This window comes from Amia ocellicauda, chromosome 18, assembly GCF_036373705.1.
Source record: "Amia ocellicauda isolate fAmiCal2 chromosome 18, fAmiCal2.hap1, whole genome shotgun sequence".
NCBI classification, from domain to species: Eukaryota; Metazoa; Chordata; class Actinopteri; order Amiiformes; family Amiidae; genus Amia; species Amia ocellicauda.
Window position 1 is genome coordinate 18803093 of NC_089867.1, and position 144179 is coordinate 18947271.

The 144179-nt window shown below is 38.9% G+C and overlaps 4 protein-coding genes across 5 annotated transcripts; 1 reads left to right on the plus strand and 3 right to left on the minus strand.

Moving 5' to 3' along the window:
* Positions 1-619: 619 nt before the first annotated feature.
* pex14 (peroxisomal biogenesis factor 14) lies at positions 620-78221 on the minus strand. 2 transcript variants are annotated; one of them, XM_066690650.1, is made up of 10 exons: positions 78129-78221; positions 72649-72696; positions 43712-43796; positions 30914-31039; positions 25243-25328; positions 20908-21010; positions 14935-15032; positions 6678-6769; positions 3727-4183; positions 620-1035 (listed from the first exon to the last, which is right to left on the minus strand). In XM_066690650.1, the coding sequence occupies exons 1-10, from the start codon at positions 78162-78164 to the stop codon at positions 994-996; spliced, it is 1173 nt and encodes a 390-aa protein (XP_066546747.1). In that variant the 5' UTR covers positions 78165-78221; the 3' UTR covers positions 620-993. The 2 variants fall into 2 exon arrangements, with proteins under 2 accessions (XP_066546747.1, XP_066546746.1); XM_066690649.1 differs by having other exon boundaries at positions 3727-4186.
* Positions 78222-79102: 881 nt separating this feature from the next.
* On the plus strand, positions 79103-87219 carry dffa (DNA fragmentation factor, alpha polypeptide). The gene is made up of 6 exons (XM_066690956.1): positions 79103-79387; positions 80969-81127; positions 82894-83054; positions 83390-83579; positions 84412-84542; positions 85490-87219. The coding sequence occupies exons 1-6, from the start codon at positions 79294-79296 to the stop codon at positions 85691-85693; spliced, it is 939 nt and encodes a 312-aa protein (XP_066547053.1). The 5' UTR covers positions 79103-79293; the 3' UTR covers positions 85694-87219.
* Positions 87220-103417: 16198 nt separating this feature from the next.
* Positions 103418-114875, minus strand: masp2 (MBL associated serine protease 2). Its single transcript, XM_066691066.1, has 11 exons — positions 114767-114875; positions 114212-114428; positions 113560-113737; positions 111891-112022; positions 110009-110205; positions 107878-108025; positions 107586-107704; positions 107209-107287; positions 106664-106789; positions 105505-105579; positions 103418-105206 (listed from the first exon to the last, which is right to left on the minus strand). The coding sequence occupies exons 1-11, from the start codon at positions 114871-114873 to the stop codon at positions 104422-104424; spliced, it is 2163 nt and encodes a 720-aa protein (XP_066547163.1). The 5' UTR covers positions 114874-114875; the 3' UTR covers positions 103418-104421.
* A 21111-nt stretch (positions 114876-135986) lies between these two features.
* LOC136713590 (somatostatin-1B-like) lies at positions 135987-137843 on the minus strand. The gene is made up of 2 exons (XM_066690720.1): positions 137668-137843; positions 135987-136477 (listed from the first exon to the last, which is right to left on the minus strand). Exons 1-2 carry the CDS (start codon positions 137770-137772, stop codon positions 136250-136252), a joined length of 333 nt encoding a protein of 110 aa, XP_066546817.1. The 5' UTR covers positions 137773-137843; the 3' UTR covers positions 135987-136249.
* Positions 137844-144179: the final 6336 nt, after the last annotated feature.

Genomic DNA, 144179 nt, shown 5'->3' on the forward strand with positions numbered 1-144179 from the left:
GGATCAAGACTTATTGATTAAAATATGTCCCCCTTAGAAAGGGTCAGTAAGTATCAGAGCTGCAAGTAAAGGAAAAAAAAAAAACACTGAGTACCATTTTATCTAAACCTTCATCTAAAAGAGATAGCAAGCATCCATTAATAAGTTAAAACTCCAGAAAACCTTAAATCTCTATAAACCTGATGACAGTAAAAGTTTAATTGTATATATACACATATTATTGGCTGTGTGTATATGTAGTGTAATACAGGAGTGAATGTTATTTTTCCCATATTTTTCCTGAATTTGACCCATAAACGTAAAGTTAGTCCTTCCTTCTCTGTGGTTTAGTTTTTTTATAACCGCCCCCCTCAATTATGTTAATAGGATGTTGTTTTTCTTTACTATAGTGCTTTTATTTTATTTCATAGCACAACTTAAGTGGATGCAAATTAAATCAATTAATAGCCATCAACACGTTGCTAGCTAAATTAAATGATGCTAAATAGAGGTGTTGATGCTATATAGATCCAACATAGTCAGTTCACACCATCGGTGACAATACATTTTTCTATGAAATTGCGGATTTATTTCCTGATTCCCACACCAGATAACAAGTCTGCACTGCACATGTATAGCATAGTGTTAAACCAGATTTATTACAATTATATACATTTTTATTTTTTTTCCAATATCAGAAGTTTATACACAGTCACAATTACCAGCTGACAGTATTTGTTCTCAGTTATGAACCGTACAGCAAAAAAAAAAAAAAAACTGTTTGGAAAAAGGCAAAAATCGCACATCTAGAATCCCCAGCATGCAGTGCATTTCAAACTGCTACCCAATTCAGCCTACAATTTGAGTGGCACGGTCAGACGCTACTTGTAGGCTCACGGTGCTGAAGTATGTGGCGTGTCATCAGTGCCATCACAGCGGGCGCTTTCCCAGAGTTCACTTGGTGTAACAAGCCTTTTCCTGGCAGGGGCAACAGACACGCTGGGAGCAGGCTCCCTAGCTCCTACTTATTTGCAGTGATGTGAATCCAGGCAGTATCTGTTCGATGAGTGAAAACAATAAAGAAGCATAAACCTTCAGATAGACACACGCTCACTCACACACTGATCTGATGTCCTCTTATGATGTCCTCCAGTTTATGCAGTTCATTGGGGGGGGCAGGGGTGGATCTGGAGGGCTTCAACTGAACCTACACTGATGCATTTTGGAAGGGAGGGTCACTCTGCAGTCATATTGGATGCTAATGATGTAACCTACTAGTTAACTAATGTGCACCACTCAGAACAGAGGTGGTGTTGTTAATATAGCGACCACAGAATGATTGTGACAGAGCTTGTTACCTTTTTCTTTGGGGGGGGGGGTGGTGGTGCTGGTGTAAAAGAAAGAAGGGAATAAAAATAAAACTGGAACACCCTTTGGAATAGCACCATACATGTTGTTTTGCCAGCATTAGACATTTTGTTTTAGGCACACCCTCATTAGGCCATGGAGAGGTTTATCACACACTATATAAAGGGGGATATAATCTATATTTCACCTCTCTGTGCAAATTAAATGGATACAGATCAGCATGTCTCCAAATTTGGGTCTGTGGCTAAATCTTAATATCAAAATAAAAAAAACACAGTATGACAGGAAATATCAGTTGTTGAAATTTAACATTAAGGCTTAATTCTATTGTGTTTTTTTTTTTTGCCAATGGTCAAAGACCTGTCTGGGATTGGAGAGACAGGCCCCCCCGAGTAATTAAATGATGCTTTCAATAGTCTCATTATTGAGCAATGGGTTTCAAAATGCAAGTGCTTTGTTTGAGGATTAGATTTTAAGCCATTAGGTATTTCAGAGCAGAGCCAACGTGGAGCAAAAAGTCTTGAAGGAGGATGTGCAAAACTATAAAAGCATGAGTGTGAGAAACTGCTTCTCATAACCAGAAACTACATTTAATTTACGAGAAGCGAGCTAATGTAACCCAAAATTGACTCGTACCAGTAGCTACACTGTCGCTGTGTCTACGTGTGGCGATCTCTGAGCTGGAATTCAGTCATGCGCTGCTGCAGAAGTGCCTAATTTTAGGGCAGTTGTTATTTTTTTCTTCTACAGATTACTCATCAGTCTATACAAAATATAACTTATAACAAAAAAGTGTCATCTTTAAAAAAAACTAAAAAAAACAAAAACAAAACAGCACTAATAGAAAAAGATGCTGCTTCTGGAGTCAAACGTACAGGTGAGAAGCTTGGTCTAAACAAGGAATCAAAATACTCAAGTCAATAGTCACTGCAGTCTCTAACAGTTTACAAAGCCTGGCAGGGTTTTTTTCCACGAGAGAACAGATACTGTACTTCACATCTGCGGGACCTTCCTGCCCACTAGTTATGTACTTATACTTTACTCTCCATTGAGATCACTAGGTAATATAAATATTTTTAAAGGTAAGTCCCTCTTTAAGATTTTCCCCATTTTCCTGCTACAGTTTGACTTCCACTATGACACAGTTTCATTACAATATTCAGTGGAGTTACATGTTAAGATTATTCACAGTAGGAGGCCAATATAATTTGGACTGGAGGGTTTGTCATGTAATATAATATAATCTAACAGGCTTTCAGTATTAGATTTCAGATTTTAGCCTGCTTGACATTTCATGCCGTATGAACTAATGCATCTGTTATTTGTTGATCATTTGATTATTAACATACTTCATAAACGAATCAGCTTCCTCACTGGAAACTAGAGCAAAAGTATTGCGGGGAAAATACCTCGATTTTATCTTTTTGCCTCACAGGGAGCGAGAGAGAGAGGGGGAGAGAGAGGGAGGGAGAAAAAGAGGAGAAAAAAAAAGCTTAGAAACCAGCTTCATCCCTCATCAGCATATGTGGTCTAGTCATCTGAGAACCTTTATCTTCTGCGTGACATAAACTCAATATTAAAAAAATGAATCCCAAATTTCTGCTTTTATCTCCATACTTAATACTTAAGCAATGATCACTGCAGTTGTTATTGGGTTTCCTGGGACACTACATTTCTGGGGGTGTCCAGTTTTTCACCATCCTGCACTAGGTTTTTGATGTGGAAATACAATTAACGAAAGACCTCACTCACTGGGACAATCGACAAGCACAAAAACAATAACAAGTCATGTGACCTGGTACTAAAGTGCAATGGGTTGACATTCTAATTCTTTGGTGTCCATAGTTTCTTACTGTAGCCCCTTATTATTAAATAAAATAGATATTCTAAGTAGCAGATATATCCTCACAATTCGGTTATACAGTACTGAAATCTACAGTCACTACGTCGGGTGAAATATATATAGCAGTCACAAGGGTTATCTTATTGGTGTCTCATGTGGAACGCTTTGCAGACCTCTGTGCAGAGGGCCGCATAAGGGGGACAAAGAAAATCAGTTTGTGCTGATATCATAGTTAATCCTGCAAGTTTAAGAGATCCACAAGGTAAACTTACTGGGCCAGCCATGCAATAATGTTGCACCAAAACTGCGTTTGCATGGGAAAATAATAATCATAATTAAAAAATAATAATCAAGCCAGTTATTGTACAGGGCACTAGTTCTATGCTTGTTTTCCGGAAGGTCAAAATGCATATTACATAATACAGAAAATTAATATAATCATGGCTATAGTAATGGCAGAGGATGGAAATAAAATTAGGTGCGGGAAGGGGAGAAGAAAATAAAAATAAAGAAGGTAATTGTGTGAACTAGTCCACCTCGCTCTCGTTGCTGGCCCCCTCTGGGCGCCGCAGTTTGTCCACGTGTTCGTTTATCTGTCCGTCTCCACCTCGCCGGTCCTCCCGCTGCACGCTCAGGTGGTCCTCTTCATCCACGTGGCTCACGTCGTCGTCTTCGTCCTCTTCCTCATCCTCGTCGTCCTCTTCCTTCTTCTCCTCCTCGCCTTGGACCTCCATCCTCACCTGGTCTTTAACATCCAGGGTCAGCGTGCCGGCCAGCCCTCCGTCGACACCCAGAGCGTGTGGCCCAGCCTGGGCGCCCTCGGGACTGTGGCCCTCCTTCACAGGCGAGGAGGAGACCGACTCGTTGCTGACGGGCGAGATGTCGGAGCTGCTGTTGTTGTGGTTGATGGATGGGGAGCTAGACAGCGTTGCCGGCTTCACAGGGATTTGCCATGACGGGATCTTGGGAGCTGAGGGAGATGCAGGGAACTGCCTCCTGGGAGGAAGGAGGAGGGGATGTGGCAAAACAGGAAACAGAAAATGGGTATCACCGGTGAGCTTTCTTTGTTTTACTTTTTCACTTTGGCAGGATCATGGGGAAGACCTCAGCAGAACAAAAGATACACACCATTTTATACCTGGTTTTATTTCGATATATACTGATTATATATAACTGTACAATACATTTACTACATAAACTGCTACATAACCACTCTTTTGCACAATAACAGGCAGAAGCAACAGGACCACTCAGCTCTGAAAAACAGGTCCAACCTTTCAGCTGCACTTTATTGCTCTTCCTGTTGGCCTTGAGGAATATTCACCACTTGTTTGATTCTGACGAGATGTCATTTTGGCTGCAGTAGTGCATGCAAATTCACACTGCCTCCTTAAAATTAACCTTACGAATATGGAAAAGCTAAAGAAACAGGCTTTCAACGAGATTCTGTTCTAACTTTAAAAGCCATAAAGCATGTATTCCCGTATTAAAAATGGAACGTTATTTTACAACTGGCTCTGAATTTTCCTTTCAATTTTTTTTTTTCTCTCCACCATGCAGAGTGATGTCCCCGTGCTGGAAGTGACTTTATTCCTCTGCTGTATAGCTCAGTTTCCATGTTGGTTCTGAGACGTTGCTGGTTAGCGTGCCCGTCCCCGTCCCATGGTGCAGTGCACAGCAGCTGCTTGGCTCTGGGTTCGGGGCAGTGGAGCTGCTGTTTCCTACCCCACTGCAAGGCTTTTTACATGCAGCCTGCGTCTCGACTTCAGCACCAGTACAGGAAAATAAAAAAAAATAAAAAATTGCTGTGGGAGTTTCCATCACCTCAGCATCTCTTCACAATACAAACAAGATGATGCGCACATTATTCATTATCATCATAAACGCTATGAAGAAATTTAATTTGCAGACTTTGTTTGCTCCCACATTATAAAAAATGCATACTCTCAGATTTTCAAGAAGCACTTAGCCCCACTGGAAAGGATCAGTATATTCATCCTAATGACAGCACTACCCCCCCACCACCCTTCACTACCACCACACACACACACACACACACACACACACACACACACACACACACACACAACTCCTCCCACCCTAACACCCGGGGGAGTGTGTGGAGGGCCATTTGATCGGGGGTTAAATGATGCTTTAAGCTTAGAAAATGCAATAAAAAACAAATGACTAACCTATCTGATCAGGGACAGCACGGGCGCTGCAGTACCTTTACACAAAGTGAGCTCCTCGGCCTGCCAGCAGCTCACTAAATTTGTATTGCAAAGATATTTTTGGCAAGCAGGCCTGTGTGCCACGCGTTCAGCACGCCCCTGGCTCAGGTACACCGGGTGACAAAGACATCAAAGGACGGCCTCGGGGGGAGTGTGTGCTCTGCCCTCTGGTGTCCTGGAGGTCAGCCAGGGTGCGTGTGCTGAGGGAAGCGTTTGCAGCTTCAGACCAGGCTGCAAAGACCCCACTCCCACTCCCATCAGCTAAAGATTTCAGTCTGCAAATGACTAACTTGTATAATTCAACGGGTAAAGATGGCATGAAATGTATGTTCTAAATTTAATGTAAATGTAAGACCAACAGCAGCTTATCCCAAGAAGAAACCTGCATGGTAACAGTGTTCTCCGCTGTGTTAACTGGTAGTTAACCCCCGATAACGCAGTGTGTGCCGAGGCAGCTGTAAAAGTTGAATGTCAAAATCGCTAACGAAGAAGCAGGTAAAAAAGAAACAAGGATAATACATTAATTGAGATAAATATGTAAAACAAGTACAAAATGTGTACCGACTAAGAGTTGCACGGAACACTTTAGTCTTCATGATTTTAAAGTGTAAACGAGCACCTAAAACTTAATTTGCATTATGAACATAGAACCAAATGAATATTTATGAAAATGTAACTGCATATATTTTCATACGCCGAGAGAGAGAGAAAAATGTATCTTGTAAAGGCTTCCAGCTGTCTTCAGGGAAGTGCAGTGGAGTGTTATTAGAAGTGTGTCGGTGCTCAGCGGGAAAGAGATTCCAAGCTGGCAGCCCTGGTTGCAGATCTGCCTGAGAGAACCATGTGCCATAGGTTCAGTTCTAGAACACGGGGTCTGTCTGAGAGAACTGTGTGCAATCGGTTCAGTTCTGGAACACGGGGGACAGAAATAGTTTATTTTCTGGGCTGCTGCTGACGTGTGCCTGCTGCTTGATAAATGTTACTCTATACCAAAAAAGTGCTAAATGTTTAAGGGACTGAAATAGCCTTTTGTGAGATACAGTGCACTAAACTAGATCAGTTGTCAAACTTTTTTCTGAATGCTTTTTTTTTTTTTTTTAAACCTGTAAATTGCTGTTAAATATCCACATACTATTTATAGATGTTTCCTATCTCCATGCTCCTATTCCTAACAGAAATGTGGTGTTCATATGCATTTTATTTTTTACAGAACTGAACCCCTTAAACAAAATCAAAGCCCATCAATCTGTCAGTACCTGCTTAGGAGGAGGCCTTTCAATGACACAATCTCCGCCTTGAGCTCGTTGATGGACTGGGACTCAAGCATTCGGTTGGCCGCAGAAGATGCCTGCTTGGAGAGAGAGGCGAGGTTAGGAAATATAACCATTAACGGCAAACTGGAAGATGGCAAAAAGTGTTTTTCAGTTGGCCAGCATATCACCTCTCTGTCGTCTCTTAAACATCAGCACACAACTGACAGGTGTCACACACAGACATCCAGACCCCACATCATGTGTTATCGCTGTTGCACATTTTCAAGCTCACCTCTGGAACATTTTTTAAGTATTTTCAAGCTGCGGTTAAATCAGTAAAAACTATGGATCAGCTGTTCAGGAAGATAACAGTTTTATAGTAACTGTTGTTATTATTTTACTATTTATTTCTTGGCAGATGCACTTATCCAATGCGTTCTGTCTACAGAGCAGAATCGTGTTTACCATGCCACATTACCAGCCAGCCTCCTGTTACCGCACTCGTATCAGGCTTACTAGAGAACTGCAGCACATATTGTGGGTAACAATCACCAACAACATAATCAAAAAGTCAATAGATGAAAAGGTTCTGCAGTAAACGACTGTGGAGAGAATCTCTCGCACAAAACCCCTAAGGATCTATATATCCAAACACTTCACTAAATCATAGTTTCTGGGTACTGTTCAGAAATGTGTCAGACATTTTATGTTTGTTGTTAACAATTATCTAAACAGAAACAAAAAACATATAGATAACACAGCGGGACACCGTGCCTGTTCTTCCCTTTATTGGGGTGTATAACAGACCATAAATACGGCATCAAGGTCACACCATATTCCATACAGTTTTCTAAATGAAACAATGAGATCAGACTGAAGAATGAATTGTGGACCTAAAAAGGCTTGCAAATGCCATAGAAAGGGAGTAACTATAAACAAAATCAATATTTTGATATATAGATATATGCATGCAGACAATGATATTTGATACTTAATAATACAATGATAATTAATTTCCGAATAAACACTCTGTAAAACAGTATAAAAAAAGAAATGGAGAGAGAGAGGAAAAACGCCCTCTTCCATTTACTGTTTGTCTGATTACGAGATCTTCCAAAATGTTAATGGGAATGAATCATGCAATTTTTACATAATTTTCCATATCCCCGACCAATGATTTGTAAAAAAGGTATTTGATAAGGTGTTCTGTGAATAACAATAGCTGCATTCATGAGTGATCCACAAGTCAGAGGATTTTATTAAAGGAGGGTGTTATCACTGGCTCTTTGGCATGAGATGAATTGCTGTAGGGAGTGTCAGCTAATTGAAGTAGCCTCAGTGTCATTTGAATAGCAAATGGCAAAAAAAAAACAAAAAAAAACATCTTTGTATGCTGGAAAGAGACACACACAAAAAAAGAGAGGTTTTGAAACATTACACCCTGAAAAATGAGGCTCACAAGCACAGACACTGAGCCAGCATTGTTCAGAGCACTGAGCGTCTGACCATTGGGTTTTCAATGACCAGTTTTGTTAATTTTGGAGGGTTTCTAATCATGAAACATAATTATGGATGGGACTTGCTCTTACAATTAAAATGGAATGAAATTTGCTTTAACACATTTTTATAGATAGATGCCTAGTTTCTGAGCAGTAGCTGCAGAGCAACTTGAATGTGCTGTTAGTGAATTACAAAGAGTAGGAATTACGTAAATGTTCACCTTTCCAAACAATATATTAAACGTTCAGCTAGAACATCTGAAAACAAAAAGTACTGTTTCTATAATGCTGTCTGAGTCTTTGACCTAAACACCAACTGTCAGAATCCATTCCTAAAATACTTGGGAGGACTTGGGACATTTTAAAAGAAACTCAAACATGATAAGGGCCAAAAAGAAAGGTGTTTCACTCATTTCAAAAGCTGTTGCCATCAATGAAACGGCACAGTGCTACCCAAGACTGGCCAGTGGTCGCATATGGAACAGCAACAGCTTTTAATGATTTAAAAAATATATACTGCAGGAATCAAGGGGACTATAACATGAATTTCACATACATCTCCTGCAAACTTACACTTACAGCGCGCTGCATAAAGTCTCAACAGGAAATACAAACAAAAACCTTAATCCCGAAAGCTACCATCCACCAGAGATCAAACTGCGCTTCACACTAAATTACATTGGCAGCATCTACCGGCCTGTCTTCCCACCTGTTACTATCCGACACTTCCATATACTGCTTATTAATGGCACAAATCAACTGAATCAGATTAACAGAAGATCATAGGTTTACATCCTATTACCAGTGCTATCATGAGCCTTGTAAACTGACACCGAAACAGCGGAGGGACGGGGAGCTTTGAACTGCCGACAAGCAAACGCCCCTGGTCTGCACGGTTTAATCCCCCCGCTTCCTGGTCTCTGATGTAAATGAAAGACAGGGCTGGAGGTAGATATGTATTTAAGCTACATAAGAAACAGTTATTAAGACACGCCAGAGTCTGCTATTCAGAAAGCCAAGACCCGTACAAAGTGGCACCTATGATGACATAGGCTCTGTTTCATATGTATATGTATATATATATATATATATATACACACATACATACATACTACTTTGCATACAATTAAATCTTAAAGAAGTTAACTGAAGCCTATCTAATTGAGATCAGACTCAATTACAAACCAGGGGGTTCTGGTTCACTCAGATCTTTACTAAGCTGGGTCGTCCTGATAAAGTTCAGTGTTTTAGAGGGTACATCTGATAGAAGGAGACATTACCTCAGGTCGCCTCTACCTTCAGCCTGACTCAAGCACACTTATTACAGGCTTCACCTCATTACAACAGCCTTAATCTCTTGTTCCCAAAGGCACTAACATAATAAGCCTGGAATGTACCTCTGTCTAATTTTACCTTTAGAGAAAAAAAAATTAAAACATTAATTGCTTTGGAGGCTTAAGTTAGGGGCTGTATAATAAAAAACACAGACTCACTGGCTGCTGTGGAGAGGCGCTTTCCTTGTCGTCATGCAACCTATTCATTTGAAAGCTGACTGTAAAGTCCAAGTGCCCCAAAAGGCCTTTGGCGGGGGCTATAAACCACTATATGGTCTACGTTATGAACTGTAAATCTGCTAATGGGGATGAACAAAAAAAAACAAGCCATGAGCGAGGTGATAAAACTGTGCCGAAATGACAACACAAACAAAACCAAACAAACCAAAAAAGTTTAAGAGACTAATTAGACCAGGGTAACAAGTGTGCAGGGTAATAATACTGCTTCAGTTAACCGCAGGACTCTGGCAGCTTGCAGTTCCGCGCAGTGGCTGAGCCAGATGAACAAAAGAGCCAATCAGCACATGCGTCTCTGTTTCTCTCATTCTGGTGGCGTTTTAGCCATCCTCAGGCAGGGGTCAAATAAATACTTTGACCCTCAGAGGCGTCTTGAACTTTTAAAGATGCTTCTTTAATCTCCTCGTAACCATAACCACTATGACGTACAAGTTTGTATTTTGCGAATACCAGGTGGGTCAAGGATTTGATTGGATCCGGCCCATTGTCTTCATGGTCCATCACTTTTCATACAGGCAATTAATTAGTTATTGTGTGGAGAAAGGGGGAATATTGGTGTTCGTTAGGACAAGACAAACAAAAACACACAGAAACCTGGACTTGTTTGGTGCAACGGTGGTGTCTTGAATACAATCTCACTACTTCTCCCATGTTTGAGCGCATTAGGGTTAACAGTCCAGGGGACAGGCAAGGCTATAGTGTATGAGCTGCCAGGATGAGCGTTCCCCAGGACAAGTGAGTTGCAAGAGGAGACACTGTTAATAAGCATGCAGCACCTGGTGTTGGAAAGGGCAGGTTCTATACCAGTGCACAGAGCACCCTATTATACACAACCTGTTATCTTCTCATAACATTCTCAATAATAGCTTAAAACTAATGGCTGATTTCAGGAAGTTCAGCTGTTCTTGAGAATTTTATTAGGTACACCTGGGCGTCTTGTACAGACGGCCACTGCAGATGGTGCAGGAAAGACGATATAAGAAATCTGCATATTTGAAATGAGACAGAACTCGGACTGCTCAGCACAGAGCCGTCTCTGAAGCCCGGGTGACTGTGAGGTTTTTTACCAAACAGCATGAAAGCCCAGCTAATACTCTTCATACCTGTTTGGAGACCAGAAAGCTACCTCTGTGGTCTAGACACACAGAGAAGTGTTTTTATTTTTATTTTTTGAATTTCCAAATAGCCAGGCTGCAAATGAACAAGTAGGGAAAAACAGAAACTAGAGATCACAACACTAACATGAAAAGTCACCCCCGGCCCTGGCACCCCATGATGCTAAAAGAAACCTAACTCTACAGTAATCTAGGTTTGTATTAGTAAATAATAAAATGTGTTTGAAATAGAGATTCTGGCCTAGTTTTTTTTTTTTTTTTCCTTTCCTTTTATTTCTACAGGCTGGAGTGTTTTGTTACAAATTGAACTGTTCTCATCTTTTCATGTGTTATGACAGATAATGTGCAACAACTGCTGAATTGAAATACAATAGAGCAATTGAACGCTACTGATTCACTGTTATTTTTCTCTGCTAAAAATAGTGCACCGGTTTACAAAACCTAAAGGCCTTGCTTATATATAAAGAGGCATGCAGCTCACTAAACAGGATGTAGCTGAAAGGTACTTTATTCAATCTAACCACCAAGTATTTGGTAACTGAAGAAAAAAAAATAAGTATTTTATATATGCATGTATGTTTTTATGTATGTATGTATGTGTATATATATATAGGGAGGGTTTCTGCAGACTGTAATCTGCGAGACCACATTTTCCTTCTCTGGAGAATAAACTTCCAAGAGTGTCTTCAGAACTGGAAAAGCACACTTTACAGTTTAGTGGTTGAGGAAGTATAAGAAATGTTTACTTAGCAGCCGAAGAAACAGAAGTTTCAATGTGTTTCGGGTTAAATATGCATTTCCGTGTTAAGGGGTTTAATTGCCAAGACTGGCGCATTTTATATTGCAAAGAAAAACCCAAAAGTCAGCTCAAAAACCGCGAAATGAAAATGATAAGTAGCTTAACAGCCGAACATGTGTTCTTAATCACACACTCAGGACCTGAAAACAATTTTCCAATTTCCCATATGGCTTGACACCACAGGGTTCCACATCTCCAAAGAAAATTTAAGATCAACACTATGGTCATAAAGTGGAGTTTATGATTTGTTTAATGGGTGTTTTGATATGAAATATACTTTTTATACACTACAGCCTTCCAACAAGGCACTCACTGTAAATGAAGCAAAACTTTTTAATTTAATTTAGATTTAAAAAAAAAAAAAAATCCACCATTTCTCTGTTTTTTTACACATTCTGATTAGTGCTGCAATTGTACTAGAAGACAGACAGAGATGACTGGAGCTTGCAAGGTTTTACAAGGAAGGGAATGATTCAAAGTAATGGTCTTGGATTCTGAATACAGGTCTAATTAGAAGCCTCCTTTATCATGAACTGCTTTAAGCTCAGTTTAATACAATCATATTTTGTTATGCCAGTTTAAGGAGGGAGGCTTCCAAGTGACTTTGCAGTTTTTAAACTAACACATAAGGTGGATGGATTTTTTTCTCCCCCCCTTTGTTTGGAAACAGATGTGTACACATATGTTTTGCTGCATTATCCATATGCTTCACTCAAGCATCCATTTGCTGAACAAGCGATGGAAATAAAACACTGTCAGAAACTAGATTTGAATGTGATTTTTGGTCCATTTAGCAAATGATTTATCTCTATCTTACTCAGAAAGAGAGAGGATATTGTTAAGTAATAAACCCGCAAACATGATTGGATCTGGCTTTTTCACTTAAGGATCGTAATGCCAAATCTGTGCATCTAATTCCTATGACCACATTGTGGATTGTCACATCAAACCACAGGAGCTTTTCCAGATCAGCAGAGACACATGGACCCAGGGACAAGGCATTCAAGATGGAAAACAAGAGACACTTCTTCACACAGAGAGTTGTCACAATCTGGAACAAACTCCCCAGCTATGTGGCTGAAGCTGAAAATTTGGGAACATTTAAAAAATAGACTGGATAGTATCCTTGCATCACTTAGTTATTAATGGACACCAAACAAGCACAATGGGTCGAATGGCCTCCTCTCGTTTGTAAACTTTCTTATATTCTTAAAGAAAAGCCTAAACTGCAAAGCAGCAGTTCTGTGAGAATGAAGGGGAAATCTGGAACTCAACCTAAAAAGCATGCTTCTAAGCTGATTACACAAATGCTGCTGTATTCTCTCCAACATTGCAGTACCATTTAACTGCAGCTGCTGCTGTTCATCTTCTTCTTCTTCAAGGAGGAGGAGAAGGAGATGGAGAAGGAGAAAGAGTCATAGACATAGACATCGTAGTAATTGTTCAGGTTAATAATTATCCCCAAGAGACACCTGCCAAGCCCTGTGTGGCGTGGGCAACTGTGTCCTTTTGGATGGCCTGATTTCAGCAGCAGCAACACCAATACAACTTCTCTGGAGACCTAGGATGCCCCTCACATGAGCCTAATCGCTTCCCATATAGCAGTCAGAGAGCAGCATTAATCTAGATGTCACTGAAGTATGTCAATGATTGTTTTATACTTAGGTTTGCCCTATGAGGTTGAATGGCTTCTGGTGGTGGTGGTGGTGGTGGTGGTGGTGGTGTGGGAGCGTAATCACAAATGCAAAATGTAGAAAGCAGGAAACCCCTGGAGTCTTTTGTGAAACCCAAGTAGTGAACAGTTCAGCATCCGGATGGAGGACACATGTTGGGTATGTAGCTGCCTGTCACAACTTATGTATATCCCACTGAGAACAGTAAATTCCCTATCTTGTCCAGGCAACGAGGTCAAGTGTCATTGGGCCTTTGTTCCTGATGATTCTAGATTCCCTGTATAATGTGTGGCCAGCCCAAACACAGTCAATTGAATTATGTTCCCATGGGCTAATAAAATGTTCCTGCTCATTGGCCAAGAGCACTGGATAGACCTGAAGCTGGTGCTGTTATGCTAACCATACTGGGCCCCTCTGGACCATCTTTCACTTTCCAGAACTCAAACAACTGAGCCACTAAGATGTTAATATGTTGTAAATAGCTAGGGACTAAGGAAGGTATCATTTCTGAAGACAAAATAACCTAAGTTAAGGCCCCCAGAAATGTGGAAACTGATGAAAGAAGTTCCTCAGACTTGCATGGAAGTAGTCTGAGTAAAAAATATGCATTCTCCACTTGTGCACCTGGGCTCATTGCCCATTGTTACAATGATGTTCTAGGATGTCATCCAAGTGTGCTCTGGGGTCTGAGATTATAATCTGCTCTTCTGGAGCAGTCCTGGCACTTAGTCAAGACCCCATATATATATATATATATATATATATATGTGTGTTTGTGTTTGTATATATAATAATACAAAGAGACCAAAACTATGTCAATTACATTTTAGAGACAGAAAACACAAAACGAGAGTCCATATTAACTCCAGGCAAGAATAGCACATTTAGTGAGAATGATATTTAGTAGAAGCATCAATCATGTTCGTACCATTCGGTTAATTTTATATACCTATCCTTTCCAACACAGCTTTTTTTTTTTTTTTTTTTTCCGGCTAAAAGATAATTGAGTTGGACCGCGAGTGAAGTAAGGGAACTGGCAGCACTTTGCAATTTACTCCTTAAGTGCACAGTGTCGGGAGAATGTCCGAATTAAAATGAAAACCCTGCAACACTCAATCACACCAGAGTCATCTTTCACTGCTTAAAAACTAATGGAGGGGAAGATGTAAAGTGAAACACTGTGGTTTATGTTCTTTAGGCTGAAAAATATATTTTATTTAAAATAAATTTTGGGGGTGGGGGGTATTCCCACAAACATTCAGGCTAAGCACATGTGAAAATTCTGCAGGCTCACAATACAAAATTCAACATTTCAATGATTTACCTAGTTTCGTGCAGAAGGCTACCCTACCAAAAACTAACAAAAGAATATGCAAAAAAAAAAAAAACATGCAGGAAAGCAAATATTGACCCATTCTGATAGAAAGTAACAAACAAACAGAGATTTGCATTATTCAAAATTCACTCCTTATTTTGTCACCTCATTGTAAGTAAATGAGTGTTGTGATATAGAAAGTGTCTTATAAAGATGTCTTAGTGGTGGGCATTTGTGCTTTCAGCTTGGGGAGTTAAAACTTAAACGAAAGGCAGACGATGACAGTACCTCTGAAGCAGCGAGCTCCTGTGACAGCTCCTGTATTCGCTGCTGTTGCTGCACCAGAAGTTCCTGCACCAAGGCCAGAGTCATCTGACACTGTGTGACTGCATCAAAACAAACAAACAGGCGTCACAAAATCACGGAGGAAGCCACACACATTACAAGACTTAAATGTCTTCAAATATCCACATCATAGGTAATGGGTTTAGCCGTCATAGCAGGCCTAGCTGTGTAGTGAGACACACATCAGGGTATTGCAATGTTTTCTGGTTGTTTTTTTTAATTACTGTACATTCTGTTGAAAGGGCAAACACAAGCCTAGCCAAAGCTGTGGCTGTGAGAGTGGGCCGCCAGGGCAGCCCTTTGCTCCTGGGCTGAACTGAATGACAGACACTTCTATTGTAGATCACTCGGCTATAACCCCCTCGCCTCTCCTTGGCACGGAGAAAACCACAGAACTAAGGGGGCAATTTGCTCCCAGGAGAGCAATACTGTGGAGGGGAGCAGGGAAGACAGGTTGAACCCAAAATCACTTTAGGGAGCAATTTAAATCACTCCAGAAAGAGAAGCATAGAAGTCTCCATAAATCCATCCCACAGACACACACATACAAAAGATTTGCAAATCTGCAACAATTCATTGCTGCTGACTTCCTTGATGTGGTGAGCATGCATGAGACCTGGTAGTAAGCTTTAGATGCAGTTATGGAGGAGGGGCAGGGAGAAGATTGGCAATGGGATACAAGTAAGGAGGCCATGAATTTTATCCAACGGGGTGAAAAATAAATGCAACCTGAGCACAAGTTAAGTTATTCTGAAACTCTCTAAACCACCACTTTAAATGGCCCGTCATCCCCATCAGCAACGCATGGTTTGGATTTGCTCATTTCTGGTGAGGAGACGGACTCCTACCAGAACCAGTCTGACTCTCTGGTCTTGGCAACTCTGCCAACAGCCAACCCTGCAGTGAAGCTCAAGCTGATCCTCTGGGATACTTCAAGGAAGATCTGGTCATAGTTCTGAGACTGAAAAGGTACTCGAAACCCAGCAAAGCAGATGGGACACATAACCCAGTTGTTTGAAACATTTCAGATGTTTTTAAGTACTAAACGAAGGGGAGCAGGATGCGGGACCAATATATATTTACTGAGCTGTGCATGAAAAGATCACAAACTGGAATAAAATGAGCAGACTGTGAGCAGACAGTGGGGGCAAGGCAGTCCTTCCTGCCCTATTTTAATCAAGTCAAAATGTGATCTCTGTTCTGTCCTCTTTCTGTTGCCTTTATTTGCTTTATCCCCCTTTCTTACTATTCTTGCATTGCTTTATTATTATAAAGCAGTGAGCTCATTAATATTTAACAATGAACAAATCTAAACAAATGTATTTCAGAAGAAAAATAAATACATATATACACACACAGAGAAATACTTAATTTTGCACAAGAAATCAGAACAATTCATGGGGAGTTACATACCAATATAAATCAGAAAATCAGTTTGCTAAATTAACAGTAATACAAATAATAATAAACAACATATATTGGAATTTTAATTGTAATCTGCAGAAGTTCCTGCACCTGATTTGTTTGATTTTTGACTCACTTTGTGTATATGAATAATTTTGTTTTTAAAAGACTGAACATAACCGAGCATTTTTTTCCAAACACCTATGCCATCTATCTGTGCAAGGTGAGCATTTTGTTTGTGCTAATGTTTGATATTTCAATTATTTTTAAAATTAATTAATTACATAAATTCATGCTATAACGAATCTGTGCAAAGCGGGGTTTACCTGTATATGTATGTGTGTTTGTATATATAAAAAGGAAGAGAGCGAGCGATAACTTCTGCTTCTTAACGATCATAACGATCACTTTGCTACCACTGCAGACAGCAACCCCTCCACAATTCTCATCTGAACTCCCACGCGCACATGCCTGCGAGACAGTACTGATGACCAGGCTGTATATACTGATGATTTCTTCAACAACACAGCCGGTTTATTTTATTGACCACCCTCTAGAGAAGTTAAGACTGTGCAGTGTATTTCAGAGGAGGTTGCAAGGGGATCTGGTTAACTACTTAAGATTTCCTAACTTTTCAAAATAGGTACAGAAATTACAGAGAAACGCACACAGAACATCTGCATACGTGTCTGTGGTCTGACCATGGACTTTACTGGGTGTCAAATTTTTTTAAATCTAAAAGCTACTTAAATTATAAAATGTTACCGATTCAGATGGTGGGTTTACATCTGGAGCAGCAGAAAGACCAGTTGCCAAAACACCAAGGGTTTCCAATAAAGATAAAAATGAAAAACGAAAACTATAGGCTGTAGTCTCTCCATGTGAAGTACAGACGACTTCTCCACATTCCCAAACTAGGCGAATGGCTAATCCCAACCCTGAAAAGGTGTGTAATATATTAAAGCAGATGTTCGTTTAAGAATAAAGAACTCCAGCTTGATTTCTCCTTTCATCCAGGTCTGGGAATAAAATAATTTCCAAAGAGTATAATGGAATTTTCTTTACACTAGACAAATAGATTCAGTTCTAATCTTGTGTCTGCCCTTATATTAAATAACTGTCTACACACTTCCATTAGCTGACTAATCATCAGCCTTAATGCATTTGAAATCCTTCAAACAACCAACAAGCAAAATCCTTTCATACAGGAGGAGAAACGCATGAAATTCCCTCTCCTAATCCCAATAAATATTATGCTCCTTTCCTTTACTTTGAAGATTAAATTATTTTAAGATCACTGAAGGTACAGGAGATAAGGGACATATAAAAGTAATGATAATAACAAAAAATAACAGCAGTGCTTTGTGCAATAAAGGAGCATATAATTTCAAATAACACTGACTGTAGTTAGTTTCTCTCTGTATCTACTAATACCCTTATTCCCAAACAATGCATTAAGTTTCCAAAGTGATTATATTACAGAAAACCAATAAACATTTGTATATATCATCTGAAGCAAAGTGTTAAATCAAGCCTAATTGGTTTAACATCGAAAGATATTGCACTGGCCTACTGCTCGGGTTTTCAGTGGCTGGTTGTTTCAAAGCAAAAAAAAAAAAAAAAAAGCAATTTCTTTACAATAAAAAGGGGTTTTCAGAGTCAAGCTTATTAAATCTTTTGTTTTTTTATTTTTTCTCAAACGTTCGTTGTTTTCCTGATGTGGTTCACATGTGTTGCATATTCGATGCCGCTCTTTGAGTTTCAGACACAGATAGTTGTGCAGGTCTATAATTTACAGCGAGTGCTGGTAGGACAGCAGGCAACAGGGCCCTGTGCGCTGCGTGGAGATGTGACACGGGGTTGGGGGGTTAAGCTGCAGTCTCTCTATGCAGAAGCCCCACTGCTGCACTGAAACTATGCTGACGCTCAGAACTCCTGAGCAAGAACCGTCTAGTTTGCCTGGTTGTACGCTAACAGGAGTCATAAAAAGTGTACCCCCCCCCCCACACACACACACAGCACATATATACAAAGCAGATGCATGCCATATTCAAATTTGCATCTCCAAATATACTGAAAATTACTGGAAATAATGAACTCTCAGATTTGCCTTGTTCTTCAACACCCGTGGTATTAATATAAGCTTTCTACATCAGACCCAAAGACTGCTCAGTTTACATTACATGGTAATGGTATATGTAATAGGAAATGTATGTATGTATAAAATTAATAATAATAATAATAATAATAATAATAATAATAATAATATTATAAGGGTCTCTGCCAGTATTCCTTTTACTATATATAAACATAAAAATTATACAGGGCCCCAAATGTTTAGCTTTTAAAAGTATATATTTAATAAATGTATAATTTCCTGTCCGCTGCTGGTCTGAAACACAGACACAGTGTTTAGTAAATGATTCAGTATAAAATGTGGTTTAATGCAGACTACATATGTCGAAGCCTCATTCATTCTTTAATGGCCAGCTGGTCACCAAGATGGCTTTTGTTGAGAACCAGAGGCTGGCCAGCCATGCGGTTGAATTACAGCCTAGTGTTTGTGAAGTACTTCCAGAATCCATTCATTAGGAGGCCGTAAGAATGCACTGCAAATATGCATGTGAGCAGAGACCTCGGTGAAGTTAGCAGAGGAATAAAGTAATTCATTTTTTTTAAAGAAAATATTAACTCAGTATGCTTTACAGATGCACAGCATTTTTCACAAATAGTGTTCACGTATTCTGCAGGGTTGCAGTCAACAATAATTACCATTACTCACACTGGAGGGGGTTGAGAAGAAATTTCCATTACAATTACCACCCTTCCTCTCCCAATGCTTACTAATTGAAAAAATAATTAAAAGTCTTTTGAGGCAGAAGTTCAACCTTCATATACCTATACATACAGAATTTAATATAAATATCAAACAACAACATTTAAATCTTTGTTACAATAGGTATATCTTCCTATGGCTATTGTGGTTTCAGTTGCAAAAACGAAAAAGGAAAACAAAAGCGGCCTTATCTGGAAATCTCGACTGTAATGATAAACAAAGCAGGAATTATTTATGCTTAAGAAAAAAACAAAACGAGAGAAAAAAGGCCAACATTGACTGAGGAAATGTTTTTGCATACCTGAGTCAAAATGACAATAAAAAGACCTAATTTGTTAATCAGATCCACAGGAGTACATCAACTTTGCACGCAATCATATATCGTACAATCAAATAAAAAAATAGATTTAAAAAAAGGAAAATGAAAAGCAATGAGAGCAGTAGTAGTAGTGTAGTAATTAAGCAGGGGATTGTGATACAACTCTTCATATGATTACCTCTGCATTATATGACCTTGCACTGGCAATGAAAACTGACTAAAGAAATATTTTGAAGCCATCACAGAACAAGGGAGGAATTCACGGCATTGTATTGTGACAGACAGCTTCCTCTGCTAATATAATTGTCAGTTTTGTTTGTTGTGTATTGTGAGAAACCTTGAATGAAAACAATACCTATTCTCTGTTAGTTGATAACTCTGATAAAAAACCTACCATTTGCAAACACAAAAGGAGAACTGCAAAGAAAATGCGTTTCACTTGACTTGATTACAGTAAGGTTTTTCCAGATCTGATCAATACTGCCATAATACAGTTGTATTGCAGGAAAAAACAACATTAAAGGCAATTGTGGCCCCTAAGTACTTTCAGAAACCTCTTAATAAACATTTGAGCACAAGCACGTGTCTGTACACATACAAAGGTTTCCTAAATGGTCTTTCACAGTCAAGTTTGAGCACAAAATGATAGAATTAAGGAAATAAGAATCCAGAGCTTCTTAAGGGAAACATGATGAGTTTCTGTTGCTGTTGTTGAACACTGTGTAACCCTGAAAAACACAGAAGTTGAAACCTTGTGAAAATACAGAGGAAAAGTTCACAGCCTTTACCACTTATCTTTGGTTTGCATAAAGAGAAAAATATTTTCCTCATAAAGCTGCACATAAAAGAGAAAAAAAAAAAAGTTTTTTGCTTTCTGTTTTTTTTTTTTTTTAATATGCTATGCTAATCAGATGAAGTTCCTTGTAGACCTGTACTGCTTTTAAGGTTCCTTAGAGCGGTTTAATTGTGTTTTGTACGAGAGGTCCCATCTTTCTCTGACAGGCAGGTTTAAATTTCTCACCTGTCCACGGATGTGATGCACCTGTCAGAGCACAGTTAATCATCAGCCGGCTCCAGAGCCCAGCTAGAGCAAAGCACTTCAGCGCAGAAATTAAAATGAACTTTCTCGCCATAAAGAAAAAAAAAAACCTTGTCATTTCACTCCCCTCATTAATATTCCGAGGTTAAGAGCTTTTCAGCGAAACGTAATTAATTGAGGCTGAGCCGACAGTAAACAAGCAATTTCAAATTAAACCAAAATGACGGGAGCGTCATTTGTAAATGTGAGCAGATTTTCACGACAGATAAATGAAGGAAAATGTTAAGGAGGAAAACTGATGAAGATATTAATCTTCACCTGTCTGTGTCAGGGTGCCACTCATCTCCGAAATGTTGGTCTCGATCCTCTGCAGATGTTTCTTGTCCTCTTTGCTGCTCATAATGAGAGGGAGGATATATTTCTGCAATTAAAAAACACGACACACTATTAGAATTATTAGAATTCTCTCAAAAATAAATAAAGAAGCAGACATGTTTCCTGGCAGAAGAACAAGGACTTGTTTCTGAAAGCTCACACAGTCTTACTTCATCATCATTTTACCCATTCTGTTCATGTACCGATCTGTTCCCAGTGCAAACATCTCGATTTTATATCCACAATATGGGCAAACTTGTTTTTCATGGTCCCTCTACACTGTATGGCACAAGTTGTCTGTTTACCAAGCAATGGCGGATCAGAGAGCAGCATGAAGCTCCAACGGGATGAGCTAGACAAGTGAGCTGGAGCAGAAATCTACAGATTTCCACAAAAAGTGGACCAGTTTTAGTCGCATTTCAGAGGGCCCCTGCGGCTCACTTTGAAGGAATATATGGCCTCCACAGCAGACACTGGTGACTGTTACTGCAGGGTAGGAGGAGGGGGGATCTTGATTGCTACCTGTCACTTTCAAAGGGACCCAGTGGGGATGCTGGAAAACAAGGGCATTAATATCTCAATTGGAATTAATTAGAGAAGCGATTAAAAAAGAAAAGAAAAACATTTTGCAAAAATAAACATTAAAATCTCCAATCCCACACTGAACTGGCCTTTTTAACACATGTAGGGACTTTGTTATCCAAGATGTTCTCGTTACCACGATGAGAGCTTTTCTGTATTATTTATTATTAGTGCATCTTTAAAGTGGTTTGAATGATAGGAATCTGAATGTACATTTCTGAAGAGCTGACACTGGGTGTAACACAGGCATAGCATGCATGTGTAGGGAACTCTTTTGGTGTTTTCTCCCTATCCTCTCAATCCCCACCCAAGAACAAGCACTATCTGTGATCTGACAAATTAGTTCCTATGATTTAGACACAAAAAAATGGGGATTCACCACACTCACCCCTAATTCAAGCAATACGTTACACATTCTCGTTTTGGCTGAACAAATTTCCAAAAGAAATTTTAAACCGAGTGCACGAACTGAAGCATGACAAGATGGGCATTGAAGCAAAGTATGGAGGCTATCACTTTCCTATGTCAAGCAGACGCAGCCCCATTCAGTCTATGGGATGTGGAAACTTGCACTACGGCGTACACATCAATAATGCACTGGAAACAATTAGGCGGGCTAGGGTGTAATGTGACTAGGTAGGTTCAGGGTTTCATACTGCATTTATAAAAGCATTTTTCTTTCTACCTTGTTCACATTACAAGTGAAATGCTGAAGCGCGAAGGATAACAAGATAAGGTCTGCAAATGATGCTGCACTGCAGTCGAGGCGAGCAGGCGATGGCTGCTACAGCACAACGAGTGGCAAGCCTGCATTTGAGTCCTTTACTTTTCAAACAAAATCTAGTTTGAAATGTGTTCCTCTCTTTCTCTCCCTGTGCTCTTCTTCTCACACCTTCTCTCTAACTAGTATTTATGAAAGCGGCATTGCAATACTCCACTAAAAATACCCGATAATTACAGTCTCATGTTTGCAGCATCTTAACTAAGAATAGTAGACTCTGATTGAATGCCAGATAGACAATTCAGAAAAAAGAGAGACTGCAATACAGACCTCCTCAGTTAGAGCGAGTTTTTTTTTTTTTTTTTTATGTCCCCTGCATGTTAATACTGCCAAGACCTTTATTTACTACTTCTTAATGGAAACAGGAATAAACTCTGCACAATACAAAGAATGTGTTATGATTTTGGTACGTGTGATGTCTAGAACTGGGGACCAAGCATTTCACATATCATAGTATGGCCCTCTGACTGAATACAGCACACAATCTGACACCATCTTCAGGCCTCAGGTCAAGAACTGAAGGACAGAGTTCAGAAACTCTTGCATGTGTTCTTCAGTTGACACCTACATATTTTTAAAGAAAAGAAAAAAAAAACGGATAAAGCCTTGAGAAGATACAGGGATGTTAACAAACATGCAAATATGCCAGGTGAAGAGAAGTTGAGGCTCTTTCCTTGTGCACACTGATAAGATTATTAGCAAACAGAAAAATATGGAAAGGAAATTTAGCAGAATCTATGTTTTCTGTTGCATGGTCTGCGTATTTGATGGTGGTGGTACACCAGGCCGGCCCTAAACAAAGCACGTCTCCTGCAAAACAAACCCTAAAAAGAAAATCCTCCATATTTTTTCTCTATTCTCCACCCCCCCACCCACCTCCTACTCCAGCAATGAGATGAAGACCCCACTAACATAATCTGCTTTTGCTGAGAGAAGAGAAAAGAAAGAAAAGAAAGATAAAACAGAGATTAAATACAAAGACTGCAGCTGAGTGTGCTACTACAGCCTGGCAGGTTGTGGTGTCTGGTGAATAGGTCCCAGTTTCAAAGGTTTTTTAGCTTCTCCCCCCGTTTGTAGCTTGCCGTTAATGAGAAGGCTGTGCTAAGGTGCGGTTTTCACAGTCATTATGCAGCGTGAGGGCTGTTGACACCAATAGCAGTAATAAACACTTTAAAGTTGAAATAGATTAAATGAGTGTCAACACAACGTAATTAATAAGCTTGTTGCTGTGAACCATGTTTACAAGGCAATCTATAGCATACATAAAGTGTGCAGACAGGACGTATGGCACAGACTGTTACTAAACTCCTTTAACATGACAGCAGAGAAAGTCATGCTGCCGAAGCAATCCCATTTCTAAACCAAAGTACCTCAATCAAGGAGAAGGAGAAGGATAAATATTTCTGATAATATTATGATGGAAACATTTTCAAATCTGTCTGTAGGTTTTTATTGTCGCTAATCTTCAGAGTTGAAATGTTGTCTTGGTCACAAAGGAACAGTTAATTTTTCAAGTAAAATTAAATACAAAATTAAATAGAATTAAACAAAAATCAAAGATTCAAAGTTTATAGCATGTACCATCAGTTACACACCTAATTTCTTACAGACGTGAAATGTTACAGAAGAATTTTCCTACGTTTCATGTAAACCAAATAATTCCGTTGATCTCATTTTCATAAACAATGAAACATTTCAGTTGTGGTCATGAGTCATTTTTCAGTATCCTTGTGTTTGTATTATTGGCCGTTATCTTTATTAAGAGACGAGCATTCATAGAAACAGAGCTTTTTTGGTGCAGTTAATTCTTATACAGAATCTAGTGTTATTTAAATACAACCCCTCCAGCCTCCCCTCCTCAATTTAAAATCATTATTTTTGTCACATCCCCTCCCTGGTCCTGAGCAATAATCCATTTTATAGGCCCTGGACGCTGACAAAAGCAGAATTGGTTTTAACAGAAGTGGCCGACTACGCTGCAAAGAAGTGCTTATGCTGCTGACTGACGCCAATCATACCCTCCGATGATTACCATTCTGTGCACATGAAATTAAATGTTAAAGTAAATCTTGAGCCTGAACCCTGAGCAAAAGCTACCACACCCCCACCCTGCCCCCCTCTCCCCATGACATAATAAGAGTGCAGTAATCCAGTAGTTGCACTGCCATCCAGTCATAAAGAGGAGCTACTGCAAAAAATTCTCATCTATCTATAAAACACTGTAATCGACTCCACATGGTTTTTGCCCAGTCCTGTGGCAAAAAATTGCATTTATATGATTTCCAAAACAAGGTTTCTTGGATGGAGAATTATGATTAAAACAGTTGTGCTTTATTTTGGATTCAAAGGAGGAATGACAGGCACATGCTGTGCTGGTTGTTCATTTAAAAAGGGAAAGAAAAACAGGGAATGAATCAAGAAAGACAGAGAGAAAGAGATGAGCTCATGTTCAACAAGCAAAAGCAGAGGGCGGCTCACAGAGCTAGTGAAGTGATCTATTGAACGTCTGGGCTCTCACTTGCTCTTCAAACGGCTCAAAAGTCCATACAGTAACCGCACATTTAAAAAAATATAAACCTAATATTAAAAGAAAATTGTGCTGACAACTACAACGCCATCTTCGGAGAAAATGTTGGAATTAAAAATCGATTGCAGAGGTCAAAAGTGACGGTTTAAAAGATCGAGTAGCAGGTTCAGAAAAATGTAGCATATTACACTTCCCTAAACGGAATAAAAGCTGTTTTCAGCAACACGGCTAATTATTTATTTTCATAGTTCACAACCTGTTCATTTTCACGGTAAAAGATTGAAGTCTATCTGCTTTCAGTTGGGAACAGTGTGAACTGGGATCGTAGTTCAAGAATCTTCCCTTTCTGTCATTCAAGAAGTTTTGGCATAAATGGGAAAACACCTACCCGATACAGCTGATGGAATCCGAAAGCCATCCCGGCCATGATAATGGCTAGAGCACCATAGTCCCGCCAGCGGGAGCTTGGAGGACCTACAAGAAGAACACACAACATCACAAGGAAGCAAGGGAGGGTTAAACAATAGTCTGCAAAGGAAAATTAACACATTCAGTGGGACTGAGAGAAGGGCTTCTGACTGAGACAGTGAATTCCAAAAAACTGTTCTGGAAATGGTAACCATGTGACTGTACAGTGGGGGAAAAAGTATTTGATCCCCTGCTGATTTTGTACGTTTGCCCACTGACAAAGAAATTATCAGTCTATAATTTTAATGGTAGGTGTATTTTAACAGTGAGAGACAGAATAACAACAAAAAAATCCAGAAAAACGCATTTCAAAAAAGTTATAAATTGATTTGCATGTTAATGAGGGAAATAAGTATTTGATCCCCTATCAATCAGCAAGATTTCTGGCTCCCAGGTGTCTTTTATACAGGTAACGAGCTGAGATTAGGAGCACTCTCTTAAAGGGAGTGCTCCTAAATCTCAGCTCGTTACCTGTATAAAAGACACCTGTCCACAGAAGCAATCAATCAATCAGATTCCAAACTCTCCACCATGGCCAAGACCAAAGAGCTGTCCAAGGATGTCAGGGACAAGATTGTAGACCTACACAAGGCTGGAATGGGCTACAAGACCATCGCCAAGCAGCTTGGTGAGAAGGTGACAATAGTTGGTGCGATTATTCGCAAATGGAAGAAACACAAAATAACTGTCAGTCTCCCTCGGTCTGGGGCTCCATGCAAGATCTCACCTCGTGGAGTTTCAATGATCATGAGAACGGTGAGGAATCAGCCCAGAACTACACGGGAGGATCTTGTTAATGACCTCAAGGCAGCTGGGACCATAGTCACCAAGAAAACAATTGGTAACACACTATGAAAGACTGAAATCCTGCAGCGCCCGCAAGGTCCCCCTGCTCAAGAAAGCACATTTACAGGCCCGTCTGAAGTTTGCCAACATCTGAATGATTCAGAGGAGAACTGGGTGAAAGTGTTGTGGTCAGAAGAGACCAAAATCAAGCTCTTTGGCATCAACTCAACTCGCCGTGTTTGGAGGAGGAGGAATGACCCCAAGAACACCATCCCCACCGTCAAACATGGAGGTGGAAACATTATGCTTTGGGGGTGTTTTTCTGCTAAGGGGACAGGACAACTGCACCGCATCAAAGGGACAATGGACGGGGCCATGTACCGTCAAATCTTGGGTGAGAACCTCCTTCCCTCAGCCAGGGCATTGAAAATGGGTCGTGGATGGGTATTCCAGCATGACAATGACCCAAAACACACAGCCAAGGCAACAAAGGAGTGGCTCAAGAAGAAGCACATTAAGGTCCTGGAGTGGCCTAGCCAGTCTCCAGACCTTAATCCCATAGAAAATCTGTGGAGGGAGCTGAAGGTTCGAGTTGCCAAACGTCAGCCTCGAAACCTTAATGACTTGGAGAGGATCTGCAAAGAGGAGTGGGACAAAATCCCTCCTGAGATGTGTGCAAACCTGGTGGCCAACTACAAGAAACGTCTGACCTCTGTGATTGCCAACAAGGGTTTTGCCACCAAGTACTAAGTCGAAGGGGTCAAATACTTATTTCCCTCATTAACATGCAAATCAATTTATAACTTTTTTGAAATGCGTTTTTCTGGATTTTTTTGTTGTTATTCTGTCTCCCACTGTTAAAATACACCTACCATTAAAATTATAGACTGATCATTTCTTTGTCAGTGGGCAAACGTACAAAATCAGCAGGGGATCAAATACTTTTTTCCCCCACTGTATGTAAGCAAATAATACATTGCCTATGCAGTTTGAATTGATATATATGTCTCGACAGACTAAACTATATAGCTTCCAGGTGGGGAAAAGATACTACACTGATATAATTTTCTCTGAGCTCATTATTCCATTACTGCCATAAGGTTTGCAATACATTTCAATATGGAAGCACAACTGGCTTTCATAGACTTGTCTTCCTAACAGCTAAGTAGTTCAGTTGGTGATAGTTTCAAAGCAGCCCTAATTATGGTCACAGGTTTCAAAATAAACTGTACTTTATGCAGTCAGTATGTGGAATGTGCAAAATGCATTCATCTCCAAAACATGATTCAGCAAGCCAGCTGCAATGCTCTTTAAAACCTCATTTAGGGGGATTTCTGACTTGCATGTTCTTAAAAATCCAAAAGGTCAAAATCAAAGGGTGGGAAATTGAGAATTGAATACAGCAATAAAAAAAGATGTGTCGAGATCTACAGTCAAATTAATACCCACCCCTCCAAAAAATACACCAGATTTATTTATTTTATTTCTCTTATTTCTTATCGAGTTGCATTTGGATAACAAAAAAAGCAGGGGGGCAGTGAAGATGCTGTAGTGCATGGATGTTTTTAAGTTACATTCATATATATATATATATATATATATAGCGTCTTCACTCCCATGAGATGCTGAACCAAATGAGGCAAAAATATATAAAGAAAATGTAATTCGCTTATTTGGTATTTAGACCAGACTTTTATATTATAAAAGTTTCATTTTATTGAATCACACTACTACCGCTACCTGAGGAAGACATAGCAGTGTCGAAACACGTTGTGTGATTAAATAAAATGAAACTTTTGCGGCTAAAAAAAAAAAAAAATCTTTATATATATATATAAATATTCTGTGCCAGTCTGAACGCTTTTCCTTGGTCAATTCACCCTAACAAGCACATAGCCTTATGTTGGAGAAATATAACCTACAGGCCTCGGGGGGTAACGTGACCCTCAGCGTGGATGGCAACAACTACTTTCTGACTTGCAAAAAGAAAATCAGATAGACCCTGCTTGTATTTACTCAGACAAATTGCAGGATGAATGTTTTGCATACAGGTACCTAGTAAACCCCAGCAATGTCTGTCATGTGACTAATGATGAACTGCAGCCTTGCAGATTGAAGGAGAAATGTAGGTATAGGTTTTGATCTACTGGCTTGTGCCACCAGGCATTACATGAAAGCAGTCCAATGATGCTAGACATCTTTCACTAAAGGTTTTGTTGTATTTTTTTTGGTCAGGCATTAACGGACTGCCCATTGAGTCTAAGCAAATGGTCTGCTTTGCAAGCCTTATTTATTTCGGAGCAAGTACCAGAAACAGCCATTGTCAGTTGGTGCTGTCCATTCCCATCAGGAGGTACATTCGTTTCCTGCCTAGAGAGTGAAGAGAGTTCAACTTGCGAGGGCCAGGCCAGAGAAACATCAGCAGACATTTTCTGGTGCCTTGCTACAGGCCCACGTGATGACGGCACTTTCTAAAATTCTTCTTCTGTTTTTTTTTTTTTTTTTCCTAATTAAGATTTGTATCCCTTGTAATCCAACAGTCTGGTTTCCAAGGATTTGGCTAATAGCTTGTTTGAACTAGTCAGGTTGACTGATGCTTCCAGCAAATAATCTCATGTCAAATAAATGATATTTTATGTAATAAATTACAGCTACAACTAATTCAAATATCATTTATCAGATTTATTGTCATTCATGCAAAGTCTTGTTTCTTCAGATTAATCAAAACCAAACATTCTTTAATTTTTTTTTTTCCTTCAGTGAAGGTTCACTGGCAGTGCTTGGCAAAGAAACAAAGGGGAAAAACAGAGACCACACATTAAACAGCTCTATAGCCTCACGGGGACGGAACATGCACTTTTAAAAGGCAGAAATTGTTTTTATTTTTTTGCAACATATAAAGGAAAAGACCCTGCTGGCTGTTGTGCAGCAGCAGAAGTGAGTATCCCTTAAGACATGATCAGAATTTAAATCTGATCTCGGCACATGGTAGGTAAATACATTTTTGATCCATTGTTGTAGCTTCCAGATTTTGAGATCAACAGGAAATCATTGTGCCAATTAGAAGTTCTTAACTGATATTAAATATGTTCTTAAATAACTTACACAAGGTGTTCAACAGTAATAACTAATATGTGCATTTTAAGAAAAAGTAAATCATTTTGTGACAAATATCAGATAAACACAATTCAACGATTTGAGGTCTTTGTGCGCTAATAGATATTGATTTGAAATGTACTGATATGAATGTGTTCCCAATTGCGCTGAACAGAATACAATATCTATGCCATGTTCTACAAAAAAAATCAACAACAGCATATTGTTTATGAATATGACAGGATCCCTTTCCCAGTCTGAGGATGAGGATTCCCACAATGGAACAGATTTTCGTTGTGGACATTACATGTTTTATTTGTGCTTATGATTGTAATTGTGTAATTGATTATAATTAAACTCTAGCGATTAGATAGTCAAGTGGGAGCTTCTGCCCAGCACGATGGCTGTTCACACCTTGGTCACTGCAGCCTCCTCCCTGATGCTGGCCTAACAGCTTACTCTTCACTGATTATTCGCCCCTCCCCACCTGCATTACTTTTATTTGGTCACTTAAGCCCCAGAGCCGGTCTTTGTTCACATTTTCCAATCTTCTCTCAAATTTATTGGGTTCAAAAGAGGCCTAGCTGTCCTTCCACAAGTTGAAAATAGAGATCAAAGTATCCATTACTCCGACAGAGATGAATGTGGGTCCCTGCGTGATATTCTTGTAACAAGGACATCAAAATAGGTGGCCCCCTCTTTCTGAATGACCTGTTGTACGAGACACAACACGCTAACCTCATTATGCAGCTCTCTTTCAGCCGTTTGATATAAAACCTACTACAGTCAGGATGGAACCTAACTACATTGCATCCCATCAACATCAGTTTCATTACAAAACATGAAATGCTTCAGAGTCAAGGACAGCGTAGTAATAAATGAGAGTGGAATACATCTGAAAATCATTGTCATACGGGTTAAGCATTATACGGACTTCATTCTGCATTGGTAAATCAGCAGATAGCGCTCATAACCTCTGGGTAATAAAGATATAGGATGAAAACCTAGTGGGGTCCCATTTGAGAGGGATCAGAATTCGGCTGTGGCCGACGGAGATGCGGAACAGAGCTGGAAAGGAGTGTTTTGCACAGAACTCCCACAACATTCTTTCACTAATTGGTGATGTAGCACAACTGGCGCCTGCACAATGTTTTTTTTTATAATTTATTGCACAAACAGAGCAACAGATCAAAGATTTTGAACCAAAGCAAGAGTGTGGCTATATATATATATTTCATCAATGTGTTATGAAACCATGATGCCTGTGTACCAATGTTTCACAGTTTAAGGCAAGGGCCAGGAAGTTGCATTTGACTGGGGAAAAAAAGTGATTAATTAACGTGAGTCGCAATCAGTACCAAAACAGCATCAATTATGCTACCCCCCCAAAAAAAGCTAATAATTAACAATTGCAACACCTCCCACAGATGGATGTGAAGATCTCCACTTGCATCAAGGTAGGTTCCAGCTCTAGGTTCAACTTTCAAATGCGTCAGGGTTTAATGTGTAGTGTAGGTGTACAATCTTTGATAACAGGGCTGTGATTCTGTCTGCTAATCAATATGAAGGTATCACAGTGATCTAATCTAACTAATATCAAAGAGTTAGCAGGCTCAATGCAATTTGAGCGGTGAACACTCAGGTGCTGGAACAAAGGACTGAGCTGCTGACTACGCTAGAGGCCTGGAGAGCCAAGCTGGGGAACTCACTGTATTGCACCGGGGCCAGGTGAGGGGGGTGCAGCATGTGCTGGGGGCCAGCTGGGGCCAGAGCGAGGGGCTCCTCCGTGCTGCCCGAGCGCTGTATGGCCAGCTCCACTTCATCATCTGTCAGACCTGTGGGTACCAGAGAAACACAATAAGGCCAAAGTAGGAAACAAAAAAGCAACAAGCTGATTGTCTGAGAGCGATGGCCTAGTCACAGATCAAACACAGGGATTTTTAGACACTGGCAGTTAAGATTTGTTTAATGCTCTTCCAAAGTTTGTACTGGGCATTGATTGTCAACTAAGCTTTACACTATAACCCCCCCTACACACACCATACTAGCACTGGAAGACTTTTACTGAATGAGACACTCGGCAGCCTGTCCCATCCCATTTTTAATTCTGAAAAAAAAAATTGCCACACTTGTTTTCTGTCACTGCCACAGTATTATGTTATGAGGCTACACAGAATTGTACACAGGGCCTCTGAAGACAAGATTCCCCCCCGATGCTAGATGATAATGCACCACATGGAACTTGAAGAGAAATGTATGTTTCCGGTTTAAGAAATATGTTTCCCAGGTAGAGGGATGCACAGCACAAGACATCCACAACACAACACCCTTTTTCCATTTCGTTATTGTAATGTATTAGATAATTTTGCCAATCCCAATATAATTCAGTCTTAAGAGCATTTTAATGATTTTTGTGATGATTAATTTGCACAGTCCTCTATTACTAAAAAAAGAAATTCCAGATAATATGAATATTTTCTAAAGGATCATATGCCATTGTTTAAAGGAAAAAGACAAAGTTTATAGATCAAATCTCAAAAACTACATTCTGCTAAGGCCATAGGTGTGTCCAATTGAATAAACTTTAAGTATGTTTGAAGAATAGGGGCTTGTCACATTATTCTTGTCTTGAACTGCAGGATGTTCAAAATCTACAATCCAATGCAGAGAAACCGGAAAAACAAATTATTTGCTGCCAAATATGAATGCGACGGTAGCAGTAAAGTAAGTTCGAAATCATTACTGGTCTATTGGATAAAGGATATGCAGTCATGCACTCTTGTGACTTTCAGTCACTGGTTTCAGACGACTTCAACTCTAAAGGGAGAAGAGCCAAGAGTACCTAATGCATACCTGAATGTTGGAACGTTTTATACACCCTAATTATCAGACACTGCAACATTTCCCAGAAAGGAACAGAAGACACCAGCAACACACCACGCGTCTTGCAAACGTGACAGACCTTGTATAATACTTATCAAAGAGTACTTCCTTTACTGCACTGTAAAAGCTAGGTGACTGACAAGAAACAGCAGTTGTTCCTCTTCAAAATCCCTGACTTCTCAGCTATTTATAGATTTAATTAGAAACCTATATCATCCTTTGGTGGATGTGTAGACTGAATATGTTAACACTTTTGTATTGGTTTCATGCATTTGATTCTTTGAAAGCAGAAACATTTCCAAACATTTTTTTTCTGCTAACAAGCTATTTTACTGCCCACATTTAATTTTGAAAAAATACCTGTAATCAAAACGAGTTCTGGCTATTCTACAGTAAATGCTAAGGGTCAAACCACCGTTTTCAAATTAGAGACAGGTGTTTGTCTCCATAAGTGTGTACACAAGGGGAAGGGGGTTAAAAATTGAGGGATTTAACTGTATGACAGTGAATAGCTCACAGTTGCTCTCCAGTGTAATTATGGTGTTAATGGAACTTTGAAGTCTACCGATTTAATTTATCCAGTTCTATCACTTTTACGATCCCTTGGCAGAGGTCAAAAGCTTGTGAAAAATATTTAATGTAACACGGATTTGCCAATGCGAAGACGACACAAGCTGGATGCTTTCCTATATTAAGCAGAAACGAAAATTGTTTAATAATTTAAGTCACAATTGGCCGTGTGGCCTTTGCAGCAGTCAGCCGTGGCCAATACAGATGCCAGGAAGCATCTCGCACAGCCAGCTGATGTTATATACAAGTCAGCAGCCGGTGTCCAGTAAGCAATAATTTATACTAGGATTCTGATCTGTAGATTTATCTAACCACACTAGACACAACGGTGACAGACTATTGAATGAAGAGATGCTCTTTTTTTTTTTTTTTTTCCTTTAAGGGAAAGGGTTCGGGTATATTTACGGTAAGAACCCAAAAAGAAAGTTTCTTTGAAGTGATTAAATGATACAAGACTGAGACACTATCACTTACTTGTGAAACTGGCCTTTTATATCAGTATCTCTATATTTACTTTTCTCAGAAAATAGCTGGATTGTCACAACCTTCTGCAGTGGCAGCAGCAAACTGGCCTGTCATTTTAAGAAAGAGCAAAGTCCGCAAGGCGACAACAACAACAACCTGCCAGTGAGTCGATTTTAAATATAAAAGGCAAAGAAAAAAAAGAAAATGTGAAATTTATTACCATTTCCAAAACCTGTAGAATGACCCGTAAGACCCCTATTTCAGATCGACCTACTCCAAGATGATTTTTTTTTAAACATAAATTACATCTAATGACGACACCGTAAAAAAGAACAATAATGGAAAGCTATTCTGTATTTCATTATACTGTATTATTTCGTGCACCTGATACACACAGGCCTGTTTATGAGTTAGTGTATTAGCAGATGCTGAAAGGAGGCATTCACTTTGACCTTGCTCTTCTCATTGGGGCATGAAATTACGGTGGTGGCACCTCGATATTACAGCTATAAATACTGTAAACTGCATATCTGGGCTACGTTTTCTATTGTCTTTCAACATAAACCTGATCGGTATTTATTTAAAGGAAAACCCATTGCAGGTCAAATAATTTACGGCTCTATTTTCTAGGCTTTTTATTCACAAGCTGGGTCCCCCCCTCCCCCTCCTTTAAAGGCATACTGGTTGTCCATAAAATGCCATTTCTCTAATTTTGTCAGGTCTGAGTTTTATGGGTTAAGAAAAGCAAAGGAAGGAGGCAAAAGAAAAAAGGTCACATCGGACAGCCAATTATAAAATTGCTTACTAAAATATTTTGGTGCTAAAAGGTGAATGTTGTTTTATTGTTCCGTACAGCCTGAAATATTAAGTTGTCCTTGACTTAAGATTACTTACATTTTGAATTTGAAATAAAAATAAACAAATAAATAAATAAAATGTCACGGGTTGTAAATAGATGGAGGTCACTGGGATGAGCGGGGAGAGCTGGGTGGCTCGATTGGTAACTTTAAGCCATCTCTTATGCGGTTTATATGGCTCGGCAGGCAGTTGTGTCTTGTGGGATTACAATTTTGCTTGACACCTGCCTTCTCTAAATAATTGGTGCTCTCATAGCTTATTCATTTATGTATTAAAAGAGAGTACTTGGAGAATCCATGTTCATTCCCCAGTATTATCGCTTTGCTATGATGACAAAGTGTGGGACTTGGGTAGGGTCTAGGTGGCTCAGTAGGGTTATTTATAACCACATCTACCTCTCCCCTCCTGCGGCCTGGGTTTCAAATCCATTGCATCCAAACGGCAAACTCATATGAAATCTCACCTCCCATTGCCAATGCCAGCTGCCAATCTCACTGCATTTTCTGCGCCAGGAAGGGTATCAGTTTGCACAACCCAAAAAAACGGTTAAGATTTATAGAAATAAGCACTTTGCCAAGTTCCTTCGGTATCAATCTCTTCACACTGTCTACTGCCTAGATTATAATCTGCCAGATTAACCACACATTGGCATAGATCAAACAAAGCAATGGCAATTAGTGCTCAAAATTAATTTGTAAAACATTAAAGCAAAGTATCCACAAATCTTGACTTGTATGCGTTTCATTTCTAACGGGAACATTATTTAGAAATACAAACTATGTTAAGGGAAATCATGGGAAAAGACACATTGAAAAATTGAAGAAAGTGAGTAAATATAGAACAGTAAAAATGTATAATTAAGAGGTCCTTATAAGATGGTCTTCAAGTTTAATCATGGTTATAAAAAAAAAACATCCTTTGTCAGTAAAACTAATAGCTGACAGCAGATTAAATCATTTGGAAACTCTTCATTTTGCTGATCTTTTTTAATGCAACCCTATAAAACAAAACAGCATTAAACTTAAGCTGCTGGCAGTATTAACTTTAAATACATTCAACTGAACGGTTGGCAATTTACATTAAAGAAACGTGCACATGGAAAATGTTATATGTTTTATATTTCTATTGTGATTTTACCATTTAAATTAATTTAATTGCATGAAATGCCTTTAGAGAGAAAAAAAAATCCTCCCTTGGCACAGATTAAATATCAAACCTGCAAGTAAATAATATCAAGAGGAGGGATTATTTTGTAAAGAATTTGCAACATGCAATCAAAGTACTCCCAATTTTCCCCTTCATCTGCAATCTAGTACAAATGTGCCGTTGCTTGAAGAATCCAATTTAAATTCCGTTCTGCACGGAGATGGTATTGTTTCATTTTATGTGAGCTTTGACATTTCTGGCTGTTAATATAGAGTGAAATCATGAAATATTTACATAAATATTACATTAAACTGTATTAAGAATTAAGACAGACATATATTTACGCTTGTGTCTGGGGGCTGCTGATGGAACAAGGGTGACACTCTGAGGATTCACAGCTGCCGGAATGGGATGATTGAGCGCCACTGGTGGCGTAGGGGGGGTGGGATGGCCGGGTGTTTTCTTTTTTTTCATTTACTTAAAAATACACAGGGTCACGGTGAACTATGTTGTATAGTGGGTACATTCCCTCATCCTTTGTGTTCTGGAAACCCGGGCTGATTCTGGGCTCTTTAAATACACGATAAACTAATCCAGTCCCTCGGATAACCAGTGTGACAGGCAAGTCTAAAGAAAAACAAATATCTATTTATCTATATATCTATATCTCTATCTATATATTGATTTATAGCTATATCCGAATAACAAGAACAGATTTTTCAAAATAATTGAAGGGATCCAAGAACAAACGCAAAGGTGTGACATCATTGAAAGAGAGAAAATGTTAAAATGGCAATGGGCCGAACACATTACAAACATAACAGATCAAAGATGAAGAATGGAAGCTAAAGAATGGATCCCAAGAGATGAAAAAAAAAACTAGAAGACAGAGATGGAAAGATGAAATCATAAACTTTGCAGGTATGACATGGAAAAGTGAAGCTGTATATCGAAGCAAGAGGAAAATCTTGGGGAGGCTTTCATCAAGCAGTGGGTCGATATAGGCTGATGGTGATGGTGATGAGATATATACACATATATATACACATATATATATACACACAGATACACAATAAAAAGTCCCTATTGTAGCTCCTTTTTAACTCCTACACAAGACACACAGAAAGGTACAGAATCACTAGGTGGGCAAGTACCGTCTGGACGTCACTGGGAAATGGAGAGCGACACTTTGGCAGAACTATACGCGTTGTTCCGAGAAGGCCTCGCCACTCTCTGACTAAAATGAAAACCTGCCTGTAGAATTATCATAACAGTAAATAAGAATGTTTACCCTTCTGACTTCCTGTAAACAAAATACTGTATGAGTTTTACACTCAATACAACAAAAGTTTAATGCATTTTTTGGGGGTGTGTCTCCCTATCAAGATTGGTTTAAGACAGTTACATCAATAAATATGCAATGCTTACATACATTAATAGAGAGTAATAGAGAAAAATAAGTCTATATAATAAATTTACAATGTAAAAATTATTGGAAAAAATAAATAATATTAAAACAAAATGTGAAAAACTACTGTCACTTTATGCCACACATTTTAATTAAATTAATCTGTGAGCAATATAAATCATTACCATCATACCAAGAATTGTTGCTGTATTTAATTTCATTACCCTAACCTAGGCCTACCCCTAACCCTAATTAAAGAGTATTAGCAGTAAACAGAGAAAATTAAAGGTCATCAACATAATTATTAAACTATAAATCCTAGTACAGTATTTACTGAACACTTTAATATGAAGTATGCCAATCAAATAGAGTTTTGAAATTAATAACTCGTAATGGATTAATAAAAAGTAGCAATGATGTGAACTACTTATCCAGGAGTATGCTGCAACTCACTACATAGCTTTAAGAGGAGGGGGAGGGGGCATGTTTTTGTTAAGTCAGCAAGATACCGAAAAAGGGACATTTTATATGAAATTTAATAAACCAAAATTGAGATTAGTCAGCAGTCTGCCTCTAATTATTTTTTTTAATGCAAGAGTCACTGACAAAGTGATCCAGCACTGTGACATAATTGCATTGTTCAAGGTGAAATTTTATTGGAATGCCCTTTGCTGACATAAGGCTATTTTCTTAAACATGCAACTGTATAGACTGATCATTTTAACCAAAATGCTACTTAAGTCTGTCAGTGAAATGGCCTCTGATTCTTCAAAGGAACCTTCGCAAATTTTTTCAATAAAAAAACAACCTGTCTGGCACATACTGTGCATGATATATAACCTCTACTTGGACATGGGGCAGTGGCCTCATTGACAGCATTCACTGCAACCCCAAAACATTACCCATAATGCCTGTAATTCCAAAAAAGGAAGACTATGGCACTGAGAACCCTAACCCTTAATTCCCAAAAGAGGACGCCGAACACAAGATCATTGCATAGATGATGTTAATGTTAGACTGCAACTAAAGCTGAAAATATGCTGAGAAATATTCTTTGTGGAAGAGTACCACTACAATAGCGTGGGTTTTTAGGATATCACATTCATATCTGTGCACCCACTGAGTTTCTGTCATAGAAAGCTCTATGTATGACTTAATGTTGTTCACTGTAATGTGTGGCTAAATTTATTCCTCTCTGTGATGTTGTGACCCCTTTTAATGTAATGTATATGCAGTACATTGTATTGTATGGAAGCTTATGTACACTAAATTACATTATGATTATTATTTGTATTATTATTCATAATAATATTAATAATAATAACAATAATAATACCCGACATCCAAAGATGCCAATCACACAATGCAATGTATGATGTAGTAGTGGAATGGTTTATTTTGACCCGAGGGAACATCTTGAGAGTTCCTTCAGCCAAGGCATCTTTAGCTATACAGTCAGTGGTCAGGGGTCACTCTCAAACCCAGAGTAGGAAGTAAAGAATAAGAATACAAGACACCTCTATATTTTGTAACACACATGCATGGCATCAGATTAGTGTCAAACAGACACTATTTTTTCACCCATGGCATGAAGTAATAATTTCTTAAAAGGAGGTGTTTTTTTTATTATTTTACTTCACACTCCACACTATCAGATGTTAACTATGACATCAAGAACAGCTTTTATGTTCAGTCAAATGTCACAACAGGCCTTCTGCAGATTCATACTGGAATAGGTTCTTCAACTCTTGATGAGAAACACTCAGCCATGTTACATGGGAACACGGATGAATGAAGGATTCCTATTTTGTGTTATAAGCTGACCTCTACTTCTGAACTAATTCTGAAGTATGGAAAATTCTGGGAAAATAAAAAATATATATACATTTTTAAAGACAAATAAATAAGCTTTGATGTTCATTCCCTTGTTACAGCTGTAGGCTTCTTTTAGCAGCCAAATGTATCAATAACCTCATGCTTACAACAAGAGTTTGTAATTAAAAGGTTAGTGACCTGGAAAGCATGCCCTCATTTGAAGAACTCTGTCCACATGAAAAAATCCCATTAAATCACAGTGGAAATATTACTCTTTCAAATCTTTAAACATATAGACTTATTGATGATAAAGTTACCCAGTGGGGATGCTTTATGTTACTGATTCTAGGCCTATTACAAAGGCCTCGTGACTTTCTTATCTGCACCAGTGTACTGCTCAGTAGTGAACCCCCGATTCCTCTGCACGCTGCAGTTCCTATACATTAAGATAAATACACCATGGGCCGGTTGCATAAACATAGACTAAGTCTTTGTCTTAGTATAATTATTAGTCAAACTAACGATAGACACTCAGTTAAAATGGTTGCATAAAACGATCTTTCCATAGACTGGTCTTACTTAGTCAATCACACAATGCATTCTGGGAATTTTAAGACACTTGAAGAAAAGTAAGGAGTAAGCATCAGTGACAGTGTCGCTGTAGTCTCAGGCAAGATAGACTTCAATCCTAAGTTAGCCTTTATATGCAAAAATGTATAATGTAATTGTATGCAACTGGCCCCATAGAATTGAACCGACATTTTGTGTGTGAAATTCAACGTAATGGCAAACGGCTGCGTGTAAGTAATCACAGGATCTAACACTATGCTGAAAGCCCAACCTGTCCGAGTAGTTGTGGGATGGATTTTATTTATTTATTTATTTTTATTTTGGTACACCGGAGAACCAGTTTAGTAAAAATAACTTTGCACTGAGGTGACATGTTGATATGTGGGCTAGTACAGCAAAGCAAGAATTAAGTCTTAACTATGAAAAACTTCAAGAACATACGTGTTTCTGAGGACTTTTTTTTTTTTTTTTTTAATTCTTTTTATCAACTTGAAAGAAGTCTCGTTTTGATCTACTCTGATTTACCATGAAACAGGAGGTAGCTATCTCTCGGTATTTCACAGATCAGGGGTCTGTGTCAGGAAGAAATGAGCAACAGAAGCTACATCCCCATCCCTCCCTAGACATCACCTGATAGTGCCAACAGGGGAGTTTGTATATTAATTAAATACCAAAAAAAAAGCAACAGCTTATTTCAGTACTGTAATGTCCAAAAATAGCAACTAACAGCTGAACAGAAAACATTTAATACACCCCCCCTCCAGAAAAAGCAAACCAAAAAAAGCAGAAGTGATGATGCTGCCTTGGAATGAAGCCAGATTTCTCATGTGAAATAATGAAGTGAAACATCTGAATATGATCACTGCGACAGTTTAGTAACCTGGTTTTAAGTTGATACCAGTAATCCACTAAAAATGACTTAAATGCATATATATATATATATGATATATATAACACACATATTGAGAACAAAGCTCAAAATAAATCATTGATTAGTCTCTGGGTTTCAAAAGGATGATTTATTATTATTTATTTTTATTAGGGTAGCAGACAGTATGCATGAAATCACTTGAGAGCGTGATATCCAGGTGACAAGTATTTCTTGAGGCCTTAGGGAAGGCGATATGATGCACTACTTGTTTGAAAGGTATTGCATGTCTGGAGAACTGGGTCCAGTCGTGGAAGAGGTTTTTGGTGGTGTCCAGCAGAGTCAACAATTAGAGGTATCCCTCCCCTCAATCCTTCCGTGATGCAGGGAGTATATTTCTAGGTTTATATTTTTCTGTGTGTGATAAGTAAACGATGTAAAGAAGCTGTATTAGGGCAATTTCCCTGTGGACAAACAAACTCTGGATACAGAGCGTTACCAACACCCACAATTACATACCCTTACTGCTTACAGACATAAAAAGGGATGGTATTAAGTTTGCCACAGGCAGATCTGACATTGGATCCATCAGATTCATGCCAACAAACAGATGGACATCAAGTAGAAACCTTGGACAGCAGTCTACATACTGCAATACACAAGTAGGTCTCTAATTAGACTTTGCTCCAATCAAAGACATTGAATTCAAAAATACCAAAGATGGAATGCTGAAATACACTTTCTAAACACCTTACATTTGTACCATCACGGATTATGTCCCAGCCACTGCTGCACTCTTTATGCATCCACATGCCAAGTGACTTCGATGATTAAGAAAATAAATACACATAGTGGTTTTCTGTTGTGTGACACCTCGAAAGACAAGTGTGTCCCTGGATGCAGGTTAAAAGCCGGGGTCATAAGCCATAATCAGGTTCAGTAGCCGGTACAAAGTCAGCATATACACAAAGCGGGATGTCAGACGAAACAGCATTATATACTAGAAATCAATCAAATACACTGTTAGTTTACACTACTTTCAATTGCCACACTTCCCTTTTGGGACAATGGAATGAGACAATAGAAGAGCTGCCATTTTATAGTCAGCCGTATTGCTGGCAGGTGTGTGCTTCCCACAAAGGTGACTTTAATGACAGCGGGTAATTAGCGGTGCGTGAGATGAGGAGCCGTTTCCTTTCTCATATCTCCCGTTATGTACCACGCCCCACGATGTGTCACAGTTGGTTTGACAATATTTTGTTCAACTTTAAAACCAATGTAGGAATGCAGTACAGCACATTTAAAAGGAGTTGCTTTCTTGATACACAACAAACTGTTGGGAAGTCACCCCAGTGGTGGGGACTGGACAACAATGAAATTCAAAGTTCACACACATCACAGCAGAAAACAATTGTGGTAAACTGTCAGCATGCTGTGTAAGTAAGTATAATAAGTCATATATATCGAACCAGGCACTGACACATGCAAATGTGGACATTTGACTATCCTGCCATTCTCCAAGCATCATAGAAACTTCTATTAAAACTGGTCTCCCTGTTTGTCTTGGGTACAAAAAAAATGACAATTAATTTGAAGCCGACACTTGTTCTATGCAAATACTATCTGGAGTTAAGTTTACTACATTTATATCCCTCTACCAGAAAGGAAATAAAACAAATTAAAAAAACTTGACAATTCCAGCTAAGTCGCACTTCACTGCAAAACATGTAATTTTGTGAAAGTGGAGTTATCTGCTTTTCTTGAACCCACTTGACTGGCAAACTGAAATGACTAGAAGACCACAATATGATGGCCAATAAATATTTTGTGTGTTTGTACAGGGCTTGCAATTGACAAATTAAAAATAGATCTCTTTCCCATTTCTTTCCTTTTATCTTTATTTGAAAAAAAAAATGTAACCTTCAAGTTTGCTTCTGTGAGTAACAGGTTTTTGTTTGCTTGGAAGAGGCACGGAAAATGAATATATTTGTTTAAACCACTTTTGCGAGTGTGAGTGTGTGTGTGTTTGTATTTTGTTTACTTGACTCATGTAGAATGGGGTCTTAAATTATGAATAAACCCAAATTGTGAATAATGAGAAGCACCAATCTTGGAAAATTCTAAAGACATCAGAGTTATAATAGCCCAGTGATGCAAAGAATAGCAGCCGGCAACAATAGATTTTGTCTCAGGTTACCACTGGTAATCATGGTGCTTTTAAGCTCACTTTTCACTGCCTCATTGCTTCAATGATAGAGCTGAAATCCCAAAGCTTTTATGATTAATTAGTCCCTATAGTCCACAACTCTTTCAGTAAAGAATTGAAAGAAAAAATATTTCATATAACGTCTTTTCTGTGGCGAAACAGGCAAAGTATGAAACAAAGCAATATTCCCCACTCATACTTACATGGGCCTTAATACACATGACTAGATGAAACAGTTACAGTACCAGCTATAGTTTATCCCTAACATTTAAGTTGCTCTTCTTTTTTGCCCCGTTTCATAACCATTAAGAGAAATGCCATGGAGTCAAATAAGGAAGTGCGCCGCATCAAGACAGTCTTTTAAATTAGTATATACGGTTTTAAATGTCACGATAAAATACTCTTTTGCCATATGAAACCTCAAACCCCCCGGAGTGCACATAGTGTAAAACACAGCTTTAAAGAGGTTACAAATTAAAAATGTAAGTAGCTTGGGAGACAAAAAAAAAATCTGGTGGTGCTGCCAGGTTTTGAGGTGTTTATTTTGTTCCCAGTGGCAACAACTAGGCTAAACTAAGTTGTGATGAAAAGCAGTGAGAAATAGAGAGAGGAAAAAAGATTGAACTTATGTGGAGGTGGAAGCAGTTTAAGAAAAGTGTGAACCTATGTTAATATTTTACATTACATTTTCAAACAAACCCAGAACAGACAGCAAACACAGATCTAACTCAATTGTTCTTTGTGAGTATACAGTAAGAACAGAAGTTTTTTCAGCATTATTTAGCCATTTAAATTGAGCAGAAAGGAACTTTACATTTACGTATTTACTTACTTTATTTATTTATTCTTAATAGTTCTCTGTAACCTGCTGTTGTGATGCCTTATGGTGATGATAGTAAATAAATTAAATACACAGAAGTGTTTAAATGCTGGGAGCAAACATAATTGACAATTCCATTGAAAGTGCAGGAGGGTTTGTCAATATTAATTTTCAGCAAGCCCAAAGAGGTGAATGTGCCATTTGGTCATTTATATGCCGAGCTCAGATCACAAGGTTGTCACTGAGCTTGACCCTCAGCTGAACCTGCAACCCTCAGAAGCTTTTCCTTGACCTTTGACCTCAGCAGGAGATGACCGCAGGCATTCAGATGGACATCAAACGCCAAAGTCAATCAGACCCCTCCTGTCCATCCAAAATGGATTTTGTTATGGAAATATAAATGGAAGCCAATAGCTACAATAAGAGGAAGAGGCTTTATAACTCGATAGCAAAACAGAAGGTGACGCTCACAAGTTTGAAAGATCTGCTTTTGACTTGACAGACCATGCTCCCTGTAGAAACAGGCTATGTTAAAACCAAAGTGTAGAGAATGCAGATTAAATTTCCGGTTCTATATGTAAGAGTATCTCCTGGTAATTTTGCCCGTTATATCTTTTTCACACTCACACAGATGCCTTTGCAGGTTATCATACTGTTATTCACTATGAGAGCTAAACTAGTCCAACAATACACTATGCAGACCATTTGAGGTTTTATTTTAGTTTTTTATTTTGTTTGTTGATTTTTCTTCTTATGTATTGAATAATTAATATCCAATTCAAAACAGGAACTCATATTAGCATGGAACTTAGAAGTACATTACGTTTTTTGGGGGGGATGAAATCCTAGCACAACTCTTTAGTTTTTCATTTTTCAGGAGATTCAGAGACAATCCTACCTTTCTTCTTCAGGAAGGCTTTTCTTGTGGCCAGGGGACTTTGACGTACTTTCTGGTTTTGTAGAAACTTAACAGCTGTGGCAATCTATAAAGTGAAAAAGAAGAACACAGATGATTGTAAAGTCCACAGTTCAGAGTTGGTCATGATATTTGCACTTTATGTATAAAAACAGTAGTTCAAAATGTAATCTTGCTCATAGTTTATTCCTCTGCATGTAAAACTGCACTGAACAAATCTGAATAATGTTAACTGGAGAAATAGCAAGGTCATTTTAGGATAAGCCATGAGAGGAAATGTAGGGAATTAATAAAAAAATATATACATCAGGTGAGAGTCTACCTTTCCGACCAAAAACAACATACAGAATGTTTGCGGGGAGTGAAAGGCTAACTATTCCTCTTTTCAAATCTCAGTGTGATTAATTTCAGATTTGGCCTCAGTTGAACTGCACTTTCTTAATGACCTGTGGCCTGGGTTAAAACAAGTTTAACATTTTTCAATTCCATGATTTTTAATCAAGGAACAAATCAAAAGCGAAAACACATCATGTAATCTTAAAGAAATAGATCACACTCATAATCTGATGAATACTTTGCTTTACAATAATCCAACATAAAACAAAACTAGAAAAAACACCCGGAAAATAGAATGTTTTTGTAGACTTCTCTTATTTATAAGGCCCTTTTAATAAAAAAAAAAATTTGACGAAACTCGCTTTTATCAAATTCTCGTCAGGAAGAAGTAGGCCCACGTTTTCCGTTTCCCGAAACACCCGACAAGTGTATAAATGAGCAGTTATAGAATTAGCACATCAGGTTGTACTTAGGAAAAGGAGTCTAGAGTTTACATCGCTATTGCCTTCCTTAAAATAAATTCTCAAGCCAAAGTGAGTAGAGTGAAGATCTATACTCAATGGCAAAGTGCTCATCTGTATCTAATATCTAAAGAATACTTTGCTAAAACTTCAGTAATTCCTTAGGTTAAAGATGTGCTATGATCAAATCATAAAACTGAATGTTGTAATGACTTTAAAAGTTAATGCACTAGAAAATTAAATAGCACCAGAATACCTGTAGTTGTAAGTGCAGTGAGCTCATTGATTTTTTTTTTTTTTTGGTTTTCCTACAAGATAAACCTTAATTTCCCCTTTAATGGGCTTTTCAAAGAATTAAAAAATACATTTCTTTAATGTCATTGAAAACATTAATTTTAAGTGGGGAGCATGAAGTAATGCTTTTAAAAGGGCAATGAACATGAAATAATGTCTATTTGACATCAATAAAGAGGAAAAACACAGTGAAAGGTGGTACTGAAATGATTAGTTATCACACCTGTGGTCCCTTTGATTCAATTGTAAAAGTCATCTCTCTAATAGGTTAAAAGGTTTTGATTACTGTTCTTTTCTTAAAGCAGCTTATGATCAAAAATGATTGAGCGCACTGTCGGTGGTAATTCGTTTTAGGAAATGCATTGCATATAGTAAAGAACAGTTTAAATCCCAAGAATTAAATTTCCAAATCAGCTGAAGTGCAGAAATACCAGAGAGGAAATTTGGCCCCAGTAATTCTCATTTAAAACTGAGAGACAAGGGGGAAATGCAGACGGATGGCAGAATTCATTCTGCATCTCCTTCGCTGTGATCACAGCGTACAGGACAGCCTGTAGGAATATTTTAGGACGGTAGGATAAAAATACTTTTAGCTAAGACTCTAAAAATCTAAAACAAATCATAACCCTCTTCCTCCTCCTCAAACTACTACAACTAAAAAATTATGTATTAGTCTTTATTTAAATTACTTGACAAGTCTGCTGACAGTTTTTTGAAGAACACAGACTATTAGGATATATATATATTTTTTGTATTATGTTATTTCACTACTTTTAAAAACATTTGGAATACAATCTAGGAATTCATTGTTTTGCAAAAAACAGCAACAACAAATTCTAATGAGAGAATATTATAGTCTGAAATTATAACCACATTTCCAGCACACTGGGGGGGTATAAGGAGTGAGAGAAGTTCCTGGATGTATGTTAAAGGCTTATTAAAATCACTCACCTGGAACTTTCATTGTGACAAGCAGTTTAAACCGTTTGCGTTTCAGAACCCATGATGTGGTTTTAAGCAAGAGAACAACTTTTTAACAAAGTTATTATATTCAATAACAGAACACTGAATTTGGCATGGAGAATAGAACATGTACAGAAATTACAGTAAATAAAGCTTGTGTTTTGTTAGACAAAATAAACTTTGAACAATATAGAAACAGTAAGAAAAAGGGACAAAAAGTTCTGTTTGGTTATTTGACATTTATACAATTCTAGGAAATGAAAGTGATCTTTATTGGTAATACACCTAAGGCAACCACATAGATACACTCATAAAAAAAAAACATGTTGGTTCTGCTAATATTTAACATTACCTATGCTTAAAATGAGTAATACATCTTTCTACATATTTGTTACTCCCGTTTCATAATACAATTATTCTGATTTACTGTATGAAAAAAAACTAAAATTATCATAGATTATTAATACAAACCAAATATTATTATTATATTATTATTATTAAGATTAAAATATATGCACAGAAAAATCATTTAATTCATAATAAATTAGTAGTTCGCATTGTAGCGGCTTTTCCAAATGCAACTACAATTCTTTAACTATAAGTTTTTGATGACTTTTAATATTTTATGCACTACATTTCATAATTATATTTATCCAGCACTAATATCAATCGGCAGTAATTATAGTCATTTTGTAACATAATAATTATACCTAAATACGGTGATTTAAGAAATGTTTTAACAGCTTTGTCTGTGGGTATTTAAGTGAAAATGTAACTAGTTTGTACACATCAGTATTTTAAGGGTTTAAAAATACCTGGAAATAAATAACCTTTATATAAAAAAATACATATAACAGAACTTGGGAATTCCCATCTGGTACTAGTGTCTTGAGGTAACACATTGCTTAATGGTAGAACAATGCAACCACACAACTTAACTGCAACCTCAGCTGTGGCAAAAACTGTTGAATTTAGATTGCCCAATATTACAGAATTCCATGATTTAATTCCTAAGGATTTGCTTTTCTTTTTAAAGTTTCTTACAAGCCTTGCAGCTAAACTACACAAATAATAAAGACTCTGAATCAGTCATTCAATAATACACAAAAATATAATGTATCCTTTTTATTTTTAGTTTAAAGAAATTGCATTATTAATATATAATACAAACATAAAAATACAGCACATACTTCTGTTAGGGGGCATTTGAGTATTGGGTTTATTAACTTCCTTTCTTTAGCAGAATTACTTGTTTTATTTGACAATGAAACATAAATAAAAAATACAAAATTTAAGAATCTTCTCTTTTTTATTTGAGCGGCTACTCCCCATAAAGGGGAAACATGTCCAGTGTATCTAGAAATGGGAGCAGTATAACAGGTTTTATGAAAGAAAATAATAAGAAAGCAAACATCACAACAGGCAAAACATTTTTTCAGACAGAAACAAGTATCCTACATGTTTTTTTTTTATAGTAAGTACATACTTTTCAATGCATTGGTTTATTTTTTAATTGCTGGAAACAGTAATGGAACAAAAGGCAGAGCTTTACAAAAACTAAAGGAAAAACTTCACTCTTGAGAAAAAGCTTAGTAATTCTGTCCCAGCAACGCCTTATTTGCAGATTATTTTCCGGTTTCAACTAAACTCAGTTTTTAAAAAAGTGGCAAATGCATAGCCTGAGGTGATATTGTCCTGAGAAAACAACTATAGTAAAAAGGCTAAATTCCTCAAAGGTAACATTGGGGAACAAATATCTGGACATTTGTTTCCTTTAGACCAAAAGGTATCTGTGAAAACTGTCAGACTTTCACAACTTACTGTTGTTGTTTATTTGTTTTACGGGAAACAGACTCTCAGAAATTAACACACAAAAGGAGTCCATAATTTAGGTACTACAAAAATGACTCTGCTGCTAAGCTCCTGAATGTGCATATTAGTAAAATGTGTTAAACATTTCCTATGCATATGAAAAGCAAAACTGAAGACATGCTTCAACATGTAAGGTGTACACTTGCGGGAAAGTGGTGTGTAATCTTCTGAAAATGCGATTTCTTCGCAGATGACGTACTTCTTTTAGGCAAGTTCGACCCAGACATCTCAATCAATTATAACCAAATTTCACAGATTTTAGTCTTGTCTAGATATTGACTTATAGATCATCAGTGTTGTAGTATAGGAGACTACACACGCTACGCTTTTAAAAGGAGGTTAGTTTCATTTTTTATGTTACATTACAGAGTGCATTTGATTTGGCAGGCTAAATAACTACCTTAAATTAAAAGGCGGCTTCAGCTCCGGCTGCATCCGTTAAATAGCAGTAAAATATTTTTTTTTATTATTATTTTATAATGATTCTTTTAAGACTGAAATTGCTAATGCACCAAAGTGCTCCACATACTAACCAATAATCTTTACAAACGAGATGAGGGCGAAAGTGTCAGGTGTACCTGCAAAAGGGCCTAAAATTCAATCAGAGCGGGATGCAAACATTAAACAGGGGCTCGAAGCCCACACAGCTGAAGGCATGACCGAATTTTAAACACTATCAAGCCTTTTTTTATTAAGTTTAAATTTGACAGAGACTTAAAGATGCACTTTTCTTGACATTTTCACCTTAAATTTTACAGCTGAAATGGACAGAAATATTGAGCAAATTAAATTTTTTCACAAAGCTGACAAATATCTATCATTTCTTAAAGGAAGAAGTCTTATGACATTATATATGAGATGGGCTTTTTATCTGCTTCAGCCTAAAGTGTCTACTAATCTTTCAGGTGGGCCGAACTCTTACGGACAACAGAGCCTTTGAATACCAAGAATAAAGCTATTCTTCCTAACAATCAGGTTTTCTTACATTTATACACTCAAGTAATACATAATTTATCAAGAATATTTATGATACACTGTTTTTATCATGTAGATAGTGTACTTATCTCGACTGTGAGTAAATGCGTAATAAATTATACAAAAAAATGTATTATTTGGTATTATTTGCAAGATAATGCAAATGCAAGTGCAATGCTTTTTCTGTACACATTTAGATGGAGATAAGTAAATAGTCTATACTGTATACATACCCTTTTACTATAAACAAAAGCAAGTAAGAAAACAATTGCAAATTAAAGAGCTGTGATTTTATCGATCTATAAAATCAAAAAGCAATCTATTATCAAAAATAGTGAGGTGGTACAAACAGGTTAAAACTGACTAATATACCAACAAAACAGGTTTTCAGAATGACTGATACAAAATTTAATCTGCCTTTTAAAAAACTATTTCCTGTTATAAAAAGACTTCAACAGAAATGTGGACATTTCCTTTGCAGTAAGTACTTACCACAAGTTTTAAAATATATTAATTCAACACAAAAATGAGGGGGTGGGAAGGGGGGGAGGTGTAACTGTGTATGTTTCAATGCAATGTCTCCAAACCACATGTAACAATCCCAAGATACCTTGCATTAAATTGCATGTTTACTCATTTCATGTTAAATTATTTAAAAAGAAGATTTCTATCCATTTAAATAGAACCAAACAAAAGATCTCAGAACAAAGTGTACCAGCCAATGCACGGCCTGGAGGTACTACAGGGGAGGGGGCAGGGAAAAACAAAAAGATAAAAGATAAAAAACAAAATCAACAAACAAATGAAAGAAATAAAAATAAATAAACATTGAATTCACATCAGTCAGTAAAAAGACATCCATTCCCGTTCCAACTCTCAGACATGCAAAACAGATAGAAAAGTTGTTTGCTTCAAGACTGGACGAGTTACCAACACAGATTAAAACTGAGGTTGCACACTTTAGTACACTAAACATGAAAGGTCACTTTGCAGCAACTTGCCCACATGCCACAGTACATTCAGAAAATAGCCAGTAGTTCACCTTTATCATTAATTCATTCATTCATACATGACTTAATGAACTGGGAAGCTTTCAATATGTTTGTTCCACTCCAAAAAAAAATTCACATCCTCTCTCTTTTCAATATGTTGTATTGAATACGATTTTGTGCTTTTAAACGTTGAAATAAGGAAGCAAATACATTCAAACAATTTTATCTGGCCCGCCCTTGGATTCATTTCTATAAAACTGTTTTTAAAAATGCCTCTTGCCTTTATACAGACTTTATATAGTCTTTTTAGTTAAGTAAGATGAAGCTTCCTGATTCAGCTTGGGTGACACTAGCCAACTTATTTTAGAGCCCAGTGCTATATTAATTAAACACATGTGGTACAGGACATTAAGCAAACTACTCAGCAAAGACTATAAGACACATTTTCCATGTATTTAAAAAGAATAATAAATAAATAAAACAAAACTTGCAAAGAAACAAGAAAATAACAAGGTGAAAACTTTTTTGTGGGGCGGGGGCAGGGTTTATATGGCAATGGGCACTTTTTTGTTGCATGGGTGCGGGGATCTCAAGCTCATAGCGCCCAAAGCAAAGTTTCTTGCCAAAGAACGAGCAGCAGCTGAGGAAGCAGAGAGAGAAATCACCAACAAGTCTGGCCTTCAGCATCAGTGCGAATCAATTCATTTAAAACTGCCCTGCACATTTATGGAAAAAGCACCACTGATATAATAAAAGGCTCATAGACATGAAAAAATTGTGTTAAGCTAGTTTCAAATTCCTGCCAAACAATGGTTCGGGGAGGGGAGGGGGAGAAAAAAGAATGAAGCTCTATTTTAATTAGCAGGTTTCATGAGTGATTTGATAACAGGAGCAGTTGCCTGGTTGCTTTCAAAGTGATGGGTCTGCGATAGAAAAACCTAGAAGATGGAATGGGGTTTTGATGTAATTAGGTATTTCCTTTTTTCCCCTAACAAGTTGATGTACTGAACAGTGTTTTTAATCTTTTAAAAGTACATCTTTAAATACCCTTCTAATTACAAGACTTCCGCTTAAAACGACCTTTAGCAGAAAATGGGTATCTCCTGAGACTGGATAACTGGCAAACAGCATTACTAACCCTATACAGACATGGTAACATCTTCCTTTCTCAGCTCTTAATGCAATAAAAGGTCACTATACTGTAATATGTACACTAGTGTGCCGCACACAGTTCATATTTTCTCTGGATTATCTGTGCCATGACTCAATATAAAACACCTCTTTTGGAAAAGTAGATCAAATCCTGTAGGAAATTTGAAGAGGGCCTGATAGAAAATAACAATGTTTTTTTTTTTTCTCCTTGTTTTTTTTATAATCTAGTTTGTTTCGGCTCGATTATAACTGAAGCAAACGTCATAAAAGGTACCTTCCGATCTGGAAAAGAATGTTTCATGAATCAGGTAATAAGAAACAATTATGTTTTTATTACTTCCTTGATACAGAAACATCTACATTCAATTTCCTGTACAAGAAAATGTATACAGTATTTTTTTTTTTAATTATCATTAGACATTCTCAATTCCAAAAATAATTTTGCAAGGGTCATATGCTGTATACAGAACAATAATGATAAATCAAAATTCGCTCAAAACACGAATTACACTTATTTTTCTGCATCTCTGTGTGCAAGGACATTGTTTTTTTGTTTTATTTTAATGCTTGAAAGATACTATTAAAATAAAGGTCAGAAAGAGCATTTATCTGAATGGTAAAAGTCAATGGAATCCAGCATTGATGTCAAAGGTTTAAAAATAACCAGCGTAGTGTGTGGTAGCTTTACCCCATCGGCAAGAGTACAAAAATGATGTCAGCTGAACATAATTACGCAATTTTTTTTTTTTATGTTTATTTTTTATCACAATGTGTAAGTCTCAACTTTCCACTCAAGTTATTTTCCTAGTACCTCTTGTAAAAATATTCCTGCAGTGATGCATCAATGCACTCTAGTACTGACTAAGTATATCACCGCTGACCTTGGTTCAAACTCTACCAACCCATAGCAGGATTTCAGTCTGCGTTCTTGTGAAGCTGTACAAGACAGCAGAGATTAGCCCTCTGTTTTTCCACCAGCCACCTTTTACACCAGAACTGGGACTTTCTTAAAGAAAACCTCAGGGGAATATAATCCCCTCCCATGAAGCAGCAATTGACTGACTGAAGACATACTTACTATTGAAGAGCAATACCAGAAGATGTACAATTCGCAGGTGTAATCTTTAACAACTTGAAAGTCACCATGCACAGGAAACTAAGCCTGAGTGTCACAAATGATTGTGTGTCACCTTGCATAAAGGCATCAGCCAAACTAATGGATAATAACATTTACAATAAAAAAAAAAGAAATTATACAATTCATAAACATTATTATTTATTTATTGGAAGACGCCCTTATTCATTTGCCATTAATACTGCAGCCGACGAATTCTGTCACTAAGATTGGGACACTCCTATTTAAGGTGATGCCCAACTTAGTCCTAAAATGAGAATGAATATCAATATCTTATTGGCATTTTGAGACGACCAAAATGCTAGTAACAATGGGATTTAATTCTGGCTATTTAAAACTCCATTGCTTTCAAACTGGATAACATCATCTGTAGGCAATCTGCAATACCATTCACTTCTCCCTGAGCGAAACTCAAGCTGATAATAAAACATTTTGCCACTGGATATGAACATCAAAATGTTTGTCATCACTCATTTTCTACTAGCCAGCTGAATATAATAATTCCAGATCAGTCACTTGGTCTTGGTATGGAAAGACACTATAGTGTGATGCAGAGTGCACCAATTTACCACAGATTTTACCTGAATTCACTCATTCACTTAGCAGTTAAAGAACTGCTGAGAAAATGGGATACATTTCGTTTTTGGTTGCACACATTATTCAGATTCATAAAAGGGGTTACTATCAGGCATTATAAAAAGAGGAAAACAAAGAGCACAGCCTCATGGGATACAAAAAAAACCTGTTTAAGGATTCTGGGTGGTTCAAAATGTAAATGGTTCAAAAAGTAAAATACAACATAGTTAAGTCAACTCGCATCAATAGCTCTGGGCCGAATTAATTATCCTACACTTTCACGATGTTCTTCAAACAAATCCGATCGGGCGTTCTGGTTATTTATCTTCAGAGGAACCGAAAATATTTGAAAAATTCCGTCTGATTCACCAAACTAAGTGAAGGTACAGGTCACCGCAGATTAAACTGTGGCACTTTAGGTGTAGACGGCAACAAAGAAGGGAGCCGTGATGCAGAACGACTCACTTGCTACATGCAGATTCCACAAGTCCTGCCAGCAATCCAGTAAATGGATACTTCCTAGGGTCCTCAATTGGTCAAAATGTTTTCATACAATAATTTAATTCAAAAACACTTTTACAAAGCACGAGTAATCAATTTTAATTAGTTGATTTTTTTCAATCACATAAAATTTAATGTACTGCTATCGATCTCTTTTGTTCTTTAATGCAACGCTGCTTTCCTGTAATTTGAGGATTTTTTTTTCCAACAACTACCAACCCCTCCCCCCCACCCCAACGCTCCTGGCTTTGCCTCCCCTCCAAAAAAAACCAAACAAAACATTTACAGTCAATGATGACATTCTGTGACAAGCGTCTACTCCACATGTCTCTCAGTGTTGCAGGACTACTGGGACAGGATGCATGTAACCCACACAGACACAAAGGCAGTCTGAAAAAAGCACTGCATCTCTGTCCTTCAACAGAATGAGAAGACCATAACCTTTCATATCCAATTAGTTGACTGAGGCAAAATGAAGGCAGCACCAATGGGGACAACGTGAAACAGACCTCAAAAAGACGCACCGCAAGAATCCTTACTGTGGTGACTGGAGAGGAACCATGATGTCAAATGTAACTGAAATTGACAAAAACTCAGACTTGTGTGTGTAGTAGACAATGTGATAGTGATTAAAGTCCTGGAGTTGGCAAGCTCAGATACAGGGGCCTGCTGTTATAGAACGGTACAGTATAGCAGCAACAGTTGTAGACTACTTTCATGGTCCCCGTTCCCCCCCCCCAAAAAAGAGGTAATCTTTTTTTATGATATAATACTGATAAAAAAAAATTCCCACACTAAAGATTTAACTGACAAAAGTATTTGGAGGTTTTCTATGTTAAAGTAACCGAGCAGAAGATTTTTGTTAGAACATTACATACAATTTAATTGAATACAATAAATGATAACATTAAATGTTAAAAAATGGATGACTTGCACACAAGAAGTGAATTAAGTGAGAGGGCCAAAGCCTAGCGATAATTTTTGGCAGATACACTAGTCTTCCCTCGAACAGCATTGCACTGTTGTGTCCCATACAGACTGTGTGGAGGACGCTGAGGTGTATTAAACAGTGTGGAGGTATGGCTTTTCAATCTCCTCGCAGTCACCGACCTCCCATCACAATAAAAAAAAAACCCTTGACACTAATCACCTGTCTCAGATCAACAAGCTCGAATCCTGTCTTTACGTGACAAGAAAAGAACAGCATGACCCCATCATACCCCTGTAACCCTAGCTCAAGAAAGGAGAGAGAACTCAATTCTGCTTCTCCAGCGAAGGCAGCCCGTCCGGAAACAAGGCGCACAGCCCGGCGGTGGCACAGAAGAGAAACACCGCCATCTACCGGCCACACAAAGGGTAACAGGAGGAGCATCACTCTGATGAGTCCTGAGCTGCTAGCTCCACTGAGGGCTGTCAAGATTAATTAGGTGCTACTGCAAGACAACGGGCGTTGCATTTAAAGAGGTACTCAGCTGAAAATTTAAGCCACATGATTACTGAAAGCTGAACCAGCTCCCACAGCGCAGCAGCACAGCATACAACACAGTGGCTGGAGCTTTCTGACTGAACGTGACGATCAAATTAAACTAATGTTGGGGTAGAAAATTGGCCAGGTAAAAGGACAGACAGATTTCACAGCAGGCCCATCTGAGCCCTGAAAAAGCCAGTGCGAAATCAGAGCTTTACAAAAGAAGCAGTATTAAGAGTCGACCTCTGTTCTGAGGTATTTTCAAATTAAGGTGGATTTCTCCTTTAATAATACTGAAACCTGTACTGTTATCATTCTTTTATGGTTAGTCAGACACACCTAGGTGATTATTATTTCTACTTTCCTTTACAGATAATATCTGCTTACAAAAGAACATATAAAAAAGGTATTTGAGAAAAGCACAGTTTTGTTAAAAAAAAAAAAAAAAAAAATCCCATTAACAAAAATATTATTGAATCAACACTCGATTAAAACAAACACAAGTTGCCAAAATCATAAAAGTCGGGTGTAACCATAGCAGACATTGAAAAAATACACTCATTTAAACAAACAAAAACAAAAGAAAAAAAAATAGTTTTCCAAGACGCTGAGCCAAAAGTTTCTGGTTTTACTACATAGTTGCCCAAAGCATGTGTACTTGGGTGCCACCCTGCAGTTTCCATACCAAAGATATCAATCAAAAAAGCTTTTTTATTTCACAAATATCTGTCATTATCAACTTGACCAGATGTTGCTACCAGGAGATCAGCAAAACAAACATTTTCGCCCACAATTGCAACATTTTGAATGGATTTATTTGTGCAGCTAATTCATCTTTAAATGTTTTCTTAAGAATATGCTTTGTGTCACCTCACATCGGTAATAAATCAAGTTGTGGACTTCAAAACACTTTCTATGAGAAAAATACAAAACAATCTGGATTTCACATGGGTATTTCTACAATATATTCTCTGCACACTGTTGTGTTCCTAATATAGACTTTGGTTTTATAAAATAATTATGTATGTAATTTTTGTATTTAGTTTTTGTTTAATTTGTTCAAAACACTGGCTCAAGACACATCAGCATAATAAGGTGATTATTTCCATGCATTGCTCCGATTCTTAAGGACTTTCAAAAGAGTTTTTAAAAGCAGTTTTATCGTTTCATACAGCAAACTTAATCCGTGATTCACCTGGTTACCTGCATGATTCACTTTTAGTTGGTGTTTCTCGCAGACTCTGTCAAGTCATTGTATGCCCCCCCAACCTCTTGCTGGAATTAATCTGATCAGAATCAACCTCAGCAACAAAACAATGCAAGACTAAACATAATTCCTCACAACAATTTAGGTCGACTAAACTGAGACAGTGACATAAACAACACCAGTGGACTGAGTCAGGACTAAAGCTTTGAATGTTTCAGATGACTAGACATAAAAGTGACTTTGTCAGACCAACACACTGAGAAGAGTCTGAAATTCCAACACATTTTCATGTATGTGAATGGAACTGTGACTAAAACAGAGTTTGAATTACTGGTATTTAATCTCATTTTCCAGCAACGGAGGTAATAATCTTATTCAGCTCATTTATGAAACAATGATATCAGACCCTCACAGATTCTTGTGTAAGGTGTCCAAAAGATCCACCTCCCAACATCATCATTAGTATTATTTACCCCTTTGTTGAAACTTACAATAATAATAATAGCAGAACTTAACTGAGAATTAAAAACACAAGATCTTTGTTATGTGATTTTCCATAGTGGTCGTAGGCACTGTGAAACTGCTCTGATCTGATGTAAACAGGTTAAAGATATAGTGCCTATACATGCTAGTTTTTCTACATGTACAGCATTCTGTGTACTTTATATTCCATTCAATTTTTTTGTGTTTTTTGCATTATGGTTGGAATGTACAGATGCAAAAAAAGAACAGCCAAGTGGATAATATCATCGGTGAGGTTACAACCACACATGACAGGAGCCGCCAGAGAGGCACTGTACAGTGAGTGACGCGGGTGTGGTGGCGCAGACTCGGCCACCAGCTTGGTGACAGACCCACCTGTTCTGACATTTGCTTGTGACCTTGACTGTGAAGCCAGATGACAAAGCCATATTCTCCATTCCCAACAGATGAATATCTGGCCGAGCATTCTCTCGCTCACTCTAATCCTTGCCTTTGGCGTCTTAACAAATGTCTTTAAAACTAGAAAACAATAGCAGGGAAACGTGCTTGTTTCAAAGCATTTTGCTGAAGAGTTCAATTCAACGTTGGAGACCATATAAGAGGTGGCAGAGTGTGTGTGTGTGTGTGTGTGTGTGTGGGGGGGGGGGGACGACAATTATTTCCAACAACAAGTGAGATGAATGTAAGCCTATTATTGAACTGGCTCAGGCGGAATAGAAAACAGGAGCTTAACGATCAAAAAAAACTTTTCTAAACTTGACACTGCACAGCTGGTTCATTGTGCTTAATTAGAAAATTCAGAGCTGCGCTTTAGAAATATTATACCTGCACCTGCCAGCTACAGTGTCTGTTACTTCTTTCACAAAGCTATAGTGTCTTTCAATTTACATGCCAACGCTACCTTAAAACAGCAGAGAAGGTACAGACCATGTAATTTTACTGACAACAGACAGAACAGCAATGTGCAGGAATTTCTCCGTTTTGGGAATTGTACAGGGGGCTGGCACTGTTTGACAAGGTGTGGGAGTGTGGTTGGTGTCATCTGGAGAATAAATAAATATGTCCATATCTCTCCTCTATGGACACAGACTTGGCATCTGTTAAACTGCCAATTATATCAATACACAAACAATTCAAATATATATAATAAATCAACACAATCCAGGTGTCACCCATTTGTCCAGTCTTGCCAGGAGCATGTGCAGTATGAGTTTTACTGCGTCTGTTTGTCTTGCCTGCCTGCAGTGCGTCTCCAGCTCGGTTTAATGACTGGTCTCCTGGCGCTTTACAATCCAGGACTGCCACTGGGGCAGGAACTGACACATCCTGACAGGCACGCACTTTTCTCATTTTACAGACAACTGCCCTTAGTAGAGAAGGAAAAACGTTTGCACCCTTTCGGCAGTTGTCTGATAACTTATTTTGAAGGATTTTTGCCGAGATGGATGATCAGGAATTAACGTGAAGCTGAAGCAGAAGCCCCCCCCACATTCCCTCTCTCCAGTGGGCCTCACCCAATCTGGAGAGCACTCTCGCTCACAGGTGTGCCAGAAGAGATCAGCATCCTATCCTGCCACTGCATTCGTATTACTCCCCCTGAGACAGGCTAGTAGGGTAGTGTGCAGAAACCGCCATTATTAGCACTCACTGGCAGGGAAAACCATTATTGGAGGGAGGGGGGATTTTAAAACATAAAAACACTCAAATAATGATTTCAGCTAATGACACTTGGTACCAATGTAAATATAATATAAACTAGTTCTGACAGATAAGGCCTTCAGACCCACACCCACAGGACACCCATGGTGACCCAAGTTCCGCCATCATGGGAAGGTAGTAGCTTCCAGTCTTCGGACAGTATCAAAACACGAGACTGTATGTCAGCAGAAGGTCAGTTTGATACTAACAGACTCTGATCAGTGCCAACCCATTGTTTAGACAAGAAGAGGAGTGGAGATTTTTCTGCATCCCATTTAGTTGAACTTGGATTTATGTTACAATTAGTTAACGATCAGTGGCCCCAGAAAGCAAGGCAGCAAGAGAAACAGTGCAGTTCTATCAGTTCAGATATACTCCCAAGCCTGCATGACAGTTTGGTGAGTAAAGTATACGCCTTTTGACCAGTGCACATGCACAAAATCCCTTTGTGCTTAGGGGAAAAAAAAAAACTATACAGTCTACAGTGGTTTTCAGAGACCCTGAGGCGGAGGAAATTTTATGGTACCATGTCTCTGCAGTAAATTCCTGTCTGGTACACATGCAAACAGATAGTTATTTTCATTTTGGCTGGGTGATAGTCTATTTTGTGCCAGACAAACCCTCTCTCTTTCTCTCTCTCTCTCTCTCTCTCTCTCATATATATATGATTTTTTTATTTTATTTTATCCTTCAGAGAGGATCAGTAGACATACAGGTAAAACAGTCCACAGCAGCCCCTAGTGTTGATTCAGGATGTAGCAACAGGTGATTCTGTGGCTATTTAATGACTGGGCAAAAGTTTGTACTCCACAATTGTCCGTTTGGGAATTTGGTCACGGTATTAGTTGAACACTTTGTTGATGATTTTTACCAGCTGACCTCCTAGTTTTCCACAAGCTGCACATTCTCTTCTCCTTATTTGTTTTTCGATTACATTTCGCCAGGGTAACGCTGCACAAACAACCTCACCACAAATGATGAAATAGTGTAATCCCTATAGTTGCCCAAATTGTAAAATGATGCCAAACTCCCATTAGCATTTCTCTTGAAGAATGTTTTGATCAGATGGAGAAAACTGACAATGATTAATGAACCATCCAATTTTGCTTGCGGTCAAATACAGAAAGGAAAGGGGGAAATAAAAAATAAAATAAAGCAGCATCTTAAAAATAATAATAAAAAAAGTAACTTAAGAATCTACTGATAAATGTCCTGTGGGGTCCTATATAAGCTTAAGAACTATAATATATTCTTGCTGTCATATTCCATTAAACCGCTATTACCATCCTGATAGAACTATTAGTCACTACATTATTAATAACATTAATGTATTTACATTTTTAGTGTACATGCCCATTTTCTAGAAATAATTTATGAACAAGACTTCAGATATTTTATAATGTTACCATCTACACTCTTTTGTGTTTATTATTGATTGTGAAAAGAGTCAGAATTTTTATGTTTACCCCTCCACCCCACCCCCCCTGCATTAAGGGACTGGAATAAAGTGCATTTACATTTTGACGCATAACTTCGTAATTTACATCCTAACATTTATTAAGGCTGACAAATGTGCATTTGGTGCACCCATGCTTTTCCATAATGCAGTACTCATTCAATCCATATAAATTACAATTGGGATTGTGAGTGCAAGTGCATTGTATTTATTTATTTATATTTTAATTTTCACACACACACACACACACACACACACACACACACAAACATATAGAAATACATACATAGATGTACTTCCTTATGCATATCCAGCAGAACATTTTGTATTATGGTGGTACCACACAGGTTTTTCCTAATGATGTATTTATCGTAATATCTAGTTTACATTCAAATAGGCTATAGGATACTGTACTTCAGACCATTACAGACCATTACACTACAGAACAGGACAATTCACAAGACCGCACAGACATTTCCAACTGCTCGATTCAGCTTATAGACAGTGGGGTGGGCAGTTTCAGACATAAACAAGGGCAAACAAGCTCACATCCCTCATTCTGCCACTGGGTATTTAAACACTTTAGCATAGTTTTCATGTTCCACTGAAAACAATTCGTTTAAAATGAGGAACTGAGATGTTAAAATGCCAACAACATCTTGGACCCAATTTCATCAAGAAGACTTAGCGTTTGTGTGCCTGAAATTATGGTTATTTAACAATAGCATTGAGGAAGCCATGCTGATCAAACTCTTGAAGGAATAAAAAAAAAATAGCCTTAATTCAAGAAGGAGGTTAGCTTGCTTACCAACACTTCTAGATATTGACACTGCTTTAGCTGCGATTAAACAGCGTTCCTCGTCCCTTGCTCAGATTCTCCCACTGATAACCATTCTAAGTCAGCATGCAATGATAAATAATTATGGAGGGAAGCGATTTCTGTAGAGTGGTAACAAACACGCCATGGGAATCCCCAGATTTAAACAAATAAACTCGCACTGCAGGGGACCAGACAGATGAATTAACATCTAAAATCGGACTGGGAAACGAGATAAATAATGTTCCCGATGTGTCAATTAAATATATATATTTTTTCCTAATTGCCAGACTTCTAAAAATAATGCTGTGCTGTAGAATTATGAACAATTAAAGTTTCCAAGTGTGCCCCCTGCTATATGTACTAACTAGAGTGAACAAGAAATTTAACTGTAGCATGGATTTCTCTGTCTGACATAACAACACAAATCAAGATATTGCATCTGTGGTTAGGTTTACTCTTCTTTTTCCTGGACCTTCTAGTGGCACGTAACCCAAGTAACGAATGGCCGAGTACCAGTAATCTGACTGATATACGAATAAGTATTAGCAATTAAATACAACCACTAAGACTTGTCCTACTCCATTGACACTTTGTGAGAACTTTTGTGTCCAATCATACATGCATGCATACATGTTTCACCAAAATAATCACTAGACCAGACCCTTCACAACAGTGACCATTCTCACACACCAGTCTCTGGAGGGAGTGGGGGTTAAAAAATAAATAAAAGGATTCAATCAGATAGTGCTTCATTAAAGTCAAGGCTCGCTCCTGGAGTTAAAAGATGCTGACAAATCAGAAGGATCACAGTACCTGAATTACCATAGTCATTTAACTTATTAAAACTGGGATGTTTCTTGTCAATCAGAAGCCATCACGTCCCTCATTTACATTGGAAAGCCAGCATAATTGCTTTTTATACTAATCAAGACACCTTGTGTAATTTGCGTCTTGAAAGTGACATTGGCAATCGTGAGCTGTGAACGGCCTTGACTAAAAACCTTTGATTTTCTTCCCGTCTGCATCACTGCAGGTTTAAAGGGTGGCTCTGAATCTACTGTTCTCCACTCCCTGCCAACTGCTGAAGGTTTGGATAGCTCTGTTTCCAAATCTTAAATGGCAAAAAACTCGATAGTGTTTGCCAGTAATTACTCAGTAAACAGCTATGTTACTGTATGGTAATTCCATGAAGGTTGCTTTCCAAGCACATAAAAAAGAAAGAGAAAAAAAATTAACTGTAAAGAAAATAAAGCTTTATTTGTGTCTTCTAAGCAAGACACATAATGACAGCTCACTAAATTATTACAGAATATAATATATATTACAGAATATTATAAATTATAGCTTTATAACTACAACAGAGCAGATACCACACTGTTTATGCAAATGTAACTACAAAGTAATTATATATATATATATATATATATATTTATATTTATATTTATACAGTGAGGGAAAAAGTATTTGATCCCCTGCTGATTTTGTACATTTGCCCACTGACAAAGAAATGATCAGTCTATAATTTTAATGGTAGGTGTATTTTAACAGTGAGAGACAGAATAACAACAAAAAAATCCAGAAAAACGCATTTCAAAAAAGTTATAAATTGATTTGCATGTTAATGAGGGAAATAAGAATTTGATCCCCTATCAATCAGCAAGATTTCTGGCTCCCAGGTGTCTTTTATACGGTAACGAGCTGAGATTATGAGCACTCTCTTAAAGGGAGTGCTCCTAATCTCAGCTCATTACCTGTATAAAAGACACCTGTCCACAGAAGGAATCAATCAATCAGATTCCAAACTCTCCACCATGGCCAAGACCAAAGAGCTGTCCAAGGATGTCAGGGACAAGATTGTAGACCTACACAAGGCTGGAATGGGCTACAAGACCATCGCCAAGCAGCTTGGTGAGAAGGTGACAACAGTTGGTGCGATTATTCGCAAATGGAAGAAACACAAAATAACTGTCAGTCTCCCTCGGTCTGGGGCTCCATGCAAGATCTCACCTCGTGGAGTTTCAATGATCATGAGAACGGTGAGGAATCAGCCCAGAACTACACGGGAGGGTCTTGTTAATGATCTCAAGGCAGCTGGGAAAATAGTCACCAAGAAAACAATTGGTAACACACTACGCCGTGAAGGACTGAAATCCTGCAGCACCGCAAGGTCCCCCTGCTCAAGAAAGCACATGTACAGGCCCGTCTGAAGTTTGCCAATGAACATCTGAATGATTCAGAGGAGAACTGGGTGAAAGTGTTGTGGTCAGATGAGACCAAAATCGAGCTCTTTGGCATCAACTCAACTTGCCGTGTTTGGAGGAGGAGGAATGACCCCAAGAACACCATCCCCACCGTCAAACATGGAGGTGGAAACATTATGCTTTGGGGGTGTTTTTCTGCTAAGGGGACAGGACAACTGCACCGCATCAAAGGGACAATGGACGGGGCCATGTACCGTCAAATCTTGTGTGAGAACCTCCTTCCCTCAGCCAGGGCATTGAAAATGGGTCGTGGATGGGTATTCCAGCATGACAATGACCCAAAACACACAGCCAAGGCAACAAAGGAGTGGCTCAAGAAGAAGCACATTAAGGTCCTGGAGTGGCCTAGCCAGTCTCCAGACCTTCATCCCATAGAAAATCTGTGGAGGGAGCTGAAGGTTCGAGTTGCCAAACGTCAGCCTCGAAACCTTAATGACTTGGAGAGGATCTGCAAAGAGGAGTGGGACAAAATCCCTCCTGAGATGTGTGCAAACCTGGTGGCCAACTACAAGAAACATCTGACCTCTGTGATTGCCAACAAGGGTTTCTGCCATGAAGTACTAAGTCGAAGGGGTCAAATACTTATTTCACTCATTAACATGCGTTTTTCTGGATTTTTTTTGTTGTTATTCTGTCTCTCACTGTTAAAATACACCTACCATTAAAATTATAGACTGATCATTTCTTTGTCAGTGGGCAAACGTACAAACTCAGCAAGGGATCAAATACTTTTTTCCTTCACTGTACAGTAAGTGTGGGTATCATGTGTTTTTCACCCACACAGAAGTTTCTTAACAAAATCTGCAAAGCCATTGTAGAGGACGTTGCTGGGCTTGGCATTAACAATCCCGACCCCAGGAAGTGACATCACTCTCGCTCTGCTCTACAGTTCAATGCAGGCATGAACCAATAAGGCCTGAGTGAAGCCGACAGCTCCACCACTTCAGCCTAAGATCTCACACCGAGCAGTGTCTAACCAGCATGGGCCAAGAAACAGGAGAAATGAGAAGAGAAGAAGCAAAAGCACTTCCAGATGGTATCAGATAAGCAGCTCTGACAATATAAGGAAAGTGTCCAAAAGGCTTCCCATGGGCCCACATGGCCCGGCAGCTCGCCAGTGGGGAATCCGCAGTGTCAGAGTGGGAGGGTGTGAGGATCCTGTGAAGGCCTCTGGCTTTGTGGGCACGGAGACAGCAGGTATGATGTTGCACAGGGCAGAGCTGCTCTCCAGAGGAGCTCCTGGTTTTTCCCTACTTGGGCAGTCTAATGATTCCCAGAATTAGGCACCCAGACAAACTCAAGTCATCAGTGCACAGTCACCAAAACATAGCCAGGGAGTTGGCAATCAGCAGAAGATAGAAAGAAAGAATCTACCATAGAATACATGAAGAAAAAAAGCAAAATCTATAGGAACCAGTACTAATAAGATACTGTCCATGGTGTATTGAATAGGGCTTAGGCCCACCCCTGGCCTTATTGCCTGCTGTAATCCTTTTTATAAATAGTCCAAGAAATACCAAAGGTTACAATTAGTGGAGAAGTCAGGTCATAAAAACAATACACACCCATAAATTAGCTAGGATATCAGAGTTCAGTGTTCAATATTGATCATTTATTCAAAATTATTTTTTAATAAAAGAAAGGAAAAAAAGGACTTTGGCATTCTGACAGGAAGATACCGTGACGAACACAGAACCACAGCACAATGTAAACGCAACTGCGGAAGTGCTTAACAATCCCTCAGAAGGTGTAACAAATCGTAAAAGAGTATTTAAAGTAAATGTATAACTTAACCCAAAAGGCACCCAAAATGTTACGGTTAATTTTCCTCTACTAACATTTCACTTGCACAGATTTCCTTTTAACACAATGAAACAGTTACAAAGCAATTAAAGCAATAATTGTGACATGCAGTAAGTAATTCCCCACTAAAACACCAGACACCAGTTTTAATGAAGTCTTCAGAAAGCCCCACAATGCACTGCCTTTGATCTCAGACCCAATCTAACTTTGTGGTGAATCACCAAAGTGGCACGGATAGGGTGATCATGAGTCACTGAGAAAAATACCTCATGTTGATAGGTTTTGACTCATCTGACAAATCTAATTGGACCTTACCACAGGGCTTCAAACATTTTATTAAAATGTTGCATGTTCCAGGACAACCCGGGCTTCAGAAATCTGTCGTCAGCAAAAAACAAATGTAAGCAGTAGCAGCTGCGTCAACCCACTCTCACCTCCTCCCTCCTCGCAGCTCTTTTGTTTCATGTCTTGTTTTTTTTCCGTCTCAGCTAACCCCCCCCCACCACCACCTCTGCTAAACACCTGGGCCTCTCTGTTCCTGATCTTACTATCCAACCTCTGCTCAGCAGGCCCACTGAAGTTTGTCAGCCCTCAGGATCAATACTATGCTCTGTGCCAGGCATGCCCAACCGTACCCCATTATTTTGAACTTGTTCCGAATCTTGACGTTTTGATCAACTGAGAAAATTACTCTTAAGTCAGGAGCCTGTTTTGATTGTGCAAGGCAGTGGGGTGTGCATTTTCACTGCAAATGCTCTAGAAATAGTTTCCTTACATGGGCAAAATGAATCCATGTCATGTGTTTCAAGATTAATGATGAAAGAGAAAAAGGAGATACTGGCTAAATTCTGGCTCTCAGGGACCACAGCTCCCCTACATGAACGCCTCAGTCGCACCCGCAAAGTCCTGACCACTGTGATACTCTTAAGAATGTAACAACAATCGGTATCTAACTCAGTCAAACTTGGCTGCCACTTTAGCAGGCAGGCAGACTGATGTGCACTGGAAGAGTCAACTCCTTACTACTGTGATCTGAACCACACACACACACACACACACATTAAAGAATCTAAACTCCACCGTCGCCCGAACCATCTTGTCCATCGTTGGGGTTTTTTGGGCGGAAAATGAGGTGTGCTCCCCAGAACAGTAATGACAGAAGCTGGTCTTGTCATTGTATTCCAGATTCCATGTTTCAGGCATCTACTGCAAAGAAAAATAACCCAAACAACAAAAAACAAACCCCCCGTAAAGAAGTGAAAGAATCAAAACTTAAGACACAAAAGTTTAAGCTCTTGGACAAGCAGAAGGGGCATTGTCCAGCAGGAGAAGACTGAACCATGGCAGGAAATGCAACACTCTTTATAGCGTTCAGTGAACATCCCACAGGATTCCTTGACATGTCTCTTCATCCCCAAGACCTAAACCAGGGCCTTTTTAACACAACAATCTGAGGATGCCTAGACACTGCCCAGTGTGGGACAGCGTTCAGCTCTGGTGTGTTCGCTCTGCCCCTTCAAACGCAATAATCAACATCACAACCATGCAAGACACTTCTGCATCACATTCCAGAGAAACCACATTACAAGTCATAATTGTTATCGATATTTGTTAATCTAGTTTTTATTGTTATTTCTGGCTTGTGGGCACAGAATGGTCCTGGAGAATATGTTAATATGCACTACCTGACACAACCCACTATCAGAGCACCATCTGCGTAACTCCTGGCTCTGCTACATGCTGGCTAGTGCAGACCATTGTGTTGTATGCTTTCACTTCATTTACTGTAGTTGTGTAACCTAGTATTTAATTTGCTTCACTGAATTAAGCTGTTTTTCTTTTGTTTTGCTAAATCATGCTACACTATTACATTTTTCCTCTCATTAACTGTTCCCTGTACGCTTTTGAACATAAACACGTTGTTGAATGCTAGTTACCTGGGATACAGGCAGCACAAGCAAATAGCTTAGTGATCATAATAATATACATGCCTAAACTATTTAAATCTACACTGACTTTGTTGCTGAACGCACTGTATATATTTGCCTGTTATCTCTAAACTGTGTTGTGCGTGCAAGCGCAGCAGTGAATTTTAAGTATAACAATAACAAATCTTTGTGACATCTCTTTCTGGTTTTAATTGTCTTTCTTTCCCACACATAGAATATTTTACAGCAGAAGTATATAATTACTGCAACCATGTGCGGAAGGTAGTGATAATACACACATCCAGATACACATTGCTGTGGTTTTGGACAACCACATATAACAATAGAGTAATATGCTCTACGTTGGTCTAAAATATCAGGTTTATTATTGGGATTTATTTTTTATTTTTTATTTACCGACATATAAAAACGCATCCAGAGCCCTGCCCTTAAAATGAGTACCTCCAAAAATAGTGCAATTTTTTCCCACAATTCTTCCACACCCAAATTATAAATATCAGCCTTATGTATCAGGATGAGCTAATTTGTGCTTGCTCCCTTGTGTGCTTGGTTTTGTGTCGAAGATATTATCTCCCTCCGTCAAGACTGTTCAATCGGTAGGGTTAGTAACTTTGTGAAATTTACTAATCAGACGACAAATGTATTTTAGGCAGCCCAATCTATTATGAGGTTTGCTTGTTCACACAGATGGGATCAGTCCTAAAACAACTAAAAAAAGCAACTGTGTTACTAACAAGATTTTGGAAATATCCAAAGTTCACAGAGCAACCCAAAAATAACCATCTTGGTTTGCTTCCTTTTCGTCTGTAGGAGACTTTGCGATTTTATTTGTCACCAAAAAAAAAAATCAAGACAAGAAAAAGAAAGCAGAAAACAGTTGTGTCTAAGGGGGAATTTATATATAGATTCTGTACTGTTACAGGAAGAGTGACAATGATTCACTTAAATCCTAGTGTAGTGAGTCAAAAAGCTAGACCTGCACTATAACAGAAGCCAAAGCCAGAAGCTGTAAACTCATTTTCAAAGCAAGCATCTGCAAACCACAAAGAAGTGCTCGGAGCATGCACAATAAATCTAACGTGAAATCATAATCATAAAAGCAATTAGCTGACCCTGCTCAGGTCGTCCTTGGACATGACAGTGAGAATTCATACAGAGTCCTCGAAGGGGGCAGTGAAAGGAAGAAAAAAAAAAAAAAATGCAACAGCAACAATAATACAGCAGGCCCTTCCTATATCATTAACCACCGATTTCAACCGCCCAGGACGTGCAAAAACTAAACTTAACAACAAGCAATTAGCCTATAATTACAACTATCAAGACCCTCGCACAGCAAGCATGGGAGACACCTTGCGAAGCCTCTTTCGTGTACTGAGAGTTGTGTACTGAAATGACATGACATGGCTGTTATTAAAAGTCTGTTTTAGGAACAGTTACAGAAAGTGCAGCCTTTTTTTTTTTTTAATTTCTCAATTCTACAGAAATTATTATTATAATTTATTAAAGGGGGACAGGTTTTTTTTCTTACATTTGACAAATTCAAATCACCCTTGACTGTTCTGTACTGTTCATCAAATGAGTCAAGATCTGTTAGATAACAGGTATTTATGTGAGCTAAATGTCACGGGCCTGCTCCTGTTTATTTTGCATAATAAAGAAATTGAATTGACTGCATTGCTAAAAGAGTTGAATATTAAAGCTACACCTGCATGGATGAGACATTGTGAACTCGATTAAATTAATGCTGCACCATTCTTTTGAAACTGTGTACATTTCCTAAAAAGTGAAGATCTTTAAGACTCTCTCTGCATCCTGACCTTGCTCTAACAATGATGTCACTGCTGAGAAAGGCAATCAGACCTGTTTAGGCTGCGTGCACACTGTACTTAGCTCTGACTCCGCGCACCATAATTACAGCAAAGTTTAACTACCTGATGCCATCTAGTGACCATCCTCTCCAATAATCATGAATTATCCTCTGTACTTGCACTTTGGTCAAGCCATAATTCATATTTACTGGAGACATTTCCAATAAAGGACTGCAATTACAATTAAAGTAATGAAAGAAAAAATTGCCATACCAAATATTCCAACAGAAAAAAAGACATGATGCTTCCCTGGACATCAGATAAATTGCTGCCCGGCTCCTTACAGAACAGCTTGTGCCGATATTTCAGCCTAGCCGCAGTACTTCAACCGCTCCATCAGAAATAACGGCTACTAAAATTGTCTTCGAGTGATCATGCTAAACATCTGAGGTGCACTAACACTTTTTTTTTAATGCATCTTATTGTGAGCAGTTCCTAGGGGGAGGGAAAGATTGACAAAGCAGTGTGCATTGTCCGCCACCAAGATGGCTAGTGCAAACTATACACATTAAAAAAAAAATTAAAAAAAAATAAAAAGAAAAGACTGTGGATTACTGCTGTAAGACTTTTTTTCTCCTACTTTTTAAATCATACGCTGAATCAAACTGGGAAGTGACTTTAACCACACTGCATCAGACCTCGGAGGGTGTGTGCAGATCCTGCCCAGAGGGACGTGGATCCCCTATGGAACGGAGACTGTGGCCCCAGAAGTGTGGCATACTGCTCTATAGCCACCAGCTACAAGTACATTTACAAGAGATGCTATCAATTATTCTTGGATTGTTATAGTTTTATCATTTTTATTATTACTGCATTTGCTTTCCACGGTGTAGGACTGAATCTTTCAAGTTGCCTATTCATGACCTACCAGCAAAAAAGCAAGCCTTGAAGCTTGAAGCTATGCCTGTTCAGCCCAAAAGTTCAGATGCCAAAAACATGAAGGCAAACTTCTCCTGCAGGAGCAGGCAGTAACTCAAAGTGGGTCACGGTGAGGTTTAAACAGCCCTCCAAATTCCCATCGTGTCGCGGCTGCGTTGTCACAGCTTTATACCCCCACTGAATAGAAATTTTGTTTTGAAAACTAACATATGAGCAACAGATGTCAAACATGACTCAGGGGGGAAGCGAGGGGGGGAGGGATGGAAGGAGGCAGGGGAGGGGGGGTGCAGAAAGAAAAAGGAAAAGAAAGAAACTAAACTAAACTAAACAAAATGTGCCGGAGAAGTCCCGGACGATGCCCCTGGCTACAATGTTAATGTTGGCACATCAACAGCCAGCCCCCAGTCCCCATGTTTTTTTGCAATGCAATGGTGATATCGGTGGGGCTCCGGAAATTTACAGACTGCTGAGCCAAAACAGATCACTTCAAAGCTTCTTATTTAATGCTTACTAAATTTTTCATCACAGTCACTTAATATCCTGGGGATGCGGGCTTTTGAAGTTGCTGTGAGACCGGGATGTTCTTCTGACAACTTTTTTTTTTTTTCCTTCTTAATTCTCCACCCCCCCTTTACTCTTTCACTGGGAAGCCACTGATGTTTCTGAACTTGCTGCAGAAGATACATCCAGAAAAATCAGCACTGGCACCCAAATCACAGGTCTGCATACTCCCTGCACTACAGTACAATCATTGTACTCTCATAGGGACCTTACACTGCAGGGCATGGCGAAGGGACACAATTCAGGGTCCCAGAATAACAAAACCAAATCTCTTGCCAACAACCATCCCTGGTTCTTATATAACACTGCAAACATGAATGATGTCCCTTTTTCAAAAATATTTGCGGGTGTCACACCCTGTGCCATATAACTGCCTGACGTAAAAGCTGACTGTTTTTGGTCTTGGGGACGGAACAACAGAGTGTAAATTAGTATCTTCAGACACATTTTCCATATCAACATGTTCAGAAACAATTTAGCTGGATGGATGGATGGATGGATAGATAGATTAATTGATTGATTAATAATTAAATAAAAAAATAAAAAAATTGGGCAAATACCTATATATAAATAAATGTCCAGTGTTTTCAAACTTCAATGAGGTCCAACAAAGGCAATAGTATTTCAAGGGTTACTATAGCCACACTGAAATTTTCACAATTTGCATTTAAAAAAAAGAGACTAAACCATTAATTGTATTGTGACCAATTAATGTTTTTGTCTATTTTTTTATTGCACATTGTGAAACCCTGCTATAAATGACCTTTGTTGACATTTAAATGAATAATTTGTTGTCTACAGTAATGTAATGATAATTGGGGAAAGATGGGTTTGGTTTTCAACTGCTATTTAAATACACCTGTTATCGTATTTGAAATGGCTACCCAATGAAGACACGGAAGTATTTTTATTTAAAACATAATAGTCTTGTCCAACAGACCCCTTTCACCCTTTCTATGAAATATATATATTTTTCTTAAGTTTTAATTTTACAGGTGATAATAAAAATCACAGCATTCCGTAACTTAGAAGGAAACGGAGCGAAAGAGAAAAAAGACGAGAGGAAAAGCCCAGAGGCAATTGTCAGCGCTTGAGGACGGCTGGTATTGTACCAAGTGAAGGCTCTCAGCCAGCCTCCTTCAACCTGCAGGTCAAAACCTGCTTCTGCTCAGCCATTTCACTGCATACAGCGCTGCCTCCGCAGACCAGCAGCCCTGAGTGAGGCGCAGTGATTTGGTAAGGTAAGGTGAGTCAAAACCTGTTAACGCCACTCGTGTCCCCAGCCTGACACGAGGCAGTGCCAGAGCCACGCAACATCCAGAGCGGGCCCACAGCTCTGCCAGAAGCCCTGTTCGCCTGATGTGTTTTAAATCCTTTCAGACATGAATTTAAATAATTCACGTCATCCAAATAATGCTTTGTGACACGAATTATCCAGTGCTGTAATAATCCACTTAACTGGGAAAGAGCAGCTCATCAAAAAGGGAGAAGGATTAAGGAGGGGGGGGCGACAGACTTCTGTCACCCAGTTTAGAATAAGAGCCTTGCTGATTATTTTTTTATTTTACAGATTAAGTGCATTTTCCATCTTTCTAGAGGTGTAAATAGAAATTAAACATGTCAAACCATCTGTTGAAATAGTCTGATGTTTAAACAAACCAAAGCAGGACACAAGAGTCAATCTGAAGGTGGGCAAGAGCAGACACTTCGGAGGGAGGTCAGTCAGCCCACGCCCTGCTCACCTCTCCACCCATGAGCCTTTGCTGGCTTCACTCTGTAGGGTTTCCCTGTCTATAAAACTGCTGCAGTAGATTTCTACCACAGCGCTGTTTGGCCATGACGTCACTTGAAAGCAGAGTGTGCAGCATCTATGATAATAACCCAGCTAGTCTTAATTGCCTCCATTAAAAGCTACTGCCTGCAGAGTACTTATTTCACCAGGGATATGCCCCTTTGCAGACTACACCGCCTATAAAACAACCACACGAACAAAATGTCCACGAGACGAGCACACAGACAAGGGGAACAGACAGACGGTCATAAAGTGTGCACTGAGAATTGGGCCTAAAATACCTTCCCTCTGTAACTGATGGTATCACATTTTCTTGGTAGACTATTTCTAAACTCACACTCTCTCTATACAGTGGCTTTAGAAAGTCTCATCCTCTCTTCAAAATGTTCACCTATTGTTGCCTTCTGTCATTAAAATCCCATGTAACAACACATCCTATTCAACAACTTTGAAGTGAAACAAATATTCTAGTTTCTAGTTTTTAGAAAATTAATTAAAATAAAAACTGAAATAGCTTGGTTGGATAGGAGTCCTCACTCCCAAATTAGCTCAGGTGTAAGAGCTAATTGGAGACTTATCCAAAATTTCAGTTTTGTGAAGTATGTGGGAAAAATCCTCATTTAAATGTGGATATAACCCATGTGACCAACTCAGTCAAGGCTAAGGGATACATGTGTGTAATGTAAATATGTTCCAGCAGATTTAAGAACAAGGACCACTACAGACTGATAGACCCGGCTCCACTGTAAGACATGGTAGATGCTCATGCTTTGTGATGCTGTGACCCATTCAAGCACAAAAGCAGTGACACGTATGAAGTGATTCCAAAACTATCCTGCAAATAGAGCGCTCCTGCATTAACCCTGCTAAAAATGAGCACTCAGCAATGACTAATAAGTGCAGGGCCTACAGCGCACTGCCATCCCAGGAATGTGCCTCTGGGCAGGGCTGGGCAGGGCTGGGCAGGGCTGGGCAGAGCTGGGCAGGGCTGGGCAGGGAGCTACTTGGGCTTCAATGGAAATACGCCAGCGGGGAAGCCGACTACGGCAAACTCAGTCAGTCTTAATAAGGTTCATAAAACAGAATCAGCTCCATTAGATCAGGCAAATAAAAAATAAAATAAACAGCAGCTGCTCAAAGGAGGGTAAAAAAAACAACAACAACAAAAAAACCAAGGTGTTAAACATGTTTGTATCCTGTGAATTCTGACACAAAGTAAAGTGAAGTAAACAGCTCCAGATGCCAAACAGACCTGCGCTATGTAATGCACAGCTGGTGTATAGAATGATTTAATGCAGGATGACTTAGAGTGCTTTTTAAGTGCGTTTTAAAGAAGAAGAAAAATAAAATGCTGCGTGGCCATTAATAGTGAATGTTACCTGGCCGGCTGTACACAGCGCATGCAGTATTGCCTTACCAGTTGTTCTCTAGGCAGAGCATCCGCTTTGATCTGAGGAGAGCCGGTCTGGAAAACAGAGGACAGTTGAGTTAGAACTCCATCTAGTGGACACATTGAGAAGAAACAATAATGATAATATAGCGACCTTCATGACCAGTAATCTCAAAGGGCTGTACATGAAAACAGGTTAAAATACACATGATCAATACTTAGGCCTGACCTTTTTTCAGTGTAGAAATTATGCAGGTATTTTCAATTTTAGTTCTTAACATTTAAAAGCAAATAACGGTCTATTCAAATGAAGTCAAAAACGTTTTATCTTTTGTATCAAGCATAAACTTGTTGAATAAATTACAATAAATCCAGTGGCTGAGAAATTTAAAGATCAGTAATGAATCATATTACACTGCTTTTTAGATCTTCTGCATTCTAGCAACAGCACATTTCCTATACACATCTCAAGCACTTAATTAGTTATTTATAAGAGGTAGTATCCCATGTCTATAAATGCTACTCTAAAGAAGTCATTCAAAGGCTTGTTGCAATATATTGTTGTATATTGCAACAATATGCTTGTCGTGTATTTCTTTCTCTGTCATGTACTAAGTAATGCCTTTGTAAAATACTCTGTAAACACTTGACATTTCCTGAGTATTACCAAAGCATAAGCAACAGAATATGTCCTTTGCCAATTGACCATTTTGATCTATTTGTTTTATTTGAGTTCAAAGAAAATGCTTCTGGCAGACTACACATGAAATGCATATAATCACTAACTGACAAATTGGCTTTATTGACTTGTAAAAATGAGTTGCTAAGAATGAAAAAAACTCACAAAGCGCATCAAGCAATGCACTTAATGGATGACGGCTCAATGTATTCCAGTTGTGCTGAGTGAGAACAGGAAGCTCCATGCTAAAGTTACCTGGAAATATTCTGTGTAAAACAGTCCAGAAGTTGTTTGTGGAATGCAATAGATAAGGTTGGGGTACTTTCAAGATTTAAAACTGCAATGCTGAGTTTCGGGTGCATTGTACTGATGAGTAAGTACAGAACTCGTGAAAAGTACAGTGAGTGCAGGAGGCTAGCAACACACGTTTAACCGTCTCAAGCTCTCCAGGTGAACAATGTATTAATTCAGCGAGGGAACAAACACCTGCTTGCTTTAGATACAATTGTGGTCTAATTATTATTTCTTCGGTTACAATTGTGGTCTCTCCCTGGGTTTTTAGCAGGTGATATTAAACCTAAAGTATCTGGATTTTGGACTGGCCCTCGAAGCAGTAAAGCAAGAATAGTGGAGGGAGTCTGGGCTGAATTGCATATTACTCAACAGTCATCAATAAATAATTATGTGACTTTTTATTGTTACTTAAATTATGTTAATTGGCATCAATACAACTTTTTATTTTCTCGCTGTTCAAAATATCTCCCTTAAAAAGCAAGAGACCAGCTACTGTTCATGCAGTGGACCACCTGTCTTGCGGTTATAATTGAGTACAAGACAGGAATTTGTAACTGTATTACCAGCTGAACAATTCCGAGGTGATTTGTCTGGCATTTCCAGATGCGGTGGGGAAACCAGGCCCCAGGGCCTCATTAGGAGCTGTAGCCTGGTTACAGTTGCCACCGTACATTGTGAAGCATTCAAACTAAGGTATGAGGACAGTCAATCACAGGTAAGCTGGTTCTGATTTCTTTTCTTGTTTGTTTCCTACTCACAAAAACCCTTTCAAGCACAATATTATTATTATTATTATGTATTTATTTACAGACACCCTTAACTGGGGGGGACTTACAGTTTTCCCAAGAGGAATATTGCTAGCATTGCAGACTTTCTACTGTGGATACACTGATAAGAGGCATCTCTATCAGCTGACAGCACAATTGTTTATCCAGGGGAACAAATTAGGCTCCCATGCATCGTGGTCTGGTCTGCTTCAGTTTGCACAAGCTGTAGGCTCTTGTACACATTTGCCCTGGCAAAGCAGAAACATCATGTGACGATAACTGTACATTTCTGTCTCTGCAGGTTCACTCCAAATAAGGTATGCAGTGTCTATCTTGAGCCCTCCTAAACTATCCCTCAAGGATCAGACTGCTTTGAAACAGGATTCCCATTTGTGTTCCTGCCTTCACTTCATATCCATGGAAATGTATAGGCCTACATGATTGTTTTCATACAAGAACAAATTACTTATGTAATACATTACTAACAGAATACATTTCACTCCAACCAAACAATTATTTGGTTTTCAATTTAGAAACAGACCATAAGGTGTTCTGTAGTTTTTTGTCAATATGATTATGAACTTGTACAAAGGAGGACAGTACAGTGAGTACAGCACATCATCTGAAAGTCTACATTTAGACATAATTGCTTGCTGTAATTAACTTCATTTAACACTGAGACAGTTTGTTTTTGCACAGTTCTGCCCCATTACTTGTCCCTGCAATGGGATGGGTGTCTTCAAGAAAAATTAGGTTTCGTTAATTAGAATGTACTGGCAATTTCTCCTACTTGTCAACTACCAGTTATGAATCTGGAAAGAAAGAAGAGAGAGAGAAAAAACGATGCCACTGTAGTCCAGCACTGAGAGAACATATTGCAGTCAGAAGCCCGTTCCTGGTTGGCAGAGAGTGTATTCCCTACAGAAAATCTCAAGTGTTATGTTAGTGTTAATTCGGACACAGGCTGTAATAACTGCTGGGCTAATTTTCAACAGCAGTAAATTAAAAGTAGGATGGAAACAAGAAATGGAAACAAGGGGTATGGCAAAGAACAGCAGTTACACAGTGATTTCATGCTCCATTACTGAATAATTAATAGCAATATCAATCATTGGAGTTACGGGTCTCAAATGGGCAGGTTCCATGAAAACATGAAAACGGGGTGCCTACTGCCAGCTAGCAGTCTTTAAATGGATGTTGGCCTACATCTGAACCCTGGCCAGAGTTGTTGTCATAGAAACCCATGAAGTGGGAGTTTATGGGTGCTGTTCAAACTTATGGTAAGGAGAACAGAAGGTCTTAACCCCTGGTCATGTTGTTATGACTGTTTACAGCTCCGGGAGGCTGGGATGGTTTAATACAGAATATGCAGGGCTAAGACAAATACAATAAATAAAAACTAATAAAGTAAAATCCTAATTCTGCAAAGGGACACTGATCTATAGCAGGGGTTCCCAATGTCTAGTGATGGAGGGCCAATTTCCAGAGGTTGCATGGGATGGGGGGCTGCAGCACAAAATTAACCACTGATGAAAACTAAATATGTCCCAAATCATACCATTTTATTTGCTATACATTTCTGTTAGGAAACATTTATGAACTGTAATTGTGGTTTTATTATTTTCCCCAAATTTACATGTGCAATTTGTAAAGAAAAATATCTGAAAATGAAACAATATAGTAGAGGGGTGGTTGAAGGATGGCTTTGGCACCCGAGCCACACTATAGAGACCAAGCCAACCTGTTATGTGAAAATAGTTCAAAATATAAAATCTATATTGATGCATACCCACACACACACTGTACACAGAGAACTCTTACAATTCAGGCTCATAAATGCTGACATGCTTTACAGGGGCTGACTCTGGACAGTAATTGAGTATTTTAGCAGCATTCTTCATCTGCAAATACGGCTGTGTGGCAAAAAAAGCTTCTGTAGGAAAACAGGAAGATAATAGTCAAATTAGCTTCCATCTTTCTTGCTATCTGATTTGAGTGTGAGCTGAATGAGGAACAGTCAATCACTTACTTGTAGTGTACCAGCAAGTGCAATGACTTGAAGATTTGTCTGTAAAACACGTGGATGATTTTCTCTCAAGGATTATTTAATAGAGGAGAAGTACAGAAGGAGAAACTTCTTGTTAGCTGCTGTTATAAGCCATCATACACCTTCTTCAGGTCACTCAGTAATGATACTAAAGGGGACTTGCAGTGGTCAGGGAGACTGCAGCTGCTGCTCGGACTGGCTGCATGCCTTGTACAGGCCAATGCAACTACAGTAAGGCCAGAAATACATCACAAATGTGACCCATCCACCAACTGCCAGTTAAAATCACAGTTCCTAAAAATGGGAGTTTGCATTATGTCAAAAGCAAGAGGCCTCTGGGGAACACAAAGCTTACTGGCAACAACCACCTATTTAGTGACTAGATTAAAGTGCTGGTTTATTTTGGGCTTGGGATTATGCAACCTCCCCCTTGAAACATTCATTAAAATATTCTCTCTGGTAGTGAAAAGGCCTGGTTTCAAAATTACACATTTACTCGCCGGCCAAAGTTCAACTGTCTTAGTGAATGTTTTCCGTAATGTTTCAGATCACACCACTGCAAACATAAAGCCACTGTAGAGCTCGGAGCTCATGGTCTTTTCTACTCATATACATGGCTCCTTCTAAATTCTTTCACTCCGCCATTAATTATAGCAAACAATAAACCACATTAAAGTATTACCAAGCTCTCTTCTGGAGAATAACCCAGCTCATGGAAAAAAAGCACACTTCAACCAAAATAGATACTTATATCTCGAGCAACACAACTGTGTAGACACTTGAACTACGCATGAAAGTCCCACTAGGGTTATGCTTTATCTGTATTCATGGTGTGTTTGATTTTAGTTACTTGGGTTGTTTTTTTTAATACAAATGATCATATATCAAACAGAAAGGTGTTCAATTATGAGGCGAGGAGAGGTGATATTTTACTATTTTAGACAGAAACTGGGAAGAAAAGTTAGAAACACTAAACAGTAACTTCCACTAACATTCAAAACCAACAATACCAAAATGAGCTCACCATTAAACTCCATTAACTTACTGTGAGGAATACACTTAATGCATGTAGCTAAATAGCTCAAATATGTATACAACTAAATAACAAAATAGTTTTATTTCCCAGGTAGGTAAGAAATCACTACCACACAACAGCAGTGAGTGACAAAACGATTTGCTGGCTTTCTCGTACACTAATGCAACATCTGTAGGTCCCTCTGGCTGATCATGTAAGATCATTACCAAGGAAGGGAACATCCCAGCATAAATCATAAGGTACTTAACATGTGCAATGTGTGTGAGCAATGGGAGACACATACAGGATAGCAAGTCGCCCTGTGCACGGACGGCTGTCGCAATACAGCACTTTAATTTGATCACACGAGTGGGGATTTTGCAAGGGCGTAGTGGGAAGACATGGGAGCGGATGGACTTAGGACGGGGGGTTAATGGAGGTGGTTTTCTTGCGTTTTAAAACAGAGGAGCACTGAGTCTGAATGGGGCGAGAGCAAAGTGACTCGTGTGTGTAGTATTTGGCCTGCACCTGTCAGACAAGGAGACCGGAGGGTGGACAAAAAATAAGAGATATCTTACTTTTCTGTACGAAACTACAACTACAACTTTACACGCTGACACGCTACACGATGCTACAGAAGAGACAGGGAGCAGAATAAGCATGCATTCGTCACAAAATGTCCTCTGAAAGAGTTGAAATTGTTACCTGTCTCTGCTGCTCAGCCTGCTCTGAAGATGCCATCTTTCCAGCCTGAACTAACCCATCCCCGACTCGACTGTTCTGGCAACGCCAGGCCAGAGTAATAGAAAGTAGAGTAACCGATGATCACACTTTTACAGATCAATTCATATTATGTCCCTCGATCCCATAAGTGCCTTACCTCGAGTTACTTTCAAACCCAAACTGGGCATATGTTACATTATTAAAATAGAATTATGCAACAGATATGTTTTTTAACCCTAAAGCTGATACAATAATGTTTAGTTATTTTGCAGATGTGTGCACAGTGCTATACACATTACATTTCCCAACAGGGGTTAATTGTAGCAACGTTGGATACACCAGGTTGCAACTAAACCTACTCTATAGTCTACACTACTCTTACAGTACAATACATATACTATGGTAGAATAAAGTACAGGGGTGTGCACTAGAGTATTGTAGTACATTACAGTGTATTGGTACAGTACAGCACAGTGTATTATAGTTCAATACAGTATACTACTGTACAGTATAGGGCGAAGTCAACAGGCTACTCTAGGGGCAATAGACGATAGACAGTAAATCATTACTCTATGTAAATAAAAAAGTATAGCAAGCATTTCCCTGAAACTAATGCAATAGTATGGATGTATTTTGTTTGTCCCAACACTTTGGTATGGCAACTTTGGAAACCTGCATACTATCATGCAACATACTTTATTTATTTCGTGTATCATGTATTTATTGTGCAAAAACTACTGTCATCATGACATTCTAGTATTATATATTATGATGTACTATCCCCCACCCTAACATTGTTGTTAAATGTTACTAGTATTCGTAGTAAATAAATTCAGGCTGTTTATTTTACTTATTCATTGGATTTGGAAGGGCTCCTTTAACAGGCAATTGCATGCCGGGAGTTGTAGTTTTAAGATGTACCTCCCCCTCCACAACACTACAGTTCCCAGGACGAAGTTCAGCTGTCTTTGCTTTGCATATGACTCTTGTTTTGTAGAGGTGGGGAATGAAATCGCGTTTAATAACCATCTCTTAGACAAGTTTAGCATACTATTTTATCATTTTCATTACGGGAATATATGGGAATGTACTATACTCTGTAACGGTGTTTACAAACGGATGGCATTGGTATCCTTTAGTTTCAGCAATGACAGAACTGAAGCCCTGTAAAGTGTGTAACTATTCGCGCAAGCAATCGCACGGATTGGCGGTGAAGTCTTTGGGTGAACTGAAAATAAAAGGTAAGATTTGGATCACACTAGTTCATACTACAAGGAAGTGGTTTCCGAGATCACCTTTAATTCTATATACTGTGGTGGTGTTTCTTTTTTAATAGAACAACACGTTGTATGTGTATGCATTATGATGTATATGTGGTTAAAATGCTTTAATGTGTATTGACTTGTCCTACCTGAAAATGAGAAGGGATTCACTGGAAGACTTTTCGAGAAAGCTGAAGGCGTGGCTGAAAGTTTATCTCCAAGTCTAAGACTCGAGTTTGGACAGGAACACATGGACACATGCCACACCACTATCAAACTCCTGCGTGTCTGCATATACATACCTGCATATGCATAGATAAATACATACATGACTTCAGGTTGCTTTAGCTAAAGGCTCAGGATGCCCAGGTGTTTGTAGATTGTCCTCAAAGCGTGCAGTTAATGCTGATGAGTCTATCTGATTAAATATTTGCCTTTATAGGCCAATGCATAAGAATCAAAACTCTTATCAATATCATATAGAGAGAGATGGATATAGATGTCTTTCAGAAAGCATTAGTATCACTGACTAGATTGTGCTTGAGAAAAGGTTGACATTTAAATCCAAAGATTAAAGCTCTTCTCTCTGTCAATGAAGACTTGTACCAGGTGGAATTTCAGGAAAGTAAAGAATGCTGCTTTTGGGTGGGCCCCGGGTGCAAGAAGCCGACCTTATCCAACATGTGATGTCGTTTTGCCAGACAGAGACAGTGCAACTGAAATTGCACACTAGCATTAGGGATATTAATCCAGTGCATGCATCCTTATGTGACCCTGAAGAAATATGAATGTTGTGCCACCATTGTAATCATACATGTAGTTCAAGGTTATCAGTAGCCACTATGTTTGCACTACATTCCTTTTCAGGGAACCAGGCTCACATCAGTAACCTAATGATATTGCACCAGCTGATGCCAAGGCCACAGTCATATTGTAAACAGACGAGGTCACAATTAAATCCACTAAGAGAAAGAGGTACAGCGCTGTCAGCTCCCCCTCCACTCCTAAAGAACTCTAGATTCTAATAACTCGGTTTGTAATAACAAGCTTAATATGAAAGGCTTGTGTACATTTCTAAAAAGTAAAATACAGGTATGACAGCAGTGGTGGTTAACATCAGTGACAGTGACAGTAGCCAGTGATTGCAATTTGTATTTCAGTTAATATTAGTTTACAATATTGTGTTTCTCAGTTGCAACATAAAAAAAGGAGTTAGGCCTGACTTTAGCAATGTAGGACGTGATACTTCAAAGCAACAAACCTCATGAGATCTCATGTACTTCAGATGATTAAACCAGTAAAGATCCCTGATAAAAATCTGACTTTTCTGTGATGTGGTCAAGAGGTGGTGGATAGGATCACATTCATATCTGGCATGCAGTCTTAAAGAAGTAAATAGTGTAATGTCATCCAACTGGTATGTTTGGGTGTACTTACAACTAGGATAGCTGGAATTGCTGCCTGAAAACTACCACTGATTGAGTCAGATCATAAATATGCAATTGCAACCCTGACAGCTGACACACAAATCCTTATTTCTTCTTTTGGTTCTGTTCACAGGGTCTGAGGCCTTGGGGTTTACACCTGGAAGTGCTGTCTCGGTGCGCCTTGAGGATGATGGGACCATAGTTGAAGATGAAACCTATTTCCTGTGTTTGCCTGCAAACACCAAATTTATGCTTTTGCAAGACAAGGAGAAGTGGGCCCCGTTAACTAAATGTAAGCATTGCGTTTTCTGTTCAATTGTAACTTTGCTGTCCATTTTGCCACTAACAGTACTCGGTTGTGTAAATGGCTGAAGCATGTCAGACATCTTTCTTTACAAAAAAAATGTGGGTAACAATGGATCTGTTGATATCTAAAATTTACATGGAAATTATAATATTTTGACATTGCTGTATTCATTGCTATTTGCATGATGAGACAAATATCTTCTGTTTAGTTTGGGCTCTGTCCATTTTCAGTTTAGATTTATAAGGAAATACAGCCAAAATAATGTCTTTGGGTAAGCTATTAAAGCCTGTGAAAGCAAACACACTCTTTCCACACAGATGCTGAGAATGAAAAGGGGTACAACTTGAGTTAAAGCCGTACTGAATCATGCCATCCCTTCCTGTCATTTCTGTCTGAACTTGACTGTTGTTATTACTCTCAATTGGCTGCCCTGAAGCTATGCCATTGTGTTTTCTTGTTCTGTGAATAAGACTATTCAACTCCAACTCTCCCTGTCCTTCTTTTACAATACAATATGGAAGAATATTTTTGGGTCACTTTATTGACAAACTCAGTGGTATTTTCAGTCACTTTTCCATTTCCTAGACCAAAATAATGAAGACAGATTTGAAGCATCCAGGATTCGCCAAAATTTAAAAAATTCTGCAAAAGATGCAATAGATTCACCACTTGTGAAAAAGTAAAATAATAATAATAATAATAATAATAATAATTGCCATAAAATGACATTTCAGCATCTGTATCATTTACACCCTTCTTAGTTTTTGGAGATACAAAAAAGCAATGCAGAATACTTAATGATCACATCAAAGAAGACTGGGAAATAGTATTGTCTAAGGTATGAGGTAGGAATTTCAATTTTCACCTGACTTTGAAAATGTTTGACTGACAACTTAATCAGGAGAAGCAGTTTGACTGAACAGATGTAAAATATGTATTCCTCCCCAGAGCACTTCACATATTTATCTCCTTTTTCCCTACAAAGTAGGTGGATTCTTTCTGGATAATTTGTTTTGTTCTGGAATTTTACTTTGGAAGCTACATATAGATGGGCTGTGTGATAACCAGTATATCCCAGTTGGGGGGACACTCAATACACATCAAGTGCAAGCTGAGAACAGAAGCACAAGAAGCTCATTGGTCATCATAACACACTGTCATCAGGACATTACTGTTAGGCCACATTTTCCTACAGCACATAACTCGGTGTCCCTGTTCCTGAACAATGCAACATATATAGTCACACATAATATTGGGCATTGAATATTGAATCCAGAGCTTTCTCATAAAATAGAACTTTAATGTCTGTACACTTGAGGGCTTCTCAACGTCTGACCGACCCAAACTATTGCAGGCTTTCACGGTTTTAGAGCTGTTTTAATAAGTAATTGAGCCTAGATCAGTTTCATATTTAAGGTGCCCACTGTCAGTGGCCCAACTCTGTGTACAACAAGTTCTGACACTAATAGCAAAATTGTCAAAAGTCTAATGGTCCACTGACTGTAAGCTGAGAAGCAGAAGGGTTCATTTGTTCTACAAATAGGAGGCTTTTGCTACCTTGTTTGTTTTGAATGATGGTTTTAGTGTAGGAAACATTTACAAAGCATTGAGGTAGCTGTTAAAGTTCTGTGAAAGCAGCATGATTTTGTTCACTCTGACAAAGTGTGCCATTGAACTTTTTCCCCACCCAGAGTTTGTGGATGATATAACTGTGGCTGGTTTTACTTACCTTGGTTCACTCTTCATTGCAGTTGATGGGGGAACAGCCTGGATGAGCGTTGATATCGATGCAGATATAGAGGGAGACGTGTTGGACAGTGGTCAACCAGCCGCTGAGTGCTGGCAGGACCTGGCCAGGAAGCTGAAACAGGACCTGTCCAGCCTCATACTGATGTCAGAGGCAGACCTCCAGGTAAAGCCTTTGCCTCCTTTTATACTAGCTGTGTCCACCGATCAATGTCATACTGGAAGACAATACAGAGTGAAGTATTGTGAGCCCCAGGGTAAAGGGGGGGAGACGACTCATTGGCATCTTAGGTTTTAAATGACAGAGAGATTAAGGATTTTCTTTGTCAATTCTGGAATTAAAATTAACAAAGTTAAATGAAGTTAAGGAATGCAGTGGTATTTTGATATCGGGCAGCATTAGGCCCAGGCCTTGTCCTACCCTAACAGATATGTTATTGTGACGCAGCGTCAGTAGGAAGTGTGCTGAAGTGGGGTGTCTGTGCTGGTGGTGTATTGCAGAGCCTGGTGAAGGTGCCCAGTGCAGAGCTGGCGGCAGAGCTGGGCTATCAGGAGAGCAAAATGAAAACTCTGCAGGACAGGCTGCAGAACGTGCTGGACCGCCGAGAAGAGGACCGCCAGTTCAAAGAGCTGCTGCAGCTGTTCCTCAAGGCAGAGCACAGTGAGAGCACCAGGGATCCCGGACAAGAAGGTAAGGAGGCTGCTTCCCAGCTAGTGGGCAAAACACATGAGAATCTGCAACCAAGCTGTGGTCCAAGTCAGGGGGTTTCAGACACAAGCGATTGCAAAGTCTCTTGGGTCTACTGGTTGTCATTCCGGTTTCAGCACCTTAGTTATATGCAGGGGAACATCCATTACTGTGTGACCGACTGATTTTAACACCTGTATCTCCACATCTCATTAGACAATTCATGACAGTCCAGATGAGTTTTATATGAAAGCATATAGGGCTTTGAGAGCAATGGGCTAATTTGACTATTACTGTTCAAAAACGTCACATTTCATAAGCCCACTAGATGGTGTTGGAGCATCAGTGATCAAGAAAGCCTTCAAATTCCCTCTGTGTAGGTGACACTCAGAAAATCAGTTGCCATGTAGAAAAAAATTGCAGCTACTGAGGGATTCGCCGTCCACACCTGCGTCTAAGCACCTGTTCCAATGCATGGGGTTTCCCAGGTGCTTCTGCTTTGTATTGTATATATAGTCAACCTTTACATCCTTTTTTATAATGTGGGGGGGACGGGAGTGTTTGCCAGGTACAGTATGTTACTTCTTACATAATGTGACTTCATTTCCCCATTTCTCTTCCTGCAATATAAAGCATTCGCTTTTGAATTGTACAGTGTAAATCCATACACACAGAATTACGTTCGACCTGTTATACATTCACACTGTAGATCTCATGTAATCCTGTTAGGGTCTAATAGTTTTGTATGCAGCTCAGATATATAGATGTTAATATGTGTTGATAATTTAAAACAATAGTAAAACCAGGATGCATTTTGTTTGATCTGTATATAAAGATGTTCCAGATGGGACTGAGCTGATGGTGGTGGATGCCCCGAAGACAGTCTCCAAATTCAGTGCACGGACGCTTATGGTATTAAAAGGGAAAACCAGCCCGGAGACCCGGCTGTCAACCAGCGAGCTGCAGGTATTCGACCAACACAACATTCGCACAATGAGAGAAAAAGCAGTGTGGAACGCTTCCCTCCACTGGTACAAAGGTCAGGTGACATAACACCTGAAATCAGAGAGAAATTCTTAAGATGTTTGTAACTTTCTATTCTGAGATTGCAGGAAGGGGGAATCTCAGATGAGTTGCTGATGAGTGTTACCTCCCTTTTAGGAAAATTGTTTTTTTTTTTTAATGACTAAATGGAAAAACATTATCCGGAAGCCACTATTTATAAATTGAACTAGGCCGGGATTAAATCAAAACTTTGACCCACCTGCTAATAGAAAACTACAGAACTGTACTCAGTTGCGGCTTCATTTTCAGTAAGATGACACTTTCTTCTAATCAGAAATGTAACCACTCTGATGTACAGGTTTGTAGTTTGCTATTAGCGGGTGCATCAAAGTTTTGATTTAATCCGGCCCCTAGACAATCTGGGTGCTATCATGTACTTTACATTCCCTCCACAAGATGGTGCAGCATTTCTCTGTACATTTCTCTCTTTTCTTGTAGAGATTTGTTTTTTCCTTCTACTCCTTAACTGATCCTAACTAGGGGCAAAGTATGCAAACAAGACATGACGTGCTTAAAAAAGTAAACTGGATGCTTGATATAACCCACAGACATCTATCACAGGATATCTCTTAAATAAATAACAATAATCTGAGGAATATTACTGCCTTGCCAGTGTTGTGCCAGTACCTGCCATGTTTCTGTGCCTCTTCTTTAATGACAATAAATCAGTTAAGTTGTAACCAGTAACCATTTTTTGTTGAACTTAACGTCTGTAATTTAAGTGCATTATCTATCTGTAAATAAGGCTCAAGCTTGTTAAAGGAGTTAATCTTAAACAGGGGGGTTATATAATGGAGGCTGCCCAGGTTCCAGGCAGGGCTGAGCTGATTGCTGTTTCTTGCCTACAGGAGGTGATCAGGGAGGGGTCAGAGCAGATGTCCGTGGTCTTGGGGTGGGATGCCGTGAAAACGGACAACTTGCTGCAGGCCTGTGAGGAAGAACTGAAGAAACGTTTAGAGCAAGTCACCGCCATGCAATCCCTCCACTCCCTCTCCAAACACAACATGGCCAAGGACAACAATGGAGCAACGCCGGCCAAGCGCCCAAAGTAGCCCCCTTTTTATACCCAGAATCCCCTGTATGCTGGCGCTTCTTTTCAGAGTCTGTGTCGCATTGCTCATCTGCACAGCAGGATTGCTCCCACTCACCAGCAAAGGGAAATGCTCTGTATTGAGGGGTTAACAAAAAACAAAAACTGGACAGGATGCTGTCTGTCACTGCATGGGTGGTGATGATGCGCGCTGCTCAGCTGCTCATTTGCTGCAGGCCATGAGCACACCGGCGACTGTGATGTCATCACCAGCTGTTTCAGCTATTTAACCTCTCACCTCTCACTCTTGCAGTAGCTGTTCAAACTAAAAGGAAGACTGCAACCATGAGCCAGTCCAACCCTGCCCAGAGCAACCCTTATTTGATAGACCTTTGATAGAACAAGACTTTTTGTTTGATTGCGTTTCCTGCATATGGCATCCATAAACACATTAAAGGGTCTGGTTTTATTTGTTTTTGTTACTTTTCATTAATATTAATGTGATTTCTTCTTCCTGAAGTACATGCTTCAGCACTCAATCTGGAACTGAATGTGCAACGATCAAGTGTGACGCCAAGGCTAGCATGCAGTTATTCTCACCCATATGAAAAGCAGAAAAACAAAATCCCCCTTCACAGCCATAGTATTTTTAAAGTCCCCTGCCAATATGTAGTGTAAAGTTACAAGTTAAAAAAGAAAAATTAGACCTAATACCAACCAGATTTCCCTTCTTGATGCACTGTAGTAAATATGTTCTCTCCATCTCCTTTGTGAGTATTCCTCAGGTTTTACTTGCACCTATATGTGATCTGTGACTTTTTAAAGAACAGAGCGGGGGGGTGAGTTGCCTGCCCTGTATAGATAGTTATGTACTAGAAGAAGCCTCCCCAGTATCGTGCCAAATATACCTAGAAGCGTGATCTTGTCTCACTGATGAAAGACTTTTAAATGACAAAAAAAAGAATGTTTGATCATAATGGGATGTGTTTCTTTGAGTTTTATTTAATAATTTTTGATACATCTGGGATTATTTTTGTAGTATGAGAATATTATTTCCTGATGTTACTTGTGTGTTTACAAAGACATTTTAAGTCTCATGTCCTTTGTTTAAAATTGTATCAAACTTGAGGTGTGATATTTGTTGTGTACCAGTTGCTCTTGCTGAAATTAGAAACATTGTTAGTAGTAATGTCTTTTACAGTTGTTTATATACATGCAATATGGTATTCCGCAGGTTATTTGTTTCCAATTTTAAACACTCCTAGTACATCCTTCCCACGATATATCAATTAAAATTGAATACTGTGTGGGTTTGATATCCTGGCATAGTTAACATTTAATCTAAATGCTGTTGCAGGATATTGTTCATTGATTATATCATGATTTATACTCTTGTTGAATTGGAAATGATAATCAATAGACTGCTTATGCATTAATGATGAGTCATTCTATTAACATTGTGGCAATGGTTTATACCGTGCCTATAGTAAATCAACAACCCCTTTAAAACAGTTTCACCTTTTGTTGCATTAAAATTCAGTAAAATTATTTTGGATTTTTTTTGGTTATTTTATCTACACTTCCTACCCTACAACTTCCAATTACTTACCTGTTTTAAACTTTAGTGATTCACAAGATTTCAGGATAAATTCAGCAGTTCCCGTAGGTTCTCTTTGATGGGTAGTGCATTTCAAAGCAAAGACTCATCTCTGAGCACCGAGGAGCTTTCCAGAAAACTCTGGGATAAAGTTGTTGAAAGGCACAGATCAGGGGATGGGAACACGGTCAAGACTATTTTTCAGAAGTGGAAGGTTTATGGTGCCTAGATCAGACTGTCCCTCCAAACTGGATGACATGCCAGGAGTATAAAGAACAAGATGTTAGACCTAGAAGCCACAGTGCTGGTGTGTGACTATGATGTTGTAGGAGTGACGGAAACATGGCTTACAGAACATTATGGGGATGAATACAAGTTGAAAGGATACACACAGTTTAGGAGGGACAGGCAAAATTGAAGAGGTGGTGGGATAGCATTATATGTCAGAAATTACTCAAATTAGATCCCAGTAATGAAACAGAATCTTTGTGGGTCAAACCTTTGAATAAAAGATCCAGAGAATTAGTGGTAGGAGTGTGTTACAGACCACCCAACTCAGATATTCAGAAAGATGTTGCATTGTACAGTGTAATCAGGACTGCATGTAGCAAGGATGTGGCTGTTATAATGGGTGATTTCAATTTCCCAAACATAGACTGGGAAAGACCATTTGGGATTACAGAAGCAGAAATAGAAATGGTTGAGATGGTAAATGATTGCTTTCTAATTTAATTTGTCAGGGAGCCAACCAGGGAGAGTGCATGCATTGACCTGATCTTTTCAAATGACCAAGATAGAGTCAGAGGGACACTAGTTAGAGAACCAATGGCAAACTGTGACACACTATGGTTAGCTTTGAGGCATTCTTTCAAAAAACAAGGACCAAGTCTAAAACAATGGTCTACAATTTCAGAGAAGCAAACCTTGAAGGTATGAGGTGGCACTTAGAAAACATGCTAAAGAAAACTAATGTAAAGAGCTTTTTCCAATACTACAACAGCAAGAGGTCAATAAAGGAGGAAGTGAAATGTTGGAAAAATGATAAAAACAGAAAATAGAGGAGCATCTTAATGAAAACCATATTCTTGGAGATAGTCAACATGGGTTTAGACGAGGCAGATCATGTCTTACTAATTTATTATAATTTTTTGAACATGCAGCTGTAGATCACGTGAAAGCATATGATATGATATACTTAGATTTTCAAAAAGCTTTTGATAAGGATCCACACCAAAGACTGATCCTCAAATTAGAAGCTGTAGGCATTCAGGGTAATCAATAATGGGGAAGCAATAAAAAAGCAAACACAATATTAGGGTATATTGTCAAAAGTGTAGAATTGAGAACAAGGGCAGTAATGTTCAGACTGTACAATGCACTAGTTAGAGCTCATCAGGATACTGTATGCAGTTCTGGGCTCCACACTTCAAGAAAGATATCGCTGCTCTAGAGGCAGTTCAGAGGAGAGCAACCAGACTTATTCCAGGCTTGATGGGAAGAGACTACTACTGAGAGACTGAGGGAGCTGAACCTTTTCACCCTCGAACAGAGGAGACTACGTGGGGACTTGATTCAAGTCTTCAAAATCATGAAAGGCATTAACCACATCAAACCAGAGGAGCTTTTCCAGATCAGCAGGGACACACGGACCCGGGGACACTAATGGAAATTGGGCTTCAAGGCATTCAAGACGGAAAACAGGAGACACTTCTTCACACAGAGAGTTGTCACAATCCGAACAAACAAACAATGTGACAACAATATCTTCAAGCACTCCACAAATCTGGCCTGTATGGTAGGGTGGCAAGATGGAACCCATTACTGTTGCCATTTGCAACATTGGCCCGATCTCAATTTAATCGAAAAATGTATGGCATGACTTGAAGATTGCTCCCCATCAATACTCCCCAAGGAATTTGACAGAGCTTTAACAGTTTTTTAAAGAATGGTCAAATATTGCCAAATCTGCATGTGCAAAGTTGGTAGAGACCGATCCCAACAGATTCACAGCTGTAATTGCTGGGGTGGAGTCTTATTTATATTTAAGTTTGATGTTTTTAATATATATTCACAATAAATACTTTTTCCCTTAACAATGTGGAGTAAGGTGTGTAGAATCCTAATGTAATTTAATGTAACTCTGAGGCACTGATACAACAAAATATGAAAAAGTTGAAGGGGGTGTAGACTTTTCTATAGGCACTGTATGTATGTGTTTTCCAGCTCTAATAGAAGGGCTGCATAACTTTAGGTATTTTTCTTTATAACAAAAGCCCTAATACAGGGTAATTGGTTTTTAGTTGCAATAATTTTTTTGATGCTGGGATCAACATGCATATTAACATCTGTATTAACTCAAGTAATAAACTGAGCTGAATAACTTAGTATATATATATATATATATATATATATATATATATATATATATATATATATATATATATATTACATTTAGTACTAGTATGTCCACATTGCATTATTTGTTGCAAACATTCTTACAGAGCTTTGGATATTTGTGTGGAGTCTCATTAGATTGCACAATATAAAGAACCCTCATTAGTCCTGATAGCATCTCTTTCATGATAGTGGCTGCTCTCCTACAAATCGGCTTGGCTCATTTGAGAATGCACTGTTTGATTATGTACCCGACAGAAATACAGGACCGTTCTCCTGCAGTATATACTTGAACTCACATAGTCAGGATTGTCTTTCTTTGGTCTAGATTCATTTATTAAATACACTTTACAAAATGTACTAGGAGCTCAGAGAATTGAAAACACAAACTGTTACCAGCTCCCATTTGTATCATATTCCATTTTAATCCAGATTTTGATTTTAAGCTTGTTAAATCAGTCTTGCAGATTCTTTTGATGAATACGTTTCAATATTTAGGGTGATTTGTGAATGTGAGGTCGCCTATCATTTTGGACACATGAATGGCACTCTGGGACAGAGGCAAGCTCTTCTGTATGGTATAAGGAGACCTGCTATAAGAGCATAAGTATAAGAAATCCTGATTTAAGTGTATCACTTTTAAATGGCTTTTGACAACCAAAATCCTGTTCACCTGCTTCACAAAATGTTCCCCTTAGACAGGGCTAAGAGTGGGACTATTCATTTATTGTTTAATTGAATAGTTTAATCTATTTTAAGTAACACAAATGTCAGGACACAGGGGTGCATGCAACCCATAATAAGCGACGGTCTATGTCCCATAACCTGCCTGTCGTTTTAGAGACAAATGCAAAATATTGCCCAGTGTAGGGTTAGGATTTCAATTAATTCCATCATTCACGCATATGTTTAAACTTACCTCTGGACAATATCCTAAAGGTGAACAGCTAATGTCATGCCATTCGACTGACACAGCCTCACTAAAGGGATTTCAGAGATTCCTTTAACTTTGACAAACAAGTAAAAAGGGTTTAAACTGAATCTGCTGCTGTTTCATAACCGCACAGTCGGTCGTAATAATAAAACCAGGAATAGTTCCATTGAAAACACATGAACATATAATACAAAAAATGGAAACTGTGCATTTTCTGTTTTATACCTTACAAGGGATTGTGAGTTATTAATGCAATGGAAAGGAAAGACTCGAGTACTAAATTCAGGTGCAATTTTAGGCATGACAAAAGACCTCAGCTCTCTCCTTAAGGATCATTAATTGTTCAAGGGGTTTGTCTTGACAAACTGTGAGCGGTTTTTACATTCCACAGATTTTTCTATTTTTATTTTTATTTATTTTATTTAACTCACTGTTCAAAGGGCTATAATGAAGTCCACTTCAGAGTTGCTTGATGTGTGTAATGGTGCTTCAAGGGAAAAAACAAACAAAACAAAAACATATTTTGTACATAAAACAATCAGATTTTTGTGTTTGAATGTTCTTGTTCCCTTTCGAGTCGAAAAGACAGGCATTACCGAATGGGAAAAGCCTTCTGACCTGCCAATCAGTGAAAACATGTACCAAAGCTGCCCAAAAGGGGCCCTGCTTGCAGGAGGAAGACCCGCCCTCGGCATCTGTGAAAAGTCTCTTCCTGACTGCATCTCCCTGCCATTTCTTCTTTCACCTGCCATTGAATGTGCTTTACTGCTATTCGCTTGCAATTGCCTTAAAGCTCTTCAGAGTCCGGTCTGAATTTTTTGCTATCCTCTTCGGAGTAAATTCCACATTTTTTCTATTCTCTTCGGCGCTCAGACTACGGTCTTTTCCCTATTATTCTGCGGAGGTAAGTGTGTGGTAGGAGTCTTGATCGGAGCTGGCCTCGGTCCCTCCACGGAGATCTGCTGCACGGTTTTACCTTCCTGTACCATTATTCTTTCTTACAGATTCGAGTGGTGTAGCAGAGGACAGAGACGGAGACTACTCCACTGGACTAGCCTCCCTGTGGCTGGTCAGCGACCGCCCCGCTCTATCCTCCAGATTCTCTCGACCTCTGTCACCGGATTTTAAACCACTAGATACGTCCAGAGCAATGCTCAACAAAAACCTGTCGACCTCAACCACATCGACCTCGACCAACTGTCGATCCCTTGACTTTACTGTCGATTGTGACCGTGGAATTCCTGCCAGTGTCCATCCCGTGTCTACCTCAACCGACCTTGTCGACCTCAACCGACCTTGTCGACTGCTTGACCACATCACGACCTGCTCTCAACCTCTGAACGCCCGTGTCGACCTCTCAGACCTCGACGTCGACAACCTCAATTTAAACATCGAGGGGGACAGTACAGTATCAGAGCTGAGGAGTTTGGCGAAGTCCATCTGCCACAAGAGCTTTCGATCTACTTAGAGGGTCTGGACGTGAGGGTGAGAAGCATGCCCAGAACGCACTAACGGGAGAAGGGGGCTGCGTACACAAACTCCTCCACGTTGAAGGAGACAGGAAGCGGGCAGGATCACGACTCTGTGGTGGCACGACTTCCGGTGCAAGAGGATGTTCACCATCTCCCTCAGCTGCCACCACTGCTACCACCGCCACCAGAAGAAGCACTGTCCCATGTGGCATCGCACTCAGACATATTGGATCCTCCATATTTCACAGAGGATACCGAAGTGGCGAGTTCAGTGTTGGAGCACTTTCAAGGGCCAAGCATGGAGTTTAAAGCCCTGATGAGACGTGCGGCTATGGCAGTGGACCCTGGTGCCCCCAGGAAGAGGTTCTGAAAAAACGGCTTGTGAGGGAGAAGACCGCTAAGCCTGCAGAGATCTTTCCCGTCTTTGATGATTACGTGGACATTTTGCAATCCACGTGGAACCAGCCGGCATCTGCTCCTGGAACTTCTAGGCAGGCGGATGCCATGTACGCAATGGTGGGGGTGGAAACAAAAGGACTGGGATCTTTCCCAGGCTGGTTCAGGCAAATGCCATATTAGGCAAAGAACCGCTTTGCCCTAATCAACAGTGCAGAACAACGGACGCCATGCTGAAGAAAGCGTATTCTGCAGAGACTTCAGCGGTCCGGGCCAATAATGCACAGGCCATCTTAATCCTGTACATGGGTTACCTTACAGGACACCTGAGGGAGCGCCAGTTTATGGCGGATGTGGAGGAGATGGAGCTAGTCAATGCCTATATGACTGACTTGCTGCGAGAAGGGGCGAAGGCCATGGGGAGATCTCTCGCAGCTATGGTTGCAGCCAGACGCCATCTATGGTTGACACAGGCGAAGCTCCAGGACATGGAGAAGTCCGTCCTCCTTGATGCTCCCAGGTCAGACATTTGGAGAGATGGTGGAACTCTCTATCGAGCGGTTGGCGAAAGGAAAGGAGACAGAGTCCAAGTATGCTGATCTTCAACAGGCTAGACGGCAGCCACAGCAGCGCCTATGGGGATCCCAGCAACCCAAAAGGCCGTGGCCGAGGCAGGGGAGGCCTCAACCCAGGCCAAAACAGTCTAGTGACACGATCTGGCTCGTGAGACTGCTAAAGTTTGCCTGCCTGAACACATCTCAGCGCATTCAACACTTGAACACTTGTAATGCTACGACCTGGTCCGGTCAACAAACCTTCACGAGGTTCTACCGCCTCAACGTGGTGGACCGGCTGCATCCAAACTTGGGCAAACTTGCTGGCCCTCAAGTGCCGTGAGACTCTGCTATGCTTGCCATGATGGGATTGGGGCTTTTATCAGGTGTCAGGACTCATGACAGCTCTGGTATAGTCTTCCCATTCAGTAATGGCTGTCTTCGATTTAAAAGGGAACGATAGGTTATTATCATAACCCCGATTCCCTGAAAAAGAAAGACAGCCATTACCCTTCGGGGGTCACTCGGCCAGATGACCTTACCTCCGAAGAGAAACAGAATAATAAGGAAAAGACTGTACGTAGTCTGAGCGCCGAAGAGAATAGAAAAAATGTGGAATATACTCCGAAGAGGATAGCAAAAAATTCAGACCGGACTCTGAAGAGCTTTAAGGCAAGCATCAGCAAATAGCAGTAAAGCACATTCAAAGGCAGGTGAAAGAAGAAATGGCAGGGAGCTGCAGTCAGGAAGAGACTTTTCACAGATGCCGGGGGCGGGTCTTCCTCCTGCCAGCAGGGCCCCTTTTGGGCAGCTTTGGTACATGTTTTCACTGATTGGCAGGTCAGAAGACTCTTCCCATTCGGAAATAGCTGTCTTTCTTTTTCAGGGAACCAGGGTTATGATATCAATATCCTATCAATCCAATGGTGCACAGAACTAGACAATCTAGGAGCTATCATGTACTTTTACATTACCCCCACAAGATGGTGCTGCATTTCTCTGTACATTGCTCTCTTTTCTTGTACAGATTTTTTTTTGATCTGATCCGAACTAGGGGCAAAGTATGCAAACAAGACATGGCATGCTTAAAAACGTAAACTGAATGGTTGATAGAACTCACAGACATCTATACAGAGTATCTCAAAGAAATAACAATAATCTGAGGAATTTCACTCAGTCTTGCCATGTTTCTGTGCCTCTTCTTTAATGACAATAAATAAAGTTGTAATCAGTAACCCATTTTTGTTGAACTGACAGTCAGTAATTTAAGTGCATTTTCTATCTGTAAATAAGGCTCAAGCTTGTTAAAGGAGTTAATCTTAAACAGGTGTATTATATAATGGAGGCTGCCCAGGTTCCAGGCAGGGCTGAGCTGATTGCTGTTTCTTGCCTACAGGAGGTGATCAGGGAGGGGTCAGAGCAGATGTCCGCGGTCCTGGGCTGGGATGCTGTGAAAACGGACAACTTGCTACAGGCCTGTGAAGACGAACTGGACCAACGTTTAAAGCAAGTGAATGCCATGCAATCCCTCCACTCCTGCAAATGTATCATGGCCAAGGACAACAACTGAGCAACGCCAGCCAATCCCCAAAGTAGCCCCCTTTTTATACCCAGAATCCCCTGTATGCTGGCACTTCTTTTCAGAGTCTGTGTCACATTGCTCATCTGCACAGCAGGATTGCTCCCACTCATCAGCAAAAAGGAAACTCTCCCAGTTAAGTTTTTCTTTGTTTTGGTTACTTTTAGCATTTTGTGTGTTTTGAACTGAAACTGAAACGGAAAGAAGTGGTCTTGGTCTGTTTTGGCAAGTTCGATTTGCTTGAAAAACTTGACTGTGAACACTGGAAACAAACCCCACATTTCACCCAGCCGGAAATAACGTGTAGCAGTTTTGGCTGTACAGTACCAGCGAGTTAAGATAGCATGCCCATTTATATGTATTTGTTCATTTCCTTATTGTTAATGGTAACATCAGTAATCTGAACATAATTGGATATTGGGTTATATTTATCAAGAGTATTTACCATTTTTTTTGTTAATGGAATAAAATACAAATTAAGTTCACATGCATAGATCACAGAGCATACAATTTGATCTAAAGATGTGGCATGTGAGCGAGTCATTTTTTATTATTTGTACATGTCTTTGTGTGAGAACATTAGTGTCAGAAATAACAAATTGCTGTATAAACCATGACGAATACACCCTGTTATGTTTAATGTATTATTTAAAATAGTACTATATTTTTAAAAGGTATGACAGTAGCAGTACAATACTTCTAGATGGATATTTAGGGGGCTTCACACTGCTGTTGTATACTTGTATATAGGTAAAACAATCACCATTCGGCAGAGCAACACTGATTATAATAGTCACATGTATACTATTGTTGTATTCAATATCTGCATACAGTATGTTTAAATAGACTATTGGATGTGTTCACAATTCACACTTTTGTCATAGGCTGCGTCCAAAACCACATACTACATACTACACACTAAAGTTACACTGACGTATGTAATGCGGAAGTATGTACTTTAAGATTGTAGATTAACAGAACGGACAAATTTGGACACAATAATTATGTAATCAAATCACACCGTGTTGAACTTTCCATTCGTGGTTTAATGACAACTTCCAGTAAATAAAAGACACCGCAGTAAATTAAAAATGTTTCTTGACTATTTATTTACACTAGTATAAATCATTCTTAACATATCTAGCCTATATGTACAGTTTTTGCTACTTGCAATTGAAAACAGAGTTATCTGCCAATTTCACAGACATGAAATGACCATATCAGACTTTTATCCATATGGCCTTATGGGATTGAAAAGTGTCCAGTGCTACCATACATTGTTTTCATAACGGAAGAAGTATCCATCTGGGTACTTTTCGCATACTATTGTATTCATACTGTGTATGTGGACGTACTACTAATGGTGGTGTACTGTTTTGGCATACTATTTAGTATGCTAGTATGCAGTTTTGGATGCAGCCATAGATTCTGAAACTGAATTGCTTTGCTGGTCAGATCTGCACAGGATGACGATATTCTGCACAACGTGAATGCACCCATAGATTTGGTTGTATCAAAAGTAGACTGTCAAATGTGTTTGGTGGACTACTGTATGTAGTTACTTTATTACCATCATATATATCTGATATTGTATCCATTATGCTGCCATTTCCTATATGCACTAATCATATAAAATAGAAATATCCAGTGTTTTATTAATACAAAATCAACCTAGCTCACTTGATTATTGCAATGTGAACACAAGTTAACCAAGTCCTGAGAAAACACAGAAGTGAACCACGAAAATGTACCCAAGTTTCCAAACAAACTCAGCACGTTTGTACACAATGCAAGTGTGAACAGCTAGCACACTGATACATTGTTTCAAAGCAAATGAACCAAACTGAGTTCATTTGAAACTAACCCAGTATGAATACAACTCACCTGACCAAGTTAAATGGAAAATACAAATGCAAAGATCAGACAAATATCAAAATTCTGAGCGCTTTAGGGTGAATTGTACAACAGCACTTTTAGACTTGCAGAACCAAACAAACAGACATTTGAAATAGATAATATATAAATTTGATTCCACATTGCACTAAGCTGTCTTGTCGTCATTCATTAATAAATAATAACAGAAAGTGTTGGCTGCGAAGGGTAAGAGTACTTTCAAAGAGTAGTGATATAATCTCATACACCTGTAAGCATACCTAATGTCATGGGTAACTGGTTTGTTTTAGCAGAATTGTTTAATTCTCAGCATGTATTTCATTTAAGGCCTTCTTTTCAGAAAAAGACACCTGTGGCCAGCATAGTAAGTGTGAATGGGGTCCTAGAGACCCGGGACATTGCTTCCTGTGACTTTGACAAAAAATAAAATGGGTTTAAACTGAAACTAACCCATTCCTGGGTCCTCAAATATACCCCAGATGAAATAAACTGACCAGGGACAGCTACATCTGTTTATCCTGCAAAAAACCCTTTGTTTTCTCCAACAAGCCACACTGTTTTTCTTTTCCCTTACATTCTCCTGTGTACTCCCTTCTCTCTTTTCCCTTTGTTCCCCATGTGCTTTTAAATAATTCTCCCCAAGTGCATTCAATTATCCTATTAAACCCATCAGACAACAACCAATTACATCCTGAAGAGGCTCTACTAAGATGGCCGTCTTGTCTTCAGCCTCCTTTCCCAAGATGGAGTTTACCTTCCTCAACCCCCAGGGTCCCAGAGCCTCTCAGTGCACCTCTGTGAATATACTCTCTATCACAATATATATACAGCTCTGGAAAAAATTTAGAGACCACTGCACATTCTTCTTAAATCAGCATCTCTACATGTATGGCAGCCATTCCATCCATTCATATTTATATTTGGAATTTGGGAGAAATGTTGTCAGTAGATTATACAATAAAACAAAAATGTTCATTTTACCCAACAACATCCCTATAAATAGTAAAACCAGAGAAACTGATAACTTTGTGTGTGTGTGTATGAATATATATATATACACCGATCAGCCATAACATTATGACCACTGACAGGTGAAGTGAATAACACTGATAATGTCGTTATCATGGCACCTGTCAGTGGGTGGGATATATTAGGCAGCAAGTGAACATTTGTCCTCAAAGTTGATGTGTTAGAAGCAGGAAAAATGGGCAAGCGTAAGGATCTGAGCGACTTTGACAAGGGCCAAATTGTGATGGCTAGATGACTGGGTCAGAGCATCTCCAAAACTGCAGCTCTTGTGTGGTGTTCCCGGTCTGCAGTGGTCAGTACCTATCAAAAGTGGTCCAAGGAAGGAAAAGCGGTGAACCGGTGGCAGGTTCATGGGTGGCCAAGGCTCATTGATGCACATGGGGAGCGAAGGCTGGCCCGTGTGGTCCGATCCAACAGACGAGCTACTGTAGCTCAAATTGCTGAAAAAGTTAATGCTGGTTCTGATAGAAAGGTGTCAGAACACACAGTGCATCGCAGTTTGTTGCGTATGGGGCTGCGTAGCCACAGACCAGTCAGGGTGCCCATGCTGACCCCTGTCCACTGCCGAAAGCGCCTACAATGGGCACGTGAGCATCAGAACTGGACCACGGAGCAATGGAAGAAGGTGGCCTGGTCTGATGAATCACGAGTTCAAGACTTGGCCTCCAAATTCCCCAGATCTCAATCCAATCGAGCATTTGTGGGATGTGCTGGACAAACAAGTCCGATCCATGGAGGCCCCACCTCGCAACTTACAGGACTTAAAGGATCTGCTGCTAACGTCTTGGTGCAAGATACCACAGCACACCTTCAGAGGTCTAGTGGAGTCCATGCCTCAACGGGTCAGGGCTGTTTTGGCGGCAAAAGGGGGACCTACACAATATTAGGCAGGTGGTCATAATGTTATGGTTGATCAGTGTTTATATATATGTATGTGTGTGTGTGTGTATATGTGTATATATACACTCACCTAAAGGATTATTAGGAACACCATACTAATACTGTGTTTGACCCCCTTTCGCCTTCAGAACTGCCTTATTCTACGTGGCATTGATTCAACAAGGTGCTGAAAGCATTCTTTAGAAATGTTGGCCCATATTGATAGGATAGCATCTTGCAGTTGATGGAGATTTGTGGGATGCACATCCAGGGCACGAAGCTCCGGTTCCACCACATCCCAAAGATGCTCTATTGGGTTGAGATCTGGTGACTGTGGGGGCCAGTTTATTACAGTGAACTCATTGTCATGTTCAAGAAACCAATTTGAAATGATTCGACCTTTGTGACATGGTGCATTATCCTGCTTGAAGTAGCCATCAGAGGATGGGCACATGGTGGTCATAAAGGGATGGACATGGTCAGAAACAATGCTCAGGTAGGCCGTGGCATTTAAACGATGCCCAATTGGCACTAAGGGGCCTAAAGTGTGCCAAGAAAACATCCCCCACACCATTACACCACCACCACCAGCCTGCACAGTGGTAACAAGGCATGATGGATGCATGTTCTCATTCTGTTTATGCCAAATTCTGACTCTACCATCTGAATGTCTCAACAGAAATCGAGACTCATCAGACCAGGCAACATTTTTCCAGTCTTCAACTGTCCAATTTTGGTGAGCTTGTGCAAATTGTAGCCCCTTTTTCCTATTTGTAGTGGAGATGAGTGGTACCCGGTGGGGTCTTCTGCTGTTGTAGCCCATCCGCCTCAAGGTTGTACGTGTTGTGGCTTCACAAATGCTTTGCTGCGTACCTCGGTTGTAACGAGTGGTTATTTCAGTCAAAGTTGCTCTTCTATCAGCTTGAATCAGTCGGCCCATTCTCCTCTGACCTCTAGCATCAACAAGGCATTTTCGCCCACAGGACTGCCGCATACTGGATGTTTTTCCCTTTTCACACCATTCTTTGTAAACCCTAGAAATGGTTGTGCGTGAAAATCCCAGTAACTGAGCAGATTGTGAAATACTCAGACCGGCCCGTCTGGCACCAACAACCATGCCACGCTCAAAATTGCTTAAATCACCTTTCTTTCCCATTCAGACATTCAGTTTGGAGTTCAGGAGATTGTCTTGACCAGGACCACACCCCTAAATGCATTGAAGCAACTGCCATGTGATTGGTTGGTTAGATAATTGCATTAATGAGAAATTGAACAGGTGTTCCTAATAATCCTTTAGGTGAGTGTATATATATCTATATATATAGATGTACATATATAGATGTGTATATATATATATATATATATATATATATGTCTGTACATGATTTACATTCAATAAGGAAATGTATGACCACAGAACCAAAGAGCAGTGTGTCAGAAAGATTGCAGGGTTATTCAACAGAGCTGTAATTGGTCTTGGGGTAATAAAGAGTCTGACACCTCAATTATAAATCCAATAATGATAGATCAATACTATAAAAAAAACTGCAGTAATAACACAGAGGTCAGTGTAGCCTGCCTGATCCTTCTCCCTCAGGGTGTCATGAACCCGTGTACCTGAGAAGTTTGCAAGGGATTGTGAGTTATTAATGCAATGGAAAGAAAAGACTCCTAGTACTAAATTCAGGTGCAATTTTAGGCATGACTAAAGACCTCAGCTCTCTCCTTAAGGATCATTAATTGTTCAAGGGGTTTGACTTGAAAAATTGTGAGTGGTTTTCACATTCCACAGATTTTTCTATTTTTATTTTAATGTGCAACTTTTTACCCATCCAGGTCTCGCTGTTCAAGGGCTATAATGAAGTCCACTTCAGAGTTGCTTGATGTGAGTAATGGTGTGCGTCAAAGCCATGCTTCAGGGGAAAAAAACAAAAACAAAAAACTTTTTCTGGTGGCTCTTGTGTTTGAATGTTCCTGTTTTTTAGGTTGCCTTTGTCTTTAATCTATATTCACCGTAATCACCTGTAAAAAGCCTGTAAGTAAAATCAAGTATGCAATAGTTCCTTGGGGACAGGAAAAAAAGGAGATTTACTTTAAAAAATACAAATCTTCACTTGTTTGAGTAAAGCCACAGCTTAAGCATTAGGACTAAAATCCACACATTTCTTAGCAGCACGGATTTTAAGAGAACAGGGATTTATATGGATATTTATTAAATGTTTCTAGTCAACTAATGATATGTAAAACCTTGCTGTGATCATTCAATGTGTTGACAAAAAATAGTAAACTGTCGGACTGGCACAGTTTTCCTACGAGAAATAACCACAGTTGATGACAAGAAATTTATATACACCGATCAGCCATAACATTATGACCACACTGCCTAATATTGTGTAGGTCCCCCTTTCGCTGCCAAAACAGCCCTGACCCGTCGAGGCATGGACTCCACTAGACCTCTGAAGGTGTGCTGTGGTATCTGGCACCAAGACGTCAGCAGCAGATCCTTTAAGTCCTGTAAGTTGCAACCCTGTCGCCGGTTTTCCTTCCTTGGACCACTTTTGATAGGTACTGACCACTGCAGACCAGGAACACCCCACAAGAGCTGCAGTTTTGGAGATGCTCTGACCCAGTCGTCTAGCCATCACAATTTGGCCCTTGTCAAAGTCGCTCAGATCCTTACGCTTGCCTATTTTTCCTGCTTCTAACGCATCAACTTTGAGGACAAAATGTTCACTTGCTGCCTAATATATCTCACCCACTGACAGGTGCCATGACAACGAGATTATCAGTGTTATTCACTTCACCTGTCAGTGGTCATAGTGTTATGGCTGATCTGTGTATGTTCAATTTAGCAAAATAAATGACCTTTTTCCCCCTATACTGTGTCAACTGCATGGAGTTATGAATTCATTGTGTTTTTTTTGCTGTTGTTGTTGCCTTTAACGTTTGACTGTTTAATAGCCTCTTCACAACACAGTCACCCTGTGTCCCTGCACTGGCTCATGGCCTACTTTACCTTAATGAGACTATCGACAGGAAGAGAGGTCAGGTTAGAGTAAAGAGTTTACCAGATTGGTAGTTTTAATGATGCAGTTACAATTTTGTTTTTAAATAATTAAAAAAAAAAACGAATATGAAATTAATACAAATAAAGAATGAAAGAAATCCAAAATGATTGGGTAAAAGTCTTTGTAAAAGTAAATCAAGCACTGAAGAAAACGCATCAATGCTTGTTTGGAAAGATTCATTTAGCACCACTTCAGGTGGAGAAAATATTAGCATTTTATGATTATATTGCAAGAGATAGAGACTGTAACAGTTACTGCATAGTATTTATTTATTTAAGTTTTTGTGTGTGTTTTCTTTAAGGAGGAAGATTAAATGCCTCTCCACAATATTCCAGCCCCGAAGAAACTAAAGAGATGGGATGCCAGGAACGACTGTAAACTGTAACAGATAGAAACCAAATTAACAAGCGTTATTGTTGAACCTCCAGGTTTGTGTGGATAAAGATCTATATTAGGAAGAGCAAGTCCTCTGATGGTTTTACACACAGAGGATTATTTTCTCATCTACGAGGAGAAGCCATACAGACAGCCCCAGATAAAAATCCCAGCATTTCTCACGTGAATCACACTGGTCTGTTCTGTGCAAAAGATCAACCGACGCTTGGGTTTTTCCCTTTTTGTCCTCCCTTGAGTAATAGTAATTAATAATTAATAATTAATAATAATGCAAATCACGATTCTCTGTCTCAGTATGGATTTCAGTATGGATACAAGCAGACATAAAAGTGTTCCTAAAGACTGGTTTAGTTAAGACTCAATAGGGCATATACTTTTTTAACTGAGAATCAGTGTTTGAATCGGTTTGATTAGGTTATTGATTGAAGGTGGACTTGCTCTATGCATAATATTGTTACAGGATAAATTTTGAAAAATTCAGTCAATGTTAGAACTAATACATGTTGACTGGTTGAAGCTCAGTTAGGGTTGTGTTTAGAGCTTGCATTACTAGTTTAATCCATGGTGAGGAATTACGTTTTTGTGACTAATAACAGTTGTATACCATAATTTTATGAATTCCTGCGTGTTTAGTTTATGCCTTCAGGGATGCAGAATTTAGAGCAATGTTTTCCACAATGTTACAAAAACAAACTACATTTTAAAGTTTATGCTGTGAAGGTCAAAATGACCCAGAAAAGTAATTTTCCTCTGAACCCCTCACTTCTAAAGACACTTGTGGACAGTCTTAAAAGGCCAAGACTTTCCCTTAAAGCAAATCAGCACTTTTGACATCCAGACAATGAGAATAAAACAAAAACAAATACTGCAGCTAGCACACACACACACACACACACACACACACACATACAGAGCAACAAAGTAGCATAACGGGGAGTTTTTAGAAGGCCAATCACAGGCTGCCATTTTTGGCAATGCCTCTCGATGAACTATGACATCATTGAATCATTGAATACTTTTAAAAAGCAAAGTCAATCCCAAAATGCCCTGTGAGCAACTCTAATGAACCGCAAAATCAAAAGATGCTTTTATTATTCACTGTGATGCATGGTTATGGTCTTGTAATGAAAGTGAATAAAACTTAAACATAGTCCCCTCTTTGCCAACTACAAAATGTTATCACTTTGCAGAAATGTAGTCAAACTCTGGCAGATGCTATGCTTGGCGTAACAAATTGACACAAGAAAGCAACCTGACACTCGATCTCCCCTTCCTGATGATGGTCTAATTGTTTTCAATTAGCCAAAGAATTGTACCTGGGAAAATACCTCCAGCAGCGTGCTTCTGACTGACAGTGAATTAGCACTACAATAATTTGTTCTGTCAGTCTGCTAGTTTCACAAAATCTGTTGGACGTGATGACAGAAAAAAATATATGACTGACCACCGTGTGACATTTGAGGGACAATCCCCATCACCACCCCTGCCATATTTTTCTGCTTGACTGGCACTGCAATACAAAATTTTAAAATGGTTTAATGACACTCTAACACAATTTTGTTCGTCTTGTGCATTCTGCTTTGTTTAATTTCCATAAATATTTACACAACAGCAATCTCCCATGAAAATTCAAGTTTTCTTTTTTGTTACATGTATTAATTCACCCAATGTAATTCCCATGAACAGATGCTAAAAAAGATGACTGTAATTACTGTAGTACTGTAGTAAAGCATTTGGATAGCTTTATACGGATTCATTTCCCAGATAGATTCGGGAAAGTTACCAATTCTAGTCAGGTCTTCTAGCGATTAGTCTGTTGAGACTCTAGAATTTTGACTAAAGAAAAACTCATCAGATATCCATTTTTGATTGTTCCCCCTATTAGACTAATTTATAATTTATGTGAAAACATTACACTGCACTTAGGAAATAGGAAGGCAGAAAAATATTGGTCTATAACTGTATTATTTAATCACAGTGTAAAAGGCTGTACATGTCAAAATGCAGAAACATTTAATGATTGTTTTGATAGAAAATAGTCAGGGAACACAGAGATTAAATGCATTATTTATGAAGGCTAAATTACCACAAATCATGGTGTTTGGAATTGAGACTAGAAAGCCGATTCCAGTTCGATTTGCTACACATACCTTGTTTGAATCTCTTATGCAAATTGAAATCAAAATATATATAAAATAAAAAGTATAGCTTAATTTGTGTTAATTCTGTGAAGAAATGTTTCCTGAGCAAGTATTGCTTTCCAAAGTAGAAATGTGACAATTACGGCACCGTTTCAGAAACCACTTCAGGCATGATTTGACTTGATTATAACAGGATTCATTGGGAGGCGTGTATTTTACACTGAGTTACACACTGTGTGTAGTCTTTTCCTACAGTCTCTGAGGGTGTCAGGCTTGTTTATCACACTAAAGTTAATGAGATGTTTTTCAGTTGTGGTCTTTAAAATCACAGTAATTTTAGGTAACCAAATACCGAATTAATGATTAATACATGGTTAAATCTGATCCCTCACAAAAGCTGGTGGAAGGTGAAGGGCTGTTAGTTTTTTGACATAATATCTTCAATCCAGGGGACATAGTTGCTTACTTTAGTGTACACACCATACTGACCCACGCCTGCACATTCATAGCCCCAGGACACAATTCCTCCAATAAACCAGCTTATTTTGCTGCTGTCATAAAACACATATGGACCACCGCTGTCTCCCTGACAGGAGTCCTTGCCTCCTTCGGGGAAGCCGGCACAGATCATATTCTCAGTGACCTGCAGTGGCTCACCGTTCTGTGCCACTTTACCCCGATACGCAGCTTTACAAACCTCAAAGTCCACGACAGGCAACTCAACGTACTTCAGCAAAATAGCCCCACGGACCAGCCCAGTTGTCTTGGTTACCCCCCACCCTGACACAATCCCCAAATCGTCCGTATTGACGGGTTGCTGCTGCTCTCTTGGAGGTAAGCAGACGGGCATGACCTTGGAGCTGATGGGCACTTTGTTGCGGAGCTTGAGGAGCGCGATGTCGTTGTTATAGTTAACATTGTTATGTATGTACTGCTCGTGAATGAAGATCTTTTCCGGCACCTCTACGATGGCGTTGCTGTCCATCCTGTTAATCATACCCATCTTCACTTGCACGTTGTTGACCTCCCCGTAGTCGTACAGGACGTGTGCGGCTGTCAGGACCCAGTTGTCAGAGAGCAGTGCTGCACCACCTTTGAACCCCTGCCCCACTGCCACAAGCACCTGCCATGGCAGTTCGTTCATCTTCGCTGTTTCACCTCCTATAATTCGGGCCAGCTTTGTGGTTTGTGGAATCCCACAGGCTGGGAAAGGAGGAAACAGGTGTAAGTTCGTTTTACCACCAGCCAGGCCTTGAAACCTGGACTTTCTTTATAATAAAGCTGTGCTAACTGCATCTAGAAGGGTAGTCCAATATCAGTGCTAACCCCAAACTAGCACAGACTATTCATGCCGGTGTAAAACAGTGGCGTTGCAGCTTCATTTCTGTCTGACCCTTACTGGTGATTTGCCGTAGACCTGTCAACCCCACACCTGCCTAAATTATACACCATACATCAGACTTTAGGTGAGAGAAACATTTCCAATACACATGTTACTTACAAGGCACACATTCAGGAAGTTCACTTTGGCCCTCAGAGTCTCTCCAGTAGCCATCATGACCACAAGTGTACTTTCCTGATTGATAACAGAACGCAAGAAAAAAAAAGCCAGTGTTAGCCTATTGCGCCATTGTTACATTATTTTATGTAACAGTAAATCACTGTGCACTGCTCTTATTGGTCAACTGCAGATGGGACACCTGAGGGTGAAAGCAATGGTCAGAATACACCTTTAACCTGCTTTTCAAAAACAAGGTTATGAAATTGTGATACAAAAGTATTGCTGAATATGAGATGAAAAACAGATTTGGTCAAATAAAATGCTAACTTGCTCAGGAGTCACAATGCTTGACCCTTAAATAAGGATGAATGTCATGTACAGCACTTAATGTTGCTTACATTTCCTTTACTAACTCAGCGCACTTACTTACTTATTTATCTGTTTATTTGTTCATACAAATAGTCACTTAAATTCCTTTGTGGATAATAGGTCACAGCATGTAAAATAAGAAGATTCAATAAATACTTGATAACATTTATAATGATGTTTACGTAGTCTTTCAAATTTAAAAATAAATTGCATTTTCAAATCGACTGAATTAAGCTTTAGAAAAATGAAGGAAATGGTTTCAATCAAATGGAACAAAATTGATGACATTTGTTTCATTTATTTTCCTAATGAAATTATTTTTCCTAATCAAATTCGCTGCCTGGTCTGACCTCTATCTGTAAGTGTAGTCACATTTAACATATCTCCATATTTCTAATCCATCTTTCAAGTTACATTTTTTCATCATAACAATCAGTGCACTCGGCCATTCAAAAACACATCATCTCAGTAAATCAATTTCTCGTTTTAGAAGCAATGGGTTTTTATGCAGAATAAAACTTAATTTTGAACCGAATAAATCACCACCATTGTTTAATAAATGTCACACTAACTGCATAAGATGAGGTGATTAGACCATCATTTTAAAAAAAGACAATGAATATTCTTCAAACATATAAATATTGTTTGCCACTGCCATAACCCAAAGCTATCACCTAATGGCGACAGCTTAATTAGCCCCATGGGAATGTCATGAAGAGTATAGATCTTTAACACGAGGTTATGTCTGAGTTACATCCCATTGGATTCTTACAATATTTACAGTTCTTACCATCTTTGTTGCCTTTCAATACATAGAAGGGAGTATTGCAGGTATAGTGTAGGACAGATTGGTAGACTGTCGTGGTCACAGAGACTTTGCCATTGGCGATTTCATCAGGCAATGTACAATCAACAACTGTGAAATAAATAAATGAAGCACAGAGATCAGGAATTAATACATTACTGAAACAGCTTTCCTTTCACTGAAAGTAAATGAGTTCATCTCAGCACTACATTGCCAATTTTGATTAAATTAAATAGGCTATCAGCAGTAATCATCTAATTCAGAATTAAATAAAATAGGCACTCTAAGGTTATATCCATGGTAGAACTTTTTCTAGGGAGGGGGATACAAATGCACACTTTCAACTCCATTTCACACTCTCACAAGCAGTGAAGTAAAGCATTGACCATCCTGTCTACCCTTTTTACATTTCCTACTACCTTCAGTGGACACTGGACTGACCAAATGTGTCTTAAAGCCTTTGATTTCAGTCTCAACAGTGCTCTTAAAGACCTGTTTTTCCTCAGAATGATGATGGTGTGCTGACTCACTGCTGCAGCTGGGCATCGGTTTGTCCCAAGTACCATTTTTCTGGCAAGAGACTCGATATGACGAAAGCTCCTTTTTATCCTGAAGACACAAACAGATGTTTTCTTTTTATATATATAATTCGTAAGTAAACGTAATTGAACCAAAACAGACTAACTATTCTAACTGAAAGAACTCAGCTGAAGCTTAAAACGTAACCTGAAACCAATACAAAATGCTTTGTCATTTGAAGGTAATTTAGCTTTCTGAATGTGTGTGTGTGTGTGTGTGTGTGTGTGTGTGCATTTTTGTGTTTTTTCACCAAACTGCAGCATGTTTACTACAATAAATTCAAAGTGTAGAAAGTGTAGATGCTAGAGATTTAAATTATTTGCATTACCTTCAGTAATTCATATCCCAGTTCACATGTGACTGTGAAGCTGTCTTTGTAGATGTACTTGGCCTGCAATGGGAGGATCTGCCCATGGGAAGGCACTACAGGGTCAGGACAGGGCATAGCTGTACACGGGAGGAGAGCGCAGTCTGGTGAGGAATTGATGTCAAGGCAAACCTCCTACAATTACTCAGTGGCCTGAGAGGCACTGAAATCCATACTGGAGTTCTCAGGGCAAAGATTAACCATTACAGTGCTGCCCGTGAAAGTGTGTCCAGTCTTTCATACATGAAAATACCTGTGCTGGTGTATTTGATCTTCCATCCCCTATTGGTCCCAGAGTCATCTGTCGTGAAAACCACCTCCACCTCGTTGCTCCCAGTTTCGATCTTCCGGGGCAGCGATGATCCGCAGAATGGCCCATACTGCTTCTGTGGTGTTTTAATCTTTAAGAAGTACAAAGAAATCATGGAAGCCCCATGTGAGGAATGCAGAATCCAGTCTGCTCCCAACCTCCAGATAGGAGGAGGTATTGTATTGTATTTTATTGTATGGTATGGTATGGTATGGTATGGTATGGTATGGTATGGTATGGTGTGGTATGATAATGTATTGTCTATAAACTATACATGTTAATGAATAGGAAGTCAAATTCTGAAAGTACTACTGCTATTCCTCCAACCAGTATTTTTTGGCACACTCTCAAGTTCTTCTTTTTGTTATTATTTTGAATTATTATTAAAATGTATTATATTTCTGAATAAGTACAAATAGGTGATACACTCATAAGCATTTTCTGCAAAACATGGAACCTCCCTGTACCATACAACAAACTAAGGAACATACTAAATAAAACCAAATGAGAAGACACATTTTTCACAGTTAGATAATTCAACATCTTTTTTTTTTATCACAGAGAAACAAAATGAACTTATAAGTAGTCATTTTAGCTAAACTGTAAACATTTATTTTTTTCTGAACAATAACTCTTTTATACTCGACCCCAGAATATGTTTGATAGTATATGATTTGTTTTTCCGCATTACTGACACAGCAGTTTGCCTACTTAAATAAATGGTATTTCTGCTTCATGGACACTACTGCTCTGACTGACAGGTTTCATCTCTCTTATAACATCTATAACTACTAATTACAGGAATTTACATTCCAAATAGGTCTATTCTGAACTCCATTTGATAACATGTATCTTTCATGATTCTAACCTTGTGCATCATGCCCAGCACTTAAAAGAAAATTAGTAGTCTTGCACTTAAATGCCATTACCCATTTCAATTGCCTTTTGCATCTAATTCTCTGCACCAGCCCCTCTAAGGCCTCTAATATATGCTAATGCAATAGGCATTTCAACTGTAAAAGGATACAACAAACCTTTGGTTGTGTAATACCATTACTGAGCCTGTTAAATATGTCATATTGTACCATGAGGTTTGTGAACGTTTGCTTCAAAATTTCTCCTCTTGTAGAACGGCTTTTAATTTTGTTCTTTACCATCCCTTGCTATCCATTGTGAGATATAATCTTCACATGCGTCTTTACCAGACAAATTGGTTTGTTTCTGGTTTTCTCCTTAACTGTATTATTTCTGTATCTTATTTCTTCGACATGCTAAGGTGACCTTCTAGTTCTAGAAGATAGTGAGTGACTTTTGAATGTTGAGGAGGGTTTTGAGGCACCCTGGGTGAGGGCCTATACTCCCAGGGGCAAGAGAATGAATCAGACCGGCAGCATGTGGAGCCCCACTGAGCCAGCAGCTGTATCGGCCAGGTGCAATCGACTCTGGCTGAGCCCGGTGCTGCGAGGCGAGATGGCCTGGCACTATCGGTGGTCAGTGGACGATGAGAGCGTAAATTAAACCACCATTACACTGCCGATGGCTAATAAAAAGACTAAAGTGACTAGAATTTCCTATTAAGCTGCATATATTAGCAAATACTTCTAATGTCAGAGAAATAAGCATTTGAGAAGTGCTACAATGGAACACTACTCAATACGCTGTTTTCTTATTTATTTGATTCATTCATTTAAATAATTATTTGTATGGCTGTTTTTCTTCTCAGTTCAGTGCTGGAACTTCTCTGTGACACAGGACAGAGGAAGACCATGTGCATGGGTGCCCTGATACATGCACCTCTAGGCCATCTGCCCCAAATCAGATTGTGAGTCCCCACAGGGCAAGCAGCAGCACTGGAGTACAGTGGGGAGGACTAATAGAGCTGATAGCATCACAAGCTCCTGGCAAGATATCGATGCGGCTGTAAGCTAAGGAAACCCAGTCTAACTGGTGCCCACTCAACCCAAACAGCACTCAGCCCATCCCTATCAGTTATGCAACCCCAGATGCTTGACCATGGGACCCAACTACCATGTGGATATTTATTCGCACATAGTGTGGGGTTCAGAAGACAGACCTTGAGGACATCATACGGACAGGGAGTGTCCGGATGGCTCTCGACATCAAAAGGCTCTGTGAACTCCAAGATCAGGCTGAATCCCTCCTCCAGCCGGATGCGGTAGTCACACTGGGAGAGTTTGGGGTATCCCAAGGGGTAGTCGGGGCTGGTCAGCTCTCCCGATCTCTCAGTGAAGACCTGACCACCGCACTCGACTGCCAGAGGAAAAAGACGGCATTTAAACAGAAAGGGAGAGCAGTGTACAATTTCCAACAGACCAAGTCAAGTGCTGTACTTCATTATGGTATAGTTTAATTGGTATCCAGATACACACAGGTCAAGAGAAACCTATTGTAAAGCTATTGTCTCATTGGATGGTCATTATGTTGTGCTTGAACAAAGATAGAGTGCATCAGCCCCAGAGCTGCTCACGGTAGATAGAGGTCGGCCAGAATTTCATCCTGGAAATCAAAAATACGACAACATAAAACTCCTCTCCCTCCTTCCAGAATACAAAGTCTCTGATGACCGAAGAAGATGTGATTGTGGCTGGATAGAACTGACACTGCAGACTTCATAACAGATGAAGAATTTACCAGGGAGTCCATGGTGCCTTCATTGCTGCAGGGTGACTGACTGTTCATACTGACATACTCTATCCTTTCCCCCACAAAATAGACAGACTTTCAGGCCTTTCAATATGCACTATGATGCAGCAGGATTCAGACTGACACAAGCTATTTTGCACCCTCTTAGCAACAAGAGAACAACAGTCATCATTTAAAATATATAATGATTGATGTTAATATTATTAATAATAATAACATTAAGAAAAACATCAATAAAGGTTAGAAAGAAAGATTGCTTTTCAGATGCTTGTTAGATTTGAGTATGCAGGACAATGTGGCCAGGATTCAGAATTGTTATGCACCTCTTTTAAATTGTAATGGTTACAATTACTAAGCAGATGATGTTTGATTGATTTTATTTATCCTAAGTGTGTATTTTGTGGGGGGGCAGAGCAAGGGGGGAGGGGGTGCATCAAATCATTAACAATACTTTAAGCATGCTTTAATATGGATTAATAGATTTACAAATGATGATAAGTGAAATAATGCAATCACCCTTGTTTAAGAGGGTCAAGGTTCACATAATTTATATAATTATGAAAATTAGAATGTGCAGGATAAGTATCTTCAGTAGTTTTTTTTGTTTTTTGTTTTTGGTAATTTCTCTCCTGCAATGAACAACAATAAAAAACATGTATCGGCTGCTAATTGTATTAAATTACCCATGCGAGTGTCCAAGAGCTATTACAGCTACTGCAGGTATCAATTATAAGTGCCTCACTGGCATATTATTCCCCCAGGTACCTGGAGTAATTTACTTGAACTCATGATGCATGTCAGAGATCAACAGTTTGATACAAAAGGGCTCACTTTGCCTCTCGCAAGCATTAGACAAGTTAGACACACCCGCCTGAGATGAGAGTCTGGTGATTCATGCTTTGGTTGTAATATCTCTCTGAGCTTAATGCTCCATTTAACTCCTCTGTCTGTGACGGACTCAACTAAGTAAACCATGGAACATGAGCTGGGGGAGATCTTTGGGCCTCCTATCTGCCCCTTTCTTCACTGAGAACAGAAACAAGATACCTGAATCTGACTGAGGGTTTTCATTAATAGCACCCCAAGGACATTTGGAGAACATTTAACTGTTTGTTTTTGCAACAGAAAACTAAGGTGGAAAGGAAGATGGGATAACAGGAATGGAAGTGTCAGGGTAAAAGTTTTGTCTAAAAGCATGATGTTATTAAGCATTCCCCAGATATAATTTGTACACATATAGTACTGGGTTATTTGAAAGCTGCAAATGCAGTAAGAGTTTTAAACAGCCTTACCAGTGCAGGTTCTTTTATTGGGATGGAGCTGGTATCCCAGTCTACAAGTGCAGTAATAGCCACCCACATAATTGTGGCAATTATGGTCACAGAAAGGCTCTCCATCGACTGTAATCATGCATTCATTAATGTCTGTGGAACAGGAACAAAGCATAAACCTTCACAATACTTTGGTTTGGTCAATACTAGAAATGCAATTAAAACAACTAACAAGAAGAAGAAAAAAAAAGAATGTTTTTGTTTTCGAGGGAAGAAATGTGGTCACTTTTGAAAGACAAAGTCTCCCTTCCACAACCTTCACACCTGACTCGATTACACCCCCGCTTACTCTGTGCTGCCTCTCACACAGGCTAAATAAGACTGAAGCAGCAAATGTGCAGCACAAAGAGCCACACAAATAACCATTTCATCAATCTTTGTACAAAGACTAGGAAATACATTTTTTTGTTTTTGTTTGTTTGTTGTTGTTTTTTTATGTGTCCCTGTTTGAGAATATAATACATGAGAGAGGATTAATGGGAGAAGGCCACTTCTGTGAGTACAGTGGCTAAACGAGGTTGTGCTGGGAGTGTCAACAGAAGCAGGAAGCTCTCGGGAGGTGTCAAAATGATGTTTACTGCAGCTTTGGCGGTGAGCACCAGGTGTGCGGACCCCTGCCATCATTACTGCAGTGACAGGCTGTCCGGTGCGCTCAGAGAGACCAGCGTCTCACAGCACCTTGAGACAGACACTGAGCACTCATCCTGAGGTGCACAAATCCGTTGTGACAAAGAACCGGTTAATTGTCAGGCACAATTCAGCTTCTGCAGCGTTATGCAGAGGACAGCTTCTCAACCAGATAATGATGCCTCCTTGACTGCCAACCGACTGTCTGCCTCCAAACTTCAGCAGGATGGGCCTTGACAGCTCATGTCACTTGTTAGCACCCAATGCCAATCCGGAATAGAGGTTTTGTTCATCAGGTTGGCAAACTGGGGGCTGCAATGATCAAATGTTTCCAGCAAAAGGAAGATTTAATTTGGATTTACAGGCACATATCTGTTATCTGATTACTACTGATAGTTATATCACCATGCAAAAGTGTCCGACTACCTGAAATATTTGAGACAATGTGCAAGAAAGTGGAGGTAGGGATGTTTTACAAGTAACCTGATCAATTATACATGAAGAGCAATACCAAGCCTACTATCCTACAATGTGATAAGAGTGTCTACAGTTTGATTGCTCCTTTGTAAAATCAAACACACCAGTTGTACAATTGTACAGAAGAAAAGGGCGGCCAAGGTAATCAGACCACACTAAGGTCCCGATAATTCAGGAGTGCCATGAATTCCTCACTGTGTGGGAAGAGGGGAACTTAAAAAAAACTGTAATCTTTGTGATCCAAGACTTTTGGAAAATTGAGGTAGTTGAGAAATCAATTTTCTTTTCTACACTGGCGGGCTGTCAACCCAGCAGTTACAATCACATTCATTTTCATGGCTCCCTTTTTTTCTCTTCAATTAATTTCACAGTCCCAGAACACAAAATGTCTGAGCCTTCCACTTCACTGATCTGCAAGACTGACGGCAACATTGGCCCTATGAAGGAGAAAGAACTCACTGAAGTCACAGAATAATATACCAGTATTAAAATCCAATATTACTGTGTTAAATGTGCTTTTCCCCACCTTCTGCTGAGTAAAATGCTTCAAATCCAGTGAATCTTGCCTCGTTAGAGTAGTCGGATCTGAAAATGATGGACATTTTGTTTCCTGATGAATACAACGCTGTTTTTCCAGGGGCATCTTCATACCCTTGCTCACCATCTCCACAGAAACTCACTGTCTCATTTCCTTCTGTAACAGCCTGAAAACAACAATGACAACAAGAATAACTCACAGAACTGCACTACCTATACCATACCAACTGTCAGGTGTGTCGGGTTGCCTGCAAAGGTGCCTCTTGGGAAACCACACAGTGCTAGTGAAGATGTTCTGTTGAAAATTATGAAATGGTTCTCCCTGCTGGCAACGAAGTAGATCTGTGGAAATGTGTTTGTCGTGACACTGTGTATACACACTCCTAAATTCGCTAACAAACATGTTACTCTGTATTGCCATTATAAGAACGCAAAGCACTGTCATTCTACATAACTATAATGCCAGGCCTACTGCCTCGTCAAAAAGAAAGTGGGGGTCACACAAGCCTTTGACAAAACTGCATACAATCTTAATCACTACTTTACTCTGCATGCCTGAACTAGAAACTGCAATATTTGTACAATTATGTGTAAAACAAATATACTGGAATAAGTGTGCAAAACAAGATCAATTTAAGCACCTTGACATAGTCGTATTCACACAGGAAGGATGGCTCCAGGCTGAAATGGGTGAAGTAGAGCTTGATTCTGTGTCCCACGGGCACTGAAATATTCCAGACCCTCTTGATGTTGTTAGGGTAGGGAGAAGGAAACTGAGGGCTGGTGATTCTTCCATATGAACTCCGTAGCTCGATGCAGAGAGATAAATGCACCAAACAGGCAGCAGTTACCAGCAAACTAGCATAGATAAAATGAGAGCATCGCTGAGAATTACATGCAACAAATAGAAAACAATCCCCCCAAATAAATGACAAACCACCCCACATTTGGTTTTATGAACATATTATATTCCAACTAAAAAGGTACATTTTAATAGATGAAAAATACAGAACCAAGGACCAGAAACCAGAGAAAAGTTTATGAGTTTACAACAAAGCTGCCATCTCATTCCTCTTTATTTCCATTTGTTTAGGTTAATAAAAATACATCACCAGAGTGACCTTTCACAATGGCTTTGATAAATGCTTAGGTTGTCTAAAATCATCCACACAGCATGTAAAAGAGTTTGGACTTACCCCTTCATTATCACTGCTGTATATAGCAATGGAGTTCTGAAACGGAGGCTTATTTTGTTTGATTTTGTGGATGTTTCCAAGAGGTTACCTTTGCCCACTATTTGCATTGGGTCAGTGACCCCTTGTCCTGTATTGATCTGATATTGACTCAAAGAGCAAAAGCTTTTTTCCTCACTTTTTCCCGAAAGTGTGGTTTACATATAGCTATTAAAAACAATAAAAATAGAGATTTAAATGGGATTTGTGTTAATTAATAAAATAAAAGGATGGTTATATTTCAGACTGCTATCTAAACTAAAGCTGTGAATTCTAAACAGCCCTCTTGTGGTTGGAGGACTACGTGCAGGAACACAAAAACGTGTGTATCGAAAAAATAAATTATTTCCTATCAGCGTTTTATTTTTTATGAGTATGAAGTATTATTATTATTATTATTATTATTATTATTATTATTATTATTATTATTATTGTGATTATTATTATTTATATTTGTTTATTTACTTATTCATTTATTTACTAATTTACCAAGGTCAACTGACATGATGTTAATGTTTAATAGATGCCAAGCTTATCTACTATGCTGAACCATGCATATGCTTTTGTCAGGCAATACTTCAAAGCCCTGGGTAAACAGAGAGTACACTATTTCCTGAAAGATCTCGCTTTGATTGGAGAGGTTACCTAAACCTGCAATTAGAACCATGGATTCTGACTCAAGAGTTAAGAACATACCAAATGGGCAATGAATCTCAATCAGGATAAGTGTTCGTTCAGCTCTGTAGCTTTAAACCAGTAATAATTCAGCAGGGGGAATTAAGATGATTCTTACTATGTCTTATTTATTCTTACAAATTCTTGTCTTGTACGGCTGTGGTTTCCTTTTAGTGAAAATCATATATACATAAATATAGTAGTAGTCATAATTATTATAATAATAATACAGTGTTCAAGGATATGATTTACACAAGGAAACAAAAGTCCTGGTCTACATGATGACATCTTCTTTGACGTCATAATGCCTAAATATAAATGTCTTCATTTTACTCATCCTCAATATTCTCCAATACTCTACACAGATTCATAAATATGGATGTCATACTTTCAGCACAGGATAAACATTACATTTATATTCAATTTTATCTTTGCTTCTATAGTTCTATATGATTGGTAAGAAAACTCTATACATTCTGGGCAGTATGAGATTGCAGCTGTATTTTAATTTCTTTCATTATTAATATATTCATTATTTTACATTTCAATCTACCACAGTGATTAATGCCATGTGTTGATAATCTGGCACGAGGGTCCATAAATATGCTCCAGATGCCCCTAAAAGGTATCTATTTACTCTCCTCGATCGAGGGAAGGCAATTGGTATGGCAGGCACAAAGCTTGCTGAGAAGCAATCAGGGTAGGTATTTCAGATGAATGGTACCAGATTACATTGTTGAAAAACAAAAGAGAAAGTTGAAAGGCTTGTTGCTGCACCAGCACCAATTACTGTAAGAGCAGCATGAATCTGAAATTATTTAGAAATGCAAAAGAAAAAGAAAAAAAAGCCTTTTCAACAACCCAGTAATGACGGAAGGACGATTTGGAGCTGTCATTAAGAAATGATGGAGAATTATATATATATATATATATACAGCTCTGGAACAAATTAAGAGACCACTACAAATTCTTCTTAAATCAACCTTCTTCTTAAATCTTACATCTCTACATGTATGGCAGCCATTCCATTCATATTGTTATTTGGAATTTGGGAGAAATGTTGTCAGTAGATTATAGAATAAAACAAAAATGTTAATTTTACCCAAACACATAAATAGTAAATCCAGAGAAACTGATAATTTTGCAGTGGTCTCTTAATTATTTCCAGAGCTGTATATACAGTGAGGGAAAAAAGTATTTGATCCCCTGCTGATTTTGTACGTTTGCCCACTGACAAAGAAATGATCAGTCTATAATTTTAATGGTAGGTGTATTTTAACAGTGAGAGACAGAATAACAACAAAAAAATCCAGAAAAATACATTTCAAAAAAGTTATACATTGATTTGCATGTTAATGAGGGAAATAAGTATTTGATCCCCTCAGCAATCAATCAGCAAGATTTCTGGCTCCCAGGTATCTTTTATACGGTAACGAGCTGAGATTAGGAGCACTCTCTTAAAGGGGGTGCTCCTAATCTCAGTTCGTTACCTGTATAAAAGATACCTGTCCACAGAAGCAATCAATCAATCAGATTCCAAACTCTCCACCATGGCCAAGACCAAAGAGCTGTCCAAGGATGTCAGGGACAAGATTGTAGACCTACACAAGGCTGGAATGGGCTACAAGACCATCGCCAAGCAGCTTGGTGAGAAGGTGACAACAGTTGGTGCGATTATTCGCAAATGGAAGAAACACAAAATAACTGTCAGTCTCCCTCGGTCTGGGGCTCCATGCAAGATCTCACCTCGTGGAGTTTCAATGTTCATGAGAACGGTGAGGAATCAGCCCAGAACTACACGGGAGGATCTTGTTAATGATCTCAAGGCAGCTGGGACCATAGTCACCAAGAAAACTATTGGTAACACACTACGCCGTGAAGGACTGAAATCCTGCAGCGCCCGCAAGGTCCCCCTGCTCAAGAAAGCACATGTACAGGCCCGTCTGAAGTTTGCCAATGAAAATCTGAATGATTCAGAGGAGAACTGGGTGAAAGTGTTGTGGTCAGATGAGACCAAAATCGAGCTCTTTGGCATCAACTCAACTCGCCGTGTTTGGAGGAGGAGGAATGCTGCCTATGACCCCAAGAAAACCATCCCCACCATCAAACATGGAGGTGGAAACATTATACTTTGGGGGTGTTTTTCTGCTAAGGGGACAGGACAACTGCACCGCATCAAAGGGACGATGGACGGGGCCATGTACCGTCAAATCTTGGGTGAGAACCTCCTTCCCTCAGCCAGGGCATTGAAAATGGGTCGTGGATGGGTATTCCAGCATGACAATGACCCAAAACACACAGCCAAGGCAACAAAGGAGTGGCTCAAGAAGAAGCACATTAAGGTCCTGGAGTGGCCTAGCCAGTCTCCAGACCTTCATCCCATAGAAAATCTGTGGAGGGAGCTGAAGGTTCGAGTTGCCAAACGTCAGCCTCGAAACCTTAATGACTTGGAGAGGATCTGCAAAGAGGAGTGGGACAAAATCCCTCCTGAGATGTGTGCAAACCTGGTGGCCAACTACAAGAAACGTCTGACCTCTGTGATTGCCAACAAGGGTTTTGCCACCAAGTACTAAGTTGAAGGGGTCAAATACTTATTTCCCTCATTAACATGCAAATCAATTTATAACTTTTTTGAAATGCGTTTTTCTGGATTTTTTTGTTGTTATTCTGTCTCTCACTGTTAAAATACACCTACCATTAAAATTATAGACTGATCATTTCTTTGTCAGTGGGCAAACGTACAAAATCAGCAGAGGATCAAATACTTTTTTTCCCTACTGCTGTAAATAAATCTTTAAGTTGGCTAATGATAAATAATTATTTGAGTAACAGTAGGCTGGTAAAGCACATGGTAATTCTATAGTAATTAATTGTGAGTTATAATTACTGCTGTGTTCCATGGAAGCATTGGCAATTTAGTGTTCAAAATGCTCGGGCTGATTGTGTTTTTCTCTGATGCCGCTAAAAAGCACCCTCCTCTCCTCTGATTGAAAGGGCACAGGTCAGTGTTGTATTTGTCACACACACAATGCATTTTTCAAAATAGTAATGTGCATTTTCCATGGCCTGTTTAAAGATGAGAGAAAGACAAGAGTGATGCTACACAATTGCACAGCACTGCATTACCGTTGCAGCTGCATACAGCACAACCTTGAGAAACAGGACTTAACCCATGAGAAATTGTAAATATCGTGACAATGCTGTTGTGTTTGTCCCTGAAACGTTATGTTGTATGATATTTTTGGACACCAGAGACACAGATACAGTACTGGAGAATAATGAGGGGACACACTTTGCCGGTGCTAAACTGGTATTGCTAATCTGTATGCTGAAAGGCAACAGTGAATACAGTTTGGTTATGTAAAGATAATGAACAGTGAATGTATATATACACATCATTATCATTCATGGAAGATTTGCTGATTAACCCAATAATTGTAAATCTAATTTCCAAGTGAATAGAATAATCTGCATGGTGGAAAAATATGTTCCTATTTATTCTACTTGGCTGGTTTTAATTAACACAAGGACGAAGGCCTATGTTTTGTGACTATAGCACCATTGCGTTGTCATAATATCACAGATGCACAGTCAATATTTTCCAATAGAACATGACACTGAGGAATTATAGATTCATGGCAAGACTTTTTTTTAAGGGAGTGCAAATAGAAAACGGTATGAGCCAGTAATGACCTTCTATTGTGGAAAATTTAATTTGTCAGATTAAATACTGGAGCGCTGGGGTGTAATGAGGTGTCAGCGATGAAATGTCCCAGAGTCATCTTCAATTTCAAACTCAAATATTCACCCTTACTCAATTCCTCCTGTTTAGCCGATGTATCTGCACCAGAATGCCTTGCAGATTGAACTTTTGTAGGCCCAACTCGCATTGCAGCAGTCTTCCATATCTGCTATAATATTACTCAAACAGACTCCTTATATATATATATATATATATATATATATATATATATATATATATAAATTCAGATGCCTTCTATACATCCCTTTCAAACTATTTTCTTTTTTTGCAATCTGTGTGATGCAAATGGCTTTAATCAACCAATCAGTTGGTGATTTTCCACTTTGACTTCGAAAAGTAACTTGAATACTTTTAAAAGTGTCTCAATACTTTGTGTTCTAGAGGTAAGATTGCCAATTCAGCTTAGAAGCTGCTTCAAACACAATCATTTGCTGTATTACCATCCTCAGCTGAAATGTCAGTTAGCTGTGTTGAACTTTGGTACAACCATGCATGGTGAACTATTTCCTGTTCTGCAGAAAGGGCTGTTTCCTCTGCAATGAGATCTGTGTCAGCTTGTGACATTAATAAAGCACGATCATAATATTCCATAAATAATATATATATAACTCTTGGGACCATCTAATTATATCTGGATGCCCCTTCACTAAAATGGCAGATGTCCAATTTTTCTTTAGGAAAACTGTCCTTCCTGGTCGAGGCTGCATTCTCCAAACTGAGTCGACACTAATGATCAGCAGATCATTTAACATGATCTAGCAGTACATCTATAGCTACTGAAGATAATGGGAGGGTGATGCAAACCCTTTGCCCACAGTTATAGGCCTGGTCTGACTCTGCTCTTATCTCACAGAGTGCTACATCAGCCTGGAAAGCACATCAGTAAGGGAGCTCTTTACCAGTAAACCACAGTGAATTCAGATACATAGTAGGATGTGCTGACTCATCAATCACTGAAAAGTCTTTCCGTGTCATTCAAATTATTCAGTGTGCCCATCTGTTAGATATAAATGACAAACAATGGTAGATCAGTTTTTCAAAGTATGGACAGATTCATGAGTTCGGACAGCCCCGATAGTTTTAGTACTAGGTAAATAGAGTTTATTTTGGCCTAGATTCGCTTGTCTAAGGAAACAATGACCTGGCCATGAGGACAAGGCCATGGGCCCCCCACACACACAGATTGGTACTTGTAATTAGGTATTAACCAACTTGAATCCTTTTAATTATGGAAACCCAAACTATAAACAATGTGATAAAATAAAGAAAAAAACACAACTTTAAGAACTTTAGAAAATTAGTTTTTTTTTTTTTTTTTTATTCCCCCAGTAAACATTGTGTACATCAGACACAAGGACCTCAAAACATGAAAAACAAGAAATAAAGTGAGTTTATTTACCATTTACAACTGAAATCCAGGGTATATTTTTTCTAATCTGTTAGGAATAGACATATTGCAGCAAGATAATAAGAACTGAATGTTTTCTCTGCAGTAGAGTCAGGAGCAGCCTATCTCAGTATTTGGCTCCATTAAGTTAAAACATTTCAAACCCACTTGGGATGGAGATTTGTAAAGGACTGCTAAGTGACTGTACTCTGTAGTGTTAAACCTTAGCACAGATGATTCCAGGAAGTCAACTCTAGTCTTGGCTTATTCTTCCTTCCAATCACTCTGTGTTGTTTTTAAGTATGCTTTTTGACATCTACCATTGCTTTTAAGATTTGTTTTTTGGTTACAGAGAGAAGGGGAAGTGACTTTGTAAAGGGGAAAAAAGTGATAAATAAGTGAGACTTATGAGTGTTAGCCTGTCTTGTGGCGCCACTGGGAATGACCTGGGGAAGGGAATCAGATCAGTGCCTCCAGGTAATCTTCTCTTTAGATTGCAGATGGACAGCCACACCAGATAAACTCAAACTACATTAACACACTCTGATAATGCATCACCCTGAGCCGACAGAATCAAGGCTCAGTCAAACGTGCTGCTGAATGCAGAATGAACAGATCCACACACCACCCACACCAGCTCTTGCTTGCTGATCCGTAGAGTAATGAAGCACTTCCGTACAAAAATAAGGCAGCAATTGCATTTCCTTATTAAACCATGAGCAGCCTAGCTTGACATCGAAACACACAATGGATTGTGGATCGAGGGCTGAGCCTGACAAACCTCCAGCCCGCACAAGTCACACAGCGAGCGGAAACAGGGATCGATGTGGATGTGAGAGGAGAGAAACGGAAAAAACGCTATTGTTTCTCAGCTCTAACTTTTTTTTTCTTCCATTTTTTTGCAGGAGCACTCAGGTGGAAAACGAGCTGTTGCCCCTGTGGTGACCTGAGAGAGCCTTTTGTGATATTGCCTGCTGTGCATGGGTCCATGGATATTGTATTCTCTCCATTTTAATGGGAAAAATAAAGAGAAACTCTGCTGGTATTCTTAAATTTGTTTTCATATGATGCAGACAATGTCACCTGCACCTTCTCTGGGTTGGTATCACATATATCTCCCCTGCAGTTTATGTCCAGGTGCCTACAGAATAGGTTTGTTTTTGTGGTGTGGTTTTAGCTGCATTACTAGATTCAGACAACTAGATGTGCTTTTCAAAAGAGATGCCAGAATCATTCTTCTCAGTCTCAAGAAATCCTGATTTCATGAAACTTAATTTGAGTACTTTTTTCATCAACAGACTTTCTTGCAACAGACAAAGGTTTGTGCAGCTTTCAAGGGCTTTCTGATAAAATTAAAGATTTCAAAATATGATTAACATTGCATATTTTCTTTTTATATCTTCTTTTAAACAAAAATATTCAGTCTCCATATAGGCTATTTGCATTCAATACAACTCTATACATTTCTTTCTAAAATAAATATTTTAAATATCCTAAATAACACCAGGAAACAACATTTTGATGTATTGTTAATTGTAAGTCACCCTGGATATGGGCATCTGTTTATAAATAATAAATAAATAAAAATAATTCAAAGTGATCATTTGCAGTTTTTTAAATCAGCTCTTAATTTACATAAATACTTAATTCTACAGTAACAATGTGCCCTTTTAAAACCTAATTATTTTTCATACACTCATGTACTCATTATAAGATGTCTTCGGTTCCTTTTTTTTCTGTTCATGCAAATCTTGCATTTTTGTTTTAGCTAAATAAGTCCTGTCTTATTGTGTTGACCTACGTATTTAATAATTCTTGCGTTATGTAATATTTTGTAACTAATGTTCCCCATGCTGCTAAGTCTTTGTTGCTCCACCAGCTGTTTTGTCACTAAACTACAACTTAAGCTTCATTTAACATCACATTGTAAAGGCATAGTACACAAGCTTACTAATATCAACATTTAGGCAGGGTAAATTGTACATCATCCAAAACCCATCAGTGTTAGTGGAGACAGTGGAGGAAGGTGACTACTCACTCACTTATGAGCAAGATATGTAGCTGCAGCCGGTCAATTACATTTGCTTTGGTGCCTCTAATTCTCTCATCAGTGCAACATGCATGACAACCCCAGTTACATCTGTAACACAAGACAACTTGAAGATAACTTAAGAGAGATTAGAAATAATAAATGTTTCATCCAAAACGGTAACAACTACAGAGTTTCTATAGTAGAAATTCAAGGAAGAAGAAACACGTTATGTTAAAATGTTCCATTACTATTATTGGAGCTTAAACTCAACAATAAAAGCAATGATATTAAAATGACCCAGAGGATGAGAGAATGAGAGCAATCAAGAAAGGGAAATCAAGGCAGACCATATTGTCTGTGGATGGGAGGTTAAAGAGCTTGTGTTTGATTGAAGGACAAGTATGATTGCATTACCTGTAGAGGTGGCCAATGGGTTTCCAGGATGTCATAAACTGGACTGGAGAGCTTACTAAAGACTTATAGGAAAAGTTTGTGTTGCAATACAGACATTTTTCTCAACTTATCTTAGAGGTTAAGAGATTTCCTGATATTGCAAAACATAAGGTAATGCCACAGTTCGGCAGCAGACCTCACAGAGCTGCCAGATCAAATAGTGTTAAAGCCCTCCAGGTCCCTATCACGCGTCAAATCAGGAAGCAAAACAGACAAAGAGAAAGCATGGTGCTGCCCAGGTCGAGAGCACAAGATAGGAAACAAACACCTAGCTGCACTAATGAAGACTTGGGCCACCTACATGCATGGGAATAGATTGTTACACCTTATGAGCTAATTACGGCAACTCAGACAGCATGATGTGGTAACGATGTTTTTTGATTAAAGCCCTCGAAGAGACAGCGTTGCTGTGCAAAAGAGCCAATCAAGTCAAGAGTAGTTTCCCACCAAATATCAAACCCTTTGCCCTTTGCCCAGGGCTTTAACAAGCACAATGGTTTTACTAGGTCTTCAGGCGTGAGTGGGTGGAAGCATCCTTGTGGCAGGCTAAAAAACATTCATTTTAAACTGCATGGCCATTTCCAATAGGACTCTCGGTGTGAACCTCCACAAGCTGGAATCTAAAAATGTAATTTCCCCGTCAAGAGTGGCATTTAACAAACAACTCGCATGTATTTTTTATGATTATTATTAAGTTTATTTCCTAAGCTGTTTACTTGTTTTTTACATTTATTATAAACCCTTGTATAATGGCACATTATTATTTATCCTCCATTCACCAGCTGCTTGTTTGTCTCCAGTCCACCCTGAGCAATGTCAAATGGCTCTGTGAGTAAATGGAATCCCTTGACCTGGAGGTCTACGGAGTTTCCTCAGGCCTGTGTTTTGTAAAGACCAATCATGTTCTCTCTAATGAAGCTGAATGTCTCTGCTTTGCTGTGAAGGCCGGAGGGAGGGAGGCTATTGTTGTGGTGACAGTCCATGCCTGACTCAGAGCACAAAGAAAGTAGCCCTGACAAGTATTTGAAGATTCAAACACCACAGTGAAGTCTCTTGGAATCGATACGGGGATTCCAGCAGAGTTGGGTTGACGAAGGAAGAGAGCGACAGGCATTTATCTACCCACAATGAGAGCTGTATTCAATGCCTGATGTTTCTTTTCAAAATCATTCATTTCAATACTTCAGACTGTCAGTGTATACGCATGATTTCATATTGATTTGTTCATTTTTAAACATATGGCATGCCTTCCCTAGTTCGTGTCAAACCAGTGATTTTCTTGTTTCTGCCATTCAAAACTGTGTTTTCTGTGTTGACCATTCTCATTCTGCATTCACAGCCACAAAATGTATGACAGAACAACCATAAGTATCTGATGAAAGTAATTCATCTTTCCAAAACGATTGATAAGAAGGGCCTATAGACCATAAAATAGGTTGATATTGTAGAACATATGTGTTACATGCCGACATGCTGGTGGGGACATGGCACGTTTTTAAGTCAGAGCTGCAAACCAGTTGGCCATCCAGGATGCATACACCTTTTTTCAGTGGATTCTTTGTCCCTCCTGACAGGAAAGTCGAGAGACAGGGCACAGTCTGGGTACGAGCGCTGCCGAGAAGGGAAATAAGAAGGGCTTGCAGGCATAGCCCAGAAACTAAACGCCATCCATGTCCCAGCTGCCTCCCTCACCCCCTTTAAAAAGTAAAGCTAACGATGGAGAATTACTTCTGATAAATTGATGCTGAGCCATATGTGTTGAAGTTCATCCCGGATCCAAGAAGGCCATTACTCTTTCAATTTAAAGCTTGACACCTGTTATCACGGATTAAGATCCTCCATATGGCCTCTCTCTTCTGACTGATGCAGACCTGCTGCAGCCTCGGCCCAATTCAGTTTCCAGACACCGCAATGCGAGCCTGTCAGCGGATGGGAATGAAGGTGCAATGATGAGGAATAGAACGCAGGTGTTCTGGCTGTCACTATTTCTTAATTCATTACCACTCCGACAATTGAGAATTTATCCTCAATTATGTCCATGGGTACCTTGTACCTAAAAATATTGGTTATACAATTACAGACAAATGATACAGAGGTTTTTGTTCTTCTGTTTTTTGGGAACATAAAAGCAAAAGAGGCAGCCTTTTCTTCTGGGGAAGAGGTCTTGCCTTCACTTTGAATGGGATTGATGCTGCCTTCGAAGGTGCATGCTTTTAAGTATGAAATATTGTCATGAGAATTAAATGACATGAAATTAAAGAGAAAAAGCACTAATATTCACTTATTTATTATGTCACCATGCTAGACAGAATAGGAAATCTGTCTGTTGTGTTTCATATTTACTATATAAAAGAATTTATATTGATTCATTAATTGTTGTTTTTTTAAACGTGAGACAATGACTGCTATGCTTATAATTAAATTGAAGCATTTTGTAATTAAGTAGATAGATCTATTGTCTGAAGCATAATTAGACTGATAATAAATATCTTGACCTTTTCATGCAAAAACAGCAGCTTTGTCCTTATTAGGAATGTTTAAGTCTACCTCATCGGTGCTTATAATGACATTGACGTTTAAAGTACAGAATTGCTGTTCACCTCCCTGAAACAAAAACATCACAGGATGAAAAATGATCTACTGATAAACTGTTTAAGCAATTTAAATGTTTGTCCTTCCACTACATATACTTGCATTGTATAAAAATGACATCTAAAATAACCTTCAAATGTGCAGACACTGAATTCTCTCTTATAAAGAGTCTGGAGATGGGTCTCTTAAACATAATTATTGCTGTAGCTCTGAGATAGCAGTGTTCTACACCAGTCCCCACTGGGAACAGAAGTTTTGACAGTGACATAAATGCATCATGTGTCTAGAATATGGCATTATTTGTATTGGCCTGTATTATTTTTATTATTATGAAATCTTTGTTTTTAACATTATACAATATAATTTCAAAGACCGGCTATGGGAACATTGCACAAGAACAGTACAGATCCATTGTTTAGCAGCTTGATTGTAAAAAAAATGAAAAAGAAAAAAGTAAACAAACTGGCAAAGCTTCCAACCCAGTGAAATTTAAATAATGATTGTCATTCTGAATCCTTTAAAACGTTCTTGTTCCCTGTTTTTTACCTACACACCATTACTTCTATAATGGCACTGAAAACACAGAGCAATTCCAGGCTGTACAATAAGAAAGTCACGAACTGAGTGGTGATTGAAGCAGTTATTGCACTCAGAAAATAGAGAACACCACTATATTTAAAGTATATAGTTAATAAATTGACTTTCATTCGCAACTGTTTCTTTGATCCATTTGCATTGATTATACTTCACTGTCCTGCTTCAAATACCATTGGACGAGTGAGAAAAGTCATGTCAGCTGCATAACTTTGTTATATTTTCATGTATCTTCACATAATTGCAATTGTACTCCTTTCCTTTCACTTTGTTTGTTAATGTTCTGCACTATCATTTTTGTATTTTCATTATTACCCATGGAGATGTAATTCTAATCAATGGTTCAGCTGGCGTTATTACTGGGTTAGGAACAAGCTCAGTGATACAGGTTATGACTGGAATCTGTGTGAAGGTTAGGGATTGGCTTTGTAGGTTTGCAAATTACCCCTAAATTACACCAAACAAAAGAACGTACGTTAGCAAACGAATGATACCAATACTTTGCAAAAAGGACCTGAATCTAATTTTCTGTTAGATTTAAATGGTGAAAAGCCACTCGGCTGACATAGGAAATTAAAAGCAATCACTTTGAAATGTCATGGTTTGTCCTTCATTGTTACAGTATGCACATTAGTACTGTTTCCAAGCTTTTTCTTTCTGACAATGTAAATGTCATTGTCCATGTTTTCTTCATTACTGTAGTCAGGGATGGATTATGCCATCCTGAGGCCTTACACTATGTCAAGGCCCCATTACACTACCAAAAGTGAATTATTCTAATACAAAGAATAAGCAGACACATCAACGCTTCTGAATCTGAATACAGGCAAAGGCACAATGAAAAAGTATTAATCTATCTAAAATATACATCTTATATATTTAAAAATAGACTTTCAAATGGAAATGACACAAAACTGACAGACACACACACCTGAACACACTGCAGTCCCTCCATCCACATAACAGTCCCAGATCGCTACAATATAAAATAAGAATAACCTAAACTAATAACCTAATTCACATATATGAAATAGGTGATTAAGTACAATATCTCTGATCTATGGTTTGAATGGGGTGGGAACTATGGGAATCTGAAAGATCGCAACTTATACTGTAATGTGTTGTAATGTAATGTAACTGAAAACTCAGGTGAAGAGAGTTAATAATCTGCAGCTGAAGAGCTTGTTCTGTTTCCAGACTTCTTCCTTTAGGAATTTATGTACATGTGTGCCTTTCATCATTAACGTCACTATTGTGAGAGACAGTTACAAGAAAAAATAAAACATCCACTTTGACAAAACTAACAAGCTAACAAGAAATAATGATCAAAGCATAGGGAAAAACAAGGACTGTTAAATCTTCAATTACTAGAACTAGAAAGGAGCTTTTGCCCCTTCTTTATCCCTGTGACGCACTGAGGGCACCAATGAAACACAAAAGTGAATTGTAAAATAACAACAATGTGAAAAGCCAGCATTAGTATACAACCTCCCCACCACAGGAAACCAACCAGAATATGATTCCCAGATTCTTAGCAGGCAAGATCAAAATGGTCAAATATCATCAGAAAACCAAACACTCTTACCACCATAACTATGGTCAATGAAGCACCTCTTGCCCACAATCAAGATATAACCAGGGACACAGTAACCACCACTGTCCCCTTTAACAGCTGCAACCAAACGCATCTGATGTGACTGAAGTCCATCAGTGTCTGCTACTGTGGTTAGTTTTATTGATGTGAGATGACTTTAGTGTATTGGAAACATTTTGGCCTTTTATATGACCACAAAAAGTACAAGGCCCCTCATTTTGCAGTCAAGTTATCTTCAGTTAAAGGAATCTGTTGCATCTGCAAGGGTCTGATTCATCCTCTAGCAGCAAGAAGAGTGTTTATGTCTGTGTTGCTCTCCGGGAATGGGCCCTCCTTTCCCTCAAACTGTGGGCTGTAGGAGTGCATCGGTATAATGGTCTGCATTTCTATGGAGACGGGCGTCCCACACCACTTCGTCATGGCCGTGACATCTCATTTTCTGAGAAATCTGTTTTGCTGTAAAAAAGTAAAGTGGTAATGATATGCTTTAAGACAGTTCCGAGCCGTGCTGAAAAACAATTACACCCAAATCTATCAGGGATCATTAGTCTTCCTTTTGGAAATGCCAGCTTCACTCTGCCACCAGCCGGCAACACACTAAAGAATCCCGTGGTGTTTGACATTTTGTTAAAGCGGATGTGACAGACGTGAGAAATATATTACCCCTCGCATTTGCTTTCTTGAAAAGTTTCTGAAAGCGAAGAACGATCCTCCCATTTGTCAAGTGAAAGGTAAATAACTATGCAAATGTTGCAGCGTGGGTCCTGGGCTCTCCCACACACAGCAAGGTGGCTGACCCTGTCACTCGCACCGGTGACATAGAAAGTCACTCTCCCACTTCCTCTCTGAAACCTTGAGGCTTGAGGAGTCAGTGCTGTGGGAATCTGTAAACCAATGTGTGAATTAGACACGAATCAGTGATGGAGTCCCTGGAGCACCCGGACTTTGGAACTTTTTGGGGAAACGATTTTTAGTTCGCTGATAAGCAAAGATTCAAAGAAAATCTTCCACTGAGCCGTTTACACAGTGAATCTTTATAAAGAATCCATGTATGTAACTTTAAAAACAAACTAATAAAATAAACAAAACAAAAAATAATGTCCACCAAGGAGTGGATTTCTAGTTTTTCTATGTTGTTGTTTTTTGTTTGTCTCGCTGGCCTTTTGTTTTTGATTTTCAAATGCCTTAACTACTCACCCATAGTGCACTTCTGCTGTACTTTAATTCTCCAGCAATGAATCTGAAATGTCAAAACTCAGGAAACTGAATGGCATTGACTGCGACAGGGACGTCGACTCCAGGCAATCTGTGCCGACGAGTCCAGAGAAAGTTAAAAAGATCTAATGTACATCGTGACATGATCATTATGACTTCAATAAAATAACAAAAACACATCATGCAGGAAGAGTATTACAAGTAAATCAAACACAGTTACATTAAAGTATATGAAATGTACCTCTATGTGTCTTTATCTCTTCTTTGATCTATTCATTGTGTGCTGCTCTATGTCAGGGACTTGAGACCAGTTCTGTCTTGGAGAATTAGCAGTGTATAACAGTGCACCTCCATATACCGTATAATACAGTGCATAATAATTTGGGTTTCCTTTTGCTGTGATACATGAGAACTGAAGCGTCATTTCAAAGTCCTTTGCTTTCACTCCACATCTCTGTTTCCCATGGAGTGATCCTTTTTCAGCAGTATAATGGTGTTTCAGTTTGGTTTGTAAATGCGTAGCACATGCTGAATAACTAGCCTGCAGGTTTTTTGTCACCTTTCCTCTGATGTCCTTCAAGTGGGCCGAGGTGCGAATTTCTCCCTGCACTACACCTACCAGAAGCAAAACACTGACACCGCTTGACACAGCTTAACCGCCATGAACGAATTGTCCACCAGACCTTCATGCACTTAGCTGCCTAAGTAAGCTGCCATCATGTGAGAAGATTGCATTTCACTTGTGCTAACAGCCAATGAATGCTTACATGTGATAATAGTGATTACAAGGTTTTGAAATCACAAACTGCATATATCCATCTCTTCCGGTACAGGAGATAAGTGAGTTAAAACATTTCACCATTCTTTCTAATGTTCTGCCACAATTCAAAGATCGCACCGCTGTTTACAGATGGTTTCCTGCAGTGCAAATGTGATTCCAACTTATTTAAGACTCTTCTTTGTAATAGAAATGGGAAGTGAGATGTTAAAATACAATATTTAAGTCTAAGCTACGTTTGCCTAATGTCAGCAAAGCAGGATTAAGGTCAACAGAAGCATGTCATTTCATTGTGTAGTTTCTATGATTCATAGATAAACACCTTTTTAAATATATGTAATTTGTTTGTTCTGTTGATCTGTAGTAAAGCAATCCAGTATTACTCTCAAATTATTTCTGGACGTGTGGCTTCATAAGAGTAACATAAACCTGATGGCTGTCAATATATTTATTCAACAGGTTACTAAACACTACAGAGACATGACAAGATCTGATGGATGCCATAATACAATTCTGATTTGGTGTGAAATTGTAAGATATTCTTTAGGTATTGTTATTGATACTATAAATGCCACCATGTATGTCAATTGGATTGCAGAATGATGATGACTTTCAAAAGACTGCACCATAAAAGGACTCTGAGGAGTCATTCCACATCTCCGGTGAACATGTGATAAGTGTCTAAGGAAGCTGCTCACACGCATGGCTTGACAAAAATGTAACATTCTGCATTGAACCTGAAAAACAGCGGTCTTACTCCTACCACTTCTTCTTCGATTTGAAAAGGGACTTCAAGCTGACTCACTAAGGGTCGTCTTTGAAGTCTTCAATTGAAAAAAACAACAAGACAACAGGAAAAATAAATAAATCTAAATTGGAGTTTTTGGAATATGTATCCAGTTTACAGAATTAAGAGAACTGAATCGCCATTCTTTCTTCAGATCAAAAGCAAAGCAATCAAAACCTTTAGTTGAAGGCACCAGCTTTGATGTTATTTCAATGCACATTGTATTGCTTAGGGTTATACTGTATATGGGCAAGTATTTTTTGTAAGAATTAAATACATTTGTGCAATAGAATAATTCCCACCAACATCAAACATGGATTAAGCTCAGGATTTAGAAAAAAACCTAGCACAATTACTGTACAGATTCATGTGGAACAACGATTGCACCTAGACCAGTGTTCAACAAAAATAGGTTTCATTGATTTTCAGGTTTCATAGGGTATTACAAAAAAAACCTTGAGATTTCAGACAGAGCAATTTGCACTCAGAAAAATAAGTCTGCTGTTTTGAACTCTATTTAAAAACCCTGGCCATGACACATTATTTGCTTTCAGGCAATATTTAAGCCATGCAATTAATGACACTTTTCAAAAATGTCAATCACGATATCCTTGCTGGTTTAATGATGTAAGAGTAGGAAGCTGAACTTATTTAAAGATGTTTTTCTTGGCACATCCCCATGCTCTCTCTCTCTCCACTAGTTATTAGATGATTTTCATTATAAAACAGGCCTACACAGATCAATAATCCCAGTGAGTCTGCTTTTTGGTGTAAAAATGATTGGGAAGCAGTTTAAATTGGCAGAACTCGATTATTTCTATCAGTGTCCTTTTTTCTTCTTCTAGGGAATTGGAGCACTGGGGAATATTTTGTAGTAAAGTAGAACCTATAACTCTCAAGGGCAATGCCAATTAGAAAACAGGCCCTGGAGTACAGACACACACATTTGTCAGAGGAAGAGAATCTGTGTGTCATTTTGTCTTGTTAACTGACAGCTCTCTCTGAGTCACTGTTAGAAAGTCCAGCTATGCTCATAATGATGTTTAAATTGTCTGCAATTTGACTGTGAAATTTAGGTATCAGTGCAAAAGTCATTCACTGACTATTTCAGGCAGTTACGGTCCATGAAATAACCCTGTATCATAAGTGCTCTAATTTGTTCAAAATAAGAATTGTTCTTTCAGCATGGTTATTTCAGAAGTGTTAAACCATACTACAAAATAACTTAAAGATACAGCAGATGCCAGCCATAAATTAGAAGCATGATGTATGACTAATAAAATCTTCTTTGTATTATTATTATTATTATTATTATTATTATTATTATTATTATTATTATTATTATTATTATTATTTTATAAGTTATTAAGACAGCATTACAGACAGTTAAATATAATAGAATTGAATTTGTTCTGATTTTATTTTTAAATTAGCTTTAGACAAATTCCACTACTAGAATAAGGCTAAAGTTCAGGTACATTTTCCTCATAGGATAGTGAATCTGAGACTGTGGACATGTAAGAAGAGAAGAAAAAAGTGTGTTTTCCAAGATAAATCAGAACCAATCTTACTAAGCAAGGCACACCAAAAACATTTGTGAGTTGAATCGGCAATGTTCATTGTGTTGCCACCTGTTGCTACTTTTCTGATTAGTTTCATTTCTCCGCTAATCTGCTGTGGAGGAAGTTGTTTAAACCTTAACATTAACTTGCAAATCCTCATGACAAAAAGTGCGTAACCCAAACTGCCAGGCATGGATAGAGAGCACGTCTGATGGAGAAATGGCTGCTCGGCACAGACTTTATGAAAACTGATCTGCAAAGAATAGTGCAATACCGAGAGGATGTGCAACACAGCTGTTGATGGCCTTGACATCCTCCAAGCATGACAGCTGTAGAGGAGAATAGAAGACTCCACAGAAATAAGAGAGAAAGGCAGGTACGTTTTCAGAAACCCAATATTGAACTCAAAAGCAACGATTGTGTGTCTTCAGAGTTTCCAGAACTACAAAGTATAACACATCACCTGCCTGTACTGTACAACTCTGGGTGGCCAAGTTTCATAATTTGAAAGTACACTGAAGTTAAGATTATTATTATCACCAAGCTTTCATAGCAAATCGATATGTTGAGGTTACAGGACAATATTCAAAAGGGCCACAACATCTCATTTAAACACTGTGTGAAAAAAAAAAAGAATTTGTAACATATGCCTCACTCATCAAACTTGACGCTTCAGAGTCAAGATACTTAGGTTTCCAATCAAGAGTCTGATGGATAGGTTAGGACACAGATAATAGCACAGGGAACACTCTGGAGTTCGCGTCTTCATATCTGCCAGGGAGTACCCATTAGGTCACCGTTACATAATTCTCAGGATTATAGAGAAGAAACGTAGCGCTGGGGAGCCCGTCTCTAGAGCTAAGACAGGGTGTATAATTTCAGTGCCAGAGCAGCTCAGAAACTGAATAAATGACGACACCTGCTCTGGCCTGCAGCCTGCATCACCGAGCGAGCTGTCAGTTGGATTTGACGGTACATGAAAAGGTTAAAACATTCGAAGCGCTGTTTGTTATTCAGAGAACTGCAGCCCTTAAAAGCTAGTTTTGTTTGACCCAGTGCAGAGCGCAAATTGCTTCTGTTGACCCTCAGAAAGCACCAATTCGAACAGCAGGTCGGGAGTAAGCTGTACAGTGCTGTTTATTACATGCCCATTAACAGATATGCTTGCTTGTAGCTATTGATTCTGTCTGCATTTCACATATCATAGCATAAACCTATTTCCCATAGAGTAGATAAAGAGCTGCTATTTGGTATGATATCAGCTCACTCATCGCATCAAAATGCAATTTTCAGATGTTTTCTTCTCTTTTTTTAACAACAGCAAAACATATGATATCAGCCTCACTGAGTCTAAGACTGTTGCCCTTTTCAATCGGAAAACAAGAACGGTGATCAGCAGGGTTTTCTTCATGGTTTATCAGTAATTGTACTTAAAGCCTGAAAATAGAAGCACTGGTTTTAAGAGTGGATTGATATTAGTAACATGTACCGCACTTAATATCATAAGCAAAGGCCTGATGATGGAAAGACCAGTATCAAAAAAGGGACTAGGTCTGATTGTCATGCGTCGCAGCTACGGAGTATATTGCACATTTTACAAAAACATCCCTTTGAAGACAAAATGAAGTTCAATTACTTTGTGTTTCCCTCACTATCTGACACAATAGTCCCTTGGCACAGAGCATTGTATTTTTTAATCTTCACTTTGCCAGTCCCGCTATGAAACAGAATGTTTTGACCAGATTACAGTGAATCCTCAGTCCGGATGAATCACACGCATTATCATAGGAAAATAATAATTGAAACAGCGAAAGTGGAAAGTAATTTTAATATTTATTTTTAAAGTGAAAGGCAAACACTTCAATCTTACTAACTTTAATTGCACTGGTAACTTTGTATGTTTTTACGATCTGGCCTAAAGGGATCCTAGCTTTAAAACTTTAACCATTTAATGGTGCACAGTTGAGTGAATTTCAACTGTGAATTTTCTTCTTGCTGGCCTACCAAACTGCACACTTTGTGAACGTAAGAGCTCAGAATTTATATACAGTACTCTACAGTACTGTATAAACAGAAGGACACACACAGAAATAAGTGTAAATATGGGACCCTAAGTGGTGGGTTCATGAGTCATGTAATACCCTCTACTACCACAGTGAAGTGATATGGATTATTTAATTTAAAAGGCCTAAGTGATAGACTATTTGAGTTGTTTACCTCCTAATGTAAACATATATATACACACACAAACAGTTGAGTTGGGCGCTTGGGTGTCAAGTCTGTCCCTGGGGTTTGGGCAAGACCGGACAAAGAATTTAAACCACAATAACGAACAATTTAAGGGCTGCCACAATACCGAACCCTAATGATTGTTGTTGTTTTTTCAGTTTTTACTGGTCAAACAACACACACATGCCTAAAGATCATGCAGGCAATATTAGAAATGTAATCAAATATCTATTCCAGTCTGACAGGCAGTACTGAATTGGTAAAAGACACAAAATAAGCTTGTGATGAATGGAATGAAAATATAATGTATAGACTGGCAAGGTTTTTTTTTAATACAACAATAAATAGAACTGGGTCTTATATAAAGTTTACATTAGCTGCATAGTGGCTGTATATATATATATATTTAGACCACTTAGAACAGAAGTATATAATGCATTATTATGTGCTTATTAAGACTCGATGAACTAAAATAGAAAACCTTTTTTGTGTTTAGTATATTAAAGTTACTGACAAACAATTGTTGGCTGTATTTGTAGATTAACACAATCATATTGTACGAATGGCAGCAGTTTTTGTCCCAGGTGTCCTAGTTATGCACCTATGAATGGTTGCACTTCAGGGACACCGTAGATCTGCCAGATTGTTTTGTTCTATTCGAGGCTGTATCAGCTTAAAGAACTGGTATTCCTAAGTAATGATACTCGTTATAAAAAGAATCCACAGTGCTGATCCCAAATCCCCTGTGTTTAATTGGATGAACCCTGGAAATGTCCAGATAAATTTGTAAATGGGAAAGTGATGAAACCTTTCATAATGGAAACATAATTTCCAACCTTAAATGCACAGTGCCATTGAAAATGACTAATTATGAAGCATGCACTTTCATTCCTGAGCCTCAAAAGGTCCCCTGAAAAATGATGTATTGCAGTCAATGGCCGTCCAGAGCACTGAGGACACACCTATCCTGGAAAAACATTTTCCTGTGACCTGTGCCAAGGTTTTTAACATCTTGCAGCAAATGTTACAATGTTCTTCATCTTAACCATCTTTATGAGTATTAATCTTATGTCTGATTTAGCCTTGTCCAGTTTAAACCACAGTTCAGACTAGGATGTCCTATTAATTTGTTTACAAAGACACTGCATATTATATTAAACTGTAACTTCATTTTATTGCACATTTTACATTGTAAATGTTATAATTTTGGGCCTTTTCCTTATTCTATGAGATCAATTTTATCCCCACTGCTGTAATTTGTTACAACAAGCTCTAAATATGGTAATATTTGCAATTACTGGTGAATGTATAGCCGCCTGTTCTTATGAAAGTCATGAAATACTGTTTTAAAAACAGATGAAAGCAGACATTTATATAGACATATATATATATATATATATATATATATATATATATATATATATATATATATATATGGGGTACAAGCAGAATACCCAAAAAGTATTTTCAAATGTCAAAATAAGACTATTAATCACCAATAAAAGAAAGACGGTGGATCAAAGCCCCCATTCAAGGACAACCAGGAAGAAATAAAACACTTTCCACACTGAAAGACAAATATCTTAACCATGCTTTATTTCTGATGCAATAATAAATAAACAAATAAATAAATAAATAGAATAATAAATAAGTAGAATAATCATTAATAAATAAACCAAGTCCACAGAAAAAAAAACCTCTATAGACAGTGGATGGTATTTACAGTGTGAGTCAGTTACAGTTCATGGCTGTGCTGCTGTGCTGGAGCGCCGGGCAGGAAACAGCGTTAGCAGGATGTGAAGGTCTTCCAGAAGAAATTTTTACAGGGGGCTTTGCGGTCGCGCTGGGGCAGCTGTGATAGCCTGTTGTAGACTGCTCGCTCCTCCAATCGGGACTCCAGGGGCTCCTCCAGATCCACTGACCCCACATCTCCCCCCAGCACTGCGCCGTCCACTCCGTCCAACAAGCCCGCGATGAGCTTGAGAATCAGCTCCTTGCGCTCCTTGTTCAGCTCCTGCAGGGACAGAGCAGTGCAACTGCATGATCTCGAAACCAGCTTTAAACCATCAGTGAACAGAGCACAACGCCATCTTACAGACACATCTGTCCAGTAGTGTTTCTACAACCTGCCCAGTAGCCTTTCTATCCCTACTTGACATCTATTTTTTTTTAAAGCTACATTAAATGGTTTTCTGTTACAAGTTTCCTCATTTCAATTTTGACTTAATTGTAAGCTGTACACAATTGCTATCAGGCAAATTCATTTAAATGCAATTAGTATATCAAAAAGAACAATGTAGTACGCATATCAAGAAAAACAATCAATTTGGTACAGGAAAATAAATGTTTAAACCCTAATAGCATATTATATATATATATATATATCAGACAAATTACATTTAAAAGTTATTTAATAATAAATCAAAAATAAATTAAATCCACTGAATATTAAAGTTGTTAATTAATTTAGAGGAAATATGAATCCTGCATTAAAGTTATATTTTATATTGATAAAATTACATTGTTAAAACACATTGAATAGATTTATGTTTTTGGCAATGTCTTCATTAACAGATGATTATTGTTTATGTTTATATTTTAACTTTTGTTTGTTCAATCAAACTCAACTCAGTAGACATTCTACTGCAGATTAATTATGTTTCACTTTTCACTATTTGTATCCTTGAATCAGGTCAAAGTTAATTTTCATAAATTATTTTAAAAACTTGATGCGATGCGATGCGTTTTCTTTCTGATAAGACGTTGCGTGTCAAGGCATATACTGCAAGTGCTTTACTACCAGCTCACTGGAAACAAATGTTTTGAATTCTTGAATAGTAGTCTTCTTTAAAATGAAGAACACTGTTCCTCTACATTATTGCTCTGTCAATTTGTATGATTTCTCAAAGTTTATTTAAAAATCATTTAAAGCAGAAGCAAAATAATTATCTGATCATAACCAACACTTTCCCCTGGAATCATTAAAACTATGCAAGAACATTCCATGTGAAAAATAAAAAATACAAAATAATAAATATATATACACACACTATACTTTTCTCAAGTTTCTCCAGTGTATCTAAATGCACTTTCTATACACAATAAACTGCATCACTAAAACCTAGGAAGAATCCCTCAGTTCGTTGTACCCTGTGAAGAGTTGAAAGCCCTATGACGATGACCTGTCTCAGAGCATCTACTCACCTTGTTTGTGTGAAGTGAGAGTCGTTCCTCTCCGGGCAGGACAGCTGCTGCTCTCACGCTGTATACCAGTAGCATTAGGGACACCAGGCTAGCGAGGAGCTGCATGCTGAGAGATGTGTGTGGGAGGTGAGCGAATGCAAGCTTGAGATACTAGGTGCTTCTGCTGTCTGTCAGATTCAGGGATTTCCTTTAGCTCCTGCTCCAAAGCTCCAGCCCCTTTTATACCCCTTTGCCAAAGCACTTACTGACGCAGTGGGGGGGTGGGGGGTGGACAACAAAATTAAGTGTGGATCAGACACAAATTACACTTGCGAGAATGGTTAACCCCTTGACTACCTGGCCTCAGCTTGCTTACATGTTTAGTAATCATTTCCGTCACTAAGCACCTGTTTCCCACAAGGCATAAGATGATAAAAAAAATATGTATGTATATATATATATATATATATAAAAGATGTTGTATAATTATTATTTTGGTTTCTACTCCCACCGGATTAGATAAGTAGTTGTTCTTCACAAAGTTATACAATATGAATTATATAAAATATTATTATATACAATTTAGAATACAGGTTTCTCAATTTGTATTGTGTTCATAAATCATTTCCAATCAATTACATATGCAATCATAATGTTAATTTGTTCTTGTTCTGAAAGCCCACACAACCAAAAGGTCAATTCAAAGAAAACGCAATTCCTCAGGGCCAAATTATATTATATATATAAAAGCAAGCACGCACGCATGCACGCAGGCACGCACACAGTGACATGGCATGGGGTGTGAGCCGTGTCTGTTTGGGGTCATGGCTCTTGATTTCTGTAATGTATTTTAATGCTGTTTTAGGGCACCAGAATGAATTTGTCAGTTGTTTGGGTTTAATTTAAGTGGCTAAAGGTGGTTTCAAGTCCAGGGATCCACTCCACCATGAAGGGTTACTTATTGCGGGTGATGTCCGTCAAGTGGTAGGCTAAGTCCTTGATGAGCCGATGATAATAACCACTAGTCCCAGAAAAGCTCGTACTTAATATTTATTGTACTTTGTAAGCTTTATATTTACTGGTTGGGGCCAGTCTCCAATTGCATGATTCTTCTGTCCTGGGGCTTGACCAGTCCTTGGCCAACCCAGAATCTGAGATATGCTGCATTGTGGGGTCCCAGCTTACACTTCAGGGGGTTGGCGGTAAACCCTGCATACCGAATTTAGGTCAAGACCAAGTGTACTTTTCCTGCGTTCTCCACCAACCGTGACACAGCGTGAAGTGTGAGCCATGCCCGTTTGGGTTCGTGGCTCTGGATTGCTGTAATACGAGGTCATTTTAAGGTTCCAGAGAGTGTCGTTTTTTGGTTGTTGTTCTGTGTTGGTATTCCATGGAGGAGTTCTCAGCCAAAGTAGGGTTGGTATCCAGTGGTGTTTTCACTGTCATGCAGCGTGTAAAAGGGAAGATGGTGAAACTATGCGGTCTGCCCTTCACCTCCCCAGACCCCGGGGGAGGAAAATTACTGGCAGAACAGCTGACCCACTGTCCCCTTCATGACTGGATCTCCACCGATATAAAATAAGGAAGCACCGGGCTTCCTGTGTGGTTAGGCAGGTGGAGAGCCTGGGAGTGGACCGTGGCGAGTGGGAGAAATCAGCGAGCGAGAGAACATTAAGGATTTGACTTTTGGCTTTGAACTTTAACAATGGATTATGGACTGGATTGATTGCTTTGTGTGCTTATGATTAGTTATATGTTTAGGGAGGCTCAACAAGGTGCTTGGGGTTTATTTGGTTTGTGTAAGCCTATTTGTTTTGAGCACTCGCACACTATACTTAAATAAATCATCACCCCCACAGTGCCACAATATATATATATATATATTTATGAGATAATGCAAACTGCACAGCCTTTCATGTTAATAACCTCAGGATTGTCCCTTTCATGGCAGGGAATTATACTGCAATTTTAAAGTGAGTTAAAATGACAGACCATGCGCAGAAAGTCATATCCTTCATTGTAATTTTGCAGAAACAATAATTTTTACACAGTTTTAAAATTACACCACAGTAACTATTAATGTTCACACTAGTGCCAACTCCAGGTTACATTTAAAAATGTAGTCAACACACTTAGTCTAGCTCCGTCTCTACTTAAAGGTAATAGAATCTCCTGCTGTTTCTGCTCCCGTTGCTGTGATATAACTCGCTGGCAAAAACAAAACACCCTGCAGTGCAGTGTAGTCTATTTGGTCTTTTTTTTAGTTTTAAGTTTCTGAATTACTACAATAACTTATTTAAATGTACCTAACAAATTCAAAGTTGTTCAAAGTGCTGGGAGACACTAATGACTTTCATATCCAATGCCTTTAATGGTGATATATTGCACTGGTTTTCCAAACACATTCCATGTTCACTGAAATGTTAATGCATTTACGTGAAAGGGTAATTTGCAGAAATTGTTGTCTATGCTTTTAACACAGCCACCCGTAGCAGCGTATTGAACTGTCTGACACCTCAGCTCGCAGAACGCAACACCAACTTGGTTTCCGAGTGAAGTGTAAAGGTTTCGTAGGAATGACACGAGCCAAGGGGCAGAGGCCTTATCATGTACTTGTTGTCGTTAAAAAAAAAAAAATATATATATATATATATATATATATATATAAAATAAAAATACCTTTGAAAAAAGGCGATGCTGTACTTGTTATCTAAAGAGGAGAGATTAATTTGTTCACACCCTGACCCCCGTCCACCTGCAGTGCATGGGTGATGATGTTACAGAAATACCCTAACAAAGCAATTATACTTCAAACAACAGTAGTTGCTTAACACTTTAAAATGTTGGGAAGACACATTTTTTTGTAAACATGTTTTTTAAGAAGTTTTATTGAAACCACCACTCAGTCTTATATTTCGGTACTGGTTTAAGAAACCAGGGCGAAGCAAACCATTCTTTTTTATTTCATGCCAGTGCTCATTGAAAGAGTAAGGACTGCAAGAAGAACTGAATCGTGGCAAGTCATGACCAGGACAGGAACAGAAATGGGGGGCCACTGTGAACTCCCCCCAGAGATCCCAATAATCTACCAACCGACGAGAGAAAATGCACAGAGCATGTGTGGTTCTCTTACACATTAATTCCCCTAAATAAACTGTTCAATATATAAAGGAGGCCAGTTCGGGCAAATAAGGTTTTTAAGTTCGAAAAATCTTACCAACATCCATTTTTCCGTAATCTTCACTTTAGACAAGAGACAGAGACAATTTGAATTTATCAGAATTGCCTAGTGGTAAACTGTTAATGGAATTTTAATTTCATAATTTTTTGTTTTTGACAACTTAAAATAATTTATTTGCCAATTTCCGGGAAATATTTAACAGCATGGGACTGACATTTGCCTTAATGAAACCCTTAACCATACGTAGCAAACCAGTCTTTATTTTCATCCTTCATTAATTATGTAGTATTCATGCTTCATGCATTTTGGCAACCTTTCAACCTACATAATCGATTAACAAAGTATAGTGTGCAACCCAATGCCAGGTTCAAACCAGAAAGATTGAGCAATTTCTTAGGGATTAATGTGAAAACGCCTTCAGGCCTTCACTTAACTACAGAGTGACATTTCAGCCAAAATTACCTTTAATCTTCAAACCCGTTCCTCTAAGCACCCTCCTTGCATTTTCATGTCTTCAGGGTGAAAAACACACACATGACATCATCACCGGGTTCAGCCACCCTAGGGAAACCAAATTTGTAGTCAGCTTGTTGAACTGCACGGAAAGAATATCAATGATCAAACCTAAAAAGCCTACTTCGTAGCAATTCGTTTTACTCCTATTACACAATATAATGTTTCAACTAGACTTCAAATAGTAGCAGTATCACTGGCAGGCATGTGTACTACATAAGATGAGACTAGTGCACCCTTGTGCCTCTGGATACCAGAATATTAATTCAGAAGCCTCGCCGTGAAACCCCCTGCTCTCCGGCAAACACCCAAGACAGCGGACGTTTGAAGATTTCAAGGCAATCGACCTTGATGTAAAAAAATAAATTGCATCGTCGAAGCCTGACTTCAAACACTAAGAGCCAGCATCAATCAACACCCTCAAAAGTCAGGTTTTCTGTCAGGTTTCTTACATTCATAGACTGGCTTTTCTTATTTGTTTCTTTTATTTATTTATTGTTCAAATCAGCATTCAAGTTCTGATACACTGAAAATTACATTCAACAGCATTTTGTTTGGCCTGGAGAGTTAACAGCCATGTTGCAACACGCAAACGTTTGTTTAGTCATAGACAACAAAATATTAGCAGCTCTAATGAGGGAATTAAGCAGGGTGATTTATGAGCACGGCCATGCTCGGTAATGCATATAAAGAGACATATTGGAAGACAGGCTATAGTGAGTATATCCACACAACACTTATTCTTTAAAATCTGTTTGAAACAGGTGATCTAATCTTTGATTGTTGGTTCGACTTAAAAGCCAACAATCTGCTAAAACATATGAATGCCTCAAACACAACACCTCAGAAGTTATAAAGCTCAATGAAGTACTGTGGTTAAACTGCATTTTGTGTGTGTTGGGGGTATGTCTGAGTATTGGTTTGTCACTGCTTTTTCAGGATCACATAATAATTACCAAGTGTTCTTATTTTCATTGTTGAAATACTGTATGCCATAGGTAATTGAAAGACATGTGTTCAGAGTGTACTTGTAATATAGTAGTTTCTCCAGAGCTGTTCAGCACTCCTGGAATTTTGCACTTTATATAACTATACTTCCTTACGCTCCTGCTTACTGTACATTGTTCGATCTCCTGTTCTTTACTGTGATCGCTCCTATGCCCCCTTCCCTTTAGCTCATACCTAGGACTTCACTGCATCATGGCTATTCATTACCCCTTTGAACAAGATGTATTCTTTGTATTTTATATTAAATGTACTTTTGCAGTGTAATTCTTAAATTGTACTTTGTCTTAATGCTTAAATTAAATTTTGTATTGAATTGTATTACTGCACTTTTTGTAATGCTTGTATAAACTGTTAAGTCGCCCTGGATAAGGGAGTCAGCCAATAAATACATAATAATAATAATAACTGTCCATGCCTAATGTAGATAAACTACCACTTCTTCTTATTATTATTATTATTATTTTAATTGATATCCCTAACATTTGGACAGTAAAAAGAGATGCATACCCTAGGAAAATACATGAGATGCACATCTTAACCCAAAAGGATTACAGAAACATTGTACTATTATTGTCTAGTCATATTTCCATACTTCTATATATGGGACAAACCTCTCTAGATGATTCATGAGCAAACATTTCACCTCATAGAATTACTCAATGCAGGCTGTTTGTATCCCTGTCAAAGCTATAAAGTAAATAACTTAATGGAATCAAAACAAACCAATAATAATAAAAGAACCCCCGGCGCACAAAATGTAATTTAACCGCCGTACTTCACTGAGTGGAAACGAGATGAAAAGATGACACAGGAATTTTTATGAACTGTGACCATTGTATAGGCTGGGTTGTCTTAAAAAGCTATAAAGGGATTTTGGGGGCATTGTCAGTTTTGTCTGAGATTGTATAGTCAGGTTCCAAGTGACTGAAACCAATTACTGTGAAGAGAATAGAGCTCCAATCCCTGTATATCGTGGCTTCCAGGAGACTCACTTTAAAAATGTTATGGCACCGAGGTAGTCTCTGGTGCTGCTGGATGACCTGCAAATCAAAAAAATGTATAAACCTTATGCAACACCTATCATGAATTCACAGCTGACTTGCAGTTTCAGTGTGAAACAAAAGCTGCATACATGCTTACGTACATACATGCATACAGTGAGGGAAAAAAGAATTTGATCCCCTGCTGATTTTGTACGTTTGCCTACTGACATAGAAATGATCAGTCTATAATTTTAATGGTAGGTGTATTTTAACAGTGAGAGACAGAATAACAACAAAAAAATCCAGAAAAACACATTTCAAAAAAGTTATAAATTGATTTGCATGTTAATGAGGGAAATAAGTATTTGATCCCCTATCAATCAGCAAGATTTCTGTATAAAAGACACCTGTCCACAGAAGCAATCAATCAATCAGATTCCAAACTCTCCACCATGGCAGGTGACAATAGTTGGTGCGATTATTCGCAAATGGAAGAAACACAAAATAACTGTCAGTCTCCCTCGGTCTGGGGCTCCATGCAAGATCTCACCTCGTGGAGTTTCAATGATCATGAGAACGGTGAGGAATCAGCCCAGAACTACACGGGAGGATCTTGTTAATGATCTCAAGGCAGCTGGGACCATAGTCACAAAGAAAACAATTGGTAACACACTACGCCATGGGGCCATGTACCGTCAAATCTTGGGTGAGAACCTCCTTCCCTCAGCCAGGGCATTGAAAATGGGTCGTGGATGGGTATTCCAGCATGACAATGACCCAAAACACACAGCCAAGGCAACAAAGGAGTGGCTCAAGAAGAAGCACATTAAGGTCCTGGAGTGGCCTAG

Coding starts and splice junctions, on each gene's coding strand:
- pex14 (XM_066690649.1), bottom strand. CDS start 78,164: ATGGCATCTTCAGAGCAGGCTGAGCAGCAGAGACAG. Junction 43,797..72,648: donor CTCTGCCTAGAGAACAACTG/GTAAGGCAATAC, acceptor TTCACTTTATAG/ATTGCCACAGCTGTTAAGTT. Junction 21,011..25,242: donor GATTCCATCAGCTGTATCGG/GTAGGTGTTTTC, acceptor TTTTAATTGCAG/AAATATATCCTCCCTCTCAT.
- dffa (XM_066690956.1), top strand. CDS start 79,294: ATGACAGAACTGAAGCCCTGTAAAGTGTGTAACTATTCGCGCAAGCAA. Junction 83,055..83,389: donor TGTCAGAGGCAGACCTCCAG/GTAAAGCCTTTG, acceptor GGTGTATTGCAG/AGCCTGGTGAAGGTGCCCAG. Junction 84,543..85,489: donor TGTCAACCAGCGAGCTGCAG/GTATTCGACCAA, acceptor TCTTGCCTACAG/GAGGTGATCAGGGAGGGGTC.
- masp2 (XM_066691066.1), bottom strand. CDS start 114,873: ATGCAAATAGTGGGCAAAGGTAACCTCTTGGAAACATCCACAAAATCA. Junction 110,206..111,890: donor CAATAAAAGAACCTGCACTG/GTAAGGCTGTTT, acceptor TTCCTCTGGCAG/TCGAGTGCGGTGGTCAGGTC. Junction 105,580..106,663: donor ATTGAAAGGCAACAAAGATG/GTAAGAACTGTA, acceptor GTTATCAATCAG/GAAAGTACACTTGTGGTCAT.
- LOC136713590 (XM_066690720.1), bottom strand. CDS start 137,772: ATGCAGCTCCTCGCTAGCCTGGTGTCCCTAATGCTACTGGTATACAGC. Junction 136,478..137,667: donor TCTCACTTCACACAAACAAG/GTGAGTAGATGC, acceptor CTGTCCCTGCAG/GAGCTGAACAAGGAGCGCAA.